This window comes from Gouania willdenowi, chromosome 21 (genome assembly GCF_900634775.1).
Source record: "Gouania willdenowi chromosome 21, fGouWil2.1, whole genome shotgun sequence".
Taxonomy (NCBI): Eukaryota; Metazoa; Chordata; class Actinopteri; order Blenniiformes; family Gobiesocidae; genus Gouania; species Gouania willdenowi.
Window position 1 is genome coordinate 35317188 of NC_041064.1, and position 144179 is coordinate 35461366.

Sequence of the window (144179 nt, forward strand, 5' to 3'; positions counted from 1 at the left end):
TGATATTTACAGGCTGTTGTAATCACAGAGAGAAGTTGTTTATTGTCTGTGACTAAGATGAGTTGGTAATGGTTGACCTTTATTTCTGAGCCTGAACCACATACTCTCTAACACAGAAAACACCTTGGAGGAGGACTGAGATAATGCAGAATTTGAAATCTGACTGTAGAAGAGCTGAGCGTAAATGGAGATCAACAAAACTCCAAATTCATCTAGAACTGTACAAAATAAGTCTGCGAAAATTCAATGATGGCTTGTTCAAAGCAAGGCAGCAATACTTTTCTGAAATTATTGCCAAAAATGTCAACAACTCTCGCACGTTGTTTTCTGTAATTGAAAAGCTCACAACCCCCCCAGATCAGATAGCCCCTGAATTACTGTCAGCTGGAAAATGCAATGAATTTGCTGTATATTTCAATGAAAAAATACAATCAATAAGGTCAAACATCAGAACAAACCAGCAAAATCACAAAAAGCTTGAACAGCTTCAACCACTGAGGGATGAGTCAACTACAATGTCAGAGTTTATTACAGTGAACCCACAGACAATAGAGGAGACTGTTCAGCAGCTGAATCCATCAACGTGTTGCCTTGACACAATACCCTCAAACTTCTTTAAAACTGTTGTAAAGTCAATTGTCACTGATTTGTGTCAGATAATTAACTGCTCATTCCAATCAGGCACCGTACCAAAATCCCTGAAAGTAGCTGCTGTGAAACCGCTGTTAAAAAAGAAAACACTGGATGCCTCTATACTGGCTAACTATAGACCAATCAGCAACCTTCCATTCATGGCCAAGATCATTGAGAAGGTGGTCTTCAACCAACTGAGTCAATTCTTAACATTCAACAAAATATTTGATAAATTTCAGTCAGGTTTTCGTTCTCATCACACACAGAAACTGCTCTGATCAAAGTGATCAATGACATAAGGTTGAACACTGATTCAGGAAAAGTATCTGTTCTCATTCTGTTGGATCTAAGTGCTGCATTTGACACTGTAGATCATACAATTTTGTTGCACAGATTGCAAACATGGGTTGGACTAAATGGAAAAGTAATGCAATGGTTTAAGTCATACTTGGAGGAGCGAAGCTATTTTGTAAGCATTGGAAACTTTGAATCTGACAGATTACCAATATCCTGTGGGGTTCCTCAGGGATCTGTTCTTGGACCTCTTCTGTTTAGCCTTTACATGCTTCCTTTAGGACAAATTTTACAGAACTGTAAGGTTGATTATCAGAGCTATGCAGATGACACACAACTATATCTATCACTGAACCCAGATGATCATGGTCCCATTGAGGTGTTGTGTGACTGTTTAGAAAAAATAAACTGCTGGATGAGTGAAAACTTCCTTCAACTAAACCATGACAAGACGGAGGTGATTGTCTTTGGTAACAAGGAAAAGAAGACTGCTGTCAGCAATTATCTTGAGTCTCGATCTTTAAAAGCTAAAGACCAAGTCAAAAACCTTGGTGTTCTGATTGACTCAGATCTTACATTCAGCAGTCAGATCAAATCTATCACAAAAACAGCCTTCTACCACCTAAAGAACATCTCCAGAGTGAAAGGTTTAATGGCTCAGAAAGATCAGGAGAAACTGGTCCATGCTTTTATCTCCAGCAGACTGGACTATTGTAATGGTCTTCTGACAGGAATCCCCCAAAAGAGCATCAAACAGCTACAGCTGGTTCAGAACGCTGCAGCTCGGGTCTTAACCAGAACAAAGAGGTCAGAGCACATTACTCCAGTTTTAAAGTCTTTACACTGGCTCCCAGTCAGCCTCAGAATAGACTTTAAAGTTCTGCTGCTGGTGTATAAATCTGTGAATGGGTTTGGTCCAGAATACATCAGTGACATGTTGGTCAGGTATGAACCCAGCAGGTCTCTCAGATCTATGGACACAGATCAGATAGTAGAGCCCAGAGCTCACAGTAAACATGGTGATGCTGCTTTTAGTTGTTATGCTGCAAAGAAGTGGAACAAACTGCCAGCGGAGCTGAAGTCAGCATCCAATGTGAACATTTTTAAATCAAAGTTAAAGGCACTTTTTTTCTCTACTGCATATGATTGAGAGAGAGACTTTTTGTCATGTTGTTGACGTAATGATGATTTTACTGATGATTTTAATTGATTTTACTGATGATTTTAAATGTTCTTATTGATTTTAAACAATTGAATGTTTTATCATGTAAAGCACATTGAGTTGCCTTGAGTATGAAATGCGCTATATAAATAAATTTGCCTTGCCTTGCCTAACCAGGAGACTGAAGGCCCAGAGGAATACGGGATCCCTGCCGACAGTCTGGATCCTTCCATCAGCTGGAAGGACGTCTACTGGTTACAGTCCATCAGCCGCTTGCCCATCATCATCAAAGGCATCCTGACCAAGGAGGATGCAGAGCTGGCTGTGGAGCACGGCGTCCAGGGCATCATCGTGTCTAACCACGGGGGGAGACAGCTGGACGGGGGCCCTGCATCGGTACTCACTGAGCTATTAGGAACATTCAGGATAAATGGAGAAAAGATCAAAGTCTTTGATAAGACCAGAGCTCCCACACACGTGTGTGTGGAGAAGGGGCGGTGCTTTACAGCAGGGGTTCTCAACCTTTTCAGTCCACAATCCCCAAAATAAAGGTCCCAGAGAGTGGGGACCCCCACTGTAACTGAAGGTGGTTAAACACAGACATGAACATTAATGAACAGTCATGTGGAGACAGGACCATCTATAAGGGGGAATAAAGGGGAGAGATTTTTGGGGTCCATCCATAAAGTCAGCAAAATGATGGTCCATTGTTCTATGAATCTGTGATAATCACATTTATTTATTCATCTGAATATTATACACTGTTACCCAGGAAATTCACTATTATTTGGGCCATAGTGTATAGTCATCTTAGTGATGTAAATCCTTGTTTTAATCAGAAATAAAAATGGGTTAAAAGTATCCAAAAATGGTCGAAAATGTGGTGAAATGGGATTTTTTAACAATCACAAAAATTGGTCAAAAGTTGCAAATTAGAGTGGACAAAAACCGACAGAAAAAGTGGTAAAATGGGTTCAAAGTGTCAATATTGGAACAGTTAGTTTAAACTGGCAAATAGTGGGCATGACAAATCGTGAATGTGGTTAAAATTGCAAAAATAAGCAGGAAATATGATGAAAAGAGATTAAAACTGATAATAATGGGTCAACACATGCAACGATAGGTGGAAAAGTGGTGGAAAGGGTTTATAAGTGACAAAAATGTCTTTAAAGTAGAAAAAACATGCAGAAAAGGCATTAAAATTTAATATAGAAGTGTCAGAAATAGGAGTAATGTAGAAAAAAATGCATTAAAAGGAGCAAAAACATGGGAAGAAAAAGTGATGAAAATAGGTTTAAATATGGCAAGATTGGTGCAGTTGCAGAAAAACGGTAAAAATAAGAAAAAATTGTTAAGAAAATATTCTTAGTTTCTTGAAGGCATCTGGTGACTCCCTCCCAGTGTATCGTGAGTGTAAGATTGAAAACCCCTGCTTTACAGAGCAACAGCATGAAAGGTTTAAAGTGTGTGAAAGAGCTGGATGGTGATTGGTTCTAAAAATGACCAACCGTGTCCTTCAATGATTCCCAGAGATTTAGAATCATCCACTAAAGTCTAAAACCTTTCAATGACTTCATATCAGACCAGTTGATACTGGGAGTCTAACTGGGATCTCTTCTTCTTCTTCTCTGGCCACAGATCGACGCTCTGTCAGAGATCATTGACACGGTCCAGGGTCGGATCGAGGTCTATCTGGACGGAGGAATCAGAACAGGAAGTGACGTGCTGAAATCTCTGGCGCTGGGAGCCAAGTGTGTTTTCATTGGTCGCCCAGCTGTGTGGGGCCTCGCCTACAAGGTGTGTGTTCATTGGTCGCCCAGCTGTGTGGGGCCTCACCTACAAGGTGTGTGTTCATTGGTCATCCAGCTGTGTGGGGCCACGCCTACAAGGTGTGTGTTCATTGGTCATCCAGCTGTGTGGGGCCACGCCTACAAGGTGTGTGTTCATTGGTCATCCAGCTATGTCGGGCCACGCCTACAAGGTATGTGTTCATTGGTCATCCAGCTGTGTGGGGCCACGCCTACAAGGTGTGTGTTCATTGGTCATCCAGCTGTGTGGGGCCTCACCTACAAGGTGTGTGTTCATTGGTCGCTCAGCTGTGTGGGGCCTCACCTACAAGGTGTGTGTTCATTGGTCGCTCAGCTGTGTGGGGCCACGCCTACAAGGTGTGTGTTCATTGGGCCATTTTGGATGTTTGAAAGGGCTGGATTTGGCCCCCGGCCTTGAGTTTGACAATTGTTCCTAAAAAACTTGAGTTTATAGAATTATCATATTTTGGCCAAAATATTATTTATTTTTTAAACATGGACTTTGTGAAAGTCTCTCTTTAGATTTATAGAAACTTTTATAAAGTGAAAGATTTGATCGTAGAATCATTCCGTTGATGTTTCAGGGTGAAGAAGGAGTGAGGGAAGTTCTGCAGATCTTAAACGATGAGTTCCGTCTGTCTATGGCTTTATCAGGTAAGTATTTATTATTTTTATGACTAAAAAGTCTGCTTTAATTGGAGTTTTTAGTTCAATCATGTTGTCATTTTAGTTGCCAAAGGAGTTAATATTAGTACTTCTAATATAGTCTGTGTGATTAATGACTTATTAAGTGATTATTTCTATAAATTCACCTGTGATTGTGATTGTTTTCATTGTGTAGGCTGCAGGAATGTGGCAGAAATCAACAGGAACCTGATCCAGTTTTCCAAACTGTGACTGAGCAGCAGGGGGCCACACAGAGAACAGTCACATGACCCAACACTGGAACAAACCATCACTGATGTGGAAGAGTTGGAACTTAGACACACATCTACCATTCAATTATCACATCTGTAAATACGGGATAATAATCATCCCTCAGTCTAATTTTATGCGGTCCCCAAATTAAACACACAAAATGATTGAAAAATAGACAAAACTAAAGTAAGAATACATTTGAAAAAAATGCAAAGAATTACAAACTTGCAGAAAAATACAGTAAAAGACAAAAAAAACTCAAAAACACAAAAAACGACTACAAAAGTCAACAAAACTGATGACAGTAATACACAAAATTACTCCAAATAACCCAAAATGATTGCAAAAAAGACAAGAAAAACACAAAAAATTACTTTGCAAACGCACAGTACTAACAAACAAGCAAAACGACAACAGAAATACACAATGATTTTAAAATGCAATATGATAACTTAATACACAAAATACACAAAAGGATGACAGCAATGCAATCATAACAAGCAAGACAACAACAAACATACACAGAATGACAGAAAAACGCAAAATTACTATTACTGTTTATGTTCTGATTGGTCATTATTCTAATTAATAACATGAATATTGATCATGTGGCCCTCAGATCAAAAAATCACATTTTTTGGACCCCCGCTGTGATAGAAGTTTCTCATTTCTGCTGTAGAGGGAAATAAAACACTGCATCACACTGATAAAAGACAAATGTTGTTTTAAATATTTAGTGTAAAAAAATGCAAATCTGCCTGATTTTGTTTTATTTGATTTCATTATTAAATAAAATCATGCAAACTTGCAAATATGTCACTTTGTAGCACTGATTAATGTGTTTGAAAAAAACGGAAATGTAAGAAATGTTAGTCTTCAATGTGTCTTTTCAACAGAAAATTAAAGCTTTGAATAATGACGCCTGTGAATGGTGAGGTTTAGGGATAAATGCATGTTTTCTCCAAATTAAATATTCTCTGAGTAACTGTATGTCACAGATCTGTTTGAAACAATTAGAATCAAAGACTAAGAGAACATTTGAAAAAGGAGTTCATTTTAAAACCACAATGATTATTGAGATAATGATGGAGAGATTATTGTCTTTGACTCTCAAGGAACTGACTTTAATTCATATGTGAAAATTACTTTTTTATCATCAGGCTTATGAAGGACAACCTCATTTTCTTTACTGGGTCCAAGAAAAGGTTTGTGACTCACTGGAAATTGAAGTACAAGTTTTAAAGCATTTCTTACAGACAGGTGCAGCACAACGTGTTTTTACAATAGAAAAAATAAATAAAACACACAAACTACGCCAAAATCAGCATGGCTTAAAGGTGCAGTCCCCTCTCTCCCCCACCCTCCCCGCTGCTCTCTTGCCCTGCCTCCAAACTTTCCAAAGTCCCTCCCTCAGAGGAGCTAACAAGCTAACGTTAGCCAGAAAGCAACATCACAGCAATATAACATGCTCTGTTAAAAGCACATTACTGCAGTGCTTCTCTCTCTCAATGTGCACACACCTCAGCAGCAGCAACAACTCAGCATCACAGCAGCCCACACGGAGGCTGCGCACGCACATGAACACACGCACCAGAGTTCTAGTGTAACAATTATAAATCAAACATAATGTAAATCAAGCAACAGTAATTACTTTTCAAGCAGAAAAGTTATCAATTCCGTCTTCCAGTCCTCCAGACCATACACTGTAAAAAAGATGGCACTCTCGCTCTGAGAAAGGGGCGGGGCCTGTGAGCAACAGCTGTCAGACAGCCCATCAAACACAATCCTGGCTCTGATTGGTTCTTTTAGCTCGGTCGCGGTGCATTCTGGCAATCTGCCAAAGGCTGCAGGAATAGCAGGGGGCGGGGCTTAATTAGTCTGTTTTTTTCACACAAACTACTAGTTTGATGTAAAGCTGTCCTTACGTAGTGACAGCTTTAGCAAATATGCCAAAAAGTCACTTTTATAAGAGTTGCAGACTGCACCTTTAAAGTCACATTACTTTTGAAAATGAGGGGTTCAACTAGAACAGCGGTTCCTAATCTTTTTTGTCCCATGTACCCCTTTGCATTTTGGTCAAATCACCTCTTCATATCATAAGTACCCTCTCCATAATTTAATTTTTCATTAGTGGAATAGCGTCTCGAACATTGGTTCCCTAAAGCTTCATCTACAAATTCAAAACAATAAATGTAATTTAAAGTGGAATTTATTTTTTTCCAAATACCATGCAACTTTTATGTAATTACTTCAATTGTAATCAAAATTGCTAATTATTGTCTCCTATTGTCAGAAGTGTGATAAAATTTAAAAAATACATGAAAATATAGCACCAGTATTTTATTAAGCAATAGTTTAACTGTTAGTTTGTTCAAAAGTATCCTAAAAAAAAAAAAGCTAGTAATATTTCCAGATCATTTTTAAATTAATTGTTAAATCTTTCCGAGTACCCCCTGCAATGTGCTCCTGTACCCCTAGGAGTACACGTACCCCAGTTTGGGAACCACTGAACGAGAGCATTTTTTTATTTGTTTTTTTTTTTTTCCAGAAGCTTAGGATTCTTCTTTAAGCTGAAATATGTGATGTTTTAAACTGCACACCTTTTATTTTGATAGTGGTGAGACTGTGATCTGTGTGTTTAGCACAGGGGTGTCAAACTCATTTTAGTTCAGGGGCCAAATGCCAACAAATATGGACATGTTTGATGTCAAGTGGGCCTCAGAGGTAAGGAATGGAACAAGTTAAACATAACTACAATCAATGTATACATTTCCATGTATAAATCATATATAAAAGTAAGTACCGGGATGTAGAGCAGGGATCACCAACATTTCTGAAACTGTGAGCTACTTCATAGATACTGTATAGTCTAAAGAACTTCCAGTTTAAAAAGCACTTAAAAAGGTAGGAAAAGTTTAAGTTTCAACATGCAACACTTTATTTCTCCTAATTTGTGCAATTGTTCCATTTTCATTACATTTGATAGAACATTATCATCTTCCTATTTTATTAGCTACTAAAAAAATACTTTCAACTAATCGTATAACATTTGTGAATATAGAAAGATATATCTTATATATCATATTATATATATAACATACCATAACCCATACACTATATCTGCCATACTTAACATCTGTCACAATGTTTCAGTGAAAATAAACATTTAAAGATGGTTAATTTAATACTAGAACTTTATCAGGTGCAGCAGTATTTAACTCTAACTACGTCTGTCAAATATATTTATCTTTGTGAGTTTGAATCCTGGAAAGTAAATCAGATTTTAGATGGAGCTCATTGGTGACTAGAGCTCCTTAGGGCCCCTCACATGGTCCATGCGTGCTACCTGGGGCCCATAGGGAACCGTGTTGGTGACCCCGATTGTAGAGTATATAATGCACTGACAATATCCAAGCAATAGGTGAAAGGTAGGGACAAATTATGTCAAATAATGTGAGGATTGAACAGGATTTGGGGAAAACTAGGTGTTATGTAAGTAACTTACAAATTGCAACCCGTTAGCTGCTGATGAACTTTATTGTGCCTCACACAAAACACACAAGCACACCCACACCTGCGTGCCGTAAATCCCCGTTGTCCTTTTCCCACAGCTCTGATGTCATACGGTCGTAAAACCCACAGTCACAACGGGTGCTGGGGTGGCACGTACACAACATTTTCCCCCCCCATAGAGAACAATGGAACATCTCTGTTACAATTGAACACAACACCCTAACTAGGTAAACTGGGTAGACTACCAGTTACCAGCATAGTCATGTGGATTATTCTGCCACAAAACAGACTATGCTCTAGTCCAGCACTTTCAAGTCAGAAGTCTGTAACATAGTCTTTCAAGTAACTTGGTCTGACTCTGGCTCTAGCAGGACGAGCCGCCGGATCAACCGATGGTCCCGTTGGCTCAGGCTGGAGTCCGGCTGGAGCCTCCAGCAACGCAGTAGGACATTCAAAGTCCCCAACAATGGAGTCAAAGGTCACGCTTGTCTCGTGGTGCGCCTTGGAGGGTTCCGCAACCCGTTTGAGTCGGCTTGCGTGCCACCGGGATCCATCAGACAGGAGGAAAGTGGCTGGCCCCAGCCTGCGAGTGACTTGAATTGGAGCAGACCAGAAGGAGAGAAGCTTATGGTTCCGACTTGGACGATGAACACGGACCCAGTCCAGCACTCTGACATCGGGTGGTCTCACCTTCCGTTTCCTGTCAAACTGCTGCTTCATACGATGTTGGCATTTCTTAACCCGGCTGCTGTGTTGAGGTGTTGCAGTTGGTTGCAGAACCGCAGGTTGCCGCAGTCGATCCAGGGGAAGCTGGAGCTCCCGCCCGATCATCAAGAGTGCCGGAGAGCTGCCAGTGGTAGAGTGTGGACTCGCCCTATAGTGCAATAGGGTGCTGAGCAGCGCAGATGAAAAAGACAGGCCATCAGCCAAGTGACTCTGATCCCATTTTTCAGAGTCTGGTTGAATCTTTCAACCCCCCATTTGCCTCGGGGTGGTAGAAAGCCGTGCGAATATGTTTTATTCCCTGGCCCTCAAGAAAAGCTGAAAATTCCGCTGATATGAACTGTGGGCCATTATCTGTCGTAATGGTGGTAGGGATACCCCAGCGAGAAAACAGGGAGGCGAGGAAGTCAGTGACCACCCGAGTCGTGATGGACCCCGTTGCCAGAACTTCTGGCCACTATGAGTGGAGGTCGTAGGTGACCAGAAGGAACCGCTGGTGGTGAGGGACGCCATGGAGCTCCCCACAAATATCCATCTGAATGTGCTCCCAGGGCGCAGTCGGCCATTGTAGGGGCTGCAGTGGTGGCGATGGTGGTGGACCAGTCTTCCCGCTGACCAGGCAAGCTGCACAATCTTTCACCATCACCTCTATGTCACGGTCAATACCTGGCCACCACACCAGGTCCCTGCAGCAACGTTTTACTTTCACGATGCCGAGGTGTCCCTCGTGGGCCATGGCCAGGACACGGGGCCTCAGGCTCTTGGGAACAACTGTGCACAGTCCACGGGAGACACAAACAGTGTTCCAGCAGGACAGATCATTTCTGACTCGGTGGTAAGGCACCAGCTGCTCTGGGACAGTCGAGGGCCAGCCCCCCCGGATAAAGGTGCAGAGCTGTGAAAGGACAGGATCTTCCTCTGAAGCCTGCTGGAGGTCCAGAAGGGAGACTGTTGCCTGGAGAGGACCATGGAGCATGTTCACCAGTTCAGGTTCGGTTGTGTCCGGGTCGGGGTTAGGTATGGTGTCAGCAGTAGCCCGTGACAGTAAGTCAGCCACTACATTGTCCCTACCCGGAGTGAATAAAGTGGTGAAGTCATAACGCTGCAGCCTCTCCGACCAACGGTGGATCCTCAGCGGTTTGTGCCCTGACCCAGCCGTGGAAAGTAGGGCTGTGAGGGCTTGGTGATCAGTCCGAAGCGTGAAGTGTCGCCCATAAACATACATGTGCCAGCGTTCGCATGCCCAGATGCAGGCGAGTGCCTCACGCTCCCCCACTGAATATTTCTGCTCTGCCGTGGTGAGTGACCGGGAGGCGAATGCAACGGGCCGCTCCGTGCCCAGCTGGATCTGGGACAGCACGGCCCCCACGGCCGTGTTAGAGGCATCACAGGTCAGGATGGTGGGGCTGTTCAGGTCGAAGTGTGCCAGCACAGGAGGCGAGGTGAGCTGAGCCTTGAGCCGGCAGACAGCAGCAGAGCATGCCGGTGTCCACACCCAGGGTGCGTCTTTTTTCAGAAGTTCTCTCAGTGGTGCGGTGGTTGAGGAGTAGTGGGGAAGGAAGCGCAGGTAATAGGCTGTCATCCCCAGGAATGAAGCTAGTTGGGCTGGGCAAGAAGGCTCTGCAAGCTGCTGCACCGCTGCCACGTTTGACAGAGTTGGGCTGATGCCAGTGGCATTAAGGTGAAATCCCACAAACTCAATGGCTGAAGCAGCAAAGGTGCACTTTTCCCCATTGAGTGTTAGGTTATGGCTGGCTAGAACGTTAAGCACCTTAGCCAAACGCTCGTCATGCTCCGTCGACGTTGAACCATGCACCACAATGTCGTCCAGATATATGACCACACCTGGGATGCCAGCGAAAATTGTGGACATGATCTTTTGGAAACAGCTCGGGGCCGAGCTGAGGCCAAAGGGCATGCGAGTGTAGCGAAAAACCCCAATGTGGGTCACAAATGCGGTCAGGTTGTGGCTGTCAGGGTGCAGTGGGACCTGTAGATACCCCTGGCGGAGGTCAAGTTTGGAAAAAACAGAGGAGCCATAGAACTTGGCTGACAGTTCTTCTACTGTCGGCAGTGGGTACCTGTCCGGGATCACTGACTTGTTTACTGCCCTGAGGTCGATGCATGGGCGGAGCCCCCCACACTTTTTCTTAGCCACCACCAGGTTAGAAATCCAAGGCGAGGCATCCACCCTCTCAATTATGCCTGCGTCCAGGAGCTTTTGAAGTTCGGCGGTAACGTCATCACGCAGGGCGAGGGGAAGGCGGCGTAGTGGCTGAATGACAGGGTGCACGTCAGTCCTGAGAAGGGGCTGGTGGTTAAAGGCCGTGAGGCAGCCCAGGCCATTGAACAGAGAAGGCCACCGTTGTTGCCAGGGTGAGCCCACAGACATGATTGCGGACCCCGTATTGTCCAGAAGTGAGAAGCCAAGTTCGAGGAACAGGTCCAGGCCCATGAGGTTCGCCCCATGCTGGGAAACCTGAAAGGTAAACAATGGGAGCGTCCTGGTCCCATAGCAGACAGGGAGGTCGATCGTGCCCAAAATGCCAATTTTAGAATGTCCATAACCATACAGGTCCTCAGCACCTGCATTGAGAGTCCGATGTGGGAAAAGCCGCCGGACAGTGGCAGCGTTTAGGAGTGAGCGGGAGGCACCCGTGTCCAGCAGTAACGGCAGGCACACCCCTTCCAGCTCCACTGTGCACCATCTAAACGGCCGAGAGGCGGAGCTCACCGAATGAATGGTTGTCGGTACCCGTTGGTTGGGTGAATATGATGATGTGCTGTCACCTGGGGCCGAGCGGCAGACTTTTGCAAAATGATTATTTTTTCCACAGCGTCGACATCTCTGACCCCTTGCAGGACAGACTGGAGCTCTAGCGGTGTGCGATGGCAAGCCACAGTTGCCACAAGCCTGGCGTGGTGTAGTGTTTTGGCGCCCGGCAAAGTTAACCTCAAAACTGTCTTTGGGTGACTCAGAGCGAGGGTGTACAGCTGGCGGTGAAATAGTCTGTGCCATGAGGGTGGATGGCGAGGTGAGATGGCAGGGCTTCACTAGTGTTGCTGTTAATGAGGCTGCAGACTCCATCTGGAATGCCATATCGATAGCCTTAGTCAGGGACAAATCATCAGGGGACATTAATAGCTTCTCCCTGAGTTTGGGGTTGTTGGTGTGTTCAGCCAGCTGATCTCTTATTAGCTCCTCCTCTAGCTGCCCAAATTTGCATAGGCTTGCCAAGCCCCTCAAATCAGCCACGTAATGGTGAACGGACTCACCCTCCTGCTGTATGCGCTGTCGGAAGACTATCCGCCGAAGCATGATGTTCTGAGGCGCAGCAAAGTGTGCCGACAGCCGTGTGACACACTCGTCGTATGTAGCGGCGGGTCCGAGAGTCCGGAAGATCCTCTGTCCCTCGCTGCCCAGGTTGTGAATGAGCATCGCTCTGCGCCGCTCGTTGCTAGCGTCCGTTAGCCCCATGGCCGTGATGAATGTCTCAAACGATTCATGCCAGCGAGTCCACGGCACGGGCGGGTTGCCGGGCAGGTTCAGAAACGGAGAGAGAGGTGGGAACAGAAACTCCATCCTCGTCGCCAATGTTATGTAAGTAACTTACAAATTGCAACCCGTTAGCTGCTGATGAACTTTATTGTGCCTCACACAAAACACACTAGCACACCCACACCTGCGTGCCGTAAATCCCCGTTGTCCTTTTCCCACAGCTCTGATGTCATACGGTCGTAAAACCCACAGTCACAACGGGTGCTGGGGTGGCACGTACACAACACTAGGTTTGTTTCAACAATTCAAGAGTAAAAAAAACTGAGAACACCTGCAAAAATTGATGATTTTAATTGAATTTGTCACAAATTCAATGAAAAGCAACTGGTAACTTTTACTTTGAGTGCTATTTAATTGAGCTACTTTGTACTTGTACTTGATTATTTAAGTATGACTTACTTGTACTTGTACTTGAGTAGAATATATCAGTAATTTTTCCACCTCTGTGCACATACGTATAGTAGTAGAATCACATTATACTTTCAGTGCAGCTAAAATAGCATAGTGTCAATCACTCCTTCAGATGCCCACCCTGACTCCCTCTTCCCTGTTCCTTTCCCTTTCATAGAGGTGTAATTAACTGCCCTCTCTTTTTATATCTTTCCCTCTAATAAAGTTGTTTTTATAGGTTGATTATGGTCACAATTATACAATAAAATACATGTATTTATTTAATTTCAATAATAAAACATGCATAGATTGTATTAGATGTAGTTAGTGTTTGACCTTTGACAGCAAATGAGTAGACAAGGTGTGAAAAAAAAAACACATAGATAGACAGCCCCGCCCACCGCATTACGTCACGCTACGTCACATCGCTTGTAGAGCAGCCCCAGTACTGAAGGCCAATGTCCGTGTCTGAGGTTGGTTCGCGTCCCGGGTCGTGTTTAAACATGTGTTGACCAGGTTAGTAAAGATGCTTTTAGCCTTATTTTAATACTTTATGTCCATTAGAGTGAAAAACCAATTCATTACTCCGTGGCTTCCGGTACAATCCGGAAGCCACGTTCACCCTTTTTCTGACGCCAGCCTTGTTCTGTGTCAGATTTGATGTTTTGTGATGAGTAGCTTGAGATCATTTGTTGTAATTGACGGTTTAAATATAGTTTAATGGGATTTAATTGATCTGTGGCTAAGGTAGAATTAACATTAGCGTGTTTAGTGAAACATGTGAATGTTTTAGCCTGAAACACACAGAGAAAAGAGGAGAATGTAATGTACCTTTAATGACCATGAACTGGTGTTTGTTTTAGGGTTGGTCATGACATCTGTCAGGAAGTGTCTTTGTTTGCTGTTAATGTTTAAATCCCATGTGTTTAACCCTCTTATGACCGTCATTAAATTTATAATTTAGTTTCATTTTATGGCTGTAGAATTATTGTTTAAAAACGAGTGAGTGTTTCTGTCCCTTTTTTTCAAAATAACCTCAACTTTTAGTGTATCTGAAAGTTATTTAACATTATTGTGTGTCTATGATCTGTAATCTAATAAATAAATAATAATAATATTTCACATAGAGATGGGTAGGGCTGCACGATTATTTTGATCAATATTGTAATCACGATTGTAATCACAATTATTTATCATGTGAGGAGAGAAACTACTTTTAGATAAACAATTTGTGTACAGTTTACAGTGTAAAATGAAGCTTTAAATAAGAATTGTACTAAAAAAAATTAAGGCTAATGAAACAAATACATTATTACAGAGCCCATATTTTAAATATAAATATTGCAGATGATCAGATTAATTACTATTAATCGTTGCAACCAAAATTGTGATCAACATTAAAATTGTATTAATTGTGCAGCCCTAGCACTAGGTGATATATCGAGCTTCAAGACATATGGAGTTTTCTATTTTAGGAATATAAAAAATTGCATTATAACGATATATATGTATATATATATATAGCTTATTTTATATTAAAATACTCGTTTTCTGAATGCGTCCTAACCCAGACCTTCATCTACAGAACTCACTCACACGTGCTGTCCCTTAGAGGAGAAAAAGACTAAAGTGGCACATATTGTGCAGGTATTTGTTAATAAATGTACTTGTGTGGCTTTGAATTATCAAATTTAACCTAGAATTGTCTTTCTGGTCAGACTTTATTTGAATTAAAAATATCTTTATATCGTACATCGGTATTTTCAGAAAAAATATCAGCATATAAGTTTTAGTCCATATCACTTAGTCCTAATTTCATGTTTATTTTGATTTGTTTGTTTATTTATAATATCGTAGTCACCAACTAATCTTCCTTGGCTCCACAGGAACAGCAAAAACTATCATCATCATCATCATTATGTCATTTTAAAAATATGATTAATTATCTAATAATATACCCGAGGTAAAAAAAATACAAAAATAAGAACAAAATGTAATTATCCTCATGAATTTAAAAAATTATATTTTTTCTGAATACAAAACCCAACCATTCAATTCAATTCAACTTTATTTATATATGTAGCCAATTACAACAATAGTCATTACGTAGCACTACTTTAGTAGCTTTCGTGTGCATTATTACTCAGTACTCCTTGTTAAACCCCACTTAATGATTAGTTATGTTTTTCTGTACTTTTATCTTGATTTCATGTTGTTATTTTTTGTATTTTGTATATGTATTTATCCTTATTGCTTTGTCTTTGTGTCTCTGGCTGCTGTAACATGTGAGTTTCCCTCTGTGGGATAAAAGAAATAACAAAGTGTCTATCTATACGGAAACGTATGAATAGACCCCCAACTATTGATACGGAAACGTATGAATAGACAACTATTGATACGGAAACGTATGAATAGACCCCCAACTATCGATACGGAAACCTATGAATAGACCCCCAACTATTGATACGGAAACGTATGAATAGACCCCGGCTATTGATACGGAAACGTATGAATAGACCCCGACTATTGATACGGAAACGTATGAATAGACCCCGGCTATTGATACGGAAACGTATGAATAGACCCCGGAACGCTCATGGTTCTCCTGTTTCTCTGTCCACAGCTGCTCTGCATCACTTCACTGATGGCGTCGTCCATCTTCGTGTGAGAACACACTCCCATGTGGTTCTTCCATCAGCTCTGACTGACTGACATCACAACATGGCTCCTGTTCCTCCAGGGATTCGTCTGCTGGTGTCCTTCAACAGGTCCCAATGGTGAGCGGGGTTCTCTCCAGGAATCTCTCACAGGACATTATTTTAAAATGAATAACTCTCTGAGGACCAAATTTAGTGAAGTGAAGCTAAAGTTTGTTTTTTTGTCTTATCTTTGTTCCAGCCTTACTTAAAAGCTAAAAGTTATTTGTTGAATTGGTGATGATGAATGTAGATAATTACTAATCCTTGGTGTAGTTCTTCTACTAATAAATACACACGCACACAGTAGAGCTTTATTCGGACCAATAAAAGAAGACCCAGTCGAGAGAACAGAATGAAGCCCATGTCTCTTTAAGACCGTTCTCATTTCATCCAAACGATGTTCATCCGTGGGCGTGCATGTAGTCATTTTTTTTGTCTTTGTCTGTAGTTTAGTTGATGTGTCAGTATTCTAGTAATTTTGTGTGTTTTTTGAGTCATTATGTGTGTTTTTGTTGTAATTTTGTGTATTTTTCTGTCATTTTCTGCATTTTAGTTGTTGATTTGTGCGTTTTTAGGGTCAGTTTTTGTATTTTTGTTGTGTTTTTCTGTGTTTTTTTTTGTAATTTTGTTGACAGTTTGTCTGTCTTTGGAGTAGGGATACACAATTAATTGATTTTAATTGTGATCATGATTTTGGTTGAAGTGGTTGTTGTGTCTGTCATTTTTTGTTGTCGATTTGTGTTTTTTTGGGAGTTATTTTGTTTATTATGTTGGGCTTTATAGTTTATATTCCTTCCAACTTCTTGAAATACAATTTTTAGGGATTTGTTTGGGGGGTGCCACACAAAATTAGAGCGAGGGCCGCCAGTGGACAATGTGTGCTTTACACCTTTTTTTCTTGATATGATATTTCATGTCGACTTTTGCTTACTTTTCAATATCTCTCGTAAACTAAAGTCTCACTTCTGTTAAATTAGAGCCTCAGATTTTCTGTTTCCCAAATTTCGTCTCAGCGTTTACTAGGGCTGGGCAAAAAATCGATTTCGATTTATCAAATTTGTAGATAAAAAAAATTTTATTTGGCAAATTTGAGTAAAAAAATAAATAATAATAATAATCATTGAAATTATTATTATTGTAATGTGTTAGTGGGTGTTGGTGGTGGTGGGAGGGGCCGATGGCGCACTATGGCAGCACAGTCTTTTTACTTTGTTTACCTAAAGTGGTGTAGCATTAGCATTAGCAACACTTGCTACATAACAAGGCAGTATATCAGTCTAGTGATGCTATTTGTTATTGAGGTAACAAATATAATATTAATAAAATCCTACTTTAAGCAGTGCTTGAACGCCTCATTTCACACAGTTTAGACAATCATATCCTTTACAAGATACAACGTTACTGCTTTAGTTACATTAGCCCTGGGTGATATGGACCAATAGTCATATCTCTATATTTTTCCTCAAAACGGCAATAGGCGATATAAACCATTTATTTTTTTATCAATAGTTTTACAAGAAAAACAATAATGGGTCAAAGTCAGTGGAGAAAAATGCCAGATCTCTGCTACAGCGACAGAGTTAGTTAGAGAAGAGAAACACATGCAGTGTTTTCTCAAACATATTTCAGTGCTTCAACACTCAGAACTGATAGAGTTTAACAGACAGACAGACAGACATCTGCACTGAGCCTCTGACAGACAGTCACTAACACTGAGGAAGCAGCACAGCTAACTCTGTGTCCGTGCTCTGTGGGGGAGGGGGAGCGGAGCGTAATTCTGCCCTGTTTAAGCGCTTAATTAATCTTAATGTCTGTTATGCTGACTAGCAAATGGTGTGATTTGGCAGAGAAAAAACCATTGGATGTTCTGTGTATGGACCACAGACGTATGACAGACACGGCACCGCAAGGGTTAAGATGTGAACTACAGACGGTTCTACGATCGCCGTGATTTGGGAGATTGTCGTTTATGTTGTAGTCCTTAACGATCTAATATTGTCATATCGCACACCCTTACCGTAGCACGATGTGAGCGCGCTCAGTCTTTGTTTACATGTATTTACACCCTTTGAGTAGGCTATATGTGTGCGCCACAGGCATGTTTAATGTTTTATTCACACTATGCTGAGATGCTAACGGAAAAAACATAAAAAAGGACAAAAAAAAAAAAAAAAAATGTTAATGAAAAGATGAAATTATGAAGAAGATGAGAATGTTTGACTAGGGAAGAAATGAGGTTTGATGTAAAATTATCTGTGTTCAAATCAGGGGACGGATCTGGATAAGCATAATGCTTTTTTCCGTCGCCCTTTCCGGCATGCAAAAGGACAAAAAAAAAAAAACAATGATGTGATTTTGACCTGAATGTCAAAATGAATTTCTGTGATTGCAACCATGTCGGAAATGAACTGAATAAATAAATAAATAAAAGTTTATTATTATTATTTTAATTGTCACAGATTGGCTTACGACCATGACAAGAATAAAACAACAAGAGGTAGATAAATGTCTGCACTAGAGTTTATTCCCGAAGGCATGTGGGAAACAAACAACAATCCGGCCACAACCAGCCAGAGCCAGGCCAAGCAGGGAGCTAGAGGGAACTGGTGAGTAAGTCCTCAGGTGAACTTAATGGGTCGGCCACGCCTTCTAAGCAGCCACACACACCTGAGTCCAATACAGTTAGTTGTTAGCTCTGTGAAAACAAGAAGATAGATAACAGAGAGACAAACACACCTGCAACCCCTCCCACGTGCGGTTGTCACATAATGTAATATGTTATAAAATATGTAGTTATATGATTTCTTAATCAGAAAATTGAAGTTACAGTGAAGTTGCTGTTGCACTTTTACTTAAACCTGAGTTAAAGCTTGAAATAGTTGAATGACAGATCCTCATTTATTTTTTATTTTGGGATTGTTCTGTGCATTTTAACTCTTGAGGATAATCACAGCAATAAAGTTGCATTTCTAACAAATTGCCTGATGTTTGCAGTCATTTTTTTTTTTTTAGGCAAAACCGCCCAGCCGTAGCGTTTATCCATTTCTGTGTCATGTTGGTGTCACTTTACACTTTTCCGTTTTGTTGATTCTTTCCGTCCCGAGCGGAATGTAAAATGGTCCTGGGACCAGCTTTGAGCTAAAAATCATTGTTGTAGGTGCCAAATGCATCTTGGGAAACTTGGAAGTATACTTCAGTGGAAACCTAATCATACTAATAATATATAATAGACAGTATATACTCATTAAGTTTGTAGAGTTTGGTACGTTAGTGGGACATTTACAACACAGCCACTTTCTAACAGCTGGTAGTTTTTATAGAGGGGGCGGGGCCAGTAGTGGTGGTTTGTGACATAAGAAGCCACCTAAACGTCACTGGCCTCCATTTCGGCCATGAGCAATATTCAATTGTAATAGCCTGGTTTCAACCCATAGAGGGCAGTCACTCTGACATTTTCACAACAAAATACACCAAATTGAAATTCTTTCATTCTTGTCTGACACTTGACATTTCAGTCAATCAACAGCTCTTGTTCACACCACGTGAATTTTTCAGCAAGAAAAAACAGTTTTAGTTTCTTCTTGAGTGAGCTGATTTCATTTCAGAGTTCTTCTTTCCTTTTTAAACCCTTCATTTCTAAATCTGATCAGATTACCTTTGATCCACTTGCACAGTGTTCACCCCTGACAATGAGCTTGAATCTCACTCTCTGCCTTCCTAACATGTTCTTTTTTTTTTTACACACCCAAATACCAGTCATGCTCGAAGCTATCAGAACATTCTTCACTGCATCGCCACATCCTTACATCATGTGACGTGCTCTTTGTGCAGCTGCTCTGAGCGTTAAGAAAAGCCAGTTCTAAAGGCCACAGGGCAGAAGAATTCAGCCAATGCTTGGTACGCGTTTCATATTTTGTGCATGTGTTTGATTGATTTACAGGTACAAAGCTCTGACCTTCATCCTCACCTTCCTGCTCTACACCAGCTTCCATCTGTCCAGGAAGCCCATCAGCATCGTAAAGGTAATAGTTGTCAAAACATTTGAATTAGTTGATTTATCTAGTTTTGTTTTTTCAAGCGAGACCAATTTCTCAGCTTGTATTTGTCTTTTTCATTCATAGTTTTTTTTTTTTTTTTTTAACAGATGATTTAAAAACGGTTGAAAAGCATTTAATTGTTAGCTAAAATATGTAAGTGCCACACCCATTTTAATGACTACTGCAGAAAGGCATCGTCATGGGGCTAAAATGAACCGGTCTCACCAGTTCTAAACCCAGCTCGTCGAAGATGGTCCTGTACTACTGGATTTTCTTTTATCGCGCTAACTTCCGGGATTTAATCCGTGTGTTCTGTACTACGACGCTGGTTCACTTCTTACCGGGATAAATCACCATGGTAACTGAATGGCATGTTTGGTTAGGAGGAGGTTTAGTGCTGGATAATATTCAAGCATCGGTTAGGACCTCATTTGGGCTCGCGAGACACTGCGAGGGGGTCACCAGATGCCGTCAAGAAACTAAGAATTTTTTTCTGAACAATTTGAGCCCATTTTTGCTTATTTTTATCCTTTTTCTGGAACTACACCAAACTTTCTATATTTAAACCTATTTTAATCGTTTTTTTCTTGCCATATTTTTGCTCCTTTTAATGCATTTTTGCTACATTACTCCTATTTGTGACACTTCTACATCACATTTCAATGCCTTTTCTGCACATTTTTTCCACGTTTAAGACATTTTCAGCACTTATAAACCATTTCCACCTTTTTTTCACCTAATGTCACATATGTTGTCTCTTTTAATCTCTTTATACTATATTTAATGCATATTTTCGCCAATTTAACCACATTCATGATTTCTCATGCCCATTATTTCAAACTAACTGTTCCAATATTGACACTTCAAACCCTTTTTACCACTTTCTGTCCATTTTTGCCAACTTTAACCAATTTCTTTAGTTTTTAAAATCCAATTTCACCACCTTTTCGACCTTTTTTGGTCACATTTAACCCATTTTATTTCTGATTAAAACACTAATTTACATCTTTAAGATGATATAAACTTTGGCCCAAATAATAATAAACGTTCCTGGATAACAGTGGATATTATTCAGAATGTATTTATATCCTGCTTTGTAGTACAGCTACTCTGTGATGGAGAATGTAGGGTTGGGTGAAGCTAACAGAGATATCAGGATGTACTGATCCAGCTTCATAGCACAGGCCTTATGTGTCCCAGTAAACTGCTTGTTTGTTTTTGTCGTATCAGAGTGAGCTTCATAAAAACTGCACACGTGTGACTCAACCTGGGGATGTGGCCTCCAGCAGCAGCCAGCGATCTCCTCTCACTCCTCTTCACACAAGCATGGACTGCAGCTGGAAGCCATTTGGTTTGTAGCTTTTAAGCACTCAATACATGGAGAAACACAGAAAATTAGCATGACATTAAGGGGCGGAGCTACTAAAGGTCTGCACCTGTTCAAAATTTGTAGACGTTGGCTCGCAGACGCCAACTCCCTCGCAGTCAAGCACGCAACATTTGCTCTTATTCTCCCCTTGGTTGCACTTACGTTCAAGTAACAGCACTTTATTATTTATTTGTTGTATTTGGCAATTGAAAATATTTACTGTTCTCATAGAAGTTCTTATTATTTTTCTTCTGCAACTCCATTGTCGCGGAACTCCTCCTTAATGCAGCACTGATGACATGTATGTCATCTCATAGGGGCAATGTCAACGATGTACAGTCGACGTTTTCTGGAGCTAAAGTGTTAAGGTCAAGGTTGCGTCAAGTGTCAAAAACCATTTTCCATATATTTATGAATATTTATTGTAGAAGTTCAATGCTGACATTTATGAAAAGCTCATCTCAAGTGGAGTATTTTATTTAATTAGACCAAAGCTGTACGACCTACTAGTAAAAAGATCGGAAGGGGTCAAAGTTCATGACGTCACCAAAAAATATATATGTACAGTGCTCAGACTGGTACCATTCAAAGTCAGTCCTCTGTTTTTCCTGCATTATTACATTCAATTTAATTAGTAAAAACAACAAACTTGTCAACAAATCCAGATACAGGTTGTCATTTTTGCCAATTTTCAATTGCCAAATACGTATTCGCCTTGTGAATACAGATCTTGCGTAGTTCATTTATGTATTCTCTAGCCAACATAATTAAATCAAGTATTATCAGATAAAGACACAGTGTTGGCCTCATAGATTAATAAATCAAAGATAATAATTTGCTTGAAAAAAAAAAAGATGTAAAAGGTTGAAGGTGCCGCTTGAAACACTTGTATGCATCCGTCTACAGAACTCCAAATCCCACAATGCAATGCTCCAAGCTTTTCCAACAATCTCAATAAGAGTGTTTACAGTGGAGATTAAAACAAACTTTCAAGCTGCAACTTCATCCTTTTACATCGTTTTTCTTCCACCAAACGATCTATGCACACAAGATAAGTTGCTCCCTTTATTTGAGCCTTTAGTAAACCTGCCCCTAAGTGTTTCCTTTTAAACGATGCTGTAGTAGAAGTGATGCAGGCCATTCTGGCTTATGAGAAAATGTTGATCCACCGTTGAAAATAAAACGATGTCTTGTTCTCAGATAAAAAGAACTACAAACAGCTGTTGGGAGCCATGGACTACTCTTTCCTGTGTGCCTACGCAGTGGGAATGTACCTCAGGTGACTGTGCCCATAAGCAAGCGACCTGGAATATTTTAACAGCTCGCTGTTTGTCTGAAGATGTGACATTACAGTTACAATTTTCCATTATTTCCTGATGCATAACTGTCAGTTTTGGCACCATTTGGAGGCTTGATAACGTGTGTCGTCCACCCGGACATTAGATGGCAGTAGTTGGCATGATAAAGTAGGGCTGCATGATTATGGCCAAAATGATAATCACCATTATTTTGATCAATATTGAAGCTCCCAAATCTTGTTATACTTTGTATAATGACAATATAAAGACATTGAATTGTAATCACGATTATAATCACAATTATTTATCATGTTAGGAAAGAAATCTTTGTTTTTGTTACATCATTTTTAAACAAACATGTGTAGAGTTTACAGTGCAAAGTGAAGCTTTAAATGAGAATTATATTAAAAAAATATTTAAATAACTAACTCAATAATTTAAAATGTACCAAAGGCTAACTGAATTAATACAGTATTACAGAGTGCAGAGCCTACAATATTTTTAAATGTAAATATCGCCTCCAATCAGAGTAATTTAATTGTGCAGCCCTATGATAAAGCTGTTTCAGCTGTTTCTCAGAATAGTTTTGTATTTGATCATGTGTATGATGTCCCATATAAGGCTGGGAAATGCTCCTTTATCATATAAAGTGAAGCAATATTCAGTTATCATGTCATGGCATATTAATCCTGGACACTGAGGTTTTGGTAGTTGTACACGTCGATATCATCCCAAAATATTCAGATTTGGATTGATTGATTGTTCACTGATGTGGTCTTTGCTACGCTGCGTAGTTCCTGCATTAGCTGGGGCCACACCCTCTCAAAACGCAGAGTAAAAAATAAGGGTTTTCTTCTGAAGGGAAGGACGATGGTTCTATTCCAGCCTGTACCTAAGTGTTCTAGAGCCAGAGGGTCGGTGGTACCATTAGTGTTGGATTGTGCTAATGAAAGTAACGTGTGTGATCAATGTGGCCTTGTGCAGCGGCATCATCGGAGAGCGCCTTCCCATTCGCCTCTACCTTACCGTTGGCATGGTAACCAGCGGGCTGTTCACCTGCATGTTTGGACTGGGCTACATCTACAACATTCACAACCTGGGATTCTATATTTTTGTCCAGGTAAAACGCACAATCAATATTTGTGTCAGATTTGATAGAAATAACCAACAGTAGAAATCATCATTCATTTATTTATTTTTTTTCTTTAGGTGCTGAATGGATTGGTTCAAACCACTGGTTGGCCCAGTGTGGTGACCTGTATTGGCAACTGGTTTGGAAAAGGAAGGTGAGAGGTGAATGGTGGATTAAATGAAAATGAGCTTTTATCAGGAGGGAAAGGATGACGATTGATGACACAAACCAACTAAAAACAACCAGATTTATTTCCTGATTAAAAATAATAATAACAATGATAAGACATTGAAAACAATCTGCACCTTTTGGTCCCATTTGAACCCTCAGTGTTCATGCAAACAAAGCCACAAATACATTGAGGCAATGGGTTTTTTATACAGACAGTTCTGCCATGTGACATCATCAACTCATGATGCTTTGTGGGCCTTTCAAGATGGCGGCAATCTGGCTCTTTACTGTAAATAAGGCTCATCTTTACCTGTAAATTAGGCTCATCTTTAAAAGGAAATAGAAGATGTAGTTTGAAGAAGGAATCAGTGACTTGCCCTTTTAATGTGATTTAAAAAAATAAATAAAACAAATCAATACAAAGTAGCAGCTTGAGGTATGAAATCTTTTATTCATCACATGGATATCATGTCCATGAGTTTCAACTCAGCGGGTCTTCATCAGCACATGATCAAATGAGTAAAAACAGGTACTCATGTGCTGCGTGAGAGAGATCATGTGACAATCAAGTGACCAACCATTAAGTTGTTGTGTGACTGCTTAGAAAAAATAACTGAAAACTTCCTTCAACTAAACCATGACAAGATGGAGGTGATTGGAAAAGAGGACTGCTGTCAGTAAGAACATTGAGTCTCCATCTTTAAAAGCTAAAGACCAAATATGGTGTTGTGATGGACTCAGATCAGATCAAATCTATCACAAAAACATCTTCTACCACCTAAAGAACATCTCCAGAGTGAAAGGTTTAATGACTCAGAAAGATCAGGAGAAACTGGTCCATGCTTTTATCTCCAGCAGACTGGACTATTGTAATGGTCTTCATCAAACATCTACAGCTGGTTCAGAACCAGAACAAAGAGGTCAGAACACATTAGTCCAGTTTTAAAGTCTTTACACTGGCTCCCAGTCAGCCTCAGAGGAGACTGTAAAGTTCTGCTGCTGGTTATAAATGTGTGAATGGGTTTGGTCCAGAATACATCAGTGAGATGTTAGTCAGGTATGAACCCAGCAGGTCTCTCAGATCTATGGACACAGGTCAGATAGTGGAGCCCAGAGCTCACAGTAAACATGGTGATGCTGTGTTTAGTTGTTATGCTGCAAAGAAGTGGAACAAACTGTAGCAGAGCTGAAGTCAACGTCACATGTGAACATTTTTAAATCAAAGATTTTGGTCATGTTGTTGTTGATAAAATGTGTTTTTTGATCATTTTAAATGATTTTATCGATTTTAAGCTGTTGAATGTTTTCTGTTGCACTTCTTGATCATGTAAAGCACATTGAGTTGCCTTGTGTATGAAATGCGCTTTACAAATACATTTGCCTTGTCTTGTGTCACTCGTGCAAATCTACTTAAAGAGTAACTAAACCTCTGCTTTCTGCTGACCTGCCACTAGTAGGGAAATTAAAAAAATTCCTTAATTATGGGCGTTACTGCTGTAGCAATAAGACACGCCTACACCGCTGTGCTGAGAGACAGACGGTAATGCACACAATAATGTGTCTGTACACACACAGTGAGTTAATTAGCTGAGATGTGTCGCTACAACCACACACACACACACACACGACGTGAAGCTCACACAGCCTTACAGACACTACTCAGGGGCAAACAGCTCTGCTCTCCCACCACCTCGCACACACAGCGATAAGACGTACACACACAGAGACAGATGGGAATACACACATAGCATAGATGTGTGTGTAAATACACACATAGCATAGATGATCCCTCTGATTAGACCAGAATCAGATTTTTATAGAAGCGCAGAGTCAAAAACATCACTGCAGTTTCAGTGGACTTCCTCATTGGCTTTTAGTCAATGCTCACTGAGGGCTGTGATTGGAGGAAACCCTCCTTCCTCCTCTTAGCTTTTATAGGAGGGGCGGGGCCAACAGTGAAAGTTGATGACGCAGGGGAATCTAAAGAATCTGTTTTAGCTAATAGCAAAATTCACTTGTAATAGCAGCGTTCTGTATATCTGATATTTTACAACTAAATATGCAAAATTAAAATACTAAAATGTGAAAAGTGAGACTAGGATTAATAAAAAGCACTACTTAATATCTAAATACTTTAGTATTCAGCAGAAAAAAGTGGGTTTGGGGTTTAGTTACTCTATACGTTAATAGAGGAAGTAAATACAGTGACTTGTTTAAATAGTATAGTTGATGACACAAAGGGGTGTCAGCCATTAAAAGGTGTTTGTGTTTGTGTGTGTGCATGTGTGTGTGTGTGCGTGCGCGCGCCAGGCGTGGGCTCATCATGGGACTGTGGAACTCCCACACCTCAGTGGGAAACATCCTGGGTTCTCTGATCGCTGGGTACTGGGTTTCCTCCAACTGGGGTCTGTCCTTCATCGTACCCGGCATCATCATCGCAGCCATGGGCGTGGTCTGCTACCTCTTCCTCATTGAGCGTACGTACCAACTACTCTGAGATTCTACACAACATTAAACTAAAAACAATGAGATTTCTCAGGAAATATAGAAGTACAAAGTTATACTTTAACTGTTTTTTTTAATGTTGTTTATTTTTAATAGATCCCAATGATGTCAAATGCATCCAGGCTCAAAAGTCCTTCCTTACAGGCTCAGGTGTGAGTACAGCATCATATTTAATCAACTAATAACCATGAAGTAGGTTTTACTTTTATCAGGCATCACAGTCACCGAATATCTGTGAGTGATTGTAACTCTGACAAAACCAGTTTGTTTATCAGGGAATTGGTTTCAACATAAAATACAAGTTAAATAAATATAAAAGGTAGATAAACTCTACGTTGAAGACACAAATCCACAATAGACAACAATCAGTTCAATGGTAGGCCTACAAACAAACACCGCGTCAGGGAGATACGTGCCCCACACACACACACACACACACAAAAACACACACACACGCAGACAGAAGTTCCTTGCTTTTATAGAGAGATAGAACAATTTTATTGTAATGCTTTTGGGTTATGATTGCATAAAGACTGTCAGGAAAAACAGAATTATTAAAGGTTAAATTTGGAATAGAAGATGCTGATAGGATTCAGATTCATACAACATTATTTTTCTTTAAATGTTGCATTGTGCCGGCTCATTTTTTTGTTTTTATGAATGAAATGATTTGAAAGATGTTTTTGTAAATGTTTCCCATTCTTCAGGTTCCAGTACGGAGGCTGAATGGAGTCGATGGTCACAATGAGCTCTATCTGCAGTACAAAGATGACAAAAAGGTCTGTTTCAGTGTGTGTTGAGCCATTTTATTCATTTGTTGTGTTTTTTTGCACAAGTCAGAATGGTATCCGTCATTTGTTCATTGGATCCCCATTAGCTTCCATCGTGGTGGTTGCTAATCTTCCTAGTACATGTAAGAACAGAAACACTTAAAGACAGTTAAAAATATACACAAACATTATATAAAAAGGTACATCAAGACACATTTTCATTACACCAACAAATAAATAGAAAAATTACATGATAAATAAAGATGATTTTGATGCATTTTTTAATATTTTTAAAGTTGACATGTTTTTCATGTCCCTAAATTAATTTTAATTATTATTTTTTTAAATGTAACAATGCTCTCTGATCTGTACCTCTTAAATAAACTAAAAGTCTTTGATGTTTTTTCTCTTCAGTGTTACGACACAGAGCTGCTGATACCAAAGCTCAGCGTCAGAGTTCCTGTCCAACCCATCGTGATGGTGAAGAGCCAAGCTGAGCCGTCTGCGATCAGCTTTATGGGAGCCCTACGGATACCAGTCAGTTACACACACACACACACACACACACACATATTTTCCAGACATCGTTGTGTTCCTGCAGCACATCCGGTTTTATCCTGTTTAATCCCAGGGCCTGTACTTCCTCTTCATTGGAACAACTTTCCCCGTCATAAATGATATGATAAAAACTAATAAAAGAGATGTTTAGTGAGCTCAACGCTTTCATCCTGTGCCGCACACAGATCAACAACCTGTTGCTTTTAGCCTTTCAAAACAAAAGTCCTGAAATAGGCTGCATTTGTTCACCCATGACTCATCATCTCTATGATATTTATAAACAGCTTTCAAAGAGCACTACTGCTACTACTGAAAAAGACCAGTTTTAATGCTAAACCATACTTTTATTACACACTGTGTTGAGGTGAATATGTTGCGTGGTAGGGCTGGGACCAAATCTCACAATATTAAAATGTCACAAGACGTCAGCATCGTATTACAACACCGTTGTTTTTCTAGGTTCTGATATGCTGACTCCCTCTACCCTCCATTGTTGTTGTTTTTGTTCGTTTAGTACAGTGGTTCTCAAACTGAGGGGAGTGTGACATTATGAAGGGGGGGTGGGGGGGGAATCCTCGAGCATGAAAAATATATTTTTTTTTCTATGCGCTTTATTAATAGAGATTTGTTATTGTTCTAAAATTATTAGTTTTTTATTATTAGTAATTATTTTAATTCAATTATTTTAATTAATACAATTATTTTTGTTTTTTTTTAATTTGTCGCAGTAGGGCGGGGGTTGAGAGGCTTTTTTTCTTTGCACTTTTTTACTGTTATGAGATTATTAGTTATTAAGTGTTATTTTTATGAGACTTGTTACCCTTTTGTTATATAAAAAGGTCTTTTTAATTTTATTGCGATGGTGGTGGCCTTCAAGTTTTTTTTTTCTTTGCACTTTTTTCATAAACAGCTTTTTTGATACTATTCCTAAATTATTAGTTGTTAAGTTATTTTTATGAGATTTGAAGAAGAATATTTCAAATTTGTGTTTTTAAAAAAAAGGTAACTTTTTTTTTTTTGCCACGATTGGGGGGCCTTGAGAGTTTTTCATTCTTCAAATGGGGGGGGGGGGGGGACAGCTGAAACCACAGGTCAGCAAAGGAGGAGTGTGTGAACCATAAACTGTCTGTAGACTGTCAACTTTTATCACAGCGTTACCAAAAAACTAATTAATGCAAAGGTCACATGATCAACAGTCACGAAAGATCTGCTCAGGTTTTTTGTTTGTTATATTTATGTATATTTTTGTATCAATTTTGTGTATTTTTGTTCTCGTTTTGTATATCCTTCTTTAGTTTTGTGTATTTTTGTTGTTATTTTTATTGTCACTGTGTGTGATGACGATGATGAGCAGTGTATATACGTTTTTCCACTTTAAGTCCTTTTTATTTTATTCAGAAAATATTGGTTTTAGACCAAAAAAAACACACAGAATGGCTACAAAAACACATTAAAAAACAACAAAATCCCTAAATTGTTGAAAATTGTCCAAAAAAGACTCCAAAAACCGACAAAATGACAACAAAAATGCACAGACTGTGAAAAACACACACATGAACAAAAAATACACCAAAGTAGAGAAAAAATACACAAAATGACTCCAAAAACACACAAATTGAATCCAAAAATGCACAATTATTTCCCCCAAAAAACCAAATGACTCCAAAAACACAGAAAACAACAACAGAAACACACAAAATGACTCCAAATATACACATAAGAGACTCCAAAATCACAGAAAATAACAACAAAAATGCACAAAAAGAGTAAAAAAAAAACCACACACATTAACAAACAATACACCAAAGTAGAGAAAAATACACAAAATGTTTCTTAAAAAAACCACAAAATTAAAGAAAAATTTACAAACCGACAACACAAACCCTGCAATAATGCAAACACAACCTTTTAAAACAGGTGTGAGAACTGTTAGAAGATAACAACATAAATACACAAAATGACTCTAAAAACACATGTACAAAAATGCTGAATGTGAGAAAATTGTACAAAAACAGACTTCTTTTTAATGTTTCTCTTTCATTTTGTTGTTAATTTTTCTATTTTTGTTGTTTTTCTATTATTATTTTTTGTCACCGTACATGATTATGAGCAGCGTATATTAGCCGTTAGCTTCTCTTTTCAGACTGGAATGAGTTATCAGTGTGTCAGGGACACTTTTTATTTGAATCTTTAAAAAAAATGGTTGGAAAATAAATATGTTATGTTGATCATTAAAACATATTTTTATAATAACGTATGGTATGGTGAAGTCTAATGGTGTTTGGTGCTTTTCTCTACAGGGAGTCATTGAGTTCTCTCTGTGTCTGCTCTTTGCTAAACTGGTCAGCTACACGTTCCTCTTCTGGCTTCCACTCTATATCACCAAAGCAGGTGAGGACTGACCCCAGGGGTTCATTATGTGCTATTATTACTGTTTTATTTACGTTTTATTCTGGCTCTGATGATCCTTCAATAATATTTTGTGTGCGTGCATTGTTTTTGCTCCCAGAGACGTGGAGAACTGTTTAATCTCTTGTGTTTTTGTATTTATTGATTATATGTTGCACTAATGTATCATTATGTGTGTGTATTTATATGCTAGCTCATCTGAATGCTAAGAAGGCTGGAGATATTTCTACACTGTTTGATGTTGGAGGAATTGCAGGTACGTGCTTTTTGGAACAATATTCTGTTACTATCAAAGAATTGTTTCTGTTAGTTATGTTTGTGTACGTGTGTGTGTGTGTGTGTGTTTTTGTGCTCACAGGTGGAATTTTGGCAGGAGTGATTTCAGATAAATCTGGGAAGAGCGCCACCACCTGTGCCTTCATGTTACTGTTGGCTGCTCCGACCGTAAGGCTTCACTGCACCACTGATTGAAAACCAAAGTTATTAATACAGTAATTCCTGACCTGATAGGGTTGATTTAGCTGTGAGCATCATGCTTTGTTTCTGGCTCTTTATTTCATAGATTTATGTTCATGTTTTTGGAGTCTCTCATCAGGCCATTACGTGCCTACATTGCATTTTTTTTACCTACAATATGCAAAAAAAATAAATGAAAAAGATACAAAATGACAACAAAAGACATATAACTAACTGCATAAACACAAAATGACAACAAAAACACACAAATCTAAGACAAAAACACATAAAATTTGAGGAAAAATATACAAAGTAACAACAATGGTACACGGAATGACTCCAAGAGCACAAAATGACAACATTAACACAAAAATAGAGGGAAAATATACAAAATGACACAAAAGAATACACATAAATGATGCGAAAAATGCAAAATAACAACAAAACTACTCAATAACAATAAAAACACACAAAATGCATCCAAATATACAAATAAATGACTCAAAAAACTAAAAGTGACAAAAAGAATACACAGAATGACTCAACAAAAAAAAATACAAATTGACTGCAGAAACACAAATTAAAAACAAAAATGCACAATAACTCCCAAAAAAACCTAATAAGACTCAAAGATGACCACAGTAACAAAAAAATTACAACACATTTGACACTGACAACTAAAAAATATACAAAATGACGTCAAAAATGCACATAATGACTCAAAATTACAAAATAACAACAAAAATTCACAGAATGACTCCAAGAACACAAAATGACAACAAAAACATACAATTCAAAGACAAAAACGCACAAAAATAGAGGAGAAATATACAAAATGACACCATAAATGCACATACTGTAAATAATGCAAAAAATGCAAAATAATAACAAAAATACTCAGAATAACTCTAAAAACACACAAAATGAATCCAGATATACAAATGAATGACTCCAAACACTCAGTGACAAAAAGAATACACAGGATGATTCCAAAAACACACATTTGAGGAAAAATTTACAAAATAACTGCAGGAACATACAAATTAAAAACAAAAATGCACAATTATTCCCAGAAAAACCCAAAATGACTCCAAAACGACCACAGTAACACAAAAAATACAACAAAATTGACACTGACAACTGAAAAATATACAAAATAACAACAAAAACACACAGAATAACTTTACGAACACACAAAATGAATCAAAATATTAAAAAAAAGATAAACGCTTTAGTGTGTATAATGTACCTCTGCTAGACTTAGTTACACTTAGTCATTTGCTCTGTGTTTTAAATCAAATCATATATATATATATACATACATATTGCACCTTTCATACAAACAATTGCATCACAAATTGCTTTTATATTAAGACACTGAACACATGAATAAAACCCTTTTTTTAAACTAATCATTTTCTTTTTAACAGTATTTTACACAGAAAAGTGAAAAGCTGAATGTGTGGAGCTTTGTGATGTTTGGAGTGAAATGATGGCGTTATGTGTGTGTGTTTTCTTTTTTTTTGAAGCTGTACGGCTTCTCCATGATCAGTGAACTGGGTATGGGACCAACCATTGGTAAGATCCCAGTCCCACACCACTGCTCCCAGTACATCACAGTACTGGGCCCATCCATACTGGTGCTAAAAGACATTCATGTTGTGTTCCAGGGATGCTGCTGCTATGTGGGGGTCTGGTTAATGGTCCATACGCACTCATCACCACTGCAGTCTCTGCTGATTTAGTGAGAATTTACACGTTTACCTTCGTCCCAGTGGCTCACATAATTCCTCTGTAACGTGGTTTTTATTCTTGACCCAAAGGGAACTCACAAGAGTCTGAAAGGCAACGCTAGAGCTTTATCTACTGTCACAGCAATCATTGATGGAACAGGTTCAGTGGGTCAGTATCACTTTTCCTTTTCATCATGTGTTTTAGCACTGATTGGTGCATACTGTATATCATAATAACAAAGTGAATTCTTTATTGTCCCACCAGGAGCAGCACTGGGCCCCCTGCTGGCTGGACTGTTGTCTGCAGACGGTTGGGATCAGGTCTTCTACATGCTGATGACGGCTGACTTTTTGGCTTTATTGGTGAGTTTTACCATCCACAAACACCTTTAAAAGATCCACAAGAGACTTCCTTAGAAACTCCTTTGGTTTACAATTTCCCCTTAACTTTTTTCTTATTTTTCTAGAACTAGTGCAGTGAGCGTACTCAGCATGTCCTGCTATAGAAAAGTGGGAGGTTAAGTAGCTTTTTAATGGATAGGAGATTTAAATCCTCTTTAATTCAGAATGAAAGTTAAATCCACTTTAAACTGGCCTTGTACACACTCAATTCCTAATGCAAATTTAATTCTGAATTACACACAAACACATACACATGATTTATTTGTATTATTATTATTTCTCATTTTAGTTACAAACGTTGCTCAATGAGGACACCTGTTGGTCAATATTTACGGGTGTTTTTTTTAGGATATTAGACCCACTTTTGTCGTTTTTAAAAGACCTATGTGCAGTCACTCCTGTAGATTCTACGCAGCTTTCACTTATCCCGAGTTACCATGACTACCTGAGATATTTGAGAGACACACACACACACACACACAGAGGTTCCTTGCTTTATAGATAGATTTAGCATTATTTTTGTTGAGTATTTTGTGTATTTTTGTTGTTGTTACTTTTTGGAGTTTCCTTTTTTGGAATGATTGTGCATTTTTGTTTTCAATTTGTAAGTTTTGCATTCATTTTGCAAGATCTTTGTGTATTTTCTCTCATTTCATGTGCTTTTATTTTTGTTTTGTGCATTTTTGGATTCCTTTACAGTGTGTTTACAATCATGTGTAATTTTGTTGTCATTTTGTGTATTTTTCTGTTTTTATTTTTTGTGCATATTTGAGTCATTTTGTGCTTTTACCTTGGCTGCTAGTTGCCCATGTCTGTTCTGAATGTAAATGTTTCATTGATTTTCATCTATTTGTTGTCATCTTGCATGTGTTTGGAGACATTTTGTGTATTTTTCTGTCATTTTATGTGTTTTTATTGTTGTTTTGTGCATTTTTGGATTCCTTTAGAGTATTTTTTTTATTTTGGTTTTGCATGTGTTTACAATTGTGTAATTTTGTTGTCGCTTTATATATTTGTATATTTTTTTATTTTACGTATTTGGCTCATTTTGTGCGTTTACTTTAGGTCTGCCTGTTCCCCAAGTCTGTTTTGAACATAAATTTTGAATTTACCTTTATTTATCTACAGTCTTTTTTTTTCATTTTGCATGTTTTGAGACATTTTGTGCATTTTTCTCTCATTTTGCATGTTTTTCTCTCATTTTGCATCATGGATTCTTTTACAGTATTTTTTATTGTTGTTTGGTGTGTGTTTACAGTCATATTGTGTATTGTTCTGTAATGTTTTTGTATGTTTATGGTAATTTCATGTATTTGAAATCTACCGCCTGGAAGTGTTTACTTTTGGTGTTGAATGCAGATTCTGAATTATTCTGTTAATATTTCTGTGTGTGTGTGTGTGTGTGTGCGTGTGTGCGTGTGTGTGTGTAGCTTTTGTTGCGGCTGATGTCAAAAGAACTGGCTTCGTCTCCATCCCGACCCATCCCCACTACAGAGTGAGTCAGACTTCTTTTTTTTAGATCTTTAGTGATGTGATTTTTTCTGATTGAAGTTGGCAGGTGTTTCATTTTTTTTTTTTTTACAGATAACAAAAATAATGAAAAGTTAGAAAATGTTTTTTTAATTATTATTGTTTTGGTGCAGCTGACTAAGGGTGGGGCACACCCAGCTCTCGCGGGCCGGATTGGGGCCACGGGCCTTTAGTTTGACACCCCTGGTTTAGAAAGTGTTTAGTGTCACTGCCTCACACAATGGCCCTCATTTATTGACCAGAATCAGAAAGGATTTTATTCGCCAAGTACAGTTTAAAAACAGCACAAAGATTTTAGCTTGGTAGTTGGAGCAAAGAACACATCGAGGCAGCCATCTGCGGCGCTGTCATATTTAGATGAAAAGTGGGAAAACAAGAGGAGAGGGGAGGGGAAAAGGCAAGCCTTAAACTGAGTTCCCTATTGTGGGGATTGGGGTGGAGGGGTGCACGCGTGCAGCCTTTTGTGTGCACCACACTCGCCAACGAAGGCAAGCTTCAGTAATTATCAATGTTGTAATGTAGCGTACGCTACATTCAGATCTCACGTCTGCTCTGAGCTCGTGTACAATAATCTGAGTGGATTAGTGGAGCAGCAGCAAAATGTGACTAATAATAATAGTAATTATTAAACAAACCTCAGCTGTCATTGGAGCATAAACAGACACACATTCAGAACAGATCAAAACAGAATATTAAAACAAATTAAAGGGGACATTATATGAAAAATCCACTTTTGCAGTGTTTTTGAACACATACTGTATGAGGTAACTTGAGGGTCCACCGGCACACAAAATATGAAATAAAACCATCCAGTCCTTTGTTTGTGGTCTGTGTAAGTCTTGTAACTCACAGAAAAGTGCTCTGTTTCATATTTTTTGAGTTTGTGACGTCACAATCTAAACTCCACTGGTGACAGGGGAGAGAGAGGGCTGATCACTTCTTCTCCGGCCGTACGTCTACATTACTTATCATAGACAGCGACGCTTTTACAGTTTAAATGATCAACTTACAGAGTTACTAAAGGATGAGTTCACCCAGAATGTAGGATTATTCAAGAAGTTAACTGCTTTAGAAGTGTACTCCAGGGACACACCCCCAAAACGAAGCGCTCTCAAACATAACATTCATGTTATGTTTTGACCAAACCTCATCACAGATATGTCATTAGACCACAAGGGACTGTTTTAAAAGGTGATAATTGGTATAATGTGACACCTTTAAACGAAATAAAATGTATTTTAGAAAAGCCCACTTGCCCACGATTGATAACACTTTTTTAGTTTTCCTTTCACGCATTACTGTATATCCCCACTAATAAACTCTGCTAAAAGAAGCGCTTCGTTCATGCTTTTAAAATGTAAAGTATTCTTTAAACTTTTACAAATGTGCTGCAGTATTTAATCAGTAATGTGACGAATTAAAGGTGAAATTGGTCGAAGGCATAATAAACAGACAAAGGACAACAATCAGTCCTTTTTTTTTTTTTAAGGGTTTTGATCGTGATTTTCTTTAAATGTGATATTTATTGCCTAAAATGTACAGATAACTGAGGCCGATATCAACGTCATATTTCCGTGTGTCTTCAGGATCTCTTTGTTCTCAGTGCACACGGGGGCAGACGTCACCTGCTCAGTAGCTGATCCTCTTCCACAGAGCTTTTAAACAAGCTCTTTAAAGTACAGTTTTCACACGTTCAAAAAGCACGTCTTGGTCTTGCTCCATCTCAGATGTGAGGATGCCGATCTTCTTCTAGGAAACGTTTATTTTCTTGTTTGACCTCAGTGGGCAGGGTCTCCGAAACAGGAGGGTGTAACATTATTATATATAATTATGATAGAATTCAGCCTACGCATTTATGAACACCCGATCATTCGTACGTTGGGATCGGTCAGATACCGATGTTTTGTGAAGCACACGTTGGTCCTGTCGTACGACACAATGTAAACTCAAAATGTGTTTTTTACACAACGTTCATACAATAAGTGTGGGCTAATGTGAGTGTGTTCATCTGTTCAGGTTCTTCCACAGTCTGAACTGTGTTTGGTTAGTTGACAGTTTAAGGAGATGTTTCCTCTGAGGAAGATGCACCTGTAGAAGATAAACATTAGCTTGATTAACCCTTTGTAAAGTTTGTCTCTGTTGTCCAGGCTGAAGGAGCACTGAGGACACTTCCTAGCATGGACTGATGGACTCACTGTGTCCCGTCTAACCATGAGACAGACGGAGACACTGTGACGGGACATTTAAACTGTAAATCTCTATCTGCACACACACACAAGGCCAGCTTTAATCAGCACACATCAATGCATAAAAACCCAGGTTTGTATCTCGTCCCCATGTGTTTGTGTTTGTGTTTGTGTGTGTATGTGTATGTATCATCTGCCTCTCATCACAGCTTCCTCAGGGTAGACCACAGACCTCAGTAGCTCAGCTCACCATGTGTAAACAAAGGATACGATTAGAATACTATCAACAGCAGCTTTTTGCTAAAGCTAATCAGGTATTCTTCCATTGCATAGTGGGTAATGTGTTTACATGGAGAACAGAGCAGACATCCCAGCGGCATTATCACTGTTAGTTGATGTAAAACAACAAATCTGCTGCCGTTTTATGACAGTTACTGTTTCTTTACTTTGTGATTAAAAAAAAAAGGCACTAAAGTTCAACTAAAATGTACTTTTTGAAGTTTTTTGTGGTTCCGTGTATGACTAAGATGGTGGCCTGACAAATGAATGTAAAATAAAATGTACATTGTTCTTTGGACACAACATTGCTGATAATCAGGGCCAATGAGGTCGTTGTTAGTGGTTTAAATTGACGTTGAATGTGGTTATTGTAGTAATGATAATATGAACTATGTGTAATCATTCAGACTCAAGGAAAAAAAACAAGTGCCAATAATTTATTTTCAGATTTATTTACTATTTATTCAAAGGTGGCCTGTTATCATATCTACAAAATGTTTTATTGTAAATCGATGTCTATTTTTGTACTGTTCCATTCTTCCACGCATTCTCCTAATGTGTGCCTCTTGTCATTTTCTTAAAATAATAAGCACAATGTAATGAGGGGAGGGATGATTTCCATGTGAGGTAAAATAAAACTTGCCTTTGTTTCCAACAGTTTTTTGTCTGATGCACTGATTGGTTGTTGTTGTTATTGTCAGGGTTATGAAGGGGCGGGACGTTTGGAGGCGGCAGGTTGTAATGCCAACAGATTCATAAAAATTGAAAGTCTAAACAAAATTCAAGAGAGTTTAATTAATTGAAAATCAGGAGTCAATCAAATCAAGCTACTCACAACAAAATTAGCAAAACAAACACGTCAGATCCTCCCATAAAAGCGATACAAGGTGGTATTACGGCTACTAAACGTGAAACTGAGAAGTAAACTCTAAACTGTCAGCTGTTTCAAACACTCACATGAACTACTACGTCGCTTTGTTGTCCGCCTCTCTTCTTCTGACCACAGGAATAGTCTATTTAAGATGATAGTCCCTTTTTTCTTCCTGTGGAGCCAAAGGGTTGAAACTGTGTTCAGCACATCACTGGTGACTTTACGGAGGAAACATGACCTCATTCATCATCATTATCATCAATTTTCTCCTTCCACTGCTTCAGAGTTGAATAGAAGAAAGGCCTGTAGGTTTATCGTAGTTTTTCCATATGTCATGGGTATACGTTTATTATTAGAGCGGAACAGAATTTGTTTTTGCTGGGCTGAGTTAGGAAGTCTAGTTACTGTATATGAGCAATGTACTTAAGGTGTTGGACAAGAGAGAAGTTACAGATCGGTGTAGAGTGGGTGAGGCGTAGTATGTCGAGATTGGTATATTTGAAGCACCAGTCTACGTTGTCTTCTAATCTTGTCTTGTATTTTATGTCTTTTTCTTGGTGCTTATCTTCATGCTTTTAAAGTATACCCTAAACTTTTACAAATGTGCTACAGTATTTAATTAGTAATGTGATGAATTATAGGTGAAATTGGCTGAAGGCATAATAAACACAGACAAGGGACAACATTAAGTTATTTTTTATTTTTGATATTCACTTCTTTTAATATGATATTTATTGATTCAAGCGTGCAGTCTGAGGTTCTCCAGGATCTCTGTTGTAAAGTTGTTCTCAGTGCGCACAGGGGGGCAGACGTCACCAGTTCAGTTGCTGATTCTCCAACAGAGCACTTAAATAAGCTCCTAAGTCCAATTTTCACACGTTCAAAAAAAAATTGTTTTTCTCCACCTCTGATGTGAGGATACCGATTTTCAGCTTGGAAATGTTTATTTTCTTGTTTGACCTCAGTGGGCGGAGCCTCCTAAACCGCTGGCCGTAACAAGTTTGTTGACGTGTTCATGAGCGTAATGATCGAATTCAGCCGCCAAATTTATCAACACCCGATCATATTTACGCTGGGATTGGTCGGATACGAATGTTTCATAAATCACACATTAGTCCTGTCGTACGATCAAATGTGCACTCAGATTTACACCTGTTTTCATGTTAGGTTGATAAATGAGGGTGATGGCGTAGTCCTCATAGATCAATAATTGGAAAATGATTTGCAAGAAAGAAATTGTGAATCTTGTTTTCATCTCCACTGTAAACACTCTTTTTGTTTAATGCATTGCAGTGTGCGTCCTGTAGACGGACGCATAGAAGGGTTTTTATGTTCTGACATTCTGACCATGATCTACCAAACTAAGCTCAGCCACAGATCCCAGACAGTGACAGGTTGAAGTAGCCCAGCCTAGGGCAGGCTGTCTAAACCCATGGGCTTTATGGCATGAAGCAGCTTGAAGTCACAGGTGAACGTGTCAGGTGTCATCCAACACGTACGCTCCTGACGACCAAGAGCCTCTTAGTTAGACTTAAAGTGAGTACACACACTCCAATGGTTTCAAACCAAGCATTGTTACATCATTAGCCTTTTAAAAAAAACAGAAGCTAATGTTCTGGCTGCAGCTTCAATTCAAAGAGGAAGAGATTTAGTCACAACTTCACAAAACCAACAAAGATACATCAGATAAGATAATAGAGTGGAAGTGATTGATCAGACACCAGACAAAAAGTTTACTTCAATAAATTTATGACATTTCATGAAATAATAAAATAGAATCACAGCCAGGAAGCATCACCTATTCAACCTGGATGACTGAGAACACACACAAGTCCAGTTTAGGTTTATGAGCATTAACACGTGCACACCACAAAACAACAAACAGTATTTCTCTGTATTTCTGTTGTTTAGTGGGCGCGAGTTTGGAGTCAAATTTTTATGTTTTTCTCTAATTTTATGTGTTTTTGTTTTCATTTAGTTGATTTTCTGTTTTCTGCTTTGCTGAAGTGGCAATTTTTTTGCCTGTGTTTGTTTGTTTGTCTTTTAACTCAAAAACTAACAGATTTCAATGAAATTATCAGGATAAGTATTTCAGTAATTCAATTTTGGAGGGCGTTCGGATCAATAAACCATTTTCCCAATTACGGTCCAGGGTTTATCACGTCACCGTCACTTTTCCATTTGGTTTTCATTTCATTATCTTTCCCTGTTTAGATGACTTTATGCTGCGGTGTCACAGAGCCCCGACATGTTACGAATGTCAAATCTGCGTGATTCGTGACACTCACAATAAAGCACAACCTAACAGCGCGTAGCATTTAAGAAGTTTTTGACGTGTCAAAAAAATCTTCGACGAATGCTACAAGTGTGACTATATCTGTGTATTGTGCAGTGTGAACATCCGTGTTGCCCCATGCTCATTAGTTTTGGTATGCAACAGAGCGTAACGTGTCAGAGCTCTGTGTAAGTGCAACATTATTGGCTATTAAACAGCTCAGGGTTAATAGAGTCAACTATTGTTATATATATATATATATATATATATATATATATATACATACATATGCTTCAGATGATTTACGAAAACAGTAGCGTTATGCTGAAATCTTGCAAGATTATGCCGCAGGAGCTCATCATGTCTGTTGGCCACATTGCTAGAAGCTTGGCCATCAATTCAACAGGGCAAAAATATTACATTTGAAGAAGATTTCAGGCAGGATAAGGGGGGGTGCCGGCTCAGAGAAGGGATCCACATGAACAGGCAGTGCCGACTATGAGAATGGCTAAACATCAACAATGTTAAGAACCAGTAATCAACGTCATTGTTGTTTAGGCGAGCCAGTCAGGAGGAAAGGTCATCATTTGTGTTTCTGCCGACTGGGAGAGAATGACCTTCAGAGCAGCAGCAGATGACTGACAAGGCAGACTGGATTGCACCTTACACCTTACTTGGGATGAGTGTTTGGATCACCATCTGGGAGGAGACTTTATGGTTGACCAATGGCACAATGGATGGATTACATTTCTGACAGATCTCAGGAACGCTGCAGGATTCACTCACAGAAGCTGGACGTGGTTGCGTGGAGTAGAGCTGAATATATTTGCAAGAAGCCGACAAGACTCAATGAACCAGTTCGGGTTGGGCTGAGTTCGGTTCTAATTTCTATCATTTTACCCGGGCTGGGCTCAGGCACTGAGGGGGTGAATCAAAGACTGGCCTCTGGATAATGAATAAATTATATTAAAAACTGTATAAAAAACTTGTTCTTGAGCTGTGTGCATGCACATATTTAAACAGTGTTGGGCTTAGATCAAATATGGTTCAGATGGATTTGGGCCTTGTTGCGTCTAACTTTTAAGGCCATATTGCAGCTCTACCGTAGAGGCTCATCTGGACACTTCTGTTGAAGGTAGTGCCTCCACAACTGATACACAGGCTAGTGGAAGACAACAAGCAAGAGACGGGTTGTGTCCTTGGTATGAGAGTCTTATGGTATGAAGGTTAATAATTGACTGTGTCATTGTTAAAGTGCATTCTGTATGTGTTGTTGACCCTCAGGTGAAGGATACTGCTTCGTGTTGAAAATTAAGTAACACATTTGAGTAAAACCCACATCCTACCTGGTTTTTAAAAAGTCAGTACAGACAATCATTCATATTCATAACAGCTTTTTTTGGTGAAATAATAGTTTTACAAGTCTTTAAAAGCCTTAATGCATATTCATCATCCTTGAGATTTCAAAAAGGGTCAGGTGAGGTGAGGAACTCATACATTCTATATTTAGTCACAAGATAAGGAACTAAGAAACAATCACCACGCATTGATTTCACCCAGTTTCAGTTCATTACACAGTGGGAAGAAATGACGTCAAACTTTGTGTATTTATTACATCATTGATCTGTCAACTATCACTGTCAAAGATTCCAAGAATAATCTAGATCACATGTGTCAAACTCAAGGCCCAGGGGCCAAATCCAACTCTTTGGAGAATCCAATTTGGATCCAATTTCAGTTGTAGATATCTCAGTCCATCCAAATACACAAATCCAATGAAACTACAATATTTGCAGGGCTCACAGTTTTCTCATGCTTATATCACACGATGGCAGTAAATTTTGAACTCTCAATTTTTCCAAAATCCTGCCATTTTCCTCAGATTAAATACAAATTGGTCAAATAATCAAGGAAATGTAAAGTGAAGATCTCGCAGGGACTGATATGTCATTTATTGTTGGATAAAGTCGACGCTTTACATATTTTAGATATCATTTATATCTGAAAATGCAAACTAAGGCACATTAAGGTCAAATTCCTTATTTTCTCTTCCAAAAATCTGTGGCCCACTTGAGCTCAAACCAGTCTGTATTTGGCCCCTGACCTCTAGTGCCAGACTTCTGCCACCAGTGAAAGTCCAAGTGTTTCATGACCTTTATCGACTGACTCTTTATTTATTTTCTTACCTGCTTCCTTTCCTCTTTGACCGCGAGCCTGAAGATTTTGAACAGACAGAGAAATATCTGCCCTTAACTAATATAAATATTATTATAGCACATGAAGGTTGAAAGCGTAAAGATAAGAAAATCAAAGAGAACTTGTGCTACATGGTCAGTGATTTGATCTACTTTCACAGTCTTATAAATGAGAAACTCACCCACCCTCGACTTTAGGACTTGAATTCACATGAGTGGGATGTAGAAGGTAGGATCGAAAAGAAGAAGAATATAAATGGATGTAAAGCAGTTCTAATTATCTTAAGATAAGGCGATGCAAAACACATACACAAGGTATCTGAAGGTATCTTATGAGTAAAAGTGAGACATTCAGAGATTAGAAAATCATAAAATCAAACGTTGCCAAATTGAAAATGTTTGGACAACCTGTACGACAATGATGATGTAATAATCGAGTCATAAACCTGTTTCATCAGTTTGAACTGGAGCAGATAAAGCTGTATTGCTTAGATCTTGGGTGTCAAACCCAAGACCCGCTGGCCCAATGCTTTCTGTTTGAGGATTTTGTTTGAAGTAAAATATACAGAGAAAACGCGAATGAAAATCCTTATCACTAAATAAGTTGTGAAATGGACCCTAACCTGAGTGAATCCAGTGACCTGATGGTGGAAGGTTAGAGACGAGGAAGCCGACATGTTGACTTATCTAAAAAACTGCTCACATTTAAAGTTTCAGAAACCGTGAGTGCAACATTGACGACTTTTTTTGAAAAATGATTTTAATGTCAAATTGCTAAAGTTAAAAAAAAAAAAAAAAAGTTTTTGTATTAGTTTCAATTGAAATCATGAAATCCCTATTAGTACCGTTAAGCTAACAGTATGGATGTGAAGGGACCGGTATCCAAAATGGTAATGTGACATTGTCCAGCTCATTTGAACAGGCTTACGCTTCAGTGTTAAAGTGATTTTCTTTTCAAAATCAACTTGGCAACTTGGCACACCTGAATAATAATGGGATATTTACATTTTTCAGGCTCTTCTGATTTCTTTTTTGTGTCTGAGCTTAATATTTATCAGTGATGTTTGCATAATTTTCCTATACAAAGTGGAATAATACTATAAACAAGATCTCTGAGAGAGCTAAACCTCCAAGCTCCAAATCTTCTCTTTTCCAGATATTCTGAATTATATGATCAATGATCCTGATCATTGATCAAAAATCCTGGATCAGGATCGAACTCGTTGGGGTAACTGAGAAACCAACCTGACATAACTGAGTCAAATTACATAAAGATTGGTCAATTACAAACCGAGATACAGTATTAGTTTTGGACATTTTGCCAACGATGAGATAGAAATGTTTCCATTTTTCAAACTGATCCAATATCAGTGGATTGATGGGGATTCCCTCCAAAATGTAATGGAATATTCCTTAGCTTAAGGTCTATCTTTGGTTAAAATCTGTCAAATTCCTTTAAAGTACTTTTGAAGTAATCCTGCTATCAATCAAACAAATTATTAACGTTGGTGAAAATACCTCCCTAATAAATGACGGTGATAATTTGTTGTTTATATTATTGGAAAACTGCCTTAGTGGTAAATGGTTGAAAAATAAAACTGAACATTTGTCAGGTAATGTGCTATTATTATTATAATTATTATTATTATTATTATTATTATTATTATTATTATTCACAATTGATTTGATAAAATTGTTACCGTTGCGGAATGGTTCCAGTCGTACTTTGTCGTACATTGTCCTGCTTATGTTTAGCCTTTACTGATTAATGGCTTGTTTGTTTTTTCCAGGAAATTATTTATATTATTATAAATCATATTAAACAAGTAATATTATTCTAAATGACTGCTCCATTAGGAGTCATTTAGAATAATATTACTCATTTAATATGATTGTCGTGTGTGTGTGCGTGGGTGATGGGAGTGGAGAGAAGTTTATAGGGGACACAAATTATGTAGCCTGTTTATTTCGTTAGATGGCTTTGTTTATTTAACTATACTAGTGCAGTACCTGGAGGAAGTATGTACGTACAGGTGCTGGTCATAAAATTAGAATATCATGAAAAAGTTGATTTATTTCAGAAATTCCATTCAAAAGTTAAATAGCAGTGTTGGGAACGTTACTTTATACAAGTAATTAGTTATAGTTACTCACTACTTAATCCAAAAAGTAACTGTGTTAGTAACTAAATTACTCTATAATAAAAGTAACTAATTACAAAGGAAAGTAACTATTTGTGTGTGTGTGTGCGTGCGTGTGCGTGTGCGTGCGCTGGCACATCTGATTGGCTACCATGAAACATGACGCCGCCTTGGCCAATCATAATCACTAACCCACCTCCTCACTACAGCTGTGTATGAAACCAGGGATGCTTTTGGTAAAAAAGTTTATTGAATCAATGCATGTATCGCACCGTATTTAACATTTAGTAACGTTACCCCGTTACTGGAAAAAAAAAACGCTGTTACCTAACGCAGTTATTTTAAATGCAGTTATTTCAAACACTGGTCATTACACACAGACTGATATGTTTCAAATGTTTATTTCTTTTGATTTTGATGATTATAACTGACAACTAATGAAAATCACAAATTCAGTATCTCAGAAAATTAGAATATTACTTAAGACCGATACAAAAAAAATATTTCTAGAAATGTTGGCCAACTGAAAAGTATGAAGATGTAAAGTATGATCATGTACATCAATCACTCAATACTTAGTTAAGGCTCCTTTTGCCTGAATTACTGCAACAATGCAGCGTGGCATGGAGTGGATCAGTCTGTGTCTCTGCTCAGATGTTATGAGAACCCAGGTTGATCTGATAGTGACCTTCAGCTCTTCTGCATTGTTGGGTCTGGTGTCTCACATCTTCCTCTTCACAATATCTCATAGATGTTCTATGTGGTTAAGGTCAGGCGAGTTTTTTGGCCAATCAAGAACAGGGACACCATGGTCCTTAAACCAGGTACTGGTAGCTGTGGCACTGTGTGCAGGTGTTAGGTCCTGTTGGAAAATGAAATGTGCATCTCCATAAAGGTGGTCAGCAGCAGGAAGCATGAAGTGCTCTAACACTTCCTGGTAGATGGTTGCGTTGACCTTGGACCTATGGAAACACAGTGGACCAACACCAGCACATGACATTGCACCCCAAACCATCACTGACTGTGGAAACTTTACACTCCACCTCAAACATCATGGATTCTGTTCCTCTCCTCTCTTCCTCCAGACTCTGGGACCTTGATCTTCAAAGAACATGCTAAATGTACTTTCATCAGAGAACATAACTATGGACCACTCAGCAGCAGTCCAGTCCTTTTTGTCTTTAGCCCAGGAGAGACTCTTCTGACGCTGTCTCTGGTTCAAGAGTGGTTTGACACAAGGAATGTGAGAGCTGAAACCATGTCTTACACATGTCTGTACGTGGTGGTTCTTGAAGCTCTGACTCCAGCTACAGTCACTCTTTGTGAATCTCCATCACATTTTTGAATGGGTTTAGTTTCACAATCCTCTCCAGGGGGCGTGGTTACCACTATTGCTTGTAGACTTTTTTCTACCACATCTTTTCATTCCCTTCACCTCTCTAATAATGTGTTTGGACACAGAGCTCTGTGAACATCCAGCCTCTTTAGCCATGACCTTTTGTGTCTTGTCCTCCTTGTTCAAGGTGTCAAGGGTCGTCTTTTGGAAAACTGTCAGGTCAGCAGTTTTCCCCATGATTGTGTAGACCTACAGAACTAGACTGGAGACCATTTAAAGGCCTTTGCAGGACACCAGGTGTCTTCAATATTGAACCTCTCCACAATATTCAAATTTTCTGAGATACTCAATTTGGAATTTTCATTAGTTGTCAGTTATAATCATCAACATTAAAATAAGTAAACACTTGAAATATGTCAGTCTGTGTGAAATGAATGTATACATTATACAAGTTTCACTTTTTGAATGGAATTACTGAAATAAATCTACTTTTTCATGATATTTAAATTTTATGACCAGCACCTGTATAGCTATAGAAAAGTGGGAGGGGCCAGTAGCTTTTTCATGAATGGCCAAATGAGGTTGTGTTTGAAGGTGGGACGTCAGGGACATTTAGGTTTGTGGTGAAATGTGGAGAGTGATAACTATTGTGTTTTCATATATTTAAATGAATAAATTTGGAAAAAGCAAAAGCACCAACATAAAGTTATGTCTGAGAAACATTTTGAGACACTCACGTTTACAGGGAGCTTTAATTCCTCTTTAATTCAGAATAAAAGTTAAATCTTCTTTAAAATGACCTTGTAAAAACTCAATTCCTAATGCAAACTTAATCTGAATTAAACACACACGCACGCACGGTTCACCCAAAGCGAGCGAAAAGTGAAGCCACAGCGGAGAGTTGGCGCTCTGCTGGCCGGGACACCACGTTCCCTGTCTCAGCTCTGCTATCCCGACACAGAGCATACAGCCTGCTGCGAGGCACACACACACACACACACAGCGGAAGTGGGGGTGGCTCGAGCGCACATGTGACTCGCTCTGGTGCACAATTTTTTTATGAAATAATTAATCAACGGTATCATTGCAGTCCAAACAAATGCAACATTGCACACATTTGAATCATAAGGCAGCCATGTTGAAAGTCTCAGCTCCGTCTGTCCCTGAACCGCAGAGATATTTGAGACACGCACGCACACACACACACACACACACACACACACACACACACACACACACACACACACACACACACACACACACACCTTTCTATCTTTGTAGTATAGATATTGTGCTACGCCTACATTTGTTGCTGTTCACAGTTGCACTGTTTTGTAAATGTTTTGTTACAACCAAGATGTGAAACCCTTTCCCTTTAGTTTTGGAGTGATTGTGATCAGCTGCTGTTTGTTTTAGTTTTTGGTTCGGGGACATAGATACTGTATTGATTGTTTTGATGATTGAAGTAAACAAAAACACAAAACCCTTCTGTACAGTATATTAGTCTGGGATCAATTAATCCATAAATCTATTGCGGTATTATTTGTTGGTGTTTGTATTGTGTCAGAATTCACTAGCACCTCCTACAAACAATCCAGTGTCACGGACTGAGTTTACCTCGATTGTATATGCGCACATGCGCACTACCGCAGAATTATTTTTTTGCTAAAAAAATTATAATTCATTTTTGTTTTATTTGTTTATTGGATTGTGTAGGGTTAGGTTAGGGTTATGATCTCAGCACGGGGATAAACTCAGTATGTGACACCCCCCCCACACCATGGACCCCCCCAGTAATAAATCTCTAGAGCCGCCACTGCTCCTATACAGTGAGTGTAACACACTTACTGTATATATTTATAATCTAATCTGAGGTGAAGTGTCTGTGAGCGGAGACGCGCACTGCCAGGAAATGTGCGCGGTTGGATGAAGGCGGGGGCGCGCGCGGGGACGGAGCCTTTATGAAGTGCGCGACGGCGACGAGCGGCAGACGGTGTCACGGTGACCGTAGAGCGGACACGTAAACCTACCACTACCACCACTACTGTTACTAATATTACTAATATTACTAATCATACAGGATGAGCTGCTGACCACTCACAGCCTCTGAAAGTCAGTCAGAGCAGAGGAACCATGGGTTCTGCTTCTTCCTCCTACAGAGTCATCTACCTGGACATGGATGGAAGGATTCAGAAGGTAATGATAATAACTACCACATTAATGATGATATTTTATCCAGTATAATGTGAGGGACTGTGCTTTACTTTGGTGCAGCAGGTGTGTGTCTACAATCATTCAACTTTTGTGGAAAGTTTTGTGTCAAACTCAAGGCCCGCGGGCCAAATCCGGTCCTTTGTTAAAGCAATGATTCTAGACTGGTGGGTCGGGACCCAAAAGTAGGTCGCGGACCTGTACTGGGTGGGTCGTGGACAGCTGGTCAAAAATAGATAAATACTTAATGTCTCTCATGTTGGACTTGACTTTTATTTTGAAATAAATTTTCTTTGGACAGGCATGCTGTGAAATGCAAGTTGCACGTGAAAATATATAGATTTATGTTAAGAAAAAAAGAAAGATGAACTAAATTTGGTTGGTTGAATTCTAAAATGGGTCCCAGGGTGAGACCATGTTGAGAACCCCTGCTTTAAAGCAGTGTTTACCACACTTGTATGTCTCGTGTACCCCCTTAATCTCTCTTTAAACTAAGAGAACCCCATTGTCACTATTACTTTAGCACCCCTTGTTTTCTTTACATGTTGTTTACATGTTTTCTTCCTCTACTCCAAATATGGAGCAGTTTGATCTAAAGTGAAACAGATTTTTCATGGAAAACAAGTAATTTAAACATATTTGTTCCCTCATTTGCACTTCTACACATACATAAAATACAAATTATGAAAGAAACCGACGATATCCAAGCAGTAATTGATAGATATCAGTCCAAACATGGTCTTTACTTTGAATTTCCTAGATTTTGTGACCACTTTCTATTTAATTAAGATAAATATTATGTCTTAATTTAAGGAAAATTTAAGAATTTTGTATGATTTTTAAGTTTTTTCAATTGTTTAATCATATGATATAAGCACTGGGGAGTTTCATTTACACAATGATTCATGTTTTTTTCTGTAATTTTTACTTTCTCCTGCGGTCCAAATTGGATGCTCTAATAGGCCGTATTTGGCCCCCAGGCCATGGGTTTGACACCGGCTCTAAACAGTTTGAACAACAGCAGCTTGTTAACGTCAACATGTCGCTACGATTTACCCTGAACACAATAGATTAAAACTACATTATGAATTATTTCCCATGCATTCATAAATATTGTACATATCAGAAAATATATTTGCTTTAATTGTGAGGTTATAAGTTTGATCAACTTCAACATGATTTTGTAGTGAAATAATGCCATTATTGTTTATTTCATTGATGGTGTTTATTGACATCAGGTGGAATAGTTTTATGCTGAGCGTGCACAGTGTCTGATATAGGCTTATAAAACATGTACTGTAACTCATTGTTATCATTATATAACTCTACATTATAACTCATTATATTACAAATTCATTCATCAATGTTTCCGTATAGTACCTCCTGCAATGTGCAGGGTACACGTACCCCTGGTTGGGAATCACTGCTTTAGAGCATCCAATGTGTCTATGGAGGTCGATTTGTGTCTTTATTATAAAATCAAAAATACATATTTTCAATCCATAAAAAAAAGTGTTCAAATGCAAAAAAAAATATTCGACACCAAAATAATTGCATTTGAACACTTTTTAGATTGAAAAGTTGTTTTTTTTAGTTAACTGATTTTTTTATTTAATTCAAAAGATTTTTTGAAATAAAATAATAAAGAGACAAGTCGACATCCACGTGTCCTGCAGGAGAAAGTAAAAATTATTGTGTAAATCACAAACTAATCCAGATGTAAATACTGTATCTCACTCCCTCCAAATACACACATTCAATGGAACGCCACAGTTTTACCAATTATTATATCACATGATGGAAGTCATTTTAGTGGCAAAACATTGAAATAACTTAATTATTGCCTGATATTGTTTGTTCTTTACATACTTTATATATTTATGGTACATTCATGTTAAAACTGCTCAGTATTTGTCCCCTGGACTAGAATAAATTTGACATCCCTGGTTTAGAATGTGGATAAATAATTCACTGGATTCAGTATCTTTATGAAGACAAAACAAACACACCAAGTAACTTATATATATATATATATATATATATATATATATATAATAATTTATCAAAGAATGATCAGAGTGAAGGGAAAGTTGTGGTAAAAATAGACTGTATGATCAAATATACGAAAGGGCTTTGGTTAGGTAAAAATACATTAATTAATAAATTAATAATGATAATTAAAAAAAAAAACAGAAATCTACTTTCCGACCACGATAATAGAACTTTCTTGTTTATTTGATAAAATGTCCAAACGACATTGTCATATAGATTTTTCCAGCGTATACATTTTATTGTAGAGTTTCTCCTGCCTTTGTTTTTATTTAGTTTTTGAACAATTTCACTGATGCCATGCAAAATTAACATTGTCGAGCAAAACACACGTACAAATACCACAACAAATTTACATTTTTGAAACAAATTTACAGAATAATTTGGGGAGAAAAAATAGAAATGACGAAACAATTAGAAACAACAAGAGTAAAGGTGTTTTCAGTATTTGTAAAGAAAAATTCAGCATTTGTAAATTTGTTTTCAGTTTTCATAAAATCGTTGTGGTATTTCAATAATTAATTTTTTATTGTACTCATAATTAATTAGTTGATTTATTTGTAGCATTTGCACTTCTCAGCCACTGTACGATTGTAATAATATTAAACAATGATTGGTTGACAAATGTAACTCATCGTTTGAATATCCATCAACTGGTTTTCTAAAAACGTGTGTGTGTGTCCACACTACACAGTCAGAGGATATAAGCACAACAATAAAAGGCGGTGCATAAGTCATTGATTTGTCCCATAAATGCCGATGCTGGCTGTGTTTTCCCGTGCATCCTCACAGTAGTGTGTGTGTGTGTGTGTGTGTGAAGACAAGAGTTCAACCAATAAATGACGGGCAGCGGCTCATAAAAGACCAGATAGAGAGCGCTTTATGTCCCTGCTGCTGCTGACACTCTGTGTTTATTGCATTATGTCGTCTTTATGGAGTTCACACACACTTTAATTATGAGTCGGCTGCACAAGAACATGAGTTATTTGTTTATGCAGACTCAAAACAAGCTTTTTCAATCATTGACTCCATTCAAAGTTGTTGTTACACATTTAAATAATGCTTGTAATGTGTTTTATTGTAATATGTGACGTTGTTGTTATTCTGTGTGTGTGTGTGTGTGTGTGTGCGTGTGTGTGTGTGTGTGTGTGTATGTTGTGTAGTGGACTCTGACCTTTCCTCAGTTCCTTTGTCTAAAGCTGTTTGTGTGACTGATATCATCAAAGTAATGAAAATAAAGAACAATGCATTAAAATACAATCTTTTATTTTATTTACACTGAGACTCAGATTAAAAATTCTAAAATTTCGTTTCAGGGTTTACGTTTTCTGCATTACTTTACATTTCCATGATTTGTTTCCGTTTCATCATCTTTACCTGTCTTACGACAATGTATTAGAGCCACATTCAAATACATAGTTTATTTAATAAATAAAATTGTAATTTTATGAAATTGAAGTTGTAGTATTTCAAGATGAAAGTCGTCGTAATATTTCAAAATTAAGTTTTCATTTCATGAGAATAAAGTCGTAATATTTCAAGAATAAAGTCGTAATTTTCTGAGATTAAAGTTGTAAAATTTCAAGAATAAAGTCATAATTTTATGAGATTAAATTCGTAATATTTCAAGATTAAAGTCATAATTTTAGGAGAATAAAGTCGTATCTTAAAAAAAAAATCACAATTTTATGAGATTAAATTCGGAATATTTCAAGATTAAAGTCATATTATTTCAAGATTAAAGTTGCAATATTTCAATATTAAAGTCAAAATTTAATGAGATTAAAGTCATAATATTTCAAGATCAAAGTTGTAATATTTTGAGGATATAAATTTAATGTTTTGATAATAAAGTTGTAATAATCATATAGTGGGATATATCGTATTGTATTGTGTAAACCTGTCTTTGTACCAGAGCCTTTTCACAATAAAATGCAGTCATAATAATGTCAGGATTGTTTGACTTTTTAGGCCATAAATCACTGGTTTTCTAATGAATAACATGAATGTGAGGCATTTCATGTTAGGGCCTGATTTTAAATAGAGAGATAAATAAAAAAAGTTTTTTTCCGCCTCTTTTTATGCAATTCTAGAAAATTGGAGGCACTCAAACTTTATTGTAATTTAGCGCTGGGCTACATTCAACTGTAACGCAGATAAAATGAGAGAGTTTTTCTAAGAAAGGGGTTCTCAACCCCATCTTGGGTCGCGAGACACTGGGAGGGGGTCGCCAGATGCCTTGAAGAAACTAAGAATATTTGAGCCTATTTTTTCTTATTTTTACCCTTTTTCTGCAACTACACCAAACTCACCATATTTTAACCTATTTTCATCACTTTTTCTTGCCATATTTTTGCTCCTTTTAATACATTTTTGCATTACTCATTTGTGACACTTCTCCATCACATTTCAATGACTTTTCTGCAAATTTTTTCCACTTTCAAGACATTTCCAGCACTTATAAATCCTTTCCACCACTTTTGAGATGAGATGAGATATTCTTTATTTGTCCCATGAAGGGGAAATTTGCATGTCCGTTACATCCTGTCCAAGAAACATGAAAAGACAATCTGACAAAAGACAGCACAAAAACAAGCACATATCATATGGGAGAACAGGCGCGAGAGAACTGTGGGTCCCCACAAGGGCGGCGCCCTGTATCCTTCGATGAAAAATGGGAAAACAGGAGGAAAGGAGAGGGGAAAAAAGGCAGATCCTACACTATGTTCCCTTAGGGGTGCACAGTGTAGGACTAGGGAAAAACTCCTCAGCACATAAGCCCATGAGAAACAATTACAACAAAAACTTGACAAAGCACGTATTGTCGGGGGGAAGGATTGCAGCTGGCCGCTGGGGGGGCGCGCACGTGCAGCGCCTCTCCTGCAGCCAGGGAGGGAGAGGGGATGGGGGCCAAAGAAGGCGTTGAAACATGATCCCTATTGCTTCATTCTGGACAGTTCAACCCAGGTGCAAATGATGTGAAACCAGGTGGTAGTGGGGAGAGGAGGAGGAGTTGGGGACACAACATCCTGGTGAATAGATGAACCGGCTTCAACGGCTGTTTGAGGGGAGACCGAATCTAGATAAGGAATTTTTTTTTGGTCGACTGGCACCTAAAATTTTCCGTGCAGTCTACAGTTTATCTACAATATGGTGGCCTTATCGAAAGCTGAGCAGTTTGACTTCTCCCAGTTGGATTCCATTCCACGTAGACGTTTCCAGTAGCATCTGATTACTTTTGTTTATCACATGAGTTTGAGTGTTGACAGTCCTGCCCAATCCATCAGAAAGTGACTTCCGTTCGCTCCATGGTCAGGCTCCTCAGTATATCACTGACTTACTGTAGCCCTACACTTCAGGGCGCATCCTTCGGTCTACAGGCAGGGTCTCCTAAGGATCCCTAAAACTCATTTTAAAACCCGGGGAGACCTGGCGTTCCAGGCTGTGGCCCCCAGACTCTGGAATGACCTGCACCATTCCTTTCGGGAGCTTGACTGTGTGGACTCTTTTAAGAATCATTTGAAGACTGCGCTGTTCAGAAAAGCCTTTGGTTAAATGGATTTTAATTGGATTTTTAACTTTTATTATCCTTTTATCCTTTTATGATGCTGTTGTTGTAAATTCCCCTTTGTTTTACTTTCCTTTTTTGATGTTGCACCTGTTGTTTTAATTTCTCCTTTGTTCTGTACAGCACTTTGTGATTTTTATCTGAGAAAAGCACTTTAGAAATAAAAATTACTTACTTATTTATCTACTGGTAGCGTTCCCAAAACTGCTGCCAACGTAATCCAGACTTTGCCATTGTCAGGAAGCTGCCAGCTCCAATCAGCAGCATACCTGCTACCATAATTCCAATTACTGTTTGTGGACGTCACCCACGTCCTCGTGTTTTGTCCGCACAAGCGGGCTCACCTCTGCCCGTTCTTTTGTTGAAAAAATTTGCTGGATTGCATTGAGACCAGCTGATCAATTCCATAACTTCGGTTTTTGGATAGAGATGTAGAGGCTCCTATTAGAGCAGCAGCAGGGCAGATAAGGCAGGGAGGGAGCAGAGGGCTAAGCATCCGCCTTTGTTAAGAGCAATGTCGCATATGTTGACCCATTATTGTCACTTTTATCCTCTTTTCACCATATTTTATGTTTATTTTTGCCAAATTAACCACATTCAGGATTTGTCACGGCCATTATTTGCCAGTTTAAACTAATTGTTACAAGTAAATAAATTACATTACCCCATTATATAACCCATTTTATTTCTGATTAAAAGGATTTAAGATGAATATATACTATGGAGCAAATAATAATAAACTTCCTGGATAGCAGTGGATATTATGTTGTCTGTTTTTGTTGTCACTTTGTATATTATTCTCTCATTTTGTGTATTTTTGTTGTTGTTTTATATATTTTTCAATTATTTTTGTGCATGTTTGAAGTAATTTTGTGTATTTTGGTTCTACTTTAGTGTATTTTTGCTGTTCTTTCATGTATTTCTCTGTCATTTTGTGTGTTTTTGGAGTAATGTGGTGTATTTTTGGAGTGATTTTGAATATTATTCTCTCTTTTTGTGTATTTTTGTTGTCGTCTTTATAGTTTTCAATCTTTGTGCATTTTTGTATTTTGTCTCGCACATTTTTGAATCATGTTGTGTGTTTTGGTTGTGCTTTTGTGTATTGGGAGTAATATTGTGCTTACCAGTTGCCCTTGTCTGCAGAAGGGGAATAAGAACGTTGTTTTGCTATCATACGTTTTGCCTGTGCTCTTTTTATTTCGTTTTCTCAGGTCAATGACACTAAGAAAAGCACAATCATATCTTTTTATTGTCAGTTTATATTGACAACATCTTTCTTTATCTGCGTCACAGTGGAAGTCAATGATCGTCCTATATTTGGATCGCCTTTATTATTCAAATCACTCTCTATTGTTTATTGTCCTCATCTAGTATTTAATTGTTACTTGAAAATTCAAATGTACGTGTGCTGCATGCTGGCCAAAAACTGCCTTGATGTGCAATATTTCCATTAAGCAGATGTGAAAGTAACAGATTATTATTACTCACGTTACTGTAATTGGCTACTTGTACGCTTTAAATATATTTTTGCAACATTACTCCCATTTCTGCCACTTCTCCATAAAATTTCAATGCCTTTTCTGTACATTTTTACCACTTTTAAGACATTTTCAGCACCTATAAACCCTTTCCACCCTTTTTCCACCTTATGTCAAGTATGTTGATCCATTATTATCATTTTTCACTTATGCTTATTTTTGCCAATTTAATCACATTCACGATTGGTCATGCTCATTATTTGCCAGTTGAAACTAATTGTTCTAATATTGACACTTTGAACCATTTTTACCACTTTTTCTGTCCGTTTTTATCCACTCTAATCTGCAACTTTTTACCAATTTTTGTGGCTTTTAAAATCCCATTTCACCATCCTTTTTTTTTTTTTTTTTTTTTTTTTTTTTTACCGTTTTTGGTCACTTTGAACCCATTTCATTTCTGATGAAAACAAGGATTTGCATCTTTAAGATGACAATAATAATAATTAACTTCCTGGATAACAGTGGATGTTATTCAGATGTGTGTGTGTGCGTGTGCGTGTGCGTGTGCGTGTGTGTGACAGCAGTCTGGAACACACACAGTTGGATCAGGTCTGTTTATGAAGTGCCGTCTCCTCCTGCTGACGTCTATCAGCTCCTCTACCTGTGATGAGCTGCCACGACCAGAGCCGTTCACTGCTCTCTGAACCCACTCTGTTCTCTGTGCAGACTCACTTCATTCTGTTTCTTCATGTCAACACATCCCAAACACCTCCTTTATCAATAATTATTATCATCAGTCTTAAACAGGGGCGTCACTTTACACATATGGCTGACATTACGCTGTCATTTAGCATAAATTAGCATTAATAAGGTGTCATGAAGGCTGTCATTATGTGTTGTTCTCTAAATTATAAAACCTTTCAATAAATAATGACACATTTCTCTAAATTATGACATCTTTCATTAAATTATGACACTTTTTGCTAAATTGTGACACATTTCAGTAAATTATAACAACTTTCACTCAATTATGACTAGAGATGTCACCAGTAACTATACTATAACAATAACAATACTATACCAGACAAAGTATCACGGTTCTGGGTAATATCACGATACTGAAGCCTTTTTATTATTATTATTATTTTTATGAACTGCAATGTATTTGTACGAGTTAGAAATACTTATTAATTACATGAACAAAAGCATACAAGCAATGAAAAAAACTAATAAATGAAGTTAGAATTTATATGTTTGAAATTAAAAAAATAATCATTCAGTTTCCTTTGCACGTCAATTTATGTTTAACTAATATAAATAATCAACTTAGGATAAAGAAACCACTGTCTTTAAAAAAAAAACAAAAAAAATTATTTGACAATATTGCTTCTTCTCCAACATAATAAACTATAGAGGATAAAATACAATAAACAGGAACAGATTCCCTGTGAAAACTATATTGTATGTATTTTCTGGGTGATGTCACTGGTGTTTTATGGGATTGATCCCTCCTTTGTATGTATATAATTTGTAAATATTAATTGAACATTATAAATATCTCTGTAAATAAAATAAAAAAATGATCGTTCTGAGTCCGTGCGGAAAAAAAACAAAAAAAAGTGTTCCCTCCTTTGGCTCCTATAGCTGGTGACAGCGCCTGCACAGTAGATCTCCTATTGCTTTACTGTCTCTGCCTCGTTTAAAGACAAAATAGTTCCAAATGAGACTTTTGGAGTTTGGTTTTTTGAGCAAAATTAGTGATGCCACTGTCGACGACGCTCGGAACCGGTGCTTCTGCCATGTGTTGTCTTGTGTTTGTGACTGTAAGCCGTGCACGCGTCCAGGCAAGACAGAACTTTAGCTTGTTGTTTGTTTCGAAGTGAGTTTCTGTCTAAGCGGAGCTGTCTTCAGTTCCTTCATGCTGGCAGAAACACACGAACAGCCAGTAAGCTAACAGACGGTCGGACCCAGCGTGCGGAAACTTAGCAGTGAAACTGGTACCGGTAGTATCGTAATCCACCATAGTACCATTGTGTAGAATTTCTAGTATAGTAGGAACCGTTACAATTTGGCACCGTGGGTATCGTGCAACTATATTTATGAGTTATTTCCCTAAATTATGAAACATTTCCCTAAATTATGACACATTTTGCAAAATTATGACACATTTCTCTAAATTATGAGATCTTTGGAGCTATGTTGGCATTTTATGGGTTAGGTGGAGGGATCTAGTGGGGTTAGGGTTAAGGTTAGGGTAATGAATGACACTTAATGACAGCCTTCATGACACCTTATTCATGCTAATGACAGGTGTCATGTCAATATAATATCAGTTCCAACAGGATATTTACTTTAAAGCTCATAGATTTTATGACCAATTTCTATTTAATTAAGGGAAATATTATGTAATAATTTTAAGAAAACTGAAGGATTTTGCAATAATTTTGAATTTTTTTCAACAGTTTACCATTAAAAATGACTGCAATCATGCAATATAAGCACCAGGAAAACTGTGAGCACCTTCAAATATTGTTGAGTTTCATTTACACAATTATTAATGTTTTCTCTGTCATTTTTTTACTTTCTCCTGCGGGTTGAATTGTATGCTCTAAAGGGCCGACGTGTGACATCATCAATCACATGAGTTAAAGATGACCTAACTAAGGCTCTAACACTGTAAAGTAGTCCCATCTATCTATCTATAAAATAAAAGGAATCTCTGTCTGTCTGTCTGTCTGTCTGTCTGTCTGTCTGTCTGTTTGTCTGTCTGTGGCTCAAATATCTCTGCGGCTCAAGGACAGACAGAGCTGAGACTTTCAACATGGCTGCTGCTTAGTTCAATGGTGTGAAACATCAGATTTGTTTGGACCGCAATGATACCGTTAATAAATTATTTCTTAAATGCAGCTTTGCAGAACAGCTCAATGTTAAGAAATTGTTGATAATGCCACAGGTTATCTTGAATAAAGCAAGTTCCTTTGCTGATGATGTCATAGGTTATCTCAGAGTCCCTAGCCCGGATAAAAGAGGCGGGTTGGACGTTTTAGCTAGCAATTCCACCCCACATAACAGTCTTTTAAATAAATAATGCCTTTTGCAAGGTATAGCTCTAGTAATAACTGCAAAAGTAAGAAGAAATGAGTGAAAAATTTCCAAAATGATTTAAAACACGCAAAATATCCAACAAAAATACACAAAACTACAACAAAAATACCCCATGAGTTCTAATTGTAGTTTTCTGTGTCTTCCCCTCTTGTAGGTGGTGTTTAGTCGATTCTGCAGCCCATGTGATATTAAAGACCTCTTCTGCACAGCTCTGGGTGTGCCACGGTAACACACACACACACACACACACACACACACACACACACGCACGCACGCACACACACACACACACACAACATAAACTACAGTCCTGTTTATAGGTTTTTATTGGACATTAAAGTACTTTTCTAAGAAGATATTTAATTTATTTTCTATGCTCACTGAGTCACTCGTAGTTATTGTGATAAAGTGTTCACTCTGTGATGTAAACAAACATTTTGTCTATTTAATTATTTCATGGCTAAAGTAAATAAACATGGTATAGGTTTTGATATCAATCGTGATGTAGATCAATTGGAAAAGCTCTACACTAGAGTTGATAAAGGAGCAATAATAAATAAAATGATAATAATAATATATAAATTATAGAAACCTGTGACACAGTAGCATTAGGACTGAATCTGCTCAGATATTATTCAAACAAAGACTGGAATAGAAAAGCAAAGCATGCATACAATGATGATGATGTATTCTATGCATAAATAAAAGCGTGTGCACTCACCAAACAAACACACACACACACACACACACACGACGCAAACACAACCATGCTCAACACTAAGGGGGGTAAGCTACGAATCTAGACTGGATTAATCTCTGTTAGCTGGCTTGAACTAACCAAACGCTCCTTTCCAGATATGAGCTGGACTACGAACGTCGATCACAACACGCTAATTTAAGCCAAGTGATTTCACCCTCGTACGTGAAAGGGGTGGAGACTGCAGCGTCTGACCAATCAATGGAGAGAACTGGCAGAGTATCTTCACAGGAGGAACAGTTTATGATCTTAAATATAATGAATATAAATCCATGATTACAGGGAAGAGCAACAGTACTGCAGGAGGCGGAGCTTTTATACTTGCTATTAGACCTGATCCATTTCATAACCTGGTCCCGATCGGTTACGTGTTGCTTAAGTTTAAAAATATGAAGAATTAAAATTCATAATTCAGACCAAAAACACCACTGGTGCTGCAGTAAAAGCAGAAAGTTATGAATGCAGGAATTGATGAGTGTTAATGTTTACATTAGTGAAATTATAAATGGAGAATAAACGAACATTCTGATAAGTTTAATTTTCTCTTTTCTTTTTAACGTGTTACTGTGGCTGTGATCATGTGTTCATACAGATCAGCTTACATCATAAGGTGGAATATATTTATATTTATATTATCTACGGGACTGAGGCTCTCAGCATTACCTCAGACTACATGAATTAATTAATTTATCGGTGTGAAAGTGCCCGATGCAAACAGGTGTTATCAGCTGATTTTATTGATTTTATTTGATCAGTTCATCAGATATAAATCCTATTTTTCTTATATGATGTCATCAGTAAATGAAAGGATTGCATCGCTCCTGTCAGCGTTTTTTTACAGTCTATGGTCAGCTTCACATCAGATCCACACAGTGACGTGATCACACATCAACTTTCATTGGACAGCTCGTTTTCTAAGAGATCTGATTGGTCAGGAGGCGGGACTTTATCACGAGCTAACATTTAAGCTAAAGAAAAACTTTTTCGGGACCAGGTTAGCTGTGAAAGACTAGTTGTCATAGTGATTCAGCTTCAGCAAGTTTTGTAGTCCAGCACACACGGATTAAATCCTGGAAGTTAGCGTGATAAGAGCTCATCTAGATTTGTAGCATAACCCCTAGAAGCATAAGACTAAAATTCAGGTGGTCATTTATGTTTAAAAGAGGTTTCAATTGAGTTCACTACATTTTAACATCCATCCATCCATCCATCCATTTTCAGACCCACTTATTCCTGTTTGTCAGGGTCGAGGGGGTCTGCCGTTGCCAATGTCCGGCTCTCATTGGGCGCTGGGCGGGGGTTCACCCTGGACAGGGTGCCAGTACATTTTAACATCATATAGTATAATTTAATAAGACAAGCAATTGCATTATTGCACATTTATTCCCGAAAAGCCCCAAATGAGCTAAAAAAACACATGAAACAACAACAGAAACACACAAAACGACAACAAAATTGACATTGACAACTGAAAAATATTCCAAATTACACCAAAATTACACATAAGTTGAAACAAAAAAATGCACAATTATTCCAAAAAAGCACAAAATGACTCCAAAAAAAACATAAAACAACAACAGAAACACAACAAATGACTCAAAAAACACAAAAATAACAACAAAAATGCTGTTTTAGGGAAAATTATACAAAAGAGACTCCAAAAACAGACAAAATGACAACAAAAATGCACAAAATTAGTCAAAAACCACACACGTTAACAAAATTACACCAAAACGGAAAATATTGAAGAAAACAGGTGTGAGAACTGTTTGTGTATATTAACTTTTTAAAAACACTGTCCACGGTGGATTGTGAACAAATGAATTCACTTTAAGCCCTAAAAGCATTAACGGTTACATTGAAACTGAAGGTGTTTTTTTGTTCCTCTACCCACACAGGAACACTAACCTGTCTCTGCTGGATCCTTCTGGAGCCATGGTGTCCATCGACCCAACGATGCCACACAACACAGAGAGGTAGAACCAATGTTCTTCACCTGAGGAATCCATCCTGTTTGTTTTTAGAGAACGTTATAAATAATAGGGTTGTCCCACACGTACAACATCGGTGCTAAAGGTGGAATCTTAATCAGAATCTGAATCTTTATTTGTCATTGCACATGTTACAGAGCAACAAAATGTAATTTCAGTTTCATCCCGTCCAAGAAAAGACAATCACATATAACACATATAACATGGGAGGAACGGAGCCGGAGAACATCGGTCACATCCTTCGTAAACACAATATCTATTTCCACTGCTACTTTTATGACTTCATTGTACAGTGTCATTGGGTGTTTTGAAAGACGCTTTTAAATAATAATAATAATAAATTTTATTATTATTATTATTATTATTAAAATTATTATTATTATTATTATTATAAAACTAGAAAAAAAACCTCCTCAGCGTACATGCACCTAAACAAAACAACATTCAATTCATTACAACAGCACATTAGCACCAGGGGGGGATATGTCTTTAGGATGGTTGATGGGTGGGGCATAGTTGCCCTTACGGCTTCGCCTCCTGCTGCCATCTGCAGGGAAGGAGGAGGGGTTGGGGTCGAAGGAGAGGGTGAAAAAAACGGGTTGTGTGTGAAAGTGTGGGAGTGATTGTGTGACCGTGTGCCTGATTTCTGAGACTCTGCTGCAATCTCTCACAGTTGGTACGGCGTTGCCATAGAGATGACTTAGAGAGTTTGTTTGCCGAGACGAAGATCCCAAGTGTTCATGGGAAAGTAAGGGAAAGTTCAAAGCGTCCAATAAACATACTGTTGATCAAATTAATTTACTCAAACAAAGAACAACAGTCAGCAACAGTAGGTTTGAGTAAAACTGACCCATTTATTGCTAACCAATGAGTTCATTTTAACCTTAAACATTAGAATGAGCAACAACTGAATAAAAATAGGATAAATGAGAAGACCCTGAAAAAATACCTCAATAAATCCAATAAAAAACAATATATCATATAATATATATCATATCTAACATATATAATATTATACTGTTGCTTTTTTTTTAAATATATATCAGACCGATACCAGATCGGGACTTCCTTCCTGAGTAGTTTGATCACAGAGACGTGTAATGCACTGCACTGGTACTACACACCACAGACCTTTACAGTATATTACATTAAGAATCCCTTTGTCTCCAAGTGAAATATCTTTTAATACCAACAATGTAAAGCATAACAGAGACACATTATGGTCACTATGATAATCAGTGTGTCAACAAGCACTGTGTTTGTTTATTTATTTATTTATTTGTTTGTTTTTTCTCTTTTTTAATAAATTCATTTATTAATTTGTATATTTGATGCGGATAGTGCACGTTATTGAATACCTATTTAAACTGGCAATAGACGTAATTATGTTCAATTATAGCAACAACGCTAATTAAAACATAGCACTCAGAGGATAGGTCAATTAAAAAAAACACATTACGAAACCGTAAACAAAGACATAAATGATTGGATTCATTAAATATGCTGAGTTGGGTTCCACTGATGCCCCAATGATTATTTTGTTGATTGTAATTAAAAAGCTACATTTGAATTAATGCAGCAAAAATATTTCATGACACAAATGTGGATGCTTTATGATTTTAGCAATGTCCAACATGTTTTCTACTTGACAACTGAAGTGTTCTTATTTTAGTAAAGGCTTGGCTCCTCCTCCTCAGCAGCTTTTAAGTTTTATTAAACCCTGTTAGTGTTTCATTCCATGATAGTGACTTATGATGAGTTTGTTCATCCCATATTTATTGTGACATTCTCTCTCCAGGTCACCTTATAGAGTCGTCCCATTGGCTGGTGGACAACTTGCAGGTGAGTTTGACACATTTTCTTTTCTTTCAAGCTGTGACGCAGCAGCCGCAGCCGCAGCAGCAGCCGCAGCCGCAGCAGCAGCCGCAGCCGCAGCAGCAGCAGCAGCATTATAAACTCTGAGGGGCGGATTCACTAAGATCTGAAATAAAGGGTGGTAAACCAGGTGCATCCCCAAATTCTTTGGTGATGCTGTTTCTTCACCTGCTGTGGGGAATTTATTAAGATAGCTGCGTGTATAGACGGGGTTGACACCGTCCTATTTAGATGAACATTTTTCTCGTGTAACATGGAGAGGTGAGTGCACAGAAGCACTAAATGACACTTAAAGAAGTTCAGTTGGAGGAAGATGGACTTCTCTGTTTTTTTAAAAACAACTTTAAAACCTAATGATATTTTTTCCTCCTAATTTAATGTGGCTGTAACTTTGCTCTGATCAGTCCATGAAAAACAGGCAGATTTGGACAGAAACCGTCCTATTGATCTGTTGAAGCCATTGATCTGAGAGCAGCACAGTCTGTCAATCAATCAATCTGCACCATTTGAAGATGATCTGCTGACCATCATCCTGCAGGTCTCAGCTCCTGAGCGGCGATTGTCACACACACTCATATGTGAATATTGTGCCATCGCTATGTAAATTACGCAGCTGATCAGCTGATTCTGGCCTGACACTCCTTCCATCAACCCGACATGAGAGTTTTATGGTTAGAACGTGGAGATGAAGACACAGGAGCTCATTGGAGCGATGCGTCCAGAGCGACATCCATGGATCTCCGTGCACAGCATCCTCTCTCCACCGCAGCCACACCAGACTCCACACGCGCCGCCTCGAGTGTGTAGCTTTTTTCTCTCACGCACACACTTTACTCTGCATTTTCTTATGTTTAATATTGACTATTGTTATATTTAAATAATTTTCTTCTACTAGAAAGGTTAACTGGAGTCTTTTTTTCCATCTCCGCTGTGTTTTGTGTCAACATTTATTGCAGCTGATCTCTGCGTGTGTGTTTGCACCTGCTTGTCACTCGTACTATTTTCCGGTGCTGAAACACTCACGGCAAACAGTTCCAGATTTGATGAATCGCATTGCGCCCACTGCATTAATTTATTTGCATTTCCCCCTCCCATTTTTTTTTGCGCCCCTTATGAGATCCGCCTACTTTACATATTCATCAGAAGGAAACACCCTAAATAAACTGTGGCCGCATCGTGATGTGCAGAAGATGCGCAGTCCTGATTCCCAGGGGTTTGTACCCCTTATTAGCGTGTGGAGTGATGTTTGCACACGTTCTAATACCCATAAAGCTTTAGTGAATCCTCCCCTGAAAGTAAATAGTGAACAGTTAATAATGGACAGAGTTTAGTGTGTCAGACTGAAACACAAACTATAGAGTGACTTTCAGATCGATGAGATGAGGGGACATCTCATCCAAAATTGTTTTATGATGCTGTTAATGTTAATGCACTGTAACAAACAATCTTCTCTTATATCTTGACAAAGCTGCTACAAAGCATGAAGGTGCTGGGCTTCTTCTTTTTAAATATGAATGTTTTTGATGTTTCCGTGTGATGATGTAACAACTCTCCATGTTTGTTCTCTCCTCAGATAAGGAAGAACTTTTTCAGAATGTTCTCACTCAAGTAGCCGAGCAGTTTTCAAGGTAAGCTGTCGACCAAACGAGTTCCCACGCATACTTTTACACTTTGACCCTTAAAAGCCATTACCTGTCTTCATGAAAAAAAAACGTTAAACATCTCAAATTAAACAGACTTATTTTTCTACCCAAACTTTTCATTTGACCTTCTAACTTCTCGTCTACTATCATTCACCAGGTGTAGAACTCTGTTCATCACTTACAGATTGTTTTCAGTTTCTATCTTTGGTTTTCTCCTGAAAGCTAAATTAAGGATTGTATGTTTTGTTGCTGGATAAAAATAATTCTCTTACGATGATCAATAACTAAATAAAACCAAAAAATAACCTAGTTTATAAAATAGGACTTAATGAACCTCATACACCCCAACAGAAAACTGTTAAAAATAAACCAAAGACATTGTCCAATGCACAGAGAACCTAAAACAACCAAATATAGAGAAATAAATCAATCAGGAACAAATATTTAACTATATTTTTATTTCAGGTTTTTAACAACAAAAGAAACGCTGGATCATTTAAAGTTGTTTTTTTAGTATTAGGCATTGTCCCCAATAATAGAAAACAAGAAGCTTTTTTATCTTAGGACGGTAAGAGTAAGTTTTGTTGATTATAGATTGATCTCCATTTGCTGCTTGTACAATTCACAAGAGCTGAATGTTACAAAAGTAATAAAAGATCAGAATAAACCAAAACGACTTGGTTTGACATCAGTGAGATAATTACTATAATAGTTACTGTTCCATTATCAAACATACAAAGATACATGGTTTTGGTATTACTGTATATTAAAGTACTTGGTCTTTGTGTTTCTTCACAGGGCATTTAAGATCAACGAGCTGAAGACTGAGGTCAGCAACCGTCTCGCAATGTTGGAGAAAAGAGTCGAGTGTAAGTTTGATCATCAGAACATAAAGGTTTGGTCTTTACTGTAGAACAGTGGTTCCCAAACTTTTCCCAGTCCCTCCTGCACACTCTAAAACATAATAATATTATGTCATATACAGTGTAGCCCTACAGTAAAATTTGTCCCTGAATTGTACTTGTCCTGATGAGGATAATATGTAATTTATTTTTTTTTTTTTTTTTTTTTTTTTTTTTTTTTTTTTTTTTTTTTTTTTTTTTTTTTTTTTTACCTTGTCTGCACATGCTTTCGAAGGTTAACACTACAAGAAGTGCAATCTTTTGACAGCAATGCATATTTTATTATTGCAATTAAATAAATTTATTTATTTTATTGCATAATTGTGACCGTCACCAGCCCTCCCTAGGGAAGGGTAAGAAATACTTTATTAAAGGGAGGATGTAAAAAAGAGAGGGCAGTGTTACACCAAGGTGAGGGGTTGGAGGGGGGTGGGGAAGTTAGCAGGGAAGAGGGATACAAGATAGGATATGGAATGGGTGAGGAATAGTTTTAAGTGATGCGATGTGAAATTGTGGTTGTGTATATTGTGTTTATTGTTGTGTTGTCAAGCCAGTTTGGTGACCAGTGTGTGGTTTAGGAATAATGGTGGTGGCTGTGAACAGAGGAAGAGGTGAGTGGAAATTCCATAAAACAGGTATTTGGGAACAACGTGTCTAAGGTTGAGCCCAGTATGAGTGTTATCCCACAGCCCAAGGCCAGTGCATCCATGACAAATGTATTTCCAAGTACCGCCACTGCAAAACCCAAGAGCCGCCCCCGGGCCCGAAGAAGCAGTCAGGCCAGCAGCAAGAGCAGGCAGCCTAAGGGCCCCCGGCGACCACCCCACGGCCAAGCAGTCCCCCGAACGCCCCCAAGATCCCAAGCCGAGAGGCAGCCATCGCCCCCCCATACACACCCGAGAAAGCCCCAAGGAGCCAAGGACCCAGCGCACCACGCCACCGATCCCACCCCCAACCCCCAGACCCCCCACCCCATCGACCCCCCCACCCCCCCACCCCACCCCCGCGCCTAACCCCCCGAGGGGAGGGCCCAGAGAACTCCCTGCCCGAGGCCCCAGCGGAGGGGCCGAAGCCCACACCCAGCAGACGACCAGAACCGCGCCGAACAGGCAGCCAGTGGGCACCCGCCGGCGAGCCCAGAGCCAGCAGGGGCCCGACCCCAGGCCAGAAGGACCCGGAACGGATGCAGCACCAGGAGCAGCCCGCCCAGGGAGGACGACCACACCCCAAGCCGCATAAGGCACCAGGGGGCCGCTGGGAGTCTCCCCGCCGTAATTTAAAAAAAAAAGAATAATAATCTGTAAGCACACAAGAAAACCTCTTATCTAGAGTTATCAGATTTATTTAATTAATTAGTCTACTGGCATTTTCAGTGAGAAAGAATCCTTTATTTTTTGGAAAAAATAAATCTACCAAAATTTTTTTTGATTGAACATATACCAGTAATACAACATAATTTCATCAGCTTTAAACTGTGAAATACTACTCGTTACAATTTTAATGAGAAGGTGAGGATGTGAGGATGCACAGAACCTAAATGAGTCCTAAATTGTTCTCCGCACAATGTTTTTTTCTGTATTTTCTTTTCATGTTTCTCAAAGCTTCAAATCCACTTTCACACAAGTACGTCATGGCAAAGGGCATTAAGCATGTTTGACTAGCACAAAGCAATGCAGCTCTCTCTCTCACCACTAGAGGGCAGTCTGACAGAGGCCAATATAGAATTTGTGGCAATGCATGGAAGCTCCTGACTGCTGCTTGATTTATATTCACAATTTTTTCATTTTTTTCACGTACCCCCTATGAAAATTTGCATACCCCTGGGGGCACCGTACCCCACTTTGGGAACCTAGGCTTTAGAGATGGTCTCTGACAGCAGTTACCAAAGACCACCCCCTCCATTCTGTCATAATTTAGTTAAAATAGGTTTTTACTCATCAACACAACAACCCCTCTATGGGACAGAAGTCCTCTTATTTAGTCCAGAGAGTTAAAGCTACAGTAAGTAAGTTTTTTTGTATCATTTAATCCAAACTCCACCCTAACCTTTGAGTATTTTGTAATCCAAAGTGTTCTGAGGGGAAACTGCTCTTTAACAGTTAATCAGAGATCTTTTAACATGAGCTGTTTTGTGTATTACGGCAGTTCAGTAACTACACAGTGATATGAGCTTTCAGAAAACTCATCAATAACACAAGAAACAGTCACTAGATTTGTCAAGAGTCGCGTATGAGAAAAAAGTTGCTCAGAGGGTTTGTAAAGTCACCAGATTTAGAGAGAAAGTTGAGTGCGTTTACGAGGATGCTGGTGGATTCAAAACAGGGAGGGGAGGGGGAGGTTGGTTGTTTCTATTCTAGTCTCACAATTCTACATACTGCAGCTTTAACTGAAACTTAGGCAATGACTATGTTGTTCGTAAGTAACTAAACCCTAAACCCATTTTTCTTTGCTGGAAACAAATTCATATGTAGTAGTGTTATTGATTATTAGGATGTTTTAGCCAAAGTATTTCACTTTGGTACATTTTGTTGTAACAATCTGAGAGTGACTGCCCTCTATGGGTTGAAACCAGGCTATTACAACCAAGTTTTGCTATTGGCTGAGATAGGGGCCAATTACGTTTTTAGTGGCTTCTTATGTAACGATCCATCACTGTTGGCCCCGTTGGACATGGCGAGTAGGTTGGATTGAGAGGATTGTAAATAGAGAGCTATAGTGAGTAGCTAGCTAGCATAGCATAGTTCAGGGGTGTGGAACTCATTTTAGTTCAGGGGCCAAATATGGACAAGCTTGATCTCAAGTGGACCACAAAGGTTGGGAATGGAACCAATAATTAGTGCTACTTTATGCTTGATATAAATGATATTAAAGTATGTAGTAAATAAGGCACCAACAATATCCAAGCAATAGGTGAAAGGTAGTGACAGTATTATTTTTATTTGGGGAAATTATGTCAAATAATTTTAGGATTGAGCAGAATTTTGGAAAAACTAGGTTTGTAAAACCGTGAACCTCTTCAAATATTGTTGAGTTTCATTGAATTTGTGACAAACTCAATGAAACTCCACTTAGATAATTGTTTTACTTCCAAATAAACTTGTTGAAATGTTGTTTTTTTTTTAAAGTGTATTATTTTTGCATAGATGACAATATTTATGTTTGGATACGATACAGTGATGTAAAATTACTCCCAATTTCTGGTTAATTTAAATGAATGATTCCCATTTTTTAATATTGTCAAAATTCCTGAGCTTAAGTTCCAGTGGAAATTTGCCAGATATTTTACGCCCCTTTTCAACCCTACTGATAATTCACACAATGATTCATGTTTTATCAGTCATTTTTACTTTAACCTGTGAGCTGGATGGAATGTTTAAAAGGGCCAGATTTGGCCCCCGGGCCTTGAGTTTGACACATGTGACACAGATTGTTCTTGTAGATTTATTTATCAGGTTTTTTTTAATTTTCATGCTAGACTCACGTCCCAAACCTTGGGGTTTGTTGACTATTTTAGTTTTATTTCAGGTTTGTGTTGTTTGTGATGTTATAAAAGTCTCTGGATTCTCTTCTGTTCATCTCTGTCTGTGTGGGAACTCTGAGTCTGGGTCATGATGACTGACCCAGTCTGTGCACTAACTAGTCAGTTTTAGAGCTGAAGAAGCTTTTTGAATGATGGGTCAAATGCATTCATGTTAAGCTAAACTCTCCTTTTCATTCTGTCTGCGTTGGAGCTGAAGTGAACGTTCAGTCACACTTACACAACATCCAGTCTTAAGTCATACATGTGTGGCCTTGTTTCTACCTTAACTAAGTCTTATCACACAGACCTTTATCAGTGCTCACAGATAAACGTTTACTGTGTGTGAGCTTGTTCTGATGTGCCTGCTCTGATGAGACACTGTTGACTGCCACTTTGGAAAAATGTGCAATAGGTAATCAAGACGAGCACAACAAAACACTTTGAAATTCATCAAGATGCAATCAAGTCACTCCAGGCTGAGAGGGTTTTAAATATATGTGTTTTCATCATCTCTGTGGGCTGAAGCTCTGCTGGTGCTTTCAGATGTTGGTGGATGTTAGAAAGAGGAGAGAATTTTAGCTTTTGTTTGTTCTGAAAGGCTTAAGTTTGGTTTTACTTTTAGATTTTATCAGGTTTTTGGAAGATGCTGTAATTCATGGATTTTTGTACTGTATTTTGTCTCTGCTTCAAATCCTTTGACGATGATCTTCTGGTGGTATGTTTGTCTTCCTCGACCTGTTCCTGCTTGTCTAACGGTTCAACTACCACAGGGACCACGTGACCTTTGACCTTCCACATCTGCTTTTTCTATTGGAGTGAAGCATTCAGCCTGATGTTTAGATGATTTAGCTACTTTTTAGATTATTTAGCAGCTTTTTCAGTCAAAATGACAACTTGTGCTGCTTTTGGTTGCTCTAGTAAACAGGAAAAGTTAAAGATGTCGATGTAATACTCTATACTCTCCCTTAAACAGTGCGCTGACATGCTCTGATGGTTGAAGTTAGCGAATAAATCGAGGACTGTTGACGACACAAACCCTGAGGATAGAAGTCCTTTTGTCCTTCAACAGTCCGTGATTACTCACAAACTTCAGCCACCAGAGCGTGTTTAAAGATTAACTAAACCCCCAAACCACTTTTTTCTGCTCAATACAAATGTATTTGCGTATCAAGTAGTGCTGTTGATTGATCCTGGTCCAACTCTCAACATTTTAGTCAAAGTATTTCAATTTTTCATATTTGGTTGTCAGTGTGACTGCCCTCTATGGGTTGAAATCAAGCTATTACAATTGATTTTTGCTATTGGCTGAAAACAAGATTATGTGACATTTTGGGACCATCTTGCATCACAAAGAAGCACTGTTAGCCCCGCCCCTTTTATAAAAACTAGCCCCTGTGGGCTCTACAATGTGTAGTGAGTGGGTTGGACTGAAAAAGAGTGAATAGAGAGCTATATTGAGTAGTTAGTAGCTAGTTAGCATAGCATAGATTGATCATTGGAGCTTAACTGCTCCAGAAGCCCCACCCATAATCAAGGCATTATTTGAATTTCCTTCCTAGTGGCAGGTCAGGAGAAAGCAGGAGTTTAGTTACTCTTTAAAACAGATATCTGGAGTTTCTGAGAAACGTCTCGATGCCCCGCCCTCAACAGCTCCACTTCTTCCCACTGCCTCTGCAATCTACCAGAAGCCACGCCTCTGCTTTTCTGCACGCGCATCACGGAACATAACAACGCATCGATATATGTCTATGGGTCAGGTAAGAGCCAAAATCATATTTACCTGTTTGCTGTTGTGACGCGAGGCCTTGTTTCCGTGCACAGTTCTGCATTCACTTTGATTGACAGTCTCGTAAACAGGAAGTAGAAGCCTATTGGCTGGGCGCAGTCAGCTATCGTTTTCATTTGTATAGGGGTCTTTAGGACGAAGGAGGGACTTATATACATTAATGTATATGAATGACCACTGGCAGTAGACCATAGTAAAAGACTAGTTAGGGATTTTTTTCGGATTTCAAAAGAATCATACATAAACATAGATTTCCCAGAAACTCCGAATATCAGCTTTAAGGGAGAGGAAAGGTCCCTTAAGAGAGCTCATCTTCTCTGCTTCATTGTATACTACAAAACCACAGAGTTTGACCTGTCGCCCCCTGCAGTACGTTTTATTCTTCGGGTCACAGCTCTTTTTTATCCTCTTTTGGTGAACAATGGAGGGTTACATCAACATCTTTAACTTTTCCTGTTTTTTTAGAGCACCCGAAGGCTGCACATGTTGTCATTTTGACTGAAAAAGATGATGAATGATTTAAAAATCAGGCTGAAAGCTTCACTCTCATAGAAAACAATGGGATGTTTACAGGCAGTGGGGCCGTGTGACATCATCGATCATGTGATTTCAAGATGGAGGAACAGAGGCTCTAAAACTGTAAAGTAGTCCCGTTTTTAAAAGGCAATAAAATGAATATGGTGCTTATTAATGTGTTTTGTTAGACATAGATCTACTAATAAGGTCATTTCAAAGATTTTAGGCCAAAACATTGGAGGATCCCTTTAAGGAAGAAACGGGTTGAGGGGTTCATGGGTCACATCCATCTTTTGATGCTGATATTTCCACAGTTTCATCCGTTTCTGCATCACCAACGTCTGTTTGATGACTGAGAATCTTCTCGGTGTTTTGAATGCTCCACTATGGAAGGGTGAGAAAGTTCAAGCAGAGAATAAAGTGCTTACTTGTTAAAAAAGCCCGTCTTATGCCAAAGATTGTGTGGGTTCCGTAATTCTAGCCTCACGCTTGATGCTTAAAAAACATGCAGATTCCCTGATACCTGGTTGCTAAGGTGACAGCGTGTTGCCCACACACATATTCAATCTCTCATCACTTTGGTCGCTATAGTCACCAACACTAATGAGAGGTGGAGAGCTACTGGAGAGCTCTTGTAGACCTTTATTCTTTCAGGAAACAGAAAGGATGAACCTTGGAAACAAAAGGCAGCAGAGGAGGGGAAAGTAGGGCTGCTCAGAGACCAGAGACGTAGAAGAAACGTCGCGCCGTGGACTGAATGTAGCGATCAACACGTTTATTCACACACTAAACTGCTTTTAACATCCACGCCAGCTGAGGTCAGCTTTTCACTTTTCATGCTATGGTAAAAACTTCGACACTATCTCTGTTAGTCTCTCCTGGATCTCTTCGTTGGATTCATGGATCCACAAGGCTCTCAGGCTATTTATCTATTCAGGTGAAGTAGAATTTATGTTGGATTCAGTAACAACCAGTTTGTAATATTTTGTAGCACTCCATAATAATCCATTTTACTGAATTGTTTTCTAAAGCTTTCTATGATGGTGTAATCACACTTGTAGTAATTACTATGGTTGATAAATCGCAATATCAATAATTACAAATTTCACCTTTACAAAAACAAAATGGTATGAAATACAATTCATTTCATTTTGTTTTAAACTTGCGAGAACATTAACTGTAATTCAAGTACCAATATCAAAAACAAGTGGTATGTTTATTAAAGTGTCAAAGAAAAATGTTTGCTTCTGATTCTGTTAAAAGTATAGAGGAGGATTTTCCCGTAGTTTAGAAAAGAAACGCCCTCTCCACTTTTTGAAAAAATGCACACGCTCAACACTCCTAATAACTGAGTGCGAGAGCGCGTGCACGAGCCCAGTTTTCCTCGTGCACAGCTCTGTTTACAAGTTGGTGTCGGCATCGCTCATACAAGCTTACTTACCCCATGAGAACGGTGAGACACATAAACACGTGTAAAGGTGCGTTCACACCCAACGCGACTGTAGCAACTGCAGTCACTTCAATCGCCCGTGATGAGTCGCTTGAGTGCATTGGTCATTCCATCACTCCAGTGATGTGTGTGTGTGTGTGTGTGTGTGTGTGTGTGTGTGTGGTGTGTGTGTGTGTGTGTGTGTGTGTGTGTGTGTGTGTGTGTGTGTGTGTGTGTGTGTGTGTGTGTGTGTGTGTGTGTCTGTGTGTGTGTGCGGCTGATCACATCTTCTCCGGCCGTATCATTAACAGCGCTGCTTTCACGGTTTAAATGATCAGTTTATGGAGTTACTAAAGGTTGAGTTTACGCAGAATGTTATGGAATCACAGGAGTGCCAAAATTAAAAGGAAATTGTTTTTACTTCATGACTTAAGCTGTCGGTAAAAGCAATGTCAAATCAAAGACGTCTTTCTGACCAGGGTGACTAGTCAATACCTGATCACACGATTCCTGCTTGCAGTGGCTATGTGTTAGCAGGCTCGGGGAATAGCGGATTACAAGTAACAGTGTCACGTAATCAGTAAACAAACAACATGTAACTGTAATCCGTGACAGTATATTAAAAAACGTGTAATCAGATTACAGGTTTTTTTTTTTTTATAAAAACGGGGATTACTTCGGGGGATTACATTTTAAAAGCAAGCAGAATATGCATCAGCGCATCAAACACACAGTGCGCGCACACGCATCGAGACACTTGACGGCAGTTCACCACAACAAATGAACACGTAAAACAAGCTGTAACAATGTTGTGATGACGAGCCAACGTGTTCATGAACTCAGAGCGGCTGGATTTAATACATCTGATCACTGAAATAGTTTTCTAAGCAGAGTTGATGGATCAGTACGTGTGTTTTATGTTTCTGTCACGTCAACACTGTTGTACCGTGGGACCCCAACACAACAATCTGAAGCACGGCACGTATGGTGTTATATTTGTGCCACAACTCTGCTGTCAGTGCACGTCTGAACTTTATCACTGTAAATGGTCCACGTTATAAAGATTATCTCTTGATTGGATTAAAATTAAACCAGCGCGCAAAGGAAATGTACACAGAGCGGTGTGTGCGTCTAAAGAACATGTTTGGATAATAAATAAAACCAATAAACTGATTTTTATCAAGAACTTTAATGCACTTTGTGTTTTAATTAGATAACATATTTAATGTGACTCTTTTCCAACAGCTCAGTCAGTTATAGGTCTGTATGATATTATTTAATGTATGAGTGGGGTCAGGTTAAATATTTAATTATTTTATTTCATGTATGCATTGACGGAATCTCCGTGCTAAATAAACATTTTCATATTTTTAATTGATTTATTCTTTTAATCATTAATGTTAATTTATACAATTGTAATGTTTTAATTTTAGTGGCTAGTACACATTCAGAGCCAGAAATGCAATGGGGGGAATAATCATTTACATAGTCATTTCTTTTGGTGTTTCAGTTTCAGCCAAAACAATTCATTTGGGTGCATCCCTCATGGAAACTCCTGCATCATGTTTCATTTAAATCCTAATAAAGAAACAATATAATAATAATAATAATAATAATAATAATAATAATAATAATAATAATAATAATAATAATAATAATAATAATAATAATAATGGATTTTATATAGCTCTTTATCAACTGACACTCAAAGTACAACGTGAATGATCTCTGCCTGCTGTTAAAATGTTGTCGTCATCCAGGGATTTTTGCTTTTACGCTGTATTATTTTATCTGCTCTGTGCTGTAAGTTAGCCAGTCAGAAAATGGATGGATGGATCAGGTATCGACTAGTCACCCTGGTCAGAAAGATGTCTTTGATGTGACAAAGACAAAACAGAAAAAGCAATGACAAAATGGAAAAAGAATATGACTGCATTTGTATATTTTTTCATTATTGATTCTCTTTATATTTCCAAATTTTTATTATTGATTCTCGTTATATTTCCACATGCATTTCCTTTTCCTTTTGGCACTCCTGTGATTCCATAAAATGTAGGCTTATTCAAGAAGTTAACAGCTTTAATTTAGCCCCGGTAAATTCAAGAGGTCATGGCTGCAACCGTCTCACTGTAGCGGGGGAGGGGCTGCTGCCTCAGCTCTACAGTGACGGACGGGGGAGTTGTCGCTTAAAAAGTTGAAATTTTTCAACTTCGAGCGACTAGGTTGCGCTGGACTAGTCGCTCAAATCACGCAAGTCACGTCACTTCAGGGGAGATAACTTGAGGTCGCGTCATTTATATTGATTTGAATGTAATCTAGTCGCTTCAGTCGCTCCAGTCGCGTTCGGTGTGAACGCACCTTTAGTGCGCATGCACAGCAAGTGATAACTAGCTGGGGACGAGCACGTACAATGGCCTTACTCCAGACTGATTGACGATTAGGAGAGCCTAGATGATCCACCCGGAATTGGAGGCCAAAATAACATCCTCCACAATACCTTTAAGTTTGTAAATAAGTGCCCACATCTGTCAAAGTGCCCAGTATGTTTTGAATTATGAAAATAAAGGTAGTTTATTAAGTCTTTATGTGGTTCACTGACATCTAGTGTCCGGGTGTTTACATGCTATGCATATGTTAGCACAATCAAATGTTTTTTCATTTAAAAACATGAATAAAAACATTGATTTGGACATTTTTTTGGATCGATACAACAATTGCGCAATGAAATAACAGATTTTTTCTTACACCCTTTGTAATTACGCACCTAATTTATGGTCATTTGATATGTTATTAGTCTTTTTTCTATAGTTGATCACATATTATTCTATCTTTGAACTAGTTAACTCAATCTAACCAATTGCTGATGTGTTTAAGAAGAGATTCTAATTCTGATGTAGCTGGTTATGATTTACAGTCTCCATAAACAGGACTGAATCATAACATAATCTAACCACTAGAGCGAACATGGGCTCGTATGTGAACCGTCACATTTACAGACCTTAGAGTCACTGTTATCTTACCAATAAACAGGAAGAGATTCATCACCTTTATAATAAGTGCTGACTAGGCCACAGGGTGTGAGACCCAAGGCCAAGACAGACTGACTAGATAATAATGTATCATGTTTTTCTGCAGTCAGTGTCTTCTCCTCGTTCTTCTCTCTCTGCTCTGTTTCAATTGTCGTGAAGCTGATGATGTCACTTCCTGATCTGTGGTTCATGGCTCAACTAGTCTGAGACACTCTGATGTTCTATCTCTCTATCCTGTTCTGTTGGTCCTTCTGTCTACTAACACCAACCAGTCCACGCAGATGGCTGCCACTTCTGAACCTGGTTCTAATGGAGATTTCTTCCTGTTAAAGGGAGTTGTTTCTTCTCACTGTCACTAAATGCTTGTTCATGTGGATCTTGTTGGGTTTTCTTTTTCTTATTATGAATTTTATATTTTGATAAGCAATGTTGAGATGACTTTGTTGTAAATTGTGCTATACAAATAAAGTTGAATTGAACTGAATTGTATTAACTTAATTACCTCCTCCGTAATATTTTCATAGTTTGTCTGTTAGCAGGATTATGTCAAAAGTACTGAATGGATTTTGCCAAAATTTTAAGCAAAGACACTGTAGACCTTAGGCCAATGGAAGATTCCATTTGGGAATTTTGGAGGGGATCCGGATCAATATACTGATTCTGGATCAGTTTGAAAAAAATCTAAAAATCATATCTCAGTTAGCAATTGACTCAGTTATTTTGATTTGGTTCCTCAATTATTCAGATTCAAAATACTTTATTTATCCCTGAGGTTAAATTCAGTTTGCAGTAGTGGGTTGAGTATCAACAAGGGACAAAACATTACACACATCCACATTTCATTGTCAGTCAGTCACTGTGCAGGAGAAAAACATGAAGTAGCTACAGCAGTTACGCCATTGCAATAAAGCGCATTAGTGGCAATAAATACATGAAAATAGATTCAACACTAAAAAACAAAAAAACATCACGTGAAACTCATCTCATTTGTCCCTCTCACTAGTATTTTAAAGCTTGATGGTGGAAGGAATAAAAGAGTTTTCGTACCTATTTGTCTTCCTGCTGGGAGTGAGATAGCGCCTCCCAGAGGGCGTCAGGGCAAACCTGTCTTTAAGAACATGATGTGGATGCCAATGATGTTCTTATCCCACTGAGTTTCATCCAGATTGGATAAAATGTACCCATTGTTTTTTCAAAACAACAATAATGGGAATAGAAATGTCTTCTGAGGGTTTAAAGGGAAAATGATCAGGATCATTGATCCAGACGACTGACAATATCTGACAAAAGGAAATATTTGGCGCTTTGTGGAGGTTGGCGCTCTCTGGGTGATCTTATAAATTAAACTAAAAAAGGTCATTGTATCCACTGTAAGCATGTCCCAAGATTCCAAGATTTTTTTTTTTTTTTTATCATCTCGTGTTGCAGGAGATTGATCAGAAGCGTTTTCTCTTTTTTAAGTTCCATGAATGATTGACTGATCTGATTGGAAGTTTAAATTCATAATACTGTAAAAAAATAAATAAATAGTTACTCTTTTATACGTATGTTTGCAGTGGAGGGCATGAAGGTGGTGGAGATCGATAAATGCCGCAACGACATTAGGAATCTGCGTGAGGAGATGATATCTAGAAACCACAGGTACTGGTTAGAGGAGATATTTCCTTCTTTATTGGATAATATTTGTGTTCGACATCTAACCATGTGCTACATTTAGATTAGTAATGGTAGAAATCACTGTTATTGTACAATTTAATAAACAAGAATATAAAATCAAAATAAACGGGTCAGCAACCAACTATATTATATTATATTATATTATATTATATTATATTATATTATATTATATTATATTATATTATATTATATTATATTATATTATATTATATTATATTATATTATGGGGTTTTTGTTGTTGTTTTCTCATGTTCCTGGTAGCATTTTAGGTCCATTACAGTATTAGTGTGAGAGTTACCTTTGTCTATTATTCAAATTTCTTGTTCTGTATTTTCTCCTTTCAGCAGTTTTCTGGAGGACAATAAGAAGCTGACTCCTCGTAGGGACGTACCTTCTTATCCAAAGGTAGAGCTTCAGCTAAATGTGTTGGCTTTACATTTTTAGTTTCCATATAAAAACAAAAAAGTAACGTAAAAAAACCCTCCTGGAATAGTCATATTGTGTCATTCTTATTTCAGCGACACACAATAATAGATGTTTAGCAAAGCAGTCAAAAGTGTTTGATTTTAATTTTAAAGTACAGCTTCTATCATTCACAATATCAAATAATTACCATTGACATATCCAACTTATGTCATGTTATATTAAAGTTATTTGAGCAAATTGATAAACATAAATGAAATAAGACAATAACGGTGATAATGGATATTTTTAATCACAACATAAAAATGATTTTCAACATTAACAGAGCATGAGAATGAGTGTTTTTGTCGTTGATATGCAACAATAAAATTATCATTACATTGAAGTGATTTCACCGTAAGTATCACTGTCCATTATTATATTATATTTACTATCAAATAAAATGACATAAACATGATTGTATACAGTAGATAAATACAGTTAGAATAATATTGAGTCAATGTTTCTAGTTGAAGTTGAAGATCTGGGGAAAGACAATAATGTGAAAAGCATAAACAGTTAATAATAAGAAAATAAAAACACATTTGTGTTATTTCATAAACAAGTGTATGGGACGTAAATATTTTAATAGCTTTACTGTTGGAATGCTTTGGACACCGTTTCTTTATATCTGTGTTACTGACAGGTGTTCAAAGCAAGCACAGCACTGCATTAAACGCACGTTAGCATTAGCATGCAGCATCATGCTATATATAACGTTATATTAGCATGATGTTATACTGTCATTATCATGGTATAAATCATTTAAACGGGACGAATAAAAACGTCCTTGCACATGTTGGGTTAAAGATATTAGGGTTTGTTTGGGGGTCGTCATATTTAAAGCTACTGGAGATGATAATGTTTGATCAGATAGAGACAAAGTCATAGATCCATAAATCTAATCAATGTCTTTTCTGCACAGTTTTCCTATTTTCAAGACATTTTCATCACTTGAAAACCCTTTCCATTACCTTTCCACCTTTGGTAAACATCACAACACTGACCTGCATCACTTCATTAGACACACATTTATACACATCAGGGTTTTAACCCACGACAATTAAACAAATTAAGCTGGTTCAGTGATTATCTGATTATTAGGGCAGAGGTTCTCAACCTTGGGGTCGCAAGACACTAGGAGGGGGTCGCCAGATGCCTTCAAGAAACGAAGCATTTTTTTTTAACAATTTGAGCCCATTTTTTCTTAATTTTACCCTTTTTCTGCAACTGCACCAAACTTGCCATATTTTAACCTATTTTCATCACTTTTTCTTGCCATATTTTTCCTCCTTTTAATGTGTTTTTGCGACATTACTCCCATTTCTGACACTCCTACATCACATTTCAATGCCTTTTCTGCACATTTTTTCAAACCCTTTCCATCACTTTTATGCCTAATGTCACATATGTTGAACATTATTGTCACTTTTAGCCTCTTTTTTCTATATTTCATGCTTCTTTTGGCCATTTTAACCACATTCATGATATATCATGCCCATTATTTGCCAGTTTACACTGATTGTTCCTGCTTTTTAAATTGCATCACCCCAACCCCCCCCCCCCCCCCATTTCTGCTTTTTTCATGTCAATATTGACACTTTGAACCCATTTTAACCACTGTAATGTACAACTTTTAACCAATTTCTGTTTTTTTAAAAAAATCCCATTTCACCTCCTTTTACACCATTTTCTGTTCTTATAAACCTCCTTTTCTACCACTTTTCCACCTAATGTTATATATGTTGACCCATTATTGTCCCTTTTAACCCATTTTCACCTGATTTCATGCTTATTTTTTGCCATTTTAACCACATTCACCATTTGCCATGCCCATTATTTGCCAGTTTAAACTAAATGTTCCAATATTGACACTTTGAACCATTTTTCCCACTTTTTCCATATGTTTCCCACCATTTTTGGTCACTTTGAACCCATTTTATTTGTGATTAAATCAAGTATTTCCATCTTTAAGATGACTATAATAATAATAAACGTTCCTGGATAACAGTGGATATTATTCAAGATGAATAAATAAATGTGATTATCACAGATTCATAGAACAATAGACCATCATTTTACTGACTTTATGGATGGACCCCAAAAATCTCCCCTTTATTCCCCCTTATAGATGGTCCTGTCTCCACATGACTGTTCTTCAATGTTCATGTCTGTGTTCAACCACCTTCAGCTACAGTGGGGGTCCGCGCTCTCTGGGGCCTTTATTTTGGAGGGTTGCGGGTTGAGAACCACTGATCTATGAGGCCTACACTATGTGTCTTTATCTGATCAAACGTTATGCACAGTAAGTGTGTGAGCTGGGGCCAGTTGAGCACAGATAGGGTTAATTTAACTGGCAGCTCTGTTACCTGCAGTACATGCTGTCACAGCAGACCATAGAGGCCCTCAAAAAACCTGCCTTTGACGTGTGGCTGTGGGAGGCCAACGAGGTAAGACGGACTCACCTCTTCAGCTCGTCTCACCCTCTCCTCCCCCCCTCTCTCTCTCTCTCTCTCTCTGTGTGTGTGTGTGCACCCTTTCTCTCCTCGTGTGTGTGTGTGTGTGTGTGTGTGTGTGTGTGTGTGTGTGTGTGTGTGTGTGTGTGTGTGTGCACAAACAGTACCATCTGTCTAAGGAGACAGTAGAGGCTCTTAAGTTGCCTACATTCGATGCTTGGCAGTGGGAGCCCAACGAGGTGAGATCTGTGTTGTTCAGCTTCTTCTACACACTGACACACACTCTGTAGTTCATCATCATCACAACGATGGACAACTTTAATCACAGCAGGATCAGATTCATGTGATCCTATCTGATCTCAGAGCCACATGATCAATATTCATGTCAGTATTTAGAATGATGACCAATCAGAGCATGAATGCAGGAAACAACAAAGAGTTTGTGTTTGTTTTTTTTTTTAGATGTGTGTTTTTAGAGTCATTTTGTGTATTTTTGTTGTTTTTTTGTATATTCGTCTGCAGTTTTGGGAGTAATTTGGTGTGTTATTGCTATTTTTTGTGTCTCTCTCTGTCATTTTGTGTGTTTTCGGAGTCGTTTTGTGTATTTTTATTGTCCTTTTTGTATATTTGTCTGCAATGTTGTACATTTTTGGGAGTAATTTTATTATTTTTGATGTTTTTTGTGTATCTTTCTGTCATTTTGTTTGTTTTTGGAGAAATTTTGTGTTTTTTTTTGTATATTTGTCTGCAATTTTGTACATTTTTATAGTCCTTTTGTGTATTCTTGCTGTTTTTCTGTCTCTGTCATTTTGTGTGGTTTTGTAGTCATTTTGTGTATTTTGTGTTTTTGTAGTCATTTTGTGTATTTTCTGTTTTTGTGGTCATTTTGTGTATTTTCGTAGTAGTTTTGTGTAGTTTTGTTTTTCTTTTTGGAAATTCATCTGCAATTTTGTATGTTTTTTGAGTAATTTGGTCTATTTCTGCAGTTTTCTCTCATTTTGTGGGTTTTTGTTGTTGTTTTGTATAATTTAATTTAAAATTATTTCTTTTTAGTTGTGTGTTTTTGGAGTCTTTTTGTGTATTTTCGTTGTCCTTTTTGCATATTCATCTGCAATTTTTTTATGTTTTTGGAAATAATTCTGTGTATTTTTGTTGTGCTTTTATATATTTGTTTTTGGAATATATTTGTGTTTTCTTTGGTGGCCACACAAAATGTCTGATATACAGTATGTTTTATTCTTACTTACAGTTCATTAGTGAATGGGTACCAATTTAAAAAAAAGAATACTGAGGTGCTTTAAACTGAAACTGAATTTCCCCTCGGGATTAATAAAATATAATCAATCAATCAATCAATCGATTCCTCAGAGTTTTCCAAACTCAAACTAAGATGTAAGATGTAGACTTTATTCACAGAGCCGTGATGGACGTTGTTTTGGTTTCTTTACAGATGCTGAGCTGTTTGGAACACATGTATCATGACTTGGGATTGGTCAAAGACTTCAACATCAACCCCATCACTCTCAAAAGATGGCTGGTAAAACCGCACACACTTCTATACTGTTGTTATTATAAAAAGATGTTAAGCCTTCATACCAAACACAAAACCACAAAAGCAACACATTTATTTAACGTAAAATAAGGGGTTGAATAAAAAACTTTCCTTCCTAACAATGCAGGTTATCTGACCTAGGATCACATGATCAACATTCATGTCAGCATTAGAATAATGATTAATGTAAGCATTAACAGGGAAGAACAAAGAGTTTGTGTGTTTTGTTGTCATTTTCTCTGTGTTTGGTGTTGTTTTATGTATTTTTATTGGTGTATTTTTCTTTCATTAAATGCATTTTTGTTGTTGTTTTATTTAGTTTTGCAGTCTTTTAAATTTTTTGTTGTATTTTTGTGTGTGTTTGGAGTAATTCTGTCTATGAATGTAGTCGTATTGTGTATTTTTTGTTGTCCTTTTGTGTAGTTTCATGTAATTTTTTGGAGTCATTTTGGTGCATTTCATGTGTTTTTGTTGTTGTTTTATGCATTTTTATAATCATTTTGTGTGTTTTGCATAATATTCTGTCACTTTATGAGTTTTTGTCGTTATTTTGTGTTTGTTTAGAGTAATTTTTTGTATTTTTGTAGTCATTTTGTGTATCATTATTGTGCTATTGTGTTTCCTTGTTAATTTTGTATATATTTTAAGTCATTTTGTTTATTATTATGGTTTTTTTGTGTGTTTTTGGAGTCATTTTGTGCATTTTTGTTGTTGATTTGTGTATTTATGTTGTTGTTTTGTATTATTTTGTTGTCATTTTATACATTTTTCCCATCATTCTGGGTGTATTTGGGGTCATTAGGTGTGTTTACATTGGGTGAGACTAAGGGCCCCATTGGCCCTCTGACCACCACTAACCCATGTCTGAATTAATCTAAATAATACAGCGTTTTTTAAACCGGACAGAGAAAACAATTCTATACATTGTAGCATGTTACACATAAATAGTTTACTGTGAGGTTTTTGTGTTAAAAGATGTGTTCTCCCCTTTTCATTTAGCTGTGTATCCATGACAACTACAGGAATAATCCATTTCACAACTTCCGTCACTGTTTCTGCGTCACTCAAATGATGTACAGCATGATCTGCCTGTGCAGCCTGCAGGTAATCAACTCCTCACTGACACAACACAAGATTCTGTGTAGAAATGTGCTTTGTTTCTACCCATATGAGCTGTTAGAATAGGTACAGTATGTACAGTAACTGTTGATAGTTGTAATTCCACAGATTTCAAAGTTTAAGTTGAACCAATGATGGACTAAAAATCAGTGACTTTAGCAGTGATTTTCATCCACCGTGGTTGAAAGGTCGTCGGATATGTCGTGGAAAAATGTCCAATTTAATAGAATTTGCAAATGATTTGTGTTGTTTGACAGTAATATGTTGGCTTCCTATCACTGAAAAACTCCTCCAGGCCAGTGGGGGGCAGTACGTGCCACAGTACTTTAATAGCAGATACAGTTTAACCAATAGGTTTATAAACTCTGGCATTATCTTTTTAATTGTGAATATGTGTTTGTTTTTGTTGTTTTGTTTTAAACATGAGCGAACCAACAAAACCATTTATTATGTATCTTATTCTATAGATTTCACTCATTGACGTGATCCAGAGGTTAGATTGTCATTACATGTGCGTCGTTTATTTTTTATGATGGCGTGCTGCAGAATTTTTAAAATAGTTTGTGGCACAAAAACAATGGAAAACCACTGAGCTCGGGACAATGTTCCCATTATATTTTAAAGACGTTGGACACGTGTGAGCTGCCAAAACCATCCTCCATATTTTAACCACAACTTAGTGAAAACACCAGAAATGTGTTAGGAAGTCACTTTATCACAGTTTTTGGGTCAAACACAAGAAATCACTGAAGAAAAAACACACTTTGCATCTGTTTGCAGGACTCCCACAATGCAATTCATCAAACTTTTCCAACAATGTCAATCAGAGTGAGACCAAAACAAACTTTCAAGCGGCAATTTTGACGTTTTATAAAATTGAGCAAATAATCTTGGATTTATTGATCTATGAGGTCTAAACTCTACCAAACATTTAAAATTCTACCAAACATTTCAAACTCTACCAAAAACATTTCAAACTCTACCAAAAATTTCAAACTCTACCAAACATTTCAAACTCTACCAAAAACATTTCAAACTCTACCAAAAATTTCAAATTCTACCAAACATTTAAAATCCTACCAAACATTTCAAACTCTACCAAACGTCCAGAGGAGAAACAATCTGAGCTTTAATGGATGATTTCTGTGTTTCAGGAGAAATTCACTCAGGTGGACATTTTGATATTAATGACAGCAGCTGTCTGTCATGACCTGGACCATCCCGGCTACAACAACACGTAAGCCACACCCACAGATTAGATAGTGTATAAAAGTACTGCCTATAGTGTGTGTGTGTGTGTGTGTGTGTGTGTGTGGTGCTGTGGCCCTGGCATCAAAGCTGTCACACTCCTCCTGTGGGTTTCTATCCCTGTTCATTCACTGTCTCTATCGTTCTCCTCCCTGCATGTTCAGCCATCACCTCGTGTCCCTCTCTCTGGTCCAGGTATCAGGTCAATGCCAGAACAGAGCTGGCAGTGCGTTACAATGACCTCTCTCCTTTGGAGAACCATCACTGTGCTGTGGCCTTTCAGATCTTCTCCCAGCCCGACTGCAACATCTTCTCCCACTTTGACCCAGAGGCCTTCAAACAGATCCGACAGGTAGGAAAACCTCGGTTTAGTACTGATTGTTTACTTTTTATTTAAAGTGTACCTGGAGTGAAAATGTATAGAACAAAAAAAATGTTTCATGTTTATGTGTATAATAACCACACATTAAAATGACTTTTTAGAAAGATTTTGGCGCATAAACTATGGAGATTCGCTATTTTGGACAGGATATGACACACGTTCATTGATTCCTGTTAGCTGTTGCTAGGCAGTTTTTGAACAATGGCGGAGTGTAAAGTCAATGGTTGCTATAACAACAAGAGGAAAATCCCACAGAAACATTTATTTTGCATCTCTAAGGCAAATAATGACACTAAGTCAGAGTTATCCAGATGTTGGCGCCATAATATCGGTACGAGATACACACTTAACAAAGGTCGGTGGTATGTGAGGATCACTTAAAGCTGAGCTGCTCTGAGAGGGATCTAAGGGCTAAGCTAATGAGCTAAGCTATTGGGCTAAGCTAATTAGCACGGCTTGTAAACGTACTTGTTAATAGCACTACTTTGTTTCTGCTGACATGGGCGGGTGTCATTTCACTAACCGCACCCCCACCAGATGGTTCCCTCTTACTTCCTTGTGGCTAAATGTTGAGCTTTTACCTTTTCTGTACGGCTCCGTCAGAATCCGTCAGCTGATCCTCAGCGCATCATCCAGCCCATGAACATATATTCTTTCACGCAGCTTTCATCACAGTTTATTTTGCGCACTTCTAACTCCTAACTACTACTCAGCCATGGCTCGTTTCTGCTGCTAACCACAGCTCTGTACGTTAGGCTAATTCCGATGCTGGGTCGGCGTGTGCAGCACACAGGAAGCAGGAAGTTGCTGAGAAAGGCAGTGACATGCAGTCAGGGTAGGCAAGGTAGGCAGTGAATTGATTTTTTGATTATTTTTTTTAATTATAATATAATTATAAATTTATTTTTTTTCCATTTCCGATAGCCTACGGTACAGATAAGTTTGAAAGTGTCAGCATTTTGTGCTCTTCATAGCCCAAATGACTAAACATGGCTATTTCCTGGTACGGCAGAAACGCTGCACAGTCTCACTTTGCTGTAGGAGGCCACACCCCCTCCCAAAAGCACATTGCTGCTCTGCCTCTTTTCCCATAGTGTGTTTTTATGTGTTTGCGCATGCGCCGTCAGTTGCATTTACGTTGCATTTACGTCCAAAGGCAGCGTAGAGAGCTGCCTTTGGACGTAACCGTGCTATGCTAAATGCTATACGTATGTTCACAGTGCATTAGTGAATTGATAAAGCGTGGCTGCTGCTACGTTCTCTAGCTAGTGGGCGGGATAACACTATAGTCAGGATAACAGAGCTAGAGATGATAAAGAAACTTTGTTTGAGGAAAAACGACAGCTTTTAAAAGGTGGAGACCAACACCTGAGTTACCAGAGCTTCAGCAAAGGTAAGGTCAGAACATTGTTGGTACTTTCTACAGTGAAAGGTAGGATTGGCTTTGTGGATGAGCCTCACTGAGGCTGTTCTGAGTTGTTGTTGTTGCTGTTGTCTTTTTCTCCGTGTTTCTGTGTTTAGAACACAAACAACGGATGTGCTGCCGTGTCATGAGATATATGTTGTTGGGAGAGTATGGAAGCTGCTATTTATTAATTGTTTAAGTTTCTTTAATGGTGTTTTATGATGTTGATTTTGTTAGATTAACTCTTGCCTGCAGAAAATAGTCATTGGTGGTCTCGATTTGCAACGTCCTGTCTACCCTACCCTAGTGCTCACAGCACGTCACTGGAGAAAGATGATATTTAATCCTCTCCTAACATACAACCTGGATGCTGCACTTTTATAACTAAGGGAGAGGTTACACATCGCTGCTTACTACAATGTAAACAGACCTGTTACTCCTCTACCTCCCACAATGCACCATTTCTTTAAAGCGACAGGCTTTGCCAATGAAAGAAAGTGCATCATATCCTAAAATGTCTAAAATGGTGGCTCTCCATAGCTTATAACCTTTTAATGGGTTTTTTTTTTTTTTTTTTAAATAAAAATGAGCACATAATTTGTTTATTGTTAATACATTAAACACTTTTTTTGTTATATACATTTTCACTCCAGGTACCCTTTAATAGTTTTCCTATAATCTGCTTTCTCTATCTGTGTATCTTCATCACTGGGCCCTCTTTGTACCAAATGGAGGCTGGTACAGATGTTCTTAGCCATATATCACAGGGCAGGTCATGAAAACAGTTCACACTTGTGTGTGTGTGTTGAAACCAGAGCAACAGATTGTCAGGACCTACCAAACAGACATTAAAAACATATAGAAATAACCTTCTAGTATGTTTAGTTTTCGGTCGTTTCATTAGAAATCTTCATATTCAGTGAAGCTTTAAAGAACTCACACGTTGTTGTTGTTGTTGTTGTTGTTGTGCTTCTTCTTTTCATTTTGAGTTTAAATTCAAGTGAAATGTCTGGTGATATAAATGCTTTTAATGTGTTATACTCGTAATATACTGTAGCAGATGTTCTATTTTTAGTGACGTTGCAGAAAAAGTGGAGAATCTTGTATGATTCCAGCAGATATCAGAGATGATCTGAAGATGTTTTTTTTGATGCTATGTGTTGTATCTTAGGGAACCATCACACTCATCCTGGCCACAGACATGGCACGACATGGAGAGATCCTGGACTCCTTCAAGCAGAAAGTCGACATCTTTGATTATACGGATGAGGAGCATGTCACCTGTGTGAGGACGCTAGCTTAGCTTGGTTTAAAAAAAACCCAATATATACAGTATATAATGAAGATATCCTGTTGGTTTTTTGTTGTTCTTTTCCAGCTGAAGATGGTCCTGATCAAATGCTGTGATATTTCTAACGAGGTGCGACCCATGGAGGTGGCTGAGCCCTGGGTCGACTGCCTGCTGGAGGAGTACTTCATGCAGGTGGGTCAGCATGGCTTTTTAAACATTTATTTTGAATTATTTATTCATTTATTTCAAGCTAGGCAATAAAACAAACACAAAATTGGTCGTACCAAAAATGGATGAAGTAAAACCTATTTGAATCCACCCAGTGTAAAAAACTAAAACAGCATTTAAAATAAATCAAAAAATATAAATAATACAACTTTATTATGTATCTACGTGTACAATCACACTTACAGTATATATTCACGGTGAGACAATCACATTACCACAGGCAACAGATACTGTATATATATATATATATACAGTATATATTTATATATATTTTTTAATACCTTTACGTACTGTGCATACAACAAAAATACAGTTTAACAAGAATACACATAAATCACTTTTCAAACTTCTTCCCAAAACAAAGGTTCAGTGACAGTCACTGTAGGGTTTTGTCATTAGATTTTCCATTCAGAAAATAATCTTAAAGAATAAAAAATGAGCATTTATTTGATTATTGTTTTAAAATTTAAAAATTAAGATTCAAATTCAAGAATTTTTCTTTATATTTTCAAGTGAAGAAAGAATAAACAAATTTTTAATGAAAAATGTACATGTTAGAAGACAGAAATTCCTGTTTTTTCATATGGTGCAACTGCAAGTTGCCGTTTTCAAACCATGAAACTGTCCTTAAACGCACTCTTACTTTGAAAACTGCACCACACGAAACAAGGATTTTTTTGTTTCTGTCTTTTGACATTTCATTTTTATTTATTTTTTTAGAAACAGAAAATGAGAATCAACCGGTTTCTAAGGTTTTGTTGCCTTTTATTTTTTTATAAGGATCAAGAAATGTTAAATAAAACTTTAATGAAAAAATATAAATGTTAGAAGACAGAAACAAAACAAGAAAACGTCAGTTTTTTTCATATGGTGCGACAGGAAGTTTCCCTTTTCAAGTTAAAAGTGCATTTAAGGACAGCGCTGGGTTTCTTCTACATTTTCCTGTAGTAGTTTCCATCACACAGAGCACCTTGTTCATACGTACTCTTACTTTGAAAAGGGCAACTTCCAGTCGCACGATATAAAAAATATATGTATATTTTTTAGTTTCTGTCTTTTGACAGAGAATCAACCTGTTTCTAAAGTTTTGTTCATCCCATCTTGACCCTGATAATAATAATAATAATAATAATAATAATAATAATAATAATAATAATAATAATAATAATAATAATAATTTCAATCTTAATTATTGAATTTTGAAATGAAAATCTAATAATTGCTCTTTATTGAAGTTTTTTGACCTTTTTTGAACAGAAAATCCAACAACCAAAATACCAATTACCTCTGACACAAAACATGCTCTAAATTAGTTTTCCTTCTTCATTTCAAATTAAACTCATTTGCCGAAAAACGTAGCCGTTATTTTAGCAAGTGGTGACCCCGAAAAACCCTATTGGTGGAAACCCTGAGAATAGAACTCATCATGGAAACTAAAGTTGTTCTTGTTTCCACAGAGCGACCGTGAGAAAACTGAAGGTCTACCAGTGGCTCCGTTCATGGACAGAGAGAAGGTCACCAAGCCCACGGCCCAGATCGGATTCATCAAATTCGTTCTGATTCCCATGTTTGAGACCGTGATGAAGGTAAGGATGAGGAGAACGACCACAAGCCTGAAAACAGACCTGTGTGTGTTTTTGTCCTGTTATATTGTCTTGCCCTCTTGTATGTTGGTGGGTGTGTTCATTCATAAAGCACCTTACATAATAATGTCCATTTGTTTTCAGTACGTGTATGTTCTTGTCATTTTGTCTATTTATGTTGTTGCTTTGTGTGTTATTAATCATTTTTCTGACATTTAATAATATATTTTTGTGTTGATTTACAGTTTTCTGTCCTATTTTTGTGCCTTGTGTATTTCTGGAGTAATTTTGTGTATATTTTGTCCTTTTATCCTATTATCTAAAATAATATGCTATATTTGTTATTGTTTTGTGTATTATTTCTTTTTTCCATTTTGTGCATTTTTGTATGTTTTTGAGTCATTTTTTAATTCTTGTCATGTTATATATTTTTCAGTAATTCTATATATTTGTCTTGGAGAATGAGCTCTATGAATTATAGGTGAAATTGGCTGAAGGCATAATAAACATAAACAAGGGACAACATTCAGTCATTTCTCAGGCTTTTTTAAGCATTTTGTTTCATAATTTATTTTTAATTTAATATTTCTTGCCTAAAACAATATTGCCTCAGACTGAGGCTGATGTAAACGTCATATTTCCGTGTGTGTCTCCAAGATCTCTGCTGTGAAGTTTGCTCTCAGCGCACACAGGGGGGCAGACGTCACCTGTTCAGTAGCTGATCCTCTTTCACAGAGCGTTTAAATTAGCTCCTTTAAGTCCAGTTTTCACATGTTCAAAAAGCACAACTTTGTTTTGCTCCACCTCAGATGTGAAGATGCCAATCTTCTTCTAGGAAACGCTTTTTTTCTTGTTTGAGATCAATGGGAGGGGCCTCCAAAACAGGAAGGAGTAACAAGTTAATAACGATTTCATTTAGCCACCGGATTTATTAACACCTGATTATTTTTAAGCTGGGATGGGTCAGATACCAATGTCGTACGACACAATGTGAAATCAGATTTACACCCGTTTTCACTCAAGATTGATAAACGAGGGCCAGTGTGACGAGGAATTGACATATTTCCGTGTGTGTGCACTGTAGCTTTTCCCTCAGATCGAAGAGGCAATGGTGCAGCCACTCAGGGAGTCACGTGACCGATATGAAGAACTCAAGCAGATCGATGATGCCATGAACGAGGTTGGTGAACATGTAAGTTGTGTGTGTTCGTCTCTTCTTTCTGAGGACACACTTTAATAAACAGCGTGTGTGTTTTAGGTGCAAAAAAAGAAGAGTGAGAACCTGACCATAGGAGGGAAGAAGAAGTAAACACAGTTTAGTTGAGGTAAGTCGGGTCACACACACACACACACACGGTTACACAAACACAAGGTCATACACACACAGTCTCACGCACGACACACACACATACGCACATACACTTGAGGGGTATTCCATAAAGGAGGGTTAACAAACTCTGAGTCTATCCATAAACTCTGGGTCAACATACCACGCGATGGGAAACTCTGGGTATCTGATTCCATTACAGCTGGTATGAAGTGGGTTAATAAATGGATCAGAGATGACTCGAGCTGCCATGACAACCAAACGGAATAGAGTGATTTATTCACCCTAATGGGTGAAATAAGCCGGTGTTTGAGGAATATGAGCCTGTTCTAAAGGTGCGTTCAGTCTTCAGTGACAATAGTAGTTTAAATCACCCGTAATTAGTCACACTTTTTGGTCACTTCATCACTTTATAGCTTCAGTGACGTGACGAGCGGTGAATAATATGAATAAAATGTGTCTGAGGAGACGTGGCAGCAGCATAGGATGTCTGCATAGAGAGTCCTCCTGTTACATTGGATATAAAGACAGTAAATGTCGCTTGATATCGAATCAATTATATTGATTTTTAATGCAATGTTGTCGCCAGAGTCATCTCAATGTCCTAAAAAAACACTGAAGCAGGACGTGAACCCGTGACCCATTGCTTCTAAGAGCAGCGTCACAATTCACTGCGCCATCATATCTTCAAAGATGTGTGATCTACAGATTTAACTGTATAACAATATAAAACAACAATTGAGCCTTAAAAGTGGATTCATTTAAATTATCATCTCCTCCTTTATATTATCTACAGGTTTGTATTCAGTGAACTTTACTACAGACGTCAGTAGATGTTTTAATGCAAATCAACCTCTCAGTGTCTGTCACTTAATGATCTGTATCCACAACGTTAGAAAGAAAACTACTGTTTGCACAAAAAAAAAACATAAATCAACACAACATCAGTAATGATGTGAACACGTCTGTGGTGTGTGATGTTACTAATGTGTTTCAGAGAAAAGTGTTAAGGTTTATTAAAGTGTTCAGAAACGGGGTTCAGGTGGGCGGAGCCAGGTAGAAACCCAGGGTTTCTTTGATAAAACCTGCCAGCGACCAGGTTTAGTTCACGGACAATGTTGCCATGGTAACATACTCAGAGAAGAACATACCTCGCGTTTAGGAATGAGATACTCAGAGTTTCCCTCATTTGAGCCTGAACATACTCAGAGTTTGAACATAACCCGTTTTATGGAACACCCCTCTGGTCACACACATACACAAAAATACATTTATTGTGTAAATGTGTGTTTCTCTGACAGTGTGTGCACTGGATTGAAAACACTGAGTGAACGGAGGACGGAGCGTTGACCGCCTCTCACCTTGACCGCTGGAGACGAGCAGCAGGAAGTGTGGCGGCATGGGGGTGGAGCTGAGGTGGTGTTTAGATGATGTGGGGGTGGAGCTGAGGTGGTGTTTAGGTGATGTGGGGGTGGAGCTTAGGTGGAGTTGAGGTGGAGCTTTGGTGAAGTTGAGGTGGTGTGGGGTAGAGTTGAGGTGGAGTTTAGGCGACGTGGGGGTGGAGCTTTGGTGGTGTTTAGGTGGCGTGAGCGACTCGAGGAGCGAACAAACAATCCAAACCTTCTGAAATCACCAGCATTTGTAAAGCAGGATGATGTGGGCGGAGCTCTGTGAGCTGCAGGCTTTTTATTTAAACATGTTTGTTTTTGTTAGTTTGTACAGATTTGGACTCACTGTAGGATTTTTTCAAATAAACGAACAAAATAACGTGTTGGTTTCATTCATTCAGTCTGATTTCACATGCATCACATTCATCTCTGCAGTCAGCAGGACTCTGTTGCCATTGGTTACAGGAGTCTTTCATAGGAAGTGAATTGTGTGTGACTGATGTTAGTCTGAAGGTAATATTGCTACAGTTTGACGACAATTGGCAAATTAGATTCTGGATATTTTATTAAGAAACAAAACGTGGGTTTTTTGTTCTCAACTTCCTCTGTTTTTTATCTAATAAAGATCAACGTTAGCTCTGGTTCAAGTAATCCTGAATCCACAGGGATTCTTCAACTAAAAACATTTTAATACGATCAAAATGAGGCTGAATTTCTTAATATAAAACAAAGATGATAGACGTGAGGATTCATTTCTTGTCCTTGGTGGTGGTGGTGTGTGATACTTTGGTCCTCTTGGTCTGCTGCTGCTCCAGCCTCTGCTGCTTCTTCTGCATGTACACGCCCACATTGTCAAAGCTGGCTTTGTGCAGGTTAGCGTAGCGGCTAACGCAGGCTGTAACAGAGCAAACCACAGTCACACACTGACACTATGTTACTATTAAGTGATCAGAGTTTATTATGAAGGAGAAAAACTAAATATTTCATAATTGATACTTGGCCACAGCTTTTCTTTCTTGCTTTGTACTGATTCTCCTCTGTAAGCATCGCTCCTTAACAATGTCTCCCACCTTAGCACTCGATGATGATGATCCAGCATAAATTTCATGGCAACCAGAATTAATCAAGTCATTGAACACGTGCACGTCTGCTTTCTACAGGAATTTATCTCTTCGTACTATGTCTCGTTTTTTACTTTCACTGTCAATTTTTGCTGCTATTACAATAGAATGTTTCTATTGGCTGAGATTAGATCAGTGACGTCAGTAGCTGGGTTTCCATTACAGATTTTTGTGAAAAAAAGCAATGTTTCTAAATGTCGACAAAGTATATTTGCGCTTTGAATGTGTTTCCATTGATGGTTGTTTTGGGCAAACTTGTAACTACCGTGAAATCTCATCCCGTGAGAATTCTCTGCAGGAAGACGGACGCTCCACACCTCCTTAGAACACTCTGAACTCCTTTGTTGTTTCACGTCTAATGTGGCACTAATCTTTATTAAGTCTAATGCTAAGAAATGTTCTTCTGTCCACACATACCGCATCATGTTATCTCAGAGAGAAGTGGTCATGTGACCAGCAATGTCACGTTCTGTCATGTGTATTTGCGGAAAAAGTGTTTTCATTGAGGTTTTGCGACATTTCAATATCGAAATGTCTGAAATACCTCTTAATGAAAGCGTCAAATCTTTTTAGCGATATTTGAGTGTTTTTTCAAAACACTGGTGTTTCCATCACCAGTGTTTATTGCGCTATTTAGATTTTACGCATTTCCAAGGGTAATGGAAACACAACTACTAACAGTCACTGTTGGCCCCGCCCCTCCAATGAGGATGGAGGAGGGACTGGTTTCCTCAGTGAGCATTGATTGACAGCTCCATGTGGAACTGTGCAGCGCTGTGGGGGCGGGGCTGCTGTGACTAGGCGTGTCTTAACTACTCTAGGAGCCACGCCCAAAATCAAGGCCTTTTTCAAATTTCCCCAAGTAGCAGGTCAGCAGAAACCTGGGGGTGCGCTTACACTTTAAGAACTGCTGCGTACGGTCAAGACGGGCCCTAAAAGATGTGCATGACATGGGCTCAGGTTTGTCCTGATGCTGACGCCCTCAGATGGTCTCACTTCTGTCATGTTTGACTCCATTTACAGCAGTGACGACTGGAAATTCTCTTTTCTGGCCTTCATCACCCACACGCATCTCTTCCTTGTTCTGAAATTCCTTTTTCTTGTCATTTCTACCACAGACGATGTTAGAATCCCGTTGGTCAGCAGCTCCTTTTGATGCAAAAACCATTCATGAGCTCCGTTGACCATTAATGGTAGAATGTGGGCGTGTCAAGGGCTGAACATGAAGTGAATTCTTTTGTCCTAACTTCTATCTAGGCTGTGATTTATAAAGGGAAAAGTGTGTGCAGGTAAGCACCCCACGTTTTATGAATCAAAATAATAAATAAATTCACTTTTAATGTAGATTATATTCAGTGTTTTATAGATGAAGTCACTGATCTTTAATAGAGAACCTTGTATTTCTACTAAAAACGATACAGAATGCCGACCACGTGACGCCAACAATCGCACTAAGGTTCCTCTTTGAGGAAAAGACAGCACAAGATAATAATAATAATATAATATAAGATCCTTTTAAATAACTAATAAACAGTAGGTCCCCGACTCTCATGAAATGTTCAACATATTCATAGAAACAATCAGTTTAAAAGCCAATGGGTGGAGTTCCCATCCATGGTTGTGTGTAATGTAGAACTGACCATCTTGAAGCTCCCAGTGAGGCCTGAAGGCTTCAGTGACTCTGATCAGGTCAGCATTAGCAGGTTGGTTCTAGAAAGAGGAGGAGAACGTCAGAGGAAACACAGTAACACATAGTCGTGTTTCCATGAAGAAGAAACACCGACACCCTGAGAGTCTGTGCACGTCTGTCTGCATGAGTTTTCTGGGTGTTTCCCACTTTGAATGGAGGTGAACTTTCCAGCCCCACCTACTCCTATTGCCCCCCAGATAATCCTGACAAATAATTCAAATGTATTGAACAAGTAACATCATATTTCATAATAAATTAAAAACTAAATTAAACTAATCAACGGCATTAAAAATGAATTTAGAAATGCAGTAGTCCAGCAATGTTTAGTTATTTCCTGTATTTTTGACTACTACACTTTCACATTTGTATTTCTATGCAGTTTATTTTTGTTTTTGAGTTTCAATATATTTATGAAACATGATGTTACCTTACTGTTAGTTTATTTCATACGTGCACTGAATCTCCTTTTTTTTATTCTTCTTTCTTTTTGGCAAAGATTGCAATAATATTTTTAAGATTAGTATGAAATTGAAAATCTCCTCCTGTTTGTCACGCACCACCTGTCATGTCTCCATTCCCCACCAGGAGGGGCGCAACACACACTTTGAAAAGCACTGGTCTAAGGTAGCATCAGTGGAAGTAAATGCACCTGACGTTAAAATGACTAAAATAACCAAAAAAATAATTCTTAATGTAGCAAAAAGTCAGAGAAGAGTGATTACAGAGTGGAAACGCCAACATTATGTTCCCAAAAGACACCTTTTCCGTCCATCCCAAAATATAATTGTGGGAATGCTTATAATATTTTGACCTGCCACTATTCTTCCAATTCTGAACTGATCTACACCATTAAAATATCAAAATGTTCTAATGCTTAGTGGTAAAGCCACTATGGGGTCTATTCTGCCGTCTGGACTTAAGCACTTTTTTGTGCTCTTGCAGTTCTTTCCTACGTGTATTCTCCGGTCCAGGCTCCTGACACGCCCACCACGTATAAGTAGAGCAAAAGCACATAGTCTGTGAACCCTGTAACCCTAACCACCATCATCATCACTGTAAAGTGTGACAGAGATAGATGATGGAGATATGAGGAAATAACGTGTCCACAGAGCGTCCTGCTTTAATACAGAGGGATGTTTACAGTCAAACAGAACTATTAACTTCCATAATACACAGTTTTAAATATAAATAGTTTAAAGTGACCTGAGCTGAGCCTCATTAAAATATGTGTGGGAACAGTTTGTGTTCCATCCTCACCTGCATACGACAGCATGTTTCACTCTGTAGTGGATCAAACAGTGACTTTACGTTGGACATAGTATGAAAATAGTTGAATCACTGTGACCAACGTGGACAGAAGTCTGCGTCTGTCACAGTTTTAATTAATCACACAGCAGCAGCTGAGTGATCACAGCTGCTGCTGCGTGACGGTCGAGTCCGTGTGGCTTCAAATGTAACTAAGTCCATATTTCTAGTGCAATATAATGTTTCACCTTATGGGGGCGCTGCACTTTTTCCAGGGTTAGAATAACGTAAGAGGAAAAGGACTTACGCAGACCAGAGAATGCGCGTAAAGCCAGATTTGAATGGGAACGCCCACATTTTAGGGCTGCTCCACCCACAGTGCGTAACTGGGATGAAGGCGTGCAGTGACTGACTTAAGTACAGGAGGAGAATAGCATACAGCCAGAAACAGCGCCCTATGTCATTTGTAAAATGCTAAGACTTTTACTTTTAATGTAATATTAGGTTTTATGCTTTTACTGTAAACTGCTATATATATATATATATATATATATATATATATATATATCTCAGTCACTCTTTAATCTACAATTCTATCTACTTGCTGCATGCAAATCTTAACCGATTTACACCATTTAAAGATCAAAACGTTCTGCTCATTAGTGACAATAAAAATATCTCATTTGTAAAATCTTAATTCTCTTACTTTTAATGTAATTTAAGGTTTTATGCAAATTAGGCTGCTTTTGCAGTCCTTAGAGTGCTTGATTAGTTCTGCGAGAGTGCATCAGCTGCTGCTCATGAACTTTGAGGAAAACTGCTGTTAAAGCTTTAATTCCGCAGCTACAGCCACGATTTGTAGCTTAAAATGTTGCTACAATCTTCTTCATGTGCAGCTTTAGCTAAAGTGTCATCTTCTTCCTTCATTCGAGCAATCATCAAGTGGAACCTGGTTCAAATCGTGCCCTGCACAATGTCTGTAACTTTGACTCTTAATAACTGTTTGATAAATCGTCAGTGACTTAATGTAATGCTGTTCAGTCTCTCAGAGTCAAAGCTTTGGTAATGTGTACATTGTGTTCATTGACAGTAACACATACAGCTGAGGGGGTGGCAATTATTTCTCGCATTCCCACTTCGATTGTCGTGGCAATGCAAATGTTTCTAGTTTCCACTTAATTACTCCCAGTAAGCCCCTCCCATTATATGTTAAAACAGTTTGCGTTAGTTAATCAGACGTCGTACCTCCCACGAGCTTTGTTCACAGCAGTAGATCTGCAGCGGAACGTCATGGGATTCCATTAGCACCCAGAGCCGCCCCTCGGGGTCAAAGGTCACGTCTACAGGACAATGTGGAGGGGTGAGCTCACACTGAGGCACTAGCTTCTTCTCCTCCTCCCCATCTAAGGTGAAAATCTGCAGCGTGGCCACCCTGTCAGCATGTGATGATGTCACTGAGCTGCTGTAGTGATTCTTCTTACATTAAATCATCTTCATTGTGACGATGAGGAGGACAAAGTACGTACTCACCTCTCACACTGTACGGCCACGTAACGACCATCAGGAGAGCTGCAGATTCTGCTCACAGTTACATTCTACACAGAGAGGAGACATGGGTCAGTGTTTTTACTTCATCTCTGTAGAAAGGAATGAGCTGGATTGTGTTTAAAGCAGAACACAGCTCTACTCCTCTGAATCACTATAACTGTACCATTGGTTAGCATAGCAGCGCTAAACAAATAAACTCAGCATTTAAAACATTTTAAAAGGATTTTTCCTGCTACTCCTCTGTATTTTTCACTTTTATCCAGCGTTTATTCACTGATGAAGCCCTACATCAGCCAAGGCCTCGTGTATAAATGGGTGAGTATGCAAAAAACACAGCACGCATAGCATGAGTCAAAGTATGATATATTTTCATATACTGGCATGTTTAAATTATAAAGATGTATTTCTACCCACATATCAGCACGCTTACATTTACACGATGTCTCTAACTCGCTCTTTGAGTCAAATTAAAAGATGTGGCTCTATTCTGGTCCTTGTTTCTTCTGATACACAGAAGTATGTGATTTATCAATAATTATTTACCAGCATTTATCGATTACCATCACCCTTTAAACCTTCATCATTTATCATTTTTCTACATTTGGATTTTGAAGCATTTCATTAATTGATAGTTTGGTTTTATTTGAGAATTTTTGTCAACAATGAAATGACATTTTTACATTTTAGTATTTGCTTTTGTTTTTGATGAAATTGATATTTTCCTTTTAAATATTAAATTATTAAGATTTGTGACAAACCCAAATATAATAAATGGACCTTTGACTCGTTCAAAAGGTTCCATGTGGATTTTAAAGACTTGTATTCAACTTTGAGCAGAATTAAGTTCTTCAGGTGTTGAATAAGGAGGATAAACACATAGATATGCACTTAGATATGCACTTAGATATGCACATAGATATGCACATAGATATGCACATAGAGCACCTTTTCTGTCTCCGTGTCATCACTCTTTCTGAGGTCGCGGCTCTGCATCCTGAGGCCGGAGTGAAACTCCCACAGCTTCACAGTCCCATCCTGACACACAAACATGAGACAAACAACATCAAATCAATGATTCAATGTAATTTAAAAAGTAGGAACAATAAAATTAGTTTAAACTGGCCAATAAAGGACATGACAAATGGCAAATGTGGTTAAAGTGGCAAAAATAAGCATGAAATATGGTGAAAACAGATTAACAGTGATAATGATGGGTCAACATATGTGACATTAGGTGGAAAAGTGGTGAAAAGGGTTTATAAGTGAAAACAATGTCTTGAAAGTGGAAATAATGTGCAGAGAAGACATTGAAATTTAATGGAGGAATGGGAGTAATGTTGCAAAAATACATTAAAAGGAGCAAAAAATGGCAAGAAAAAGTGATGAAAACAGGTTATAATATAGAAAGTTTGGTGTAGTTGCAGAAAAAGGGTAAAAATAAGCAAAAATGGGCTCAAATTATTAAAAAAATATTCTTAGTTTCTTGAAGGATTCTGGCGACCCTCTCCTAGTGTCTCACGACCCTAAGGTTGAGAACCTCTAGCTTAATAGGCAAGGCAAATTTATTTGTATAACGCATTTCATACACAAGGCAAGTCAATGTGCATGGGTTAAAACCATGATGTGTATAAATGTGTGTCTAATGAAGTGACGCAGGTCAGTGTTGTGATGTTTACCCCTGATCCAGAAAGCAACCAGTGAGGATGTCCTGATGGGATGTGTAGGAAACTGACGAATCTGCAAGAAAGATTCACAATGAATGAGCAAAAAAAAACTGCTACACGCACACGCACAGAAGCACGCACACGCATGCACACACGCACACAGAGGCACGCACACACACACACAGACGCACACACACGCACACAGAGGCACACACACGCACACAGACGCACACGCACGCACACACTCACACAGACACACACGTAGGCACACACAAACACAGACACACGCGCACAAACACACGCACACACAGACACACACGCACACACACAGGCACGCACACACACAGACACGCACGCACACAGACGCACACGCACACACGCACACAGACACACGCACACAGACACACGCACACAGACACACGCACACAGACACACAGACACAGACATACGCACACAGACACACGCACACAGACACACGCACACAGACACACGCACACAGACACACAGACACGCACACAGACACAGACACACGCACACAGACACACGCACACAGACACACGCACACAGACACACGCACACAGACACAGACACACGCACACAGACACACGCACACAGACACACGCACACAGACACACGCACACAGACAAACGCACACAGACAAACGCACACAGACAAACGCACACAGACAAACGCACACTCACTCCTCATGTCCCAGGCAGAAGGCCTGGATGTTGAACGGTGACCTGAGGAGGCTGACTCTGATCTTCTCATCGCGGTCGGCCGTGATGATGTATCTGTTGTCTGCTGAGGTCGTCTGTGGAACCAGACATTGAGAACCAACCGTTTACATCTCAGCTCATGAGAGCAGAAGAAACATGGATTAACTAGAACAAAATACTTCTCTTTGCACCTCAATAGAAAAGACACAAACATTAGCCTTCCAGTTAGCGACTGTGCTAACATATCAACAGATAGGAAAGCATCACCGTCACATGACGAACTATAGCGTTTTAACATTTAATCAGTCTGGCTAACTAGTAGCAATATTAGTTTTCACTAGTAGGAATTACATTCTGACATGTATAAATGTAATATTGAAATGTCAAAATGTTTATTGTAAATATCTGAATTCTGACCAGTAATAAAAGGATATATAAAGTCATTTTTACTAGATACAATTATATTGTAGGAATCTGAAATTACATTCTTACTAGTTACAATCCCAAGCTGACATATATCTACAATTCAATGTATCATATCTGAATAGTTGTAGATCAATAATTAACATTATGACTAGTAGGAATTTAATTGTCAATATCAACAATAACAATTACAACTGGTCACAACTATATTGTAGATATCTGTAAATAAATTTGAATGGAAGTCAACTATGTGAAGCCGTTTTAACATTTAATAAGTAGCGCTACTTGTAATTGTAGATATCTATAATTCAATGTTGACATGTTGTAATTCCAAGTCCACATATCCATGATGTAATTTTGACTAGTTGCAATTCTATTTATTGATATCTGCAATTCTATTCTCACTAGTTACAGGATTAATTGTAGATTCTCACTAGTGTTAACTGTCAAATATCCCATTGACTTCCATTAAAATTTAATTACACATATCTACAATTAAATTTCGGCATTTTACAATTCCGAGGCCACATATTCATAATAAAAGTTGATGTTGATATCTACAATTGTTCTTCTATTTCAGATATCATACAATAAATTGTAGAAATTTAATTCTGACTAGTAAATTAAATTATTGATATGTCATCTTGGGATTGTAACTAGTGAGGATGTAATTTCAGATATCTAAGATATAATGGTTATTAGGAACAACTTTATTTTATCTACAATTCCTTTTAGAACTAGTCAGAAAGAGACTTTCCACTAGTTATGAATATCATATCTGATTAAATGTTAAAACAGAAAATGAATTGTAGATATCTATAATTATTATGCTTACATGTAAAATGAGTGTTGACTATGTAATTCCTACTAGTGAAAACTAAAATTGCAACTTTAAACCCAAATGATTAAATATTAAAATGGCTTTCCATAAGTCAATGGGACATTTTGACTAGTTGTAATGAAGTTACACATATCTGATTCTACAATGACAGTTAACACTAATGAGAATTGAATTGTTGATATCTACAATTATTAGTGTAACTAGTGAGAATAAAATTGTAAATATCAATAATTAGAATTACAACATGTCAAAACTGAATTATAGATATCAACAATTACAAGTACTGCTAATTATTAAATGTTAAAATAGTTGTAGACTTCACTGTATTTCAGCTACACCATTGGTTCAAACTGATCTGATCACTGCCACCATCCACCAGTGGAATGATGTGTATTATTCAGTCATTATTGACCCCTCCCTCTTTTATCTCTGGGCGTTTCCTTTTAAGGTTTGCCTCAGCGAATCATTCTGTTCCTGTTTCAACCTCCACCTTTGCATCCTTTTCCCTCCATCCTTATCATCTCTCCATCATTCCTTGTCCTCCTTCCAGAGAGCGTTTCCTACCACAGCCAGCAGCATGGACAGGTGACCCATCCTCAGCTCGCCCTCTTTCTCCAGCTCCGTCAACGAGAACGAGTACACGTCTCCTGCTTTATCAGCGACCAGCAGCTCCTCTTCAGTCCCGCTGAAGCTTAGCGACATGCACCTCCTCACCACCCACCTGTCCGACAGACAGACAGACACGTCTGTCAGTTAGAGTGGGACAGAACAAAGAACTGCTTGAATTCCACGTCATTTCAACAAATGGCATATAAAACTATTTTTCTTTATGCAACTTTTAATATTTGCGGGTGGTGAATTAACCTAAAGTTGGGAGAAGAAAAAAATAATTAAATCCCTAGAAAGAGTAAAATTTATACCAAGGGTTCTCAACCTTGGGGTCAGAACCAAATGTGGGTTTGTGAGACACTGGAGAGGGTTATCAGATGCCTTCAAAAAACTAAGATTATGTTTTTGAACAATTTCTGCTTATTTTTACCCTTTTTGTGGAACTACACCAAACTTGCCTTTTTTAACCTATTTTCATCACTTTTTCTTGACATATTTTTGCTCCTTTTAATGCATTTTTTCTACGTTACTCCAATTTCTGACACTTCTACATCACATTTTAATGCCTTTTCTGCACATTTTTTCCCCTTTCTAGATATTTTCAGCACTTATAAACCCTTTCCACCACTTTTACACCTAATGTCACCTGTTGACTCATTATTGTCACTTTTAACCTCTTTTCACCATATTTCATGTTTATTTTTGCCAATATTCATGATTTGTCATGGCCATTATTTGCCAGTTTAAACTAATGGTGCCAATATTGACACTTTGAATCCTTTTCACCACTTTTTTGTCCACTCTAATTTGCAGCTTTTAAACAATTTCTGTGGTTTTTAAAATCCTATTTCATCACCTTTTCCACCATTTTTGGTCACTTTGAACCCATTTTATTTTTGTTTAAAACAATGATTTAGAGGAGCTGACATGTCCACCAGATAAATATGATGTATAGCAGATCTATTTCTATATTCTGAGAGAGTAGGTGGAGCTTATTACTATACCTTATTTACCTTTATATGCGCTGGAGTTCCTGACATATTGAAAGATGAAAATGGAAGAAAAGTGAGAATGCGTGAAAATCAACACATCCCCCCCTCCACACACACACACACACACACATACACACTAAATTGGCCATATCTCAAAAATAATACGATCAAACTAAAACGTTACAGTATCCTCATAAGTGGGATGTCCTATAAATGTTGTTGAAATGACATGGAATGACGCTGCCGCTGCGTCTGAAGGCCTGAGCTCGTACCTACTGCTGATGCAGCACCATGAAGGCTGACACCTGAACACAATCAGCCTCTTAGAGTCGTCGGTCAGAGCCAGAAACTTCCCCGATGGAGACGAGGCCACGGCCAGGATTCTGTCACTTCCTGCTTCTTCTGAGGAAACATCATCACTGACAACAGAAGAAAACACAGCTGAGCTCACAGTCCTTTGATCTGACGTTAGTAAAACATTTCATTTCATTTCACCTGGACTTCTTCTCCTTTGTTTTCTTAGGATTTCTTTCAGCTGAGCTGCAGTCAAACACAAACGCGTCTCTGCAACAAGACAAAAGCATCATCAAAGCTGTGTGTGTGTGTGTGTGTGTGTGTGTGTGTGTGTGTGTGTGTGTGTGTGTGTGTGTGTGTGTGTGTGTGTGAGTGAGAGAGAGATACACTCTGGAGCTGTGTACTGCTGAATCCGTGTATCATTCGTTCATTCGTTTTTCATTATGTAACAAAAACATGAAAAACAATAAAAACACTCATTATTTGATATTTGTTTCCAAAACCAAAATGAAAAAAACAGAAAATGCCTTGTTTTTCAAATTAAAGCTCTTTTGCTTCGGTACAAAAAACAAAAAACAGAAAACTAACACCTTTATTGGTTTTCTCCATTAACGGTTTACGTGACCCAGAAGTGAAGCGTTACACATTCTGTGATATCTTTAGCTCTGCAACACTTAGGAGTCTCTAAATCCTCCCAAATGTCTGTGAGGAGGTTCTGTGTTCAACACCAGCTAAAACAAAAAGGACACGTTTCTGATGCACAGTTGTCATGCTGAACTGCCGTTAGCATAGCCGTTAGCATAGCTCTTTTTCAATTAAAAAAAAACACATTTTTAACCATTTCATCACAGGGCCAGTCGACTTTGGGCAAATCTGAGGATTATAGAGAATGAATGAGGCACTAGTGATTATTTTTATATCTTCATATATGTTTTGATTATAAAACTGGACATGTTAAGATTAGATTAGATTAGATTAGATTAGATTAGATTGAGCTTTATTGGTCCCTTGGGAAGGCTCCCTCAGGAAAATAAAATGTCCAATAGCATTAAAAAAAGAAAAGCAGCAAACAGGGTTGAAATAATATACTGTGTAAATACAGAATGGAGAGAATGTTTAAGTACACAGGAATAAATAAACAAGGTTGGTGTGACAGACTACGATCACTGCTCGTATAAATTAACCCAATATAATGACAAACCATTAATAATGTTGTTGATTACACTCGTAATGTGTCCAAACAGTGTTAGACCAAGAAAAAATTAAAAAATACCTTTAATTTCTGATGAAGTAGAGAAAATAATAAATATTATCAATATTAACCACAATGTTGTAATAATTTTAGCCTCGGCAATCATTTAGCAAGAGCATCAAGTATTAGAAAAGTAGTATTACAAAAAATACTAAACCTGCTTTTACAGAGAGACATAGCTAGGTTTCAGATTTTCCTAAAATTATTTTGTTTTAAATCATAAATGTCAAACTCTTTTTCGCTCAGACAGATTTTGTTTCAATTTAAACATTTCTTGATTATGTGACTTTTTTTTCTCTGTATTTTAAGGTAATTTTGTGAGATTGTTTGTGAGAAATTGCAGCATTTTACAAAAATTCAGAGTTCTTTTGATAATTTGTAAATGCACTCATGTGATATATTCACGGGAAAATAGCAAGCTTCTGCAAATATTAAAACAATTATGAGATTGTAGAACTGAGAGATTTACAACTGAACTATTCATTACATTTAATTACATTCATACACATCATCACCACAGTGTTGTTAGAGTTTAAAGACACTTTGCAGACGTTTGCGTTTGTCCCAAAGAACCAGACTGATTTGGAGCAAATAGTCTCTTTTATTGTGGAGGAGGAAGTGGATGGAAGTGGTCGACTTCAACAGGGAATTCTGAGCAAAGTTTTTTTAAGATACGACTTTAATCTGAAAAATTATGACTTTAAGCTAATAAATTATGACTTTATTCTGAAAATATTACAACTTTAATCTCGTAGTGCTCAGATTTATTTTTTATTTTAATGTGGCCCTGATTAATGCTTTCCCTGTCTTTTTTACCTTCTTCTAAGGGTCGCTTTAAAAACTCAGAAGGGCCAGATTTGGCCCCCGAGCCTCGAGTTTGACACAAGTGTTTTAATTGACTATATGAATACTTAGTGTCGTTGTCAGCAGAAACAACTAAATTAATCTAAAATTGCAGTTCACTGAATTTAGATTTCCTTCAATGATGATGGATTATTAAAAAACACAAGTTGTGTATTAAAACATTACTTTGGAAATAAATGCCCAGATGTTTTCCTATGCGCTCTATCCAGTGGGAACAATGGTTGAGGACTAGGGGGAACCAGTAGAACCAGTAAACCCACCTGCTGTCCTTCGTGTGGACCGCGACCAGCTTAGACCGACAGGTGAAAACCATCCAGGGTCCGCAGCAGCTCAGTGAGGCCGCCATGTTTGAAAAGAACAACAAACACACGTGGTCGCGCTGTAATTACGTCATAACGCTACGTACTTAACACGCGACCATCGCTAAGGGTTTTATTTTTTTTTTAAAATTTATTATCTGTCATAAACAACGATCAAAAGAACACAGCATATTAAAGTCAAAATCACAAGTTAAATCCCTACACAGAGGAACAAAATAGAGACAAAAAATATAAAATTAAATATAAATAATACATACATAAAGGCTTTTAAAGGGGATAACTCAATGATACATTAGAATACAGATTTAAAATGGGACTATGGTTTTTCTGTCAATGTAACTTCTTCAATCATGTTTAACAGTTTTTTTGGTTTTTAGTATTTTAAGGGATTTAAAATATTGTACAAAAAAATGGCATTAAATTGAGGTTTTATTTTTTCGTTATTTGCTTTATGTGTAAAAAAAAAAAATGTCCAAGTATAATAATATTGTTGATCAGGAAGTCATGGTGAGAATTATTGATTATGAAACCAATGATAATGTCCTTTTGTGAAAATGACCGTCTGTAAGGTACAGAATGTACTGAACACGCGCCTGTTGGAGGAGAGGGGGCGTGTCCCACAGAGCGTGCACAGCGTGGAGCCTCGAGCCTGTGAAGGTAAAGAAGCTAAAGAAGCTAAAGAACAGGACAAGTGTCGGTCACACGACGAGCTTTGTGTAACTTTGTGTCTTTTTTGTGTGTTTGTTGTTGTGCAGCATCGACGGACGGGTGACAAAGATGTCGGGGTCACTGCTGAGGATTGGACGTGTGTGCAGAGTCAAGGTAAGATGAAGAAGAAGAACATTCCAGAGTCTGTCCTCAGGGACGGGCCGAGGACATGTCCACTGACCTCTGTCTGTTTGGACACTGTTCTTCATCCAATGGCTGCACAGTGTCATTAAATCAGAAATCAACAAAGTGTGTCTGTACTAGTCATGTTTATGATACACAATGTGTTTAATGCATTATCAATAAACACAATATGTGCTCTTTATTTTTAAAAATAATAAAAACACTTTTAAATTACATTTTCACGTAAATTTTATAGGTTTAAAAACAGCCATGTTGAGCCGGATGTGACGTTGCTCTAGCTTCCGTGTGCATTATATTCTGTCCACCTGGTTTCTCTCTTTATTTTTACGTCTTTTCTCTACATGTTAGTTTTATTTCTCACTTCTTCTGACGCTGTTATTGTGAACTTTTGTTTGAACCTCTGACTTTCACTGATCACGTTATGAATCGGGCTGTCAATCAATTCAAATATTTAAAGGAGCATAGAGCAAGATTTGAGAAAAAATAAACATGCAAATGGTGCTCGGATCGGGCCAAACGAGGTGTCAGCGGAAAGGTCTTCTCCGCCCGAGTCCGAATTAGTGCATCTTTCTCGGGTAGCTACAGAACTGCGCCCGCTAGAGGCGAAAAACAAAATTGCGGGGCATAAAAAGTGCTAATTTCGTGGAAAATGTGACACCAACGGACGCGTTTTATTCCCCTGAGTCCGAATATGTGGTTTGTTTTCGGCTAGGGGCCGAAGTGCACCCGCTGGAAGAAGCAGAAGTTTGGTGTGCTTGAGCAGCAGGGTCGGGTTAATGCTAATGATGGCTCTGTTACGTAACGTGGCTATGATTTCTGACCCGCCCATTAAATCCTGAACTCAGAAATTTAAAATACAGTTTGTGAAGCCTAGCTCTATAATTACATTATAAATGGTTGAATAAATTTATGACCTATTTAATGTGTTTAGAAGAAAATAACAGTTTGCTTTACACGGACGTTAAGGGAAGTTTGCATTAACTCATTATTATCACGTTAGTTTTGACAGCCCTAGTACTGAACAGAAAAAGCTAATTGAACTGTGTTCAATTTTTTTTTATTTAACATTAAGCTCCATCATGACACATAAATAACTTCTTTGTATGTTTTGGGACAATGTTGCGCATTTACGTGTTAATCCACATTCAAAGCTGTGGATTTGAATGTCTAGACATTGCAGTAAATAATAGATAAATATGTCAAATGTGGCCTGTTTAAAATCTCTCGCTACATATTAATCATGTTATCCTGCAGAGCTCGAGACTATGACCAAAATTCATCATGTGCGAGTAAGAATGTCCTCTGGTCGCGTTGGTGCGAGTAAATATGTTTTAACGCAGGCACTGTTTGACGTTGGGGTTAAAAGTCCGTCACCTCCACCTGCTCCCTCTCTTATTCTGAAGAGACATCCACATCATGTACATGTGCAGCACATTTACACAACTTAGACCCTCTGTGTGAAACGAGGCGCTTTCATAAACTTCCTCATTAATAGTTGACATTCCTGTCCATTTTGGGAGGTTGGTGGACACAGAGGGGGGTGCACTGTGCACCCCTGAATAGGGACTTTAAACAGTTTAAACGTAGTTCAGGTGTCTCCTGCTGCAGCGTGGGAACACCCTGTTGTAGTCACTACAGCGTGCGGTTCAGGGGGTAAAATAAATGGTTTTAGGCAAGGTCAGTTTATTTGTAAAGTGTATTTCATACACAAGGCAATTCAATGTGCTTTTCACGATTTAAAAAGTAAACAAACAGTTTAAAAATCAATAAAAACATGAATATTAGTCGTGAAAATATTAAATCAACATTAAAATCTAAAAATCCCTCTTGGTCATACTCTCAAAATGACTTTGATCAATAAGTTCAGGGATTTTTTCTGTTTGGTGTATCAGTTGTATGAATGACATAGTCAACGCAAATATAATCGAAGGGTGGAAAAAGTAATATTTTATTCATGTATATATTTATAACATGTTCCATTTCCTATAAGACTGACATTTAGAATGGATTTATTTTTTACTTTAAATTGGGGAGAAAATTACAAGTTTATATTGGTTTTTAAAGTGGAAATTTTTTTATGTATCAGGTGGAAAAATCCTTGTCAGCTCAAGGTTCCCCTCTGTCACAGCCAGTAATACATTTAGTTACATGATGTCACATGATCCTTACATTTTATAAGGAAAATATTATCAATGGATTGTATTGTGACAAAAGTCACACAGCCGGAGCTTTTTTCGAAGTAAACATTTAATTCACCTAATAATATGTGATCAGTCTGCTTCTGTTCTTGGGGGATGTAGTTAGAAGTTTTATGTCTATTTTAACAGTGTCTTATTGTGTGTGTGGTCAGTGTTTGCAGGCTGAGAGCTGGATCACTGTGAGCAGAGCACCCATAGCTGCGTCTTTAAGCACAAAATCTGGAAGCCCGAAGAAGTCGTCCAAAAAGAATTCAAGTACGTATCCAGGAATCATCAGGAACAAGTTGGACTAAGTTTAAACTGGTTAAAAGGACAGACTGAGACACAGCAGTCACACAGGTGTAGCGTAGACGTGTTTTAACCCCAAAAACTTTACAACCACAAATGTAAATGTACTTTACTGGGATTTTATGTGATAGACAAACACGTGTCACATCATTTATAAGTGGAAGGGGAAAAATAATACATGGTGTTTTTTTTATTTTTTACAACAAATACCTAAAACGTGTTGTGTGCAAATGTATTTATTGGGAAAACTTTAAATAAAATCCAGTAAAACTCAGTTCAATGAAAAGCTCTGAACATCTCACAGAGCACCATGCAGTCCATCAGTTTGTATTTTTTTCTTTTAATTAAACAAGTAACATATCCTTTCACTTTATGCAGCCAATACAATAAAATCCTAATAAAACACACATTGGAGGTGGTTTTTAACTCTTCGCAAAACTGTAGACAGGGGTGCACATAAATGGTGCACAGGTGCGCACCAAATCAAATGTGATCGTGCTTGTTTATGTAGCTTAGATTTATGGTTGAATAACCCTTAAGGCTGTTGTGCAACGGATGAGAAACAAACTCCATGGAGCAAATACTCAGCTGGCTTCAGATGAATGACCACCGCACAGAAAAGTGGTGCAAAATCTCCTTGTGAAATTCTCACTCTGGTGGGCAAATGCAGTCCTCAGGCTTTTGATAAGCATGCCGAGCTAAAAGAAAAACACTGATTAACAGAGATCAAGGATGTCGACATTGTTAATGTATTCAGAGGAATCATGTAAAAATTTAAATTTCGCTCTGATTGGTAAAACATTCATCCATAATGTTCTAGAAAAGAGTAGGCCGCAGTGCATCAACATCCTTGAAAAGTCATTACCAACAACATGAGGTTCTGTCCTGAGACTAAGATCAAAAAGGTTATGTGCATCCCTGTTCATAGCCTTATATGGTACTGGTTTGCTCATTAAAAATGCTTGTTTGTATTTAGTCAAATATTTGTCAGACAATACTTTTTTTTTTTTTTTTACTTATCCAACCATTTGCATCTATGATAATTAATTCTGTCTGCTTGCACTCCTTCATACCAGACAAAAAGGCCAATGAAACATACTTTGATATAGAGAAACTTGTTCAGCACAAAAAATATGACCCACCCAAGAAAGAAGTATCTCCAGCAGCTGAGGCCGCTGTCCCTTCAATCACACTTACAAAGTTTGCAGAAACTGCAGCTACGGCACAAGTAATCGAAGCTGCACCGGTGGCTGAAGTTGTTGCAGAAGCTGCACCAGTGGCCGAAGTTGTTGCGGAAGCTGCACCAGTGGCCGAAGTTGTTGCGGAAGCTGCACCAGTGGCCGAAGTTGTTGCGGAAGCTACACCAGTGGCCGAAGTTGTTGCGGAAGCTACACCAGTGGCCGAAGTTGTTGCGGAAGCTGCACCAGTGGCCGAAGTTGTTTCGGAAGCTGCACCAGTGGCCGAAGTTGTTGCGGAAGCTGCACCAGTGGCCGAAGTTGTTGCGGAAGCTGCACCAGTGGCCGAAGTTGTTGCGGAAGCTGCACCAGTGGCCGAAGTTGTTGCGGAAGCTGCACCATTGGCCGAAGTTGTTGCGGAAGCTGCACCAGTGGCCGAAGTTGTTGCGGAAGCTGCACCAGTGGCCGAAGTTGTTGCGGAAGCTGCACCAGTGGCCGAAGTTGTTGCGGAAGCTGCACCAGTGGCCGAAGTTGTTGCGGAAGCTGCACCAGTGGCCGAAGTTGTTGCGGAAGCTGCACCAGTGGCCGAAGTTGCGGCAGAAGCTGCATCAGTGGCAGAACCAGTGGCGGAAGTTGTTGCAGAAGCTGCACCAGAGGCGGAAGTTGTTGCGGAAGCTGCGCCAGAGGCGGAAGTTGTTGCGGAAGCTGCGCCAGAGGCGGAAGTTGTTGCGGAAGCTGCGCCAGAGGCGGAAGTTGTTGCGGAAGCTGCACCAGTGGCTGAAGTGACGGCAGAAGTAATCAAAGCTGTTGCAGAAGTTGTTGCAGAAGCTGTACAAGCTGCACCAGTTGCTGAAGTAGTGGCAGAAGTTGTCGCTCAAGCTTCACCAGTAGCTGAAGTTATTGCAGAGGTTGTCGCAGAAGCAGCTGCCCCAGTTGAAGCGTCCCCTGAACCCGTTGCTGAAGTTGCTGCCCCTACAGTAAGCCTTGCCGAGGTGGAGGACTCGGTCGTAGCTGAAGCTGCAGGAGAGGAGCTTCAGGCACCTTTCACGGATGAACCGGTTGAACCATTTCAGGGTACACACCATAACAGCTTTTTCTGCACTCCCTGTGTTCGTCTGTGAACCCTGCACTTGATCCGCTATCGTTTTCCTTACCATTGTACTAGTGATAAGTTTTCATGAGAATAGTTTGTAACCTTAAGGATAAGATGATCACACAGTCACACTCTTTGTTTTATATTAAAACGTTCTTTTTCTTCATACATGCCACACCTTCCTGTAACTCTAACCTTTACCACAAACTTTGGGTTCCCCTTTAGTTCTTTGGGTTTGTCTTGTCTTTGCCATACTCCATGTGATGGACGTCCAAATGTCAAGTCATTGTTTTTCAGCATGTTCCTGTATTCTCTTTTTTTTTTTTTTTTTTTTTACGACTTACTAACTCCTGCTCATGTTCTGCATCCAACTTCAGTTTGTTCAACTTCTTTTAGCCTAGAACTAACCCAAGACGCACCGGTGGTTTCTTTTTTGTTTGCGTGTTAGAAATGTTTTTTTAAAGACAAATGTTATTGCTAATGGTTCTCTTCCCCCACCCCCCGTTTTATTTGCACACGTGGACTACCTTAAACTACTTCTTTCTTTGTTCCAATTCTTCTACCTCTGAGACTTGAATGTAAATGTTGATTAGTCGGCATTAACTGTAAACTTGTCATTCTCTCCTAAAGTTCAGTGTCGAACAATCGGTGCGATTGCATTTCAGTTGTTGTGTTCAGGAAACGGTTGATGGACACTTTCTACAGCATGACTTCCTACAGCGAATCTTAAACCTGTTAACCTACCCGACTTTGCACACAGTACCCCCTTCCCTTCCTGTTCTCTGTTGCTGGAGAACTTACACATGTTGGATTAGGAGAATATATGCACAGAAGACTTTGGTATTTCAGTTGTCTTGAATTAAACAAAATCTACTCTGTTTTGTCTCGTCTTCTTCAGCTCAAATCGACCCAATTCAGAAGCTCTTCCTGGACTCTATACGCCAGTACGCTGATAAAAGCCAGTAAGTGTCACCTCGTACACGACATGGACCTTCACACACTGGAACCAGGAGGCACATGAGTGAATTTAATTTTATTACCTGTTCAAATGAATTCTGATGAAGTATAAGGAAAGGCATAACGGGAAGGTCATATTATCAACATTCATTTCAGCATTTAGAATAATGACCAATCTGAGCTTTAATACAGGAAAGAACAAAGGGCTTTGTGTATTTTTGGGGTCATTTTATATATTTTTCTCTCATTTTGTGTGCACTTGCTTTGTGTTCTCGGATTCGCATTGTTGGATGTAAATGTAATGTAAAGTGACATGGACACAACGGCAATGACTTGGATAGAGCGGGATTCGGTATTCGAACCCCCAACCCTTCGGTTAGTGGACGACCCACTTTACCACTGGGCCACGGTCGCCCCAGAAGTGAAACTGCTTCAATGCATCAGGACTCCAAATCCCACAATGCAATGCATCAAACGGTTCCAACATTGTCAATAGTTTACATTGGAGATGAAAACAAACTTTTACATATTTTTTTCTGAGCTAAAGATCTTTGATTTATTGATGTGAGGCCTAAACTTTGTCTTTATCTGATAATAAAAAAATACAATCTTTAAATGTGACCATGAAGGAGGGGATAAGTTAGAGTTAGACTTATCTTTATATTAACATGGCTCTGTCAGAGATAAGCTTGATCTCATTTGATCTGTTCATCATAAATCATAGTTTGAGCCTTTATTAATCTTCAAACTCAGCTCTGTGTTCCTGACTGTCTCTTATCTTCATCCAGAGCCAGTGGAGCACTGGTTGATGCAGGAACCGAGTACCAGAAGGCTTTGGCAGACGAAGTCGCGAAGCTTCAGAGACTTTACGGTGGAGGAGACCTCACATCTTTCCCAGACTTTAAATTCCCTGGTGAGGAGAGTTGATGGGAAGCTTTCACACTGACTGAATGCTGCTGTGTGACGTCACTGATGGATGTGTTTTCTGTTTCAGAGCCAATGTTAGAGGAAGTCTCTCAGAAGTGATTACTCTACCTTTCTACTGCCTTCATCGTCTTTGTCAGTAGGCTTCAAACGCTTAGCTTTCTTTGTGTGTGATCGTGGAACTTCTAGACGTGTAGTAGGACTGAACACATTAGTTTGATATGACACATTTTTTGAATGAGATGTTGTGTTTGTGATATAATGTAAAATAATTAAAACCCTTTTCCCAATTACTTTGTGCTTGTCTCATAAGCTTTTAGCTGCTACTTTACACACCTAAATAAGGACTAACACATAAATACATTTTAGGTCATTTAATTTTTTTTAATCTTAAGTTCCATTTAAAGCTTTTGTTTTAAACTACATTCAGGGATGTGATTAAGAGTTTCATCATTTAACTCAAAACGATGAATATTTAAATGTTGACATTTTTCCAATGATCTGGGCCCAGTTTTTCAACAGATTTAATTTGAGCAAACACGACATGCAACAAGGTACACAATAGTTTAGTGTTGTAGTAGTCGAGACCGGTCTTGGTCTTGAGACCAAATTTTAAAGGTCTCGTCTCGGACTCAGGATTTTCCCTCAAGACCGTTTGAGACCAGCACTAATTCCTGCTATTTTTAAACTTTTTTAAAATCTGATAATAACAAGTAGAACGGAATAAAACAATCCTTTATTCATTCTTTTATCCACCCCGTATAATGACCGCAACTTCCCTAATGTGACTGAGTGACGTGTGTGACACACACACAAGCAGGAGAAAGAGGCGGAGCTAAACATGTCCGCTACCTTGTTGGTTGTGAAATTTGGTTTCATGAACCACAAAGAATACATTTGTAAAAGCACAGCAAAGAGGAAACACTGTGTGGTGTGTAGGTGACCAGTCATGTTATTTCTTTCCAGAAATACTTTTAAACACTTGCTGTACATTCAGCTGACATAAAAATCTTGTTTTCAAATATGTAGAATAATTGTGAATTTATCAGTAGCAGTAGTAGTTTTAATATTTTAGTTAATTTTTTGCAGGCACCTTTTTTGTCCGTCAAATGAATTTAAAAGAAACTAAAACTAAAGAGAGAATGTTATTTAACTGTCGAACCTTGTCATAATTTTATTTATTTATGTATTTTTTTTTTATGGTCTTGGTCTTGACTCGGTCTCGGTGCATTCTGGTCTCGGACAAGCCTTGGTCTCTGATAGTGTGGTCTTGAACACATTACAATACTTAGACACTTTCAAAAACCAGTGATGCCATTGTTTTATTATCCTGTTTCATCATTGTGTTATCACTAAATAAATCAACTAAATATTTTTGATTCTGATGAATGTACATCAATTAGTGACAGAATTAAATACATTATTTATGGTCAATATTGACAGTCAAGGGGATTATTTTATACCCAACCTAATCACTGTAGGTCTGACAGAGGAACAAATCTAACTCGAATATTTGCATTTCATAAAGCAAATGCAAGTGAGGATGCAGATGCTGGCCATAGCATTAGCTAGCATTAGCATTATCCTAGCAATAACATTAACATTCACTTATCAATAGCATTAGTCTAGCAATAGCATTAACCTAGCAATAGCTGATTATTAGCAAAAGTTGAAATCTTTTGAAAAGTTTGAATGGTTCAAATCTGTTGAATGTCTGGGGATGAAGGGCTTGAAAGTTGAAAAAAGCTGAAATTTACATTATAAATGAATTGGAAATAAAACATGTAATAAGTTTAAAAGTTACAAATTATAAAAGCAGATGCATAAATCTCGGAAACATTCTGAATTTTTTGATACTTTAATTGTCAAAATCGGACAAACTAGGAGGAGTTAACGCAGACTGAAGAAAAAACTTTTTCCTTATGGAAAAATGTGATATCTCTTGTAGGTTAAACTACATGATCCAAATATAGGATTCTTTGATACACTATTAAAGTTTCATTACACTTGGGGCCTGAAATCCACTTTGAATCCACCCTTCTAATGGGATCAGTTTAATCCAGATTTTTTTTTTGGATCAAAGTGATCCCAATTCTACTAAAAAGTTCTGAAAAACCCAAATTAAAGGTTTGATCTGGATCTAAACCAAGATTGGATTACGTGGTCTAATCTGATTACTTTTGAAAAACTGGGCCCTGTTGATTTTTTTTCTCACATTGTGATCATCATCTTAGTAAAAACTGCTGACTTCACATTTCCTAGATGTAGGTCACAGTTTAACCACCTTGGACTGAACAAACAGGGTGGAGCAGCTTGAGTTGCTGCTCTTTGTGTGGCCAACACTGCTTTCAAACACTTGTTACACAGCCTGGCTTTCTGTATTACAGATGATTTATATATTATGTGTATAGTCTGGCTGATTGATTATGAAACCATAATGACAGAGTGTCAACTAATTAAACTGTTGTGTTCCAGTGATGAAACCAAAACTTTCTAAAAAAATGAATCAATATAAATTAAATTTGGTTAAAATAATTTTAGGTTATGAAGCGTAAAATACAATGAGATAAGATGACGTCCATCAGACAATATACAGCAGAAATAGACAATTTCTATCACAAAAGTATGATTGTATCTGATCTGAGAGTCACATGATCAACATTCATTTCAGCATTTAGAATAATGACCAATAATGACTAATACAGGAAAGAACAAAAGGTCATTTTATACATTTTTCTATGTGTGCACTTATGTGTTTTTTTTTTAACTTATTTAACTGGTACATTTTCTAACCTATTGCATTTTCTAAAATTCTTACAGCTGTATCCATATCATGTTGTGATTGACAGATAGTAACAATCATATTTTAATAATGGCAGATCTGAGCATATTTCAGCCATAAATACATTATTTTAGCAAAGTGAAACCAAAAAGGCAACCAGGTGAGGATCAAATAAAAAACAAAAAGAGAAGGGGTTTTGGAGTCATTTTGTATATTTTCCGTTTATTTTAAAAAATATTTTTCTATCATTTTAAAAAAAATATTTTTCTATCATTTTAAAAAAATATATTTTTCTGTCATTTTGTAAATGTTTCTCTCATTTTCTATGAGTTTCTGTCACTTTTTATATTTTTATATTTTGTATATTTCTCTGTCATTGTCTGTATTTTTCTGTTATGTTGTATATTTTTCTTTCATTTTTTATATTTTTCTTTCATTTTTGTGTATATTCTATTATTTTGTATATTTTTATGATATTTTGTCGTTTTGTATATTTTTCTTTCATTTTTCAAAATATTTTTCAGTCTTTTTTTATACTTTTCTGTCATTTTGTATATTTTTCCCTTATTGTTTTCACATTTTTCTGTCATATTTTGTATTTACATTGTCATTTTGTAAATATTTTCCCTATTTTTTGTATAGTTTTATGTGCGGCTGGGCTCAGTGGGTCCTCAGCTATGTGGTCTCACTCGGTTGTGTTTTCTCTCTGTGGTCTGGGGTCAGTTTGGGGGTCAGCTCGGGCCTCCTTTGGTGCCCTCATGGCTGCATTCCTGGCTGGTCTCGTGGGTCAAGGTCGATGCTATCGCTTCTAAAAGGGAACTCTTCAGTGCACATACTGTATGTTATGGATGCACAGCCGTGTCATCTGTAAGTACACACTCACTCCCTCTGTTCACTTTTATTTTCAAAGTGTTTGTTGATGTGGATGTTTTCTTTCTACATATGTCACTATACGCTATACAACAACAGTAGACTCCAGTCTGCTCCATAATACCAGCAGCACAACCAAAATGTGTCACTCTCTCCTTTCTTTTCATTGTTCTCCCTAACTCCTTTTCCCTTATATTCCCCCCCTTTCTCCCAGGCTTAACACTACCTCTAGTTTTTATATCTCTCCCGTCAAATTAAATTATTAATCTTAGTCTAAACTTTTTTAAATTATTGTTTATTAACAAACAAGATAACATGCAACAACTTCCTCAGTTCTACATCAATGCACAACAACTACAAACATGAACCAAATACAATACAACCAAAAAAGATGAGAGAAAATACACACAAAAGGAAAATATAAGAGATCAAATAAACATTTTATTTAGTTTAACCTAATTATCAAATTATATAATTTACGTGCATGGACATTTTTCATTTTATCTTATTTGAACTATTGTACAATCACTATAAAAATCAACAGTTCTGTTCTTAGAACTCAAAACCCCAATAGATATTAAACCAAATAATATAGTTTTTTTATCACGATTAGTGCACAAAGTGTCAAAATGAACCACCTCAGATATTTTTATACTGCATTTTACCATATTGTTGAAACAATAAAATATCCAATTTTAAAGCAGACAATGAAGGGGGCATTTAGCATATCTGCATTTGTACATATAATATTTTGTTACTATAAGTAATCTATTGATTTTTTTAATTTTTAAGGAAGATGCCAGATTAAATATTTTCAAATGACCAAAAACAATGTATATATCCTTAGAAAACAGCAAATCATATAGAGATTTCCACATAGATTGGACTATTTCACACTCACAAAATATATTTGTCTTTGCATAAGTAACAATTGTCCACTTTCATTTTAAATATTTTATTAATAAAATAATTTGATGAATAAATAATTTATATTTTGGGGAAATAGGAAATTTTAAATATGTTGTTTTGATGGCTGAAATGTCAGATTTATTGTAGATTTTGAAGTTAGTTTTTGGTCTGAACTGAAACGAGAGGAACGCTAATCATCAGAGAACAGGCGGAACCAAAGCTGAGTGCGTTGAGTTTCCGGTAGGAACACAATATTGAAGACACAAGATGGCGGCGCACTTGCTTAAGATCGGGCGATTTGCATCTGTAAAGGTAAAAGCTGCTTAACTGCATGTCAGCTTTAAAAACGTGTGTGAGTGAATGGGACATAGTTTGATAAGAACAGACCGGGGGTCCGGAGCTTCACAGCGGGTCTGAGTCAGGTCTAAAGCCGCTCTGTGACTGTTGACCCCGGGCTATGACGTCCCGGAGGTTTAACACTGAGAGACACCCAGACTCTGACTCTGAACAATTTGGTTGATAATATTATATTTTATATGAAAGACTTTGATTAATTTGTTCCTAAATGACAGTATTGTTGAGACGATCTGATTTGATCTCAGCAATCCGTGTTTCCGTCCGGACGATGTTGGCTCTTCATCATCTATTTCATCACAAGCTGGAACTGCGACATTTTTTAATCTGGCCCAACCCAAACATGTGAACCTCACCCACATGACAGAGGGTGAATGTAGGCAGGGCGCATTTATTTGTATAGAGCATTTCATACACAAGACAATTCAATGTATTTTACATGATCAAAAGGTGCAACGGAAAACATTTAACAGCTTAAAAATCAATAACAACATTAAAATTAGCAGTAAAACATTTAAAATCAGCAGTAAAAATATTAAATCAACAATAAAAAGATTAAAAATCATAAACATAAGCTAAGGCTTCTGCCCCTTTTCCCTCCTTCTTTTAAAACGTACTTAAGCGCAAGTAAAATTACTGATTTTGAAATATACTTAAAAAAAAAAAAAAATACAAGTACCATAAAGCAACTCAATTACAGTAATGTGAGTTTTTTTAATGGTGCACTACTAATTGTAACTGTTTTCTTTTGATCACTGCAGTATCTGCGAGTGGAGAGCTTTGGTGCTCTGGTCAGTCGATCTGCTGCTGCTGCTTCATTTTGTACAGAAGCTGAAAAACCAGCAAAACCAGCAAAGAAGACAAAGGCAGCAGCCAAGAGTAAGACTTTACATCCTTTTACATGATCTATTTTCATCACTTTTTCTTGCCATATTTTTGATTCTTTTAATGCATTTTTGCTATATTACTCCCATTTCTGACACTTCATCACATTTCAATGCCTTTTCTACACATTTTTTCCACTTTCAAGACATTTTCAGCATTTATAAACCCTTTCCACCACTTTTCCACCTGTCACATACAGTATGTTGACCCATTATTGTCACTTTTAACCTCTTTTCATCATATTTCATGCTTATGTTTTGCCAATTGAACAGCTTTCAAAAAATCTTGTGCCTCAGGGAAAAGCTTGTGATGGATCCTGTAACATCTGCAGACTGACAGATCATTTTTATATGAACTTTAATGATAAAAATGAGAGTTTTACTGAAATAACAAAAATAACAATGGCATTTATAACAATGGTGATAATAATGATTAAAATATGTGATGATAATGTAATACTTATGGCAGTATAATAATCGATATTATTAGATGCTATTTTTTAATAAAGACTTTAACACATATATTTATTAATGTTTGTCTGTCGTCCCTTCGATTCATCGGTGCTGAAATCGATTATATATATTTTTAAGTCAAACCGCATTAGTCTGGCGTTAGCAACATCAACAGTACATTTAGTGCAAACATGGCAGACGTAGACGAAGGTCCGCTGGATAAGACGCTCCAACTTAAGTCAGAAGTTTGGAACCATCTTAATATTATCCAAGTAAAGTTTTAAAGATCTATCAGTCAATACTGAATTGAAATTGAATTGTGATTAATTGACGCAAAAAACTTATTAATCGGAATCTATTCAGGAAATTGGCCATGTTGCCCAGCTCTAATGATCACTTTTATTTATTTAATGGTGCAAACATGAGAGTTTAAAAAGCACAGAAATTGGTTAAAAGTTGTGGGTAATGGAATTTAAAAATGTAGGAAAATTAGTTTAAACTGGCAAATATTGGGCATTACAAATCGTGAATGTGGTTAAACTGGCAAAAATAAATATAAATAATAAATATAAATATACAATGTGGTGAAAAGGGATTAAAGGTGATAATAATGGGTCAACATATGACATTAGGTAGAAAAATTGTGGAAAAGGTTTATAAGTGCTAAAAATGGTAAATGGACATGATTTATATAGCGCTTTATCACCACACTGAAGCAGTCCCAAAGCGCTTTACATATCAGCTCATTCACCCAATCACTCTCACATTCACACACCAGTGGGACAGGACTGCCATGCAAGGCACTAGTCGACCACTGGGAGCAACTTAGGGTTCAGTGTCTTGCCCAAGGACACTTTGACACATAGTCAGGTACTGGGATCGAACCCACAACCTCTCGATCAGAAGACGACCCTCTACCACCTGAGCCACGGTCGCCCTAAAAATGTCCGAAAAGGGGAAAAAATGTGCAGAAAATGCATTGAAATTTAATGGAGAAGTGTCAGAAATGGGCGTAATGTAGCAAAAATGCATTGAAAGGAGCAAAAATATGGCAGAAAAGTGATGAAAATAGGCTAAAATATGGCAAGGTTGGTGTAGTTGCAGAAAAAGGGTAAAAATAAGCAAAAATGGGCTCAAATTGTTCAAAAAACATATTTTTAGTTTCTTTAAGGCATCTGGCGACCCCCTCCCAGTATCTCGCGACCCCAAATCGGGTCCTGACCCCAAGATTGAGATTCCCTCAGATAGATTAGTGAATGCAGACAGAACTCTGGTCATGTGTGGAAAAAGCTTTCCTCCCATGATGAGGTTCAAGGTGTGATTATCTCCTGTTCACAAACCTTTGATTGTTCTAAAAAGACAGCTTTTCTATCAGTTCATGAGTGAATGTGACTTATTTTCTCAATCAGCTCGTGATTGCATTCTGACATTAATGGTGTTTCCATTGTAGGTCACGTAGAAATATAGCAGCTGCAGGGAATGTGAAACGTGATCACTGCATTTGTCCCATATTTTCTGACAAATGTTTTCACATTTGGTGCCTTAAAGATAAATGTTGCTTTACATTTGTGTCCATGTTTGTAAACTCATATTCCATCTTACATTTTCCTCAGCAGCAGAGGCTCTGGATGACAGAGCTAACTTACTCGCTTACAAGACCCCCGTTGCCTTCCCACTCCGGCTTTCAGAGTCTGTAGGTGTTCCCGAGGCAGAGACGGTTGCACCGGCCGTGGCATCAACACAGGCCGTGGCATCAACACCTGATGCAGCAACACCTGACGTGGCATCAACGCAGGCCGTAGCATCAACACCTGACGCGGCATCAACACTGGCCGTAGAATCTACACCCCCCTGTGAATCCGCCGTAGCTGAGCAAGAGGTCGTGGAGCTCGCTGAAACTTCCTCATATGCAGTTCCTGATCTCGATCCTGTTCCGCCTGTAGCTGAAAGTAGCGCAGCTGCTCCTGTGGATGAACCCCTGGTTGAATCAAGCACTACTAGCCAAGCATCAGACGACACTCCAGCAGCAGCAGCTACTGCAGACGACCCACCACAGCCTCCCAAAGCCTCCTCTGAACACAGAGATGCAGCAGCTGATTCGTCGTCCTCTTCGTCATCAAGCAACTCGGACTCAGACTCGGATTCTGACTCTGACGATGAGAAGTCAGAGAAAGACCAAGACGTGCCCACAGGTGTATCTGATGCATCTCCTGGCACAAAGACAACAGTTCCTATCACTACAGAGTTGGAGAAGTCTGTGGATTCAGCTCCTGAGATTAGTACAGCTGCAGAAGATGGCCCCGAACCTTTGGCAGATCCTGTAACTGAAACAGCTCCAGAGGAGACAGAAGAATCTGCTTCTTTAACTGAGCCTGTTGTTCAAAATGAGGTTGAGACCATAAGTGGAGATGCAATTCCAGAAGAAGCCCAGATTACCACCTCGAAGGGAATAGCGGAAGCTGCTGAAACTCTGGCAGATGCCGCCTCTGAAACTCTCAAAGATGCTGCTCCTGAAACTCTCAAAGATGCCGCCTCTGAAACTCTGCAGGATGCTTCTCCTGAAACCCTACAAGATGCCGCCGCTGAAACCCTACAAGATGTCGCCCCTGAAGACCAACAAGATGCCGCCGCTGAAACCGTAAAAGATGCAGCATCTGAAACTCTCAAAGATGGTGCTCCTGAAACCTGCCAAGAGGCAGCCGCTGAAACCCTACAAGATGGTCCTCCTGAAACTCCCAAAGATGCTGCTGTCGAAACCCTACAAGATGCTGTTGTTGAAATACCAGCAGATGTGGCTGCCGAAACCTCAACAGGTGCCGCTGCTGAAACCACAGCTGAAACCACAGCAGAAGCAGCCGTTGAAACCCTACAAGATGCTGCTCCTAAAACTCCTGAAGATGCAGCTGCTGAAACCCTGACAGGTGCCACCGAAACTTCTGCAGAGGCCATTGAAACTCCGGCAGGTGCAGCTGAAACATCGACAGGTGCAGTCAATGTTTCCGAGACTGTCACCGCTGAATCCCCGGTTCCTGCAGATGTTGCGGAGGAGCTGGTGGACCCTGCTCCAGTCCTAACTGGAACTGCTCAGGAGGAGATACAGACGGAGGCTTCAGCTGAACAGTCTGCGGGTACACACCACACCACCCTTCCTCAAGATCTCACTGTCTTCTTTTGTAGAAATGTCACATAGTGCTCCTTTTGTTCACGTGTTAACATGCACTTACCTCTTTAAAAACCATCACGCCTGCCTCCTTAAACCGTTCATGTCTGTTAGCTCTGCTGTCCATTGCCTTGGTCTTTCATGTTCTGCATGAGGTGGATGGGTTGAGATGATGACGAATGAACTAACTGCTGATTTTTTTTTTTGTACATCCCTCTTAATTTCCATTACATTATGACCAGTGATCACAGCAGCTGATGTGCTACAAAGAACTTCCTTCTCCAGTGTTTCAGGAGTAATATTGACTTTATTTATCAGAACTGTTACTTTTGGGAAGATGTTGCATCAAAACTACAGCAATGGAAAAAAAATATGTTAAGGTTTTCTTATATTCAGACAACTTTTTTCTCAGGAAATTTATTTTGATCTCCGGACATGTTTCAAATGTCAACTGCCAGTCTTCCTCAGAGGCATCTGCTGATCCCTTTGATGTGTCCTTGACTTCAGCGTGATAAATACCGAAAGTCCTTTTTGTCTTCTTTTTGAATAATAAGGTTTCTTCTATTCAATTTATTTTTTAAGGAAATTTACTTTCATCATCTGACAAGTTTTTTGGACTGTCAACTGCCAGTCTTCCTCACAGGCATCTGCTGATCGCTTTGATGTGACTTTAGGATTTCTTTCTGGGTGTGGCCAACTTGACAGGTCTGTCAGGCGGGACACGCCCCCTGTTGACAGTCAAAACATGTCAGGAGATCAAAGTAAATTTCCCGAAAAAAGTTGTCTGAACAAAACAAAACTTTAACATATGATTCAAAATAAACTTGTTGGAATTATTGGAAAAAATGTGTTCTCATGCTTTATCTCAATTATCTGTGGTTTGTTGGTACTTGTTCTACTTCCTTGCTTTTGACCTGGTTATGTTTCTCCCCCTGGAGGCTCATTATGGGAACTTCACACGTATTTAATGTGTCTTTATGAACGTCTGTTTGTTTGTTTTTCTCACGTGTGACGTAAACATGCTCTTTTTCAAAGTGAACCTTTGCTGCATATCGAGTTCCCAACACTGCTATGGATCATGACTTGGAATCCAATCCCTGTGTGTCTCTGATATTATTATTATTATTATTATTATTATTATAAGCTACTGTATCTCTGCCTGCTCGCATGTTTACCTCCATACTCTTTAACATGACCTTTCACATTCTTTACATTCATGTCTATCCACACTTTTGACAGCGGTGATGAGCTTTTTCTCCTTTATTACCTTATGTAAACAAAGTCAGCCCTTATTTTTCCCATGTTTATAACCGATTAGGATACCCTGAGTCTAGTACTGGTCCAACTTTGAGTGACTAGATTTTCTGATGTTGTTTTTCTTGTTCTGACGCAGAGGCTGCAGAACCAGAGGAGCCGTTTGACAACAACACTTACAGAAACCTCCAGCACCACACCTACAACCCCTACACGTTTGCAGACCTGGATGTCGAGATGGCCAAGTTTCGTCTCCCTCAGCCGTCCTCTGTCAGACCCTCTTCCTAAAGTTAGATAAACGTAGCTTCTATCGTCTGCAATGAGGATTCTTCTGCCCACACGAATGAAAAATAAAGTCACTTTTCCTCATGTGTTGTCATACATCAGGCTTTTAGCAGAGGTGTAAAGATTATTGATATATCCTACTCAAGTAGAAGTACTGCTACTTGATTGAAATTGTACAAGTAAGTCAGAAGTATAAAATAGCTCAATTAAATAGTACTCAAAGTAAAAGTTACTAACGTTACTTTCATCCCCCATGTTTATTGTTGGTAATAAATCTCTGTACGGGTCCCTTGCATACAGTAAACGTCTCATGTAGAAACTTAAAAAGGAAGAGACCACAGATATAGCACAATTGGAACTTAATTTATTTTCCACAAAGGCATCTGTAGAAAATGAAAGGTTTGTCAAAATGTTCAATTATTTAAAAAATATATACCGTATGTGATAACACCAATGAACTAAATAAAAAAAAATTATAAAAATCTCAGACTCTGAGTATAGCTACATTTTTAATAAGAAATACTTTATCCCAGATGGAAATTACTTTTGCTACAGAAGCTTGAGAAATATTCCAAATGAAAAAAATAAACACTAAAAGAAAAATGAAAAACATAAGTAAAAGACTGTTAATTAAATAAGGATTGAATTTAAGTACACACATTACTGTAGAAAAAATAAGAATAATACAAATGTACAAATACAGATATATACAAGAATCAAAAATAAATATGAATGTTTATGAAGAGACCATGAAATGGAAATAAAAAATAATCACGAAAAAACTATAATTTGCTTAGTAATGTTTGGGTGTAGAAATGTAATGAATTACTTCACTTATTTTGAAACGTACTTAAGTACAAGTCATTTTACTAATTTAGAAAAGCAGTCAAAAAAGTGCAAGTACCTATAAAAGCTACTCAATTACAGTAACGTGAGTACTTGTAATGACTCTCAGCTTAGAACTGCACACGCGGAATAAAACGTAATAAAAGTGGAAATACGCACAATAAAAGGAAATCCAGCTTCGTAGTACAGGGCCAAAATGTGCCGTGAAGTGTTCATGTGTGTCAAACTTAAGGACCGGGGGCCACAGACGGGTCCTTGGCCTGAGTTTGAGGAAATGCACAAAAGGACTCCAGAAAGACACAAGATGCCTCTAAAATGCACAGGACAACAAAAGGACAGAAAAGTATACAAAACAACAAAAACACCTAAAAGGACAACAAATATATAAAACTAATTAAAAAAATGACTCCAAAAACATACAAAATGGCAAAAAAAAAATACTACACCAGACAACAACAAATTAATATTATTTAAGGTGCTTTCAAAAAAAAGAAAAAAAAAAGCAACTCAATTACAGTAACGTGAGTACTTGTAATCGATTACTTTTACCTCTGGCTTTTGGAATGATCAAAGGTTCCTTTATAATGATGATTTTTTTTTTGCTGCGGGCTGTTTGAGAGCCAAGTGTACACGTGGTTTATCTGCAGAATCTGACCTATTTGTTCCTGCTTTCTCAGAATACTGCATCATGGTGATGATTTACTTTTATCTTTTTATTTATTTTTTTGTTACTTCAATAAACAATCACCAGTTTTGTCATCAGACGTTTACGTAAACTGCTTGATTTGTTTCATAAATTACCGCAAAACCGCCGCAGGTTTCAAACTGGGACGTCATGGCTCCGCCCACCTCATGCATATTCATGAGGCAGCGCCTGTGCGTACGGCTGCGCGATGACGCAACACGACAACTGCGGGTCCCGATTGCTGCAGCCGCTTGTCAGTGTGACGAAGATTGGCACTCAGGTAAGCTGTCACTCAAAATCCCTCTTTTTCCCTTCCCTATCAATCAAACAATCTCCGGGCCGCACGCAAATATGCCCGCACCGGGGAGCGCGCGCTTAGGCAGCGCGGCGGCGGGATTTGTGCTTTGGGGGAAGCCAAGGCGAACACCTTATGGGGAAAAATAAAATCTATTCAAGGCAAGGGAAGGGAGGGGAGGGGTAAATATGTCGGCGTTTGAGGGGGAAGAGGAGGATTGAGGAGAAGCGAAGGGCGAGGGAACGATCCGAGGGCCCGACAGCAGTAACGGGAGCTGGGGCAGCTGTCCCCGCATGATTGATGGATGATGACGGATTTGATGATGATGATGGTCGTGTTAGTAGTTATCCACCATCGGTGCAGTGTAATAATACAGTACACACTAGTACGCACTGTGTAAGAAACGCACATCAAACATAATGATGAAAAAACACTGTCGGAAAGACAAACGCAGCTAATAACAATGAGTTATAATGAGAAGCCAGCTGCCGTGTTAGCATCTGGGCTAATTATTTTTTTGGAGGTGCTTTCATAGCTGTTCTAAATATGGCGCATTTAATTTAGACTGTGTGTGTGAAAGAAAACACCGACAAGTCCGCGGCTAGCACCTCTGCTAGCATTAGCTGCTAGCATTAGCCGCATCCGCACCAAACGGCTTCTCCGTACATGCAGCACCGCAAGCAATTTAGTCGGAAAAGCTCGCTTAGTTCACGGTGATAATGTGAAGTATTCGAGGCAAAGCAACCGAACTGTTCTGGTTACAGAGAGATGAGCTAATATGAGGCTTTCACCGCTTTCTGCTAATAATGGTGTCTATATTAGCTGTTGCTAAATGCTAATAATCGTTAGTGTGTTAATAGAAGCTACTTTCCAAGGTCAATTTAGGCTCTTTTTTTAAATGCTATGTTTGCTTGTAAAGTCCCCTAATATGCCTATATTGGTCAGGTTCCGATGTTTAAGGACAGATAATACAGATCATATGTGTCAAACTCATGGCCCGGGGGCCAAATCGGGTCCTTTGGAGCACCCGTTTCGGCCCGCTGGAGAAAGTCAAAATTACAGAAAAAACATGAATCATTGTGTGAATGAAACTCAAAATTCCTGATGTTCATATTGCATGATTAGTCATTTTTAATGTTAAACTATTGGAAAAACTAAAAAAAAAAATACAAAATGATGATGGTCGGGTTAACATTATCCACCATTGATGCTGTGTAATAATACAGTATACACTAGTACGCACTGTGTAAGAAGCACATCAAACATAATCATTAAAAAAACACTCTTGTAAAAACAAACGCAGCTAATAATAATGAGTTTTAATGAGATGCTAGCTGCCGTGTTAGCATGTGGGGTAATTTTGTTTTGTTGGAGGTGCTTTTATAGCTGTTCTAAATATGGCACATTTAATTTAGACTGTGTGTGAAAGAAAACAGACAAGTCCGCGTCTAGCACCTCTGCTAGCTCCCCTGCTAGCATTAGCTGTTAGTGCCCCTGCTAGCATTAGCCGCATCCATGCCAAGCGGCTCCTCCATACTTGTAGCACCGCATTTAGCTTGGTAAAACCTCGCTTAGTTCACGGTGATAATGTGAAGTATTCTAGAGAAAGCAAACCGAACTGCTCTGGTTACAGAGAGACAAGCTAATATGAGGCTTTCACCGCTTTCTGCAAGTAACGTTGTCTATATTAGCTGCTGCTAAATGCTAATAAATGTTAGCAGGAGGCGTGTTAACAGAAGCTACTTTCCAATGTCAATTTAGGCTCTTTTTGTTAAATGCTATGAATGCTAGTCAAGTCCCCTAAAATGGGTATATTGGTCAGGTCCCGATGTGTAAGTACAGATAATACAGATCACTAGTGTCAAACTCATGGCCTCAGCCAAATGTTGTAAAAAAGAAAAAAAAGCAACATTCGGCCTTCGGTTTAGTGAGTTAAAAGCAAGGCCGAATAGTAGCATGTGACGCAATGACACAATCAAACAACGTGCAGTGATTTTGAGTTGGAAAAGTGTGTGCGTTTTGCTGTAGAACCAGCAGCAGCTGCTCCTTTTTTCCGCACACAAACACAGCCAGACTCTCTCCTTTCCGCTTACCGCTCTCCGTCGTCCGTCACCGCGTAAAAGTTGGAAGCCGTCCAATTCCACAACCAAGCCCGTTGTGAGCCGCGAATCCGTAAACATCCTCATTGTTTCCTCCTCAGTTCACATGCGATGTACGGTCTCGCTGCATAAACTGGTGTAGCATTAGCACGGAGTGCTAACAGCTGATGTGTGTGAACAATGGGTCCGTGGCTTCAAGCAGTGACTCTCAACACGATCAGCAGCAGAAAAAGTATTGCAGTTTGGACGTCCAGTAGTGCAGTTTGCATTTACATATATGGCAATAAAGTATAATATATATTCTATATTAAACCGCAGTGTTTGTTATAGTTGGAGAGGGAGGAGCTCACATTCTAGGAGGCGTGTATTATGTCTGGGACGTCACATACCAACGTGGGCAAATTCCAACTGTCCCGTATGGAGCTAACTTTGTTTTTACAAAATGTGGAATAACAAGGGAAGGAGGAAACAGAACGTTTTACACTTTGTCCCTCTGAATGAGGCTAAAGGATGTTTATCACTGTAGAAAAACCATTAGAAAGTGATTTTTTCATCATACCTCCCCTTTAATGCACTTTAGTTTTTTTTTGGAATGCATATATTGTTTTATTTGAAGGTCTGATATAAATGAAAAACTTTGTTGTGCTTTTTATGAAAAACAACAGCTACTGGAATATTTAAAAAAAGTCATAATATTCAATAAACATTTACTTTAAAAAAAAAAAAAACATGTCTAAAAAATTATTCTAGGCTATATATGCACTATTAAAGATTATTAAAAACGCATTTGGTATGCGGCCGAGGGTTTATATTTTGTTCGGCTTTGGCTTCAGCCACACATTTTCATTTTGGTGCATCCCTGTATTTTATAGCTTATTTTGTGTCACAATACTCATATTTGGAGTGGCTGCTTTTACTACTTGTCAGGACAGCATTTAAAGCACAGTTAGATGGATTTGTGAGTGCGTCCTAACCCAGACGTTCCCCTGAACAAGCCACACTACAGAACTCACTGTAGAGGGGAAAAAGCCAAAAGTGTCACATATTGTGCAGCAGTTTAATAAATCTGTTTGTGTGCCATTTTTCATCAGAAAATTTAACCCAGAATTGTTTTTCTGAATATATATTATCAAGATTTATATTGGAAGTTTGATAACATGTATATTACGTACGTGTGTGTGTGTGTGTGTGTGTGTGTGTGTGTGTGTGTGTGTGTGTGTGTGTGTGTGTGTGTGTGTGTGTGTGTGTGTGTGTGTGTGTGTGTGTGTGTGTGTGTGTGTGTGTGTGTGTGTGTGTGTGTGTGTGTTGTAGGTTGACCTGACCCTATCTTCTAGAATGTTCCAGTGCGTGCGTCAGCTGCAGTGAGCGTGATGGCAGCCCACTTGGTTTCCATTGACAAGTATCCAAAGGGAGAGCAGCAGGTGGGTGAGTGGTGGGTACCTGTAGTGTAGGACACCTCCATCCCCTCTATAGAACCATCTGCACTCATCTGACCTCAGCCCCTTTAGGAGAAAAAACTCCTCAATATTATAAGAATAACGTCCTACTGTCACAAGAATAAAACTCAAAATGCTACAATGAAAAAATCATAATTTTAAGAGAAAAAACTTGTAATATTATTAGAAAAATTCAGTGCCATGAATCTGACGATTCGATTCACGATTTGCATGTCATAATACAATATATCCCAATAGTAAACAATACGATATACATCATGATATATCGCAATATCAATAATTACAAATTTCCTTTTACAAGTACAAAATGGTGTGAAATACAATTTATTTTTGATTTATTTTAAACTTGCGAGAACATGTAAATGGTTGTACCAAAATCAAAAGCAAGTGCTATGTTAATCAAACTGTCAAATTAAATTTTTCAAAAAAGTTATACTTTTGTTTCTAAATCAGATTCTGATTCTGATATGTTCTTAAATTATTTATACTAGTACAGTGCCCGTCAGAAGTATGTAATCATTTAGTTGGGGCTTAAAGGTGCAAACCACAACTCTCAGATCTCCCCCACCCTCCCCACTGCTCTCTTGCCCTGCCTTCAAACTTTCCAAAGTCCCTCCCTCAGAGGAGCTAACAAGCTAACGTTAACCAGAAAGCAACATCACAGTAATATAACATGCTCTGTTAAAAGCACATTACTGCAGCGCTTCTCTCTCTCTATGTGCACATGCCTCAGCAGCAGCAACAACACAATGTCACTTACAGCAACCACACAGAGGCTGCTGCACGCACATGAACACATGCACCAGAGTTCTAGTGTAACAATTACATATTTACATATCAAACATAATGTAAATCAAGCAGCAGTAATTACTTTTCAAGCAGAAAAGTCACCATTTCCATCTTCTACTCTTCCAGACCATACACTATAAAAAAGATGGCGCTCTAGCTCCGGGAAAGGGGCGGGGCCAGTGAGCAACAGCTGTCAGACAGCCCATCAAACACAATTATTATTTTAATTTTACAACTTCATTCTCTTAATATTTTTACTTTATTCTCTTAATATTTCAACTTTATTCTGTTATTACAACTTTATTTTCAAAGTCTAAATAAAAACAGCTCAATGTGGCCCTAAAACACTGCCGTCAATGAGAAACTTTGCTCCGTTTCAACATATTTGCTTCAGTTTGAAAGACATTAATCATTCAAATCTGAATCACATTCTCTTAAAAATGTTTTTGAGATTCTGTCTCGAAACTCAAATAAAAGCTGAGCACTTTGGACCCCAGGAAGACTAGCTGGTTGCCATGGCACTAGCTAATGGGGATCCCCTAATAAACAAATAAACTAAACACATTCCCCAGTTGTTCCGTGATCTCTCTGTCTGTCGTTTGCTTTATTCTCTGCTCGTTTCTCTGCTACAGATGCAGATGCAAGGCGTGGTGAAGGCCGACACTGACTCAGAACATAACTTTATTGAAGACACCCTGGCAGAAGTTTCCAGCCCATCACCCACAGAGCCTCAGACGCCCATGGACGTGGACAAAGCTTCCATTTATCGGTAAAATAGTTCATAGTTACCTCAGAGAGGCCCAGAGGAATAGATTGGAACAAATCTTTACACTTACATTTTTAAATTCAAATAATGTCTGTCTAAACACAAAAGGTTTTAGAACAAATGCAATGAAACATTATTATATTTTTTATTATTGTGTGTTATGTGTATTATTATAATGATTATTACTTTTATTTAATATTGTATTTTTATTATGTGTATTAATATGTTATTTTATTACGTTTTATTATTATTTTATTTTTTTATATTAAAAAACCAACTGTTTTTATTATGTGTTATTTTATTTATTTTTTATTTTGTGTATATGCATTATTTCATTTTTTTTTTTGTGTATTTTTATTACTTTATTATTATTATTATTATTATTATTATTATTATTATTATTATTAATACAAATAATGATGTTTATTATTGTTGTCCCAGACATCCACTGTTCCCTCTGTTGGCTCTGCTGTTTGAGAAGTGTGAACAGTCGACTCTGAGCTCTGATTGCATCACCTCAGCCAGTTTCGATGTAGACATTGAGAACTTCGTGCGGAACCAGGAGAAAGAAGGGAAGCCGTTCTTCAGCGAGGATCCTGAACTCGATAACCTGGTGAGACATGGCCTCACGTCTGCATGAGTTGGTTTGATCTTTCCAGTTATTTGGTTTTTCCCACACTCTTAGACTGTTCTCTTAGACTGATTTTCTGTAATCATAGAAAACTGACTTCATGTTCTGAAAGAGAACTTCGACTCATAAGTGCGTTGTTTGTAGTGATACACCGAATAAACAACCTGGCTGAAACAGTGAGCAAGCAAACACAGCAGTCAGCGTGTGCTTGTCTGTAAACAGACCAACATGTCCGTATTATAACACATCTGACACTAAATCCTGTTCTAAGCAGAGGTTGAGACAGATCATGGAGTGAAAACAGTTTAATATTCACTCTCAGGTGCTGCTCAAAGCTACAGAACAGTTAGAGACACACCATTGAGACCATGATTGGAAACAAAAAGCTACGTAAAACACAACTCCGGCCATATTTAAATCGCACACAGGGTAAAACATTGGTGCAGAAGTGAAAGAGGAGCTGATGAATGGAAAGTTCAAAATATAAAGGTCCTCAGACTAAATATTTACTCACTTTTATGTTACACAAATGAGAAATAATAACAATACAAACAGATTAGTAAATGTTTTTCATCCTTATTTTATGAAGCTAAAACTCCCACACACTGTCCCACACTTTTGTAGTCAAAATGATTTTCATCAGCAAACATTTTTTACACATTTGTTTCTCTTCATTGGGATTTAAAAAAAAAAAAAAAAAAAATGTTATATCGTATTGTGAGCCCTATAATGTATCATGAGCTGACTATTTGTTACACCCCTACTGATTATTATTAATACTAGTACAGTGCCCGTCAGAAGTATGTATTCATATAGTGGGAGGAGCTTAAGTAGAGTGTTCAATTGTGGCCAAATGAGTATGTGTTTGAAGGTTAGATGTACAAAGAGGTGTACATACTCTGTACTCTGTGCTATAAAGAGGTTTATTTGTGGGTGCAAAGTAAAATAGTGTGTGTGATTTCCCTGGTTTAATTCTATGGGACATGTGCATGATAAATGTTTTGTTTTTTTTAACTCATTATTGTATTTTTTTTGTTTGGTGTAATTTTGTGTCTTTTTGTTGTGTTTTTGTGCATTTTGTGTTTTTTGTTGCCATTGTAGTGTGATTCTGGAGTAGTTTTGTGTTTTACACACACACACACACCCACTCAGTACAGGTCTGCGACTCACTTTTGGGTCCCGATCCACCAGTTGAGAATTGCTGCTCTAAAGGACTTTATTTTGATACATCTCCTCCAAACCATGAGAAATGTTTGAACCAAAATTTTATATAATAGGCTCAGTCACACATTAGTCGATGATTAATTAATAATTATGGTTTGTTTTTCCAATGATAGATGGTGAAAGCCATCCAGGTCCTGAGGATCCACCTCCTGGAGCTGGAGAAGGTGAGTGACTTGTGTAAAGACTTCTGTAGTCGCTACATCGCCTGCCTGAAGACCAAGATGAACAGTGAGACCCTGCTGAGTGGAGACCCTGGTAGTCCGTACTCCCCCATGCAGGGCCAGGCTCCCAGCTTCTCCCCCACTAAGACTCAGGTACCAGCATTAGAGGGAAGCCAGCCTCCTTTAGCCACGCCCACGCTAAGCGGAGCCCTTTGTCCCACAGACACCAAGCTCTCTATCGGGGACCATCAGTCCACAGGGTCAGATCGTGGTGCCAGCCTCAGCTTTACAACAAGGAAACGTCACGGTGACGGCTGTTAATCCAAACCAGGTGGTGGCAGGTATGTCACCATGGCATACGCCTCCCTCAGGTACTGTACACATGTAGGAGTGTTAACTGCACAGCTGGTACACACACACACACACACACACACGCACACACACACACAGGTGAGGTTGGTTTCATTATGCCACTGTGTAGGACTGGGCGATATGAACCAAAATTCATATTTTGTCTCAAAATGGTGATATGATATAAATGTCACACAGACTAAAATAACATCTTAAAGCAAGATTGGTTAAAAAAAATAAAAAACTTGGGCAAACAAACATGGGCAACTAGAACAAAAATACGAATTAACAGAGAAATACACAAAAGAACAATACAAATACTTAATAGGTAGGACAACAAAATACACAAAAGGAGAAAAAAATGTACAATGGAACAACAAAAATACACAAAAAAACCAAACAAACAAATGGAGAAATACACAAAAGAACAACAAAAATGTAACCAAAAGGACACAAAAAGAGAACAAATGCACAATGGGACAACAAAAATCCAACAACATATATACCAAAAAAAAAACACAAAACCACTTTTTTTTGTCGTCTTAATTTTTTTTTTTGTTGTCTTAATTGTATATTTTTTTGAAATTATAAATATAGATATTTTATCCTTGATTTTCATTTTTTTTTTAGTCTGTCTCAGTGAAAATGATTTTCTCCGTGAGTGAGGGGTTCGTACATTCCTCTGGAACCCCTCGCTCACGGAGAAAATCAGGAAATTCAGTCATTTTCACTCGTTTTCATCCTCCAGCCACTCAGAAACACACTTTTGTCTCCACCTGTGTTTTGTGTGGGAGGAGCTTGCAGGCATCTCAAAAAAAAGAAAAAAAAACATGACTTGAAAAAAAAATAATCAAGACTTAAAAAAAAAAAAAAGAAAAAAAAGATTACTTCCACTACTGGCTCGGTTTTTTTTAATGGCCTAGTCCTCTTCTGTACAACAAAATACTCAAAATGAGGAGAAAAAAAATAGACAATGGCACATTTATTTACAAACAGCTGCACAATACGTGCCACTTTCGGCTTTTTCTCCTGTAAGGGACAACACGTGAGTGAGTTCTGTAGTGTGGCTTCTTTAGGGGAAGGTTTGGATTAGGACTCACTAATAACTCCATCTAAAAGCAGTGACTCCTAAAATGAGTATTTCAATACAAAAAAGAATCTGCATATATTGCCCAGCCCTACCACTGTGTGTTTGTTCTGTCCCCAGGAGGAACAGTCTACCAGCCCGTCACCGTGGTTACTCCTCAGGGTCAGGTGGTTACACAGACTCTCTCTCCTGGGACTCTACGCGTCCAAAACAATCAGGTAGTACATCTACATCTACGTCTACATCTCTCTCTGGGACTATAGTCCTGTATTTCAGTCTCAATCTGTTGTGAACTAAACATTCAGCTATTTACCATAAACCGTTCATTGTCTTTAAACTACAGGTGAGACTAGATTAAAATACTATGTAATGAATTCATCTAAATTATTCACCTAACAATATTTGACACGAGAAGCAATGTTTTTCCAATTAAAATATGTTTTGGTAAATGACTGAATCAATGAAAACAATAAATGATCTTAAACAACTAAATAGTGTTTATTATTTCCATCACTGAGTGCTAACATCATGTGTAATATGAAAAATTAATATTATGATTACATTGTTCACAAAGCACAACCTTAAATTTAACTAAGATATATTCATGCGTTTCAGGATTTTTAGTAATTTTTTAAAACAAATGTGTTTTTGTATTAAAATAAAAAAACATTATTTAGTCCAGAACATTCCAGAGAAGTATAAACTGAACAGTGTAAAATAGTTAGAATATCTGTGGATATCTACATGTTAGCATTGAGGTATTAGCTGCTACATGTTAGCATTGAGATGTTAGCTGTTACATATTAGCATTGAGATGTTAGCTGTTACATATTAGCATTGATGTGCTAGCTGTTACATGTTAGCATTGATGTGCTAGCTGTTACGTGTTAGCATTGAGGTGTTAGCTGTTACATGTTAGCATTGAGGTGCTAGCTGCTACATGTTAGCATTGAGGTGCTAGCGGCTACATGTTAGTATTGAGGTGCTTGCTGCTATATGTTAGCATTGAGCTGCTTGCTGCTACATGTTGCATGTTAGCATTGAGGTGTTTGCTGCTACATGTTAGCATTGAGGTGCTAGCTGATACATGTTAGCATTGAGGTGTTTGCTGCTACATGTTAGCATTGAGGTGCTAGCTGCTACATGTTGCATGTTAGCATTGAGGTGTTAGCTGCTACATGTTAGCATTGAGGTGCTAGCTGCTACATGTTAGCATTGAGGTGCTAGCTAAGGCTAGCAGAGTGCCACTGATTCACAAACTCTTTCTTGCACAATTTGCACACCACCGGGCTTTAGTTTTCCATCCAATGTTTTTATTTAAACTAAAATTAACCTCAACGACTTCTCCTCTAATTCTCCTGTTTCTTGTGTTGTGGTCTGTGCATCAGTATTATGGGTATACTGGGAACTATTGAAATGAGAAGGGTTCTGCGCTGTTTGGAGTAAACAAATGTGTTACTTTTCTGTAAGTAATTAATCGCAATTAATGCGTTAAATTCCCAGTCCTAGTTTAAACACTAATGTCAGTGCTGTGGAGCATCAAACACTGGTTTTATTTCTAATTAGCCATTAATATTTTAGCATCGGGTACAATTTTAAAGAACTTCAAGTATCATAATGAATGTGTAAAGAAAAACAAGATATTAGAAAATGCTGTCAATAAAATACTCAAAAAATTGGAAAAGAAAAAATAAATGACACACATATAAAATAGAAGCTTCATTAAAAATGGTTTGTAGACAAAGCTGTTCTTATTCTCTCACTTTTATTTTTTATTATTTGGCAAGAAAATGTAAAGCATGCACAGTTTTCCCACTCCCGTCCACTAGAGGTCGTGCTAACGCTAACAAGAAGGTGCAGAGATTCTAAAGTAAGAGTGATTATCTGCTTTCATCTTGTTAAATAAACTAATAATGATTGTGTGTGTGTGTGTGTGTGTGTGTGTGTGTGTGTGTGTGTGTGTGTGTGTGTGTGTGTGTGTGTGTGTGTGTGTGTGTGTGTTGTGTGTTGTGTGTTGTGTGTGTGTGTGTGTGTGTGTGTGTGTGTGTGTGTGTGTGTGTGTGTGTGTGTGTGTGTGTGTGTGTGTGTGTGTGTGTGTGTGTGCGCGCGCGTAGCTTCAGCTGCAGTTCCACCAGGACTTAAACCTCTTCAATCACGACGACAGCTCAACCAAGAACAAACGAGGCGTTCTACCCAAACACGCCACCAACGTCATGCGCTCCTGGCTCTTTCAGCACATAGGGGTACGTGCACGCTCATCTGTTCATCTGCCTGTGCACGTCACTGAAGCACTGACAGGTTTTTATTTTGTTTAGCATCCCTATCCTACAGAAGATGAAAAGAAACAGATCGCTACTCAAACCAACCTGACACTTCTACAAGTTAATAACTGGTACGTGACTGTGTGGCGTTTTTATCATTTCCTCCAAAACTAAAGTTAAATTTCAGGTTATGCTTCACTTGTTCTTATTCAATGATTGCTTTATATTGTTTATTAATGTTTGAGATGCATAAATAAATCCAAATCCATTAAAACTCAATGTTATCAGCAGAGTCAATCAGACCTGATGATGTACATGAGCTAAAGTCAGTCATCAGAGCAACCCAGGCTTTTACTATTAAACAGGTGGCTGAGGGTTAGCGGTGTGGCTAACGTAGCTCTTGCGGCATTATCTCAAGTGATTTCAGCATAAACATCATGTTTTTGTAAATCATTTAAAACATATTAAATGTAAAATTATTAAGGTTAATTCACTGTATTAATTCTATTTAGCATGTTTGCTATGATTTCAGGAGGTTTAATATCCAGTAAAGTTACTTCGACAGGGAAAGATGATGAAAGTGAAACAAAATCTAGAATATCTAATAGTTTTTACCTAAATTATATAATATCTTCTGTTTACATTTCCTTCTTTGGAAAAAAGGTAAAAATTGTCATTATTCCTCAAAACTCGTATAAAAACCATAAAATCACATATTTCAGAACAGTAATGATAAAATTCTTTGAGTACAAAGAATAAACTGTTATTTAATGTTTCATGCTCTCACACTTCCTGTCATGATGTCACACGACCCCCAGTTTTGGAACCAAATGCACTAGACAACGGGCGTGAAACTCGTCATTCAGGGGCCGTTTACGGAGTAGTTTGATCTCTAGTGGGCGGCAGATTTTAGGTGTAAAAACAAGCAATATCATTATTATTGTGCCATAGTTGCATTTCCATGTTAAAATAAGCATGAAATATGGTGAAAAGAGGTTAAAAGTGACAATAATGGGTCAACATGTGACATTAGGTGGAAAAGTGGTGGAAAGGGTTTATAAGTGCTGAAAATGTCTGGAAAGTGGAACAAATGTGCAGAAAATGCATTGAAATGTGATGTAGAAGTGTCATAAATAGGAGTAATGTAGCAAAAATGCATTAAAAGGAGCAAAAATATGGCAAGAAAAAGTTAAGAGAACAAGTTAAAATATGAAAAGTTTGGTGGAGTTGCAGAACAAGGGTAAAAATAAGGAAAAATGGGCTTGTTAGTGAGAACTTGAAAAAGCGCGAGAAGAGAAACCATCCTGAGTTTAGAGTCAAGAGAAGCAACAGTGTCGACAATAAGATACAAATCTGAACAATCATCAGGAAGGCGGAGCCTCGTCTTTCATTCAGAAATAAAACAATAAATGAATACGTTGTGTTCTCTAACTGTCCGATCTCCAACAAGTTTTTGAATCTTTTTTAAAATGTTAGCGGTTGCTAATTTCTGAGCAAACTGTGAATGTTTGTCTGTAACACATACCTGTCAAGTTTTGAATTTGAAAATAAGGGAAATTTTCTGGCGCCCACTACGATCCGTCCCACCCGCTCAACCAAGCTCCAGTATCCCTTATATTTTAAGACAAGTGTACAATAAATCTAAAATACCCACTTATCAACCACTTACTAAATACAATAATGTGATTATAATCTGGTAGGTCAACCTTTATTAACATTAACATGCTGTGAACATTCCTACTAGGGCTGGTGATATGGACCAAAACTCATATCTCAATATATTTTCTCAAAATGGTGATTTATGATATAAATGTAGATAATTTTATTAAATAAAGTCTGACCAGAAAAACAATTCTGGGGTAAATTTACTGATGCAAAATGCTACACAGACACATTTATTAATAAACAGCTGATCAATATGTGACACTCATTAAACATCTAACTGAGCTTTACATGTTGTTCTGAGAAGTAAAAGCAGTGACTCCTAAAACTAGTATTTTGATACATAATAAGCTATGATATATATATATGAAATAATATAGTTTTCTATATCGCCATAATAGAAAACTCGATACGTCTTGAAACTTGATATATCGCCCAGCCCTAATTCCTAAATTATAGAACAGTCTAAATAAAAACATAAATGTGTATATGAATCACACGTGTTTATTTAATATACTTACAGTTTATATACAAGTCAACACATTTAATATTTACTGTTAATTTCACATTGCTTGTCTTTAAGTTAGACATTAACATTTTATTTTCATTATATATTTTATTATAATTTCTCATGATCACTCATGTGGTTCTCTGGAATTCACTAATGACTTATTAGACACATTTATTACAGACTTTACATTATTTAACACTTTATAAACAGTGTATATTTGTGGAGCTTGTGATTGGATGATTTTTCATGGTGACTTACGTTGTTCCTTCTGCTGTGGTAGACGTTATAATCTCAGTTATTAATTTAACAGAACGTGTAACTGTGTCACATCCTGATGGTCTTTATGAAGATAAACTCTCTGTTACATTTTACAACATATTTACATCAGTTCTTTGTTTTTTCGCCGTAATGTCTTCATTCATCATCTCTGTTCTGAGTTGTTTCCAGGTTTGTTGCTGATGTCAGCACTAATCTCACGAGAACTGTCACTCAGGTCATTTCAGGTGGAAGTTCTCGCGAGGATAGTGGCGGCGTTCAGTTTAGTAAGGCATCTTTTAATAATTATTATATTAAAATACGGGATATTTACGGGAAAATACTAATACGGGAAGATGGCGGGAAAGAGGGGTAAAATGCGGGAGTTTCGTGGCCAAAACGGGATACTTGACAGGTATGCTGTAATATCCAGTTTTTGTGTGTTGGTCATGTGATGGCACACACACTCACATTAGCAACACAAACACGACTGTGCTGCAGCTAGAATGACAGTAGAGCAAACCTGCTGATGTTCAGTCAAGGCAGATCTTTTTTCTGGGAAGTTGTTGAGATGTCATTGGTCATAGAGCTAGCATGCTGTTGGTTGTTGGTTGTTTGGAGGCGGGACCTGCTTACGAGATACCTTAATCTGCCTCGTCTTTGTCTCTGTAGGTTTATAAACGCACGGAGACGGATCCTACAGCCCATGTTGGATGCCAGCTCCTCTGAGACGACTAAAACCAAGAAGAAAACCCCTCAGAACCGACCTCTGCAGCGCTTCTGGCCCGACTCCATCGCAGCAGGAGGAGGAACCCAGCAGCAAGTCACTATGCCTGATGGTAGGATCACCATTCCCACGACCGTTTCATGCTGATACCTGATACCTCACTCAGGGTTGGGCTCAAGTACATTTTTCATGACTATTACTTCCATCTTCCCCATTAATATTTTCACTATTTATTATATATTTATTTACCTTTTAGGTATTAGGGCTACGTGCAAGACGCACTTTATTTTCTTAAAAAAGGTCCTCCCAGTATCATAAAACTGCCATTGCTGGTATTTATTTAATGTAATATGTATTGTGCACTTAAAATAGCACTTTATATTTACTGTGCAATCTGCAATATAATTACACACCTAACACTTTAACACTTGAGCACTTTAATCAGCTCTTTGATATCTAATGTTAGCATTTAACACTAGTGAAATACATATGGTTCTCTGACCTTGGCCTGAATGTTTTATGATCTACTACTGTTTCATTGTTCTCACTTTCTTTGTTATTTTCTGTCCTATTGTGTTTTTCTGTAATTCCTCCTCCTGCTCATACTGGCCATGAAGACAAACTGTTTTACTTGTTGTTTGATTGATTTTATTATCTTATGTTGTTGACATCAAACCTGCCCAAGGGACTACAGATGGAAATGACATTGTCCCTGTTTTAAATAAAATAAACTGAGTTACAATTATGTTTCCAATTACCCATGTTCAGTTACAATTACAGACCAACATTTTTTTCCAATTACAATTAAATTACAATTATTCTTTATACTCAGAAAGTCAATTACAATTACATTCTCAGTTACCAAAGTCGAATTACAATTAATCAGTTATTGAGTCTGAAATGAATAACCTAATAAAAGTTAACCTTCCTCTTGTGTTAGCTTTCTGTTAGCATCTCTTATGCTAACGGGTCCTAAATCAGCTGTAAAATACACTAAAACAAATATCTATCATCTAATTTATTTCCAATCTATTGATTACATTGTTAGGCTTCATAATTAATGAAAATAAAGTTTTTAATATTTTTGGTGTCTGAGCCTTTTTTGTGTCAGTATACGTCCAGATTTATTTTATTTTTTTAAATGGTAAAATGTGGTAAAGTTTGATATGAAGCATATTTTAAAAATAATTAACATATATGTAGAACTGTAACGTGGTTCCACAGTTTGTATAGAATTTTCATGACAAGTCACTTATCTGAATTTATGTTATGATTACGACAGCAACAGATTTATTAAATTACAATTATAATTATGCCATAATTGTAATTGATTACATTACAATTATAATCGCCCCCAGCCCTTCCTGAGGATGTCCTAAAATGTGCACCGTACTGTTGTCTAACCTCAGACTTATTCAGGTATATTAACGCCTTGTTTCCACTGTGACGTTTTAAAGTAGTTGTCGTGTTGCGTCTCTTCAGGAACGCTGGTGACGATGAACGTGGAGAGTTTACAGAGCCTCACATCAGACGGGGCCACACTGGCCGTGCAGCAGGTGATGCTCGGGGGCCACAGTGAGGACGAATCAGGAGACAGCGCGGAGGACGACGACGACGACGCAGACATGGCGGCGCTGGGTTTGGACAACAGTGACTCTTTGCAGTAGAAAAACACACACACACACACTCGCTGTGTGTCAGCAGGATGGAGGTCACACACACACAGCATCACATCATGTTTACACAGAGCACAAAAGAAGAAGAAGAAGATGGTGGGAAAAACAGTGAAAAAGTCTCTAAAGCTGTCTGCGTGTGTGTGTGTGAGAGTTTCATTTCAGAAACTGTTTTCTAAAAACACGTTTTCACTTGGTGTCGATGAGTGCACTTTTTATACATTCAGGCTGAAAAAAGAATCTAGAAACACACAGTGCTCTGTTAAAAAAAAAAAAAAAAAACATCGACGGTTTTTAGTTAAATTCTCCTTCTGGAATGCCAACGATTTCAAACTGTGTACATGGGGCTTTGTGCTCCTTTTTGCATGCTTGTGTTTGAGTAGACGTGCACACTCTTTATGACTGACGCCGAGAAAAAAAAGAACAAATGCTTATTTTTCTACACCGACATAAAAAAGAAACTGACATTTTTACTTTTGTTTTGTGTTTTTGTTTTTGTAAAAAAAAAAAAAAAATATTTATGTACAGATTAAAGTTGCACACCCTTTTTTACAGGGTTCCTTGAATTTTTCTAGAAAAAACAACAAACAAAAACACACATATATGGAAGAGCTAATAATTACAACTATATGAATTGGTTTTAATTCAACTTTTAATCTAATAATATGGCCTTATCTGTATTCTTTTCTGGAGAATTCACGTCATAAAGCACAAAGCCTTGTTACGATTGGTCAACACAACTCTAAACTTCCTAAATTATGAAACTCCAATCTTTGAATCGTGTGTGTGTGTGTGTGTGTAGACCAGTTATCTTTTGATCTTGTTACAGTAGAGAAAGCATCACTTTTTCTTTTTTTTTTTTATAAATGCACAATCTAGAACACTATGCTAACCACACAATCATCTTGTTCGGAGGTGGAAGCGCCTTGAAACGCTGCGTTCACAGGAATAGAACCCACACCACGCCACACATGACGCATGCTGTGCTGTGGGGACACGTGTGTGTGACGTGACGGTGCCTCCTGGTCAACACTCGTCTGTTAATACTTGCTGTAAAATATCTCGTGTAAAGTGGAGACTTTGTTGAATTGGTTTTGCCTGAGGATGATTTGAGCTTGGGTGGATCTTCCTGTGCATCTGTCTTGCTTTTGATGAAGCGTTGTTCACTTCTCTCGCTCTCGTCTGTTTGCCTTAGAGCTTTCTATTTTGGAATAAACATTGCTTAACTGTACTATTTTGTCTCTGCTCTGTCCGCTTTGGCTGAAAATTGACAATAATATGTTACGGTTTCATTTATTCAGACAACTAGGAAATCTACTTTGATCTCCTAAAAAGCTTTGATGTTTCCTTTGAGGGTTTCTTGACTTCTGCATAGTAATTCCAGCAAAAATGTTTTTGTCTAATTATTTGAATACTATGTTAAGGTTTCAGTTATTTAAACAACTGTGTTATTATTCAAAAAATGAGACAAAAGGATTTTTGCTGGAATAACTACACGGAAGTCAAGAAAACTTCAAAGAAAACATCAAAGCTTTTTAGTTTTCTTTTTTGAATACTATGTTAAGGTTTCATTTATTCAGACAACTGTTCCTAAGGAAATCCATTTTGAGCTCTTGACATGTTTTGACTGAAGGAAACATCAAAGTGATCAGCAGACAAAGACTGGCAGTTGTCAGTCCACTTTGGCTGCAAACATACTATGTTACTTTAAGGTTTCATATATTTAGACAACTGTTCCTCCGCAAAGCCACTTTGATCTCCTGACATGTTTCGACTGCCAGTCTTTGTAGTAGGCGTCTGCTGATCTCTTTGATGGCTCCTTTGAAACTATCTTGACTTCTGAATAGTAAATCCAGTAAGATTCCTTTTGTTTTATTTTTTGAATGATATGTTAAGGTTTCATTAATTCAGACAACTGTTCCTTGACATGATTCGACTGAAGGAAACTTCAAAAGAAACATCAACGCAATCAGCAGACGCCTCTGACGAAGACTGGCAGTCGATAGTCAAAACATGTCAGGAGATCAAAGTGGATTTCCTAAGGAACAGTTGTCTGAATAAATGAATCCTTAACCTAGTATTCAAAAAAGAAAACTAAAAAGCTTTGATGTTTTCTTGACTTCCGTGTAGTTATTCCAGCAAGAATCCTTTTGTATCATTTTTTGAATAATATGTTAAGGTTTCATTTATTCAGACAACTGTTCCTTAGGAAAATCCACTTTGATCTCCTGACATGTTTTGACTGAAGGACACTTCAAAAGAAACATCAAAGCAATTGGCTGACAGGAGAACAAAAAAGAAGACAAAAAAGATTTTGCTGGAATTTGCAAACGTACAAGCCATAACAAGTGTGTCAAACTTAAGGTCCGGGGGCCAAATCCGGGCCCATTGGAGCACCTGATTCAGTCCGCAGGAGTAACTTAAAAAAAATAATTCAGTTGTAGATAATCTCAGTCGCTCTAAATACACAAATTCAATGAAAATCCACAATATTTGCACGGCTCAGTTTTCCCAAATAAATAAAAAATTGTCAAAAATTGAAGGAAAATTATGTGACGATCCTGCGGGAACTGAAATGTCAATTTTTGCTTGGATATTCATACATTGAAGTGCAAACTAGGACTCAATAATGTTAGAAATGCTTGTCTTCCCACCTATAATCTGCGGCCCACTTGGGATCAAACATGTACGGCAGAGGATTAGGGGCACTGAAAGAAAAAGAAAAACAGTGCCACTAGTGCAGTGGTTCCCAAACAGGGGTACGTGTGCCCCTAGGGCTACACGAGCACATTGCACGGGTCCTCGGAAATATTTAACAATTTAAAAATATTCAAGACATGTTTCAAGTTCCATTTTAAGCTTTTTTTGGACAAATTTACCACAAATTAACAGTAGTATTGCTTAATAAAATACTATATTTTCTTGTAATTTATTGAAACAGGATTATTTATGCTGTGTAGAGGATATATATATTTATATATATATAATCACATTTCTGACAATAGGAGACAATAATTAACTACATTTCTCAAAGGAGACTGTATTTACTTACTATTGAAGTAATCACATAAAAGTACATAATATTTTTTTTTAATAATTCCACTTTAAATCCCACTCATTGTTATAAATTTAGAGCCTTAGAGAATTAATGTTCGAGACATGGTTAGGGGTTTAGGAGTTCCACTGTTCCACAAATAAAAAAGCATATGAAAGTATGGAGAGGGTCCTTATGATAGGAAGACGGGGTACACATGATTTACAAAAAATGCAAAAGGGGTACACAGGACAAAAAAGATTGGGAACCACTGCACTAGTGGATGGGGAAGAATCACAACTGTAGAACACTTTAG

General features: G+C 38.0%; 7 protein-coding genes across 22 annotated transcripts in view; 6 read left to right on the forward strand and 1 right to left on the reverse strand.

Annotated features, from left to right (window-relative positions):
• Positions 1-5058, forward strand: part of LOC114455275 (hydroxyacid oxidase 2-like) — a 15143-nt gene extending 10085 nt beyond the window's left edge. The window contains exons 5-8 of the mRNA XM_028436408.1: positions 2267-2485; positions 3728-3886; positions 4482-4551; positions 4739-5058. Coding sequence (XP_028292209.1) covers positions 2267-2485; positions 3728-3886; positions 4482-4551; positions 4739-4794 — 504 coding nt within the window. The 3' untranslated portion in view covers positions 4795-5058. The remainder of the gene's footprint in view (positions 1-2266; positions 2486-3727; positions 3887-4481; positions 4552-4738) is intronic.
• Positions 5059-13401: 8343 nt separating this feature from the next.
• Positions 13402-36720, forward strand: slc37a1 (solute carrier family 37 member 1). Of its 2 annotated transcripts, none has more exons than XM_028436687.1 (20): positions 13402-13516; positions 15624-15777; positions 19640-19721; positions 20967-21087; positions 22306-22384; positions 23388-23523; positions 23613-23689; positions 26017-26183; positions 26308-26363; positions 26919-26990; positions 27396-27518; positions 29840-29930; positions 30142-30204; positions 30307-30392; positions 31934-31982; positions 32075-32148; positions 32228-32306; positions 32403-32500; positions 33970-34034; positions 36199-36720. In XM_028436687.1, the coding sequence occupies exons 2-20, from the start codon at positions 15722-15724 to the stop codon at positions 36230-36232; spliced, it is 1608 nt and encodes a 535-aa protein (XP_028292488.1). In that variant the 5' UTR covers positions 13402-13516; positions 15624-15721; the 3' UTR covers positions 36233-36720. The 2 variants fall into 2 exon arrangements, with proteins under 2 accessions (XP_028292488.1, XP_028292489.1); XM_028436688.1 differs by having other exon boundaries at positions 36217-36720.
• Positions 36721-47307: 10587 nt separating this feature from the next.
• Positions 47308-91708, forward strand: pde9aa (phosphodiesterase 9aa). 7 transcript variants are annotated; one of them, XM_028435575.1, is made up of 20 exons: positions 47308-47548; positions 57918-57988; positions 60419-60496; positions 62310-62353; positions 63960-64014; positions 64828-64898; positions 76768-76852; positions 77233-77293; positions 79726-79800; positions 79971-80045; positions 81257-81343; positions 82358-82462; positions 83632-83714; positions 83921-84077; positions 86684-86797; positions 86891-86995; positions 88489-88617; positions 89699-89806; positions 89873-89939; positions 91243-91708. In XM_028435575.1, exons 1-19 carry the CDS (start codon positions 47486-47488, stop codon positions 89921-89923), a joined length of 1617 nt encoding a protein of 538 aa, XP_028291376.1. In that variant the 5' UTR covers positions 47308-47485; the 3' UTR covers positions 89924-89939; positions 91243-91708. The 7 variants fall into 7 exon arrangements, with proteins under 7 accessions (XP_028291376.1, XP_028291377.1, XP_028291378.1 ...); XM_028435576.1 differs by having other exon boundaries at positions 47309-47548; positions 89699-89794; XM_028435581.1 differs by having other exon boundaries at positions 47480-47548; positions 57918-57978.
• Positions 91709-91876: 168 nt separating this feature from the next.
• wdr4 (WD repeat domain 4) lies at positions 91877-104974 on the reverse strand. The gene is made up of 11 exons (XM_028436124.1): positions 104852-104974; positions 102677-102745; positions 102454-102600; positions 101145-101301; positions 99299-99411; positions 98610-98670; positions 97879-97968; positions 96916-96980; positions 96631-96817; positions 94091-94160; positions 91877-92224 (listed from the first exon to the last, which is right to left on the reverse strand). Exons 1-11 carry the CDS (start codon positions 104935-104937, stop codon positions 92079-92081), a joined length of 1191 nt encoding a protein of 396 aa, XP_028291925.1. The 5' UTR covers positions 104938-104974; the 3' UTR covers positions 91877-92078.
• Positions 104975-105442: 468 nt separating this feature from the next.
• On the forward strand, positions 105443-112691 carry LOC114455103 (translation initiation factor IF-2). Of its 3 annotated transcripts, XM_028436123.1 has the most exons (8): positions 105446-105568; positions 105667-105733; positions 108114-108216; positions 109326-109535; positions 109746-110498; positions 111416-111479; positions 112263-112387; positions 112469-112691. In XM_028436123.1, the coding sequence occupies exons 2-8, from the start codon at positions 105689-105691 to the stop codon at positions 112498-112500; spliced, it is 1332 nt and encodes a 443-aa protein (XP_028291924.1). In that variant the 5' UTR covers positions 105446-105568; positions 105667-105688; the 3' UTR covers positions 112501-112691. The 3 variants fall into 3 exon arrangements, with proteins under 3 accessions (XP_028291922.1, XP_028291924.1, XP_028291923.1); XM_028436121.1 differs by having other exon boundaries at positions 105443-105568; positions 109326-110498; XM_028436122.1 differs by lacking the exon at positions 105446-105568 and having other exon boundaries at positions 105579-105733; positions 109326-110498.
• Positions 112692-117171: 4480 nt separating this feature from the next.
• On the forward strand, positions 117172-123433 carry ndufv3 (NADH:ubiquinone oxidoreductase subunit V3). 2 transcript variants are annotated; one of them, XM_028436119.1, is made up of 4 exons: positions 117172-117271; positions 118075-118192; positions 120264-121778; positions 123204-123433. In XM_028436119.1, the coding sequence occupies exons 1-4, from the start codon at positions 117227-117229 to the stop codon at positions 123350-123352; spliced, it is 1827 nt and encodes a 608-aa protein (XP_028291920.1). In that variant the 5' UTR covers positions 117172-117226; the 3' UTR covers positions 123353-123433. The 2 variants fall into 2 exon arrangements, with proteins under 2 accessions (XP_028291920.1, XP_028291921.1); XM_028436120.1 differs by having other exon boundaries at positions 120267-121778.
• Positions 123434-125068: 1635 nt separating this feature from the next.
• On the forward strand, positions 125069-141203 carry pknox1.1 (pbx/knotted 1 homeobox 1.1). 6 transcript variants are annotated; one of them, XM_028436465.1, is made up of 11 exons: positions 125069-125160; positions 128586-128695; positions 130153-130289; positions 130728-130899; positions 132255-132455; positions 132526-132673; positions 133861-133958; positions 135855-135983; positions 136056-136132; positions 139102-139268; positions 140639-141203. In XM_028436465.1, the coding sequence occupies exons 2-11, from the start codon at positions 128645-128647 to the stop codon at positions 140821-140823; spliced, it is 1365 nt and encodes a 454-aa protein (XP_028292266.1). In that variant the 5' UTR covers positions 125069-125160; positions 128586-128644; the 3' UTR covers positions 140824-141203. The 6 variants fall into 6 exon arrangements, with proteins under 6 accessions (XP_028292266.1, XP_028292268.1, XP_028292271.1 ...); XM_028436467.1 differs by having other exon boundaries at positions 132526-132643; XM_028436468.1 differs by having other exon boundaries at positions 125127-125160; positions 128586-128706.
• The last annotated feature ends 2976 nt before the right edge of the window (positions 141204-144179 follow it).

Coding starts and splice junctions, on each gene's coding strand:
- slc37a1 (XM_028436687.1), top strand. CDS start 15,722: ATGGCTCCTGTTCCTCCAGGGATTCGTCTGCTGGTGTCCTTCAACAGG. Junction 15,778..19,639: donor TCCTTCAACAGGTCCCAATG/GTGAGCGGGGTT, acceptor ATTGATTTACAG/GTACAAAGCTCTGACCTTCA. Junction 22,385..23,387: donor GCAGTGGGAATGTACCTCAG/GTGACTGTGCCC, acceptor GGCCTTGTGCAG/CGGCATCATCGGAGAGCGCC.
- pde9aa (XM_028435575.1), top strand. CDS start 47,486: ATGGGTTCTGCTTCTTCCTCCTACAGAGTCATCTACCTGGACATGGAT. Junction 76,853..77,232: donor ATGATATCTAGAAACCACAG/GTACTGGTTAGA, acceptor TTCTCCTTTCAG/CAGTTTTCTGGAGGACAATA. Junction 82,463..83,631: donor TCTGCCTGTGCAGCCTGCAG/GTAATCAACTCC, acceptor TCTGTGTTTCAG/GAGAAATTCACTCAGGTGGA.
- wdr4 (XM_028436124.1), bottom strand. CDS start 104,937: ATGGCGGCCTCACTGAGCTGCTGCGGACCCTGGATGGTTTTCACCTGT. Junction 99,412..101,144: donor TGTCCATGCTGCTGGCTGTG/GTAGGAAACGCT, acceptor CTGGTTCCACAG/ACGACCTCAGCAGACAACAG. Junction 97,969..98,609: donor GGTTGCTTTCTGGATCAGGG/GTAAACATCACA, acceptor TTTGTGTGTCAG/GATGGGACTGTGAAGCTGTG.
- LOC114455103 (XM_028436121.1), top strand. CDS start 105,689: ATGTCGGGGTCACTGCTGAGGATTGGACGTGTGTGCAGAGTCAAG. Junction 105,734..108,113: donor GACGTGTGTGCAGAGTCAAG/GTAAGATGAAGA, acceptor GTGTGTGGTCAG/TGTTTGCAGGCTGAGAGCTG. Junction 110,499..111,415: donor ACCGGTTGAACCATTTCAGG/GTACACACCATA, acceptor CGTCTTCTTCAG/CTCAAATCGACCCAATTCAG.
- ndufv3 (XM_028436119.1), top strand. CDS start 117,227: ATGGCGGCGCACTTGCTTAAGATCGGGCGATTTGCATCTGTAAAG. Junction 117,272..118,074: donor GGCGATTTGCATCTGTAAAG/GTAAAAGCTGCT, acceptor TGATCACTGCAG/TATCTGCGAGTGGAGAGCTT. Junction 121,779..123,203: donor TTCAGCTGAACAGTCTGCGG/GTACACACCACA, acceptor GTTCTGACGCAG/AGGCTGCAGAACCAGAGGAG.
- pknox1.1 (XM_028436465.1), top strand. CDS start 128,645: ATGGCAGCCCACTTGGTTTCCATTGACAAGTATCCAAAGGGAGAGCAG. Junction 130,900..132,254: donor ATCCTGAACTCGATAACCTG/GTGAGACATGGC, acceptor TTCCAATGATAG/ATGGTGAAAGCCATCCAGGT. Junction 132,456..132,525: donor TCTCCCCCACTAAGACTCAG/GTACCAGCATTA, acceptor TTTGTCCCACAG/ACACCAAGCTCTCTATCGGG.